General features: G+C 41.9%; 2 protein-coding genes and 2 long non-coding RNA genes across 23 annotated transcripts; 2 read left to right on the forward strand and 2 right to left on the reverse strand.

Moving 5' to 3' along the window:
* Positions 1–6,322: 6,322 nt before the first annotated feature.
* Positions 6,323–26,550, reverse strand: LOC118253739 (uncharacterized). 2 transcript variants are annotated; one of them, XR_004780514.2, is made up of 3 exons: positions 26,426–26,550; positions 8,413–8,684; positions 6,323–6,586 (listed from the first exon to the last, which is right to left on the reverse strand). It is a non-coding gene; the product is annotated as an uncharacterized LOC118253739 (long non-coding RNA). The 2 variants fall into 2 exon arrangements; XR_004780513.2 differs by lacking the exon at positions 26,426–26,550 and adding an exon at positions 9,817–9,920.
* Positions 26,551–27,003: 453 nt separating this feature from the next.
* LOC118253705 (uncharacterized) lies at positions 27,004–58,432 on the forward strand. 12 transcript variants are annotated; one of them, XR_004780497.1, is made up of 12 exons: positions 27,004–27,636; positions 28,510–28,561; positions 29,064–29,225; positions 29,473–29,552; positions 43,067–43,270; positions 44,210–44,270; positions 51,281–51,394; positions 53,352–53,540; positions 54,721–54,780; positions 55,079–55,189; positions 55,923–56,065; positions 58,351–58,432. It is a non-coding gene; the product is annotated as an uncharacterized LOC118253705 (long non-coding RNA). The 12 variants fall into 12 exon arrangements; XR_007708676.1 differs by having other exon boundaries at positions 54,721–55,189; XR_007708670.1 differs by lacking the exons at positions 55,923–56,065; positions 58,351–58,432 and having other exon boundaries at positions 54,721–55,475.
* Positions 44,373–69,514, reverse strand: PTPDC1 (protein tyrosine phosphatase domain containing 1). Of its 7 annotated transcripts, XM_035558338.2 has the most exons (13): positions 69,326–69,514; positions 55,487–55,579; positions 55,185–55,265; positions 54,540–54,581; positions 53,340–53,768; positions 52,621–52,792; positions 51,711–51,791; positions 51,367–51,485; positions 50,460–50,597; positions 48,639–49,846; positions 47,710–47,895; positions 46,181–46,291; positions 44,373–45,521 (listed from the first exon to the last, which is right to left on the reverse strand). In XM_035558338.2, the coding sequence occupies exons 5-13, from the start codon at positions 53,695–53,697 to the stop codon at positions 45,405–45,407; spliced, it is 2,490 nt and encodes an 829-aa protein (XP_035414231.1). In that variant the 5' UTR covers positions 53,698–53,768; positions 54,540–54,581; positions 55,185–55,265; positions 55,487–55,579; positions 69,326–69,514; the 3' UTR covers positions 44,373–45,404. The 7 variants fall into 7 exon arrangements, with proteins under 7 accessions (XP_035414231.1, XP_035414230.1, XP_035414229.1 ...); XM_035558337.2 differs by lacking the exon at positions 54,540–54,581; XM_035558346.2 differs by lacking the exons at positions 53,340–53,768; positions 54,540–54,581 and having other exon boundaries at positions 44,374–45,521; positions 52,618–52,792; positions 69,326–69,509.
* Positions 69,515–83,912: 14,398 nt separating this feature from the next.
* BARX1 (BARX homeobox 1) lies at positions 83,913–87,191 on the forward strand. Of its 2 annotated transcripts, none has more exons than XM_035558293.2 (4): positions 83,913–84,201; positions 85,732–86,020; positions 86,137–86,221; positions 86,625–86,745. In XM_035558293.2, the coding sequence occupies exons 1-4, from the start codon at positions 83,997–83,999 to the stop codon at positions 86,697–86,699; spliced, it is 654 nt and encodes a 217-aa protein (XP_035414186.1). In that variant the 5' UTR covers positions 83,913–83,996; the 3' UTR covers positions 86,700–86,745. The 2 variants fall into 2 exon arrangements, with proteins under 2 accessions (XP_035414186.1, XP_035414185.1); XM_035558292.2 differs by having other exon boundaries at positions 83,915–84,201; positions 86,554–87,191.
* Positions 87,192–143,704: the final 56,513 nt, after the last annotated feature.

Here is a 143,704-nt window from a genome sequence, read left to right on the forward strand (position 1 = left end):
GTGGAAGTGCCACTGGGTGCCAGTTGCACCACCACCACATGGGCACCTCCAGTTCTACAACAGCTCATTTTTTCTCTTTTGTCCCCTGACAGGTATAAATATGGCTACTTGTTCAGAGGGATGCTACTCACCCAGGCATTTTTGTTGTTACTTTTTTCTTTCCTGCATAGTTTCTCTAGGAGATTTTCCTGATTCTACCCTCATATCAAATGTAGTGGGGCATATGTTGTATTTGAAAAAAAATAATACTCCCTGTTTGTCAGAATGTGCACTTAAGCAAATACTGTTTTTGTCTTTTTTAAGGAAAAAATCACATTTCTTTTATATATTAATGGACACTGAGGTGAAATGATGAACTGGCAGAGCAGATTATCTGTTGCCAAAGGAAGGTCTTAAGCACCACGGATCTGATCCAGCAAATGTGACAGTCCTCCAGAGAGCTACAGATGATGTTAAGGAAGAGGAGAACTTGACAGCTTTGGAAATACCAAGTCTACAGAGAGGTGGAGTAGCAGTAGCACACATGGAGGGATAAGAGATGTGTTTTAAAACTGGATGTCAAACACACATCTTGGTTAGCCATGGCCAGCCAGTGCTGAATATGTGAGTCCTGCTGGTATATCTTCAGGTACCAAAACCTGCTGGATGCTAGTGATTTGCCACAGAATATGCTGAGCTCTGACAACTGTTCATAGAGCCGGGGCAATGAGCTGAGGAGATGCGTGAGACGGAGCTGTACCTGATGCCAGTCACTGCAAAAGTAAGGCAGGCTTTTTGTTGGACAAAGTGCCTGTGTGCACAGTGATGTGCAAAGCAGACAGCACATGTGGCTGGGTGGAGAGCAGCAGCGTGGACAACAAGGGTGTTGTCTATTCCCTGAATGTGCACAGGGCGGAGTCACAAAAATTGTGTATGGGAAGGGGTAACAAATAGCATGAGGAAATCATGTGGAGATCAGGGGAAGCAAACTCATGTTCATGGCAGGAAGGAGTGAAAGGGTGGAGAAAATGGAATGATGGGGAGGAAGGCACAGAAAGACACAGGTCTACTTTCTGTTCTGATGAAGTCTGACCTTGGATGCATCTGTAAATTTGACAATCAGAAGAAATCTTGAAGCTATCACTGCTAGCAATGAGTCTAATATTACTAAAATTATAGCTTTAATTAAAATAATAGAACTGAAAACCTGTCTCCTCCAAAAGGAAGTTCCCTTTCCCCCCATTCAAAGGTTTGAAATGCTTTTTTACAAGGCTGATGTCAAGATGTCACTAGAAATGTGGGAGGGCATGGTGATATCATGGTGTGAGAGACAGTTATGGGCAAGGCACATAAACTTTATGAAATATATTGTAACTTTTCTCCCTTCCGTTTTAGCCATTGCCTAAACTGTAACCATAAAACTGTTCTTAAAATAGCACTGCAGGTTTTAAAAAAAAAAAAAAAAAAAAAAAGGAAAAGTACTGAACTAGATTTATTTATTTATCTTCAGCCGACTTGTTCAAACAGCCTTTGTTAATAGGAGAACTTCAGGGGGATTCTGTGGATCCTAAGAAAGGGAATTGTATTGTGGCTATTGGGGCTCTTACTAATAACTTCCTATCTTCCTGCAAAGTCAGGAACTTCTTCCTGTCTACCTATGCACAGAAATTTATGTCTAGCTGCAAGGCAAAATAGGTTTGCATTCAACATTTACTCTAAATTACGTAAACAAGATTAACTGATCTGATCTGTCTAAAAGCGTGTTCATCGAAGATGCTTGAATAGGCTAGGTCATGCTCTGGAAATGTTGCTTGCACAGACACTTCAAGCACATCTGTGGAGCAGAGGCCTGCTAATGCCTTCACAATGGTCCACTCAGTCTTACAGTTGTTCCCAAGCAGTAACTGTGGAGTAAATAAATTAAAGGTATAAAATATGTAGTTGTAAACTGTTGAGTGTCTAATGATAGCAAAGACAACTGATTGAGTCTTTACGTGTTTGGTACAGTTGAGAAGATGTAACACAGAGATGAATCAGTTCTTAGTCCATGAGACTGATTGGAACTCTCTGACTGGGTTTTGGTAGTTCTGCCTTCACTGGTTTCAGCCAAGCTTGCTGCCTTAAGCCAGATGAACAGCCATGGCATGGGAAGCTAATGCTTCTTTGTGCACTTGGAGGGTTGCATAGCAATGCTGCCTTGTACTCCTGTGCTGCCACACAGATGTTGCTGTCTGAGACCAGAGCCAGAGGTGGGGCTGTCTCTCTAACAGCCAGATGAGGACACTCATCAGCTTGAATTAGTAGTTCTAGTGTCAATCTACCAAAATTGCTAACTTTTCTGATAAGCTTCATGTGCTGATCTGATGCCTCCATATAGTCACAGAGGATAACCGAATACTTGGTGTCTGCTCTCTGAGCTGGAAATGACTTCCAGACATAATCTTAACTCGTGGATCAGGTTAAAATAGCTTTCCACCTGTGTTCTCGTTGGTCTGGTTCAAGTGTGTGCTCTCCTCAGTGAGGGTGTTTCCTGTGCTGCTTGTCAAGTGAAGGCCTAGAAAGGGCACCAACTTTCATTGACGTGTTCCTGGGAAGCATTCTGGGAAATATGGCCAGGGTGTGTAAGTGCATATAAACTCCACGGGCAGCTCAGCAGTATATGCTCTTGCGAAATGACTTTCACGTGGACCAGAGAGGAAGGGCCATTTGAAAGGTGTCAGCATTGTGCTTGCACTGAGCAGGGTTTGCAGACTGAAATGACCTTAGGAGGGTTTACGTGTTTGATAAAGGACATGTGATAGGATGAGATTGCAACACTTCACAAGTCAGGGCTTCCTGATAGGTTTATATCTATCTATTCAATAGGATGGCATTCTGCGGTGTCATCTACAAATGTAGGACATGGATTTCATCCCAAAAAAACATTATCAAGTAGAAGATGAGTGTGGAAGATAAAGGAGTAAAAAAGGAACCATGTTGGGCAGTATGGTAGGCAGCTGCTGGCAAGTAGGACGCCACAGCATTAAGTGTAGGAAAAGAACAAAGTGCTTCTGCAAGTGTTCATAGGGAGTCCTAAGCTGAAATTCAGCACCCAGAAAGAACGACGCTTCCTCGGAAATAAGATGGTGAGGCATAAAGACCAATGTAGCAAATCATCCTTACAAGTGCTTTTTATTTGAAAAGTCAAGTGACTTATGCTTGATGCGGAGTTGATTGTCACATGACATGGGTGCAAAAGGATGAGGCTATGTCAAAATGACACTGAGGAGACCAAATCTGCTGCAGAATACTAGACTGGTGTGAGCAAAGCAAGAGTGAAGCTGGCAGTCTAACAAAGGTATTACGTGGTGACAGTTCAGCCAAGTGGATAATTATCACTTCTCAGGATCCTATGCAGAAAGTCTTCAAGAGAATTAAACCTCATGTGGAGGTTTAATAAAGAGGGCATTAGGAGAGAGGTTGGAGGCTGTAATTTGTTGTGGGGTGTCATGTTGTCAGCAGTGCGAAAAGGTGGGGATGGATGGAGGCATGGCTAGGAGCCTTGTTTCAGCCAGGAAGAACCAGAGTTACGTGTAGATCTAAATAAGAGATGACCTCTAAGAAGGATACTTCTTATTGTAATCATCTAATAATTCTTATTTAATAGAGGGGACAAGTCTGAAGTTGAGCAGTGAACCAGAAGTTATCTCTGTGGAGGCAGTCATTGACTTTGTGCATGGAGATGAGTTTTTTGGTGTTTTGTTTTTTTTCCTCCCCAGAAATGGGATAGTAAGGTGAAAGAGACCAGGATCTGTTCAAGCCAGGTGAGAAAGACCCCTTAGCAAGTGTCCAGAATCCAGAAGAATGCAGAACAAGATCTCAAGAGCTTGATCAACAGTAAATGAAGAGGGATAAAGGTGAAGTGTGTGAGTAAGAAGATGTGACAGATATTAGCCAGAGAAGTTTGGGTAAGATGTGAGGGGCAGGAACTTCTGAAGGAACATCAGGATACTATAAACAGCAGTGAGCTATGAGATGGAGTGGTGTCCAGAAGGGCAAGAAGAAAATCAGGGATTTTGGGGTGCCTTTTAAGGAAAGGATGTGCTAAAGGATATTAGTGAGGAGGAAATTAAAGAATATCATCTTAATTAACCTTAACCATTTTCATTTAAAACAGAAAGGGTGAAGGAAAGTGAGAGTGCCCTGTTGGAAGGGAGGACAGACCAGTGCTCTACCACAGAGACAAGGAAAATCTGTCACTCATTTCTTGGGAGAACATGGGAGCCAGGAAAAGCAAGTGGTTGACAAGTCAGAATTTGCATCAGTGAGAGCTGCAGATATACTTCTTCAGACTCAGCTGAGTCTTACAGCTGCTTAGTTGGGAAGGGGACAATAAGGAGAGGCAGAAAGAATGAATTTGTTGTATTAATAGCTTTGGGGGGGAAAAAGGAGGAAAATAAAAAATTAAAATGAGTAGTTAGTAGGCCAGACTCTGGGTAGATAGTCTAGACTGGACTGGAATGAAGCTTGAAAGAAAATCAGCAATTTCCAAATGGAGAAAAGGACAGGGAGGAGAGGTCTGCAAACAGATGAGGAAAGAAAAACTAATTGAATTGTCTGGATGAGCAGTGATCAGAGGGAGAATCTGCAGAGTGGAGAGGTGAGGAAGAGTAGTGCTAAGTAAAAAACAGCAGATTAACCATTTCAGAGTGACTGAAAGAGTCAAATGAGGTCTGCAGGTCAGCTGGAGGCCCAAGCAGGCAGAATTGGCTGTATAGGAAACTGGTTGGGTCATCGAGTCAGAACCTGACACCACCAAGAGTGGATGAGGGCATCGGGGACAAGAAGAAAGCTTTGGCTTGATTGAGCATGGAGGCTGAGGAGAGGCTGGGCACAGAGTAGAAGAGGCAAATAAGGAAAGAGAAAGGGCTTGGAAGCAGTGGGGAGAGGAGGGACCCTCAAACTTTTTCCTGATTCAGGGAGCTCAGAAAAAGGAAGATCCTCAGGAGAGGAAGGGAGCACAGGTGAGGTCCTGAGAGCTGCGGGTGGCTGGGGTGAGCCCAGAAATGGCCAGGAGGGGAAAAAAATTCGGTGGAGGCAAGGAATGGATATAGCTGGGTGGGAAGGACAGGACACCAGGAGGACAGGGACTCGATCCAGGGTTGTCAAAGGAAGGGATGAGGGGCATGGTGGGAAGAGGATAGGCTTGGCACGGAAAATGGAAGAGCATAAGGAAGATAACGGGGCCAGATGCTGCTATGAACAAAGGGTGAGGTCAGAGCAATGGCCGAGCGGCAGACAGACACATGTACAAAAACAGAAAACAAGAGGCAGCTCCTGCCTGCAGCTTCTAGGTACGGTGTTTGGCTGCCTGCAGTCAAAAGTGATTGATTACAGTTAGACGTGTGCTATTTCGGCCCTCTGACTTCAGATGCTGTAATCTAAGCCCACGATGTGCTTATCCTCACTGTGGATAACGATTCAAGCATAGGGATGATTTTGGGGGAGACATGTCAGAGAGCTTGTCCCCAAACTGCGTTTGTAATCCTGCCACTCCTCTCATCAATCATCAGGCTAATATAAAACTGGCAGCATGCTTCCTGTTAGAGTGTTGTGAATTTTCAAAGGCAAAGTGCACTATTGTTTAATAGCCAATTATTCACTGGCATTGATAAACAGGCTCTGCTTGTGATTACTGCAGCAATTACTCACTCTCCTAATTTAGACATGAGGAAAAATTAATTCAAGCTTCCAGTTGATCATTTATATCTTTGGCTTCTGTAATACACATCACAGAGCACTGAAAACAACTCCACCATAAAGGAAACCGATCTGGTCAAATTGATAACATGTTTTACTCTGGTTCTGTTGCTGAGAGGCATAACCAAGTCCAAGCTGAAGGGCTGTGGCTAAAGAGGTTTTTTTAGGCTTTGGGGGATATAAAAATTTGAAAACCTTTCTGTTAAACCTTAAATTAAAAACAGAGGGGAGGGATGTTCCAGTAGTCAGGAGGGAACTCCACATACAGCTAAACAAGCAAATAAACCAGTAGGATGTTTAAGTAATTTGACCTCACCTTCCCCCCAGACCACCCTTCAAGTGCTGATGGACCTATCTCCAAACAACAGGCATCCAAGACCTTTGGGGAAGGCTTGTGGGGAGAAATGAAGGGATGCTGGCTGCCTAGTTGAGAAGGAAGTTGCAGCAGAAGTATATAAAGCTGCTAATAGTTCTAGCGATGGTGAATTGCAAGCATCGTGTTTGCTTTCTCATAATCCAGGAGCAGTGAGATGGAAAGGCATCCATGTAAAGCTGGGACAAGGAAATGCCTTTATTTATTTTAGCATTATTGCAATTACTCCACAAATTGGCTTTCTGTTGCAAAGGGCACAAGAACTTTGTGGTAACTGCAAGTTCGAGCCCTCAACATCTGAGAGAGAGAGGGAGCAGTGCCGGGAAGCACCCTCTCCAGGCTGTGTCCCCCTCGGCAGAGCACTTTTGCTTTCCAGGGCTGTCTCAAGCTTGCTGCTGGCAGGCGGTCAGCTGGGCTGGGAGGAGAGCAGGAAGAGCAGTGCTTCGGCTCACCCCACTGTGAGCTGGTCGTGTGTTCCTCATCAGCATGGGCTGCCTGCAAGAAGCCTCTCCTTAGCCCAGTGAGGACCATGCACAGACAGAGCAGCCTGGTGCCCTTCACAGACTCCCTGCATTTTTGTCTTCCAAATTTTGCTTTATTTACCAAAGTGCCCAGGAGGGGAGCAGGGGGGAGCAGGGGCACAGCACAGCCAAGGCAAGGCTCGGGCAGCTCCTGATACTGAAGCAGACAGCAGGGAGATACTGGTAGAAAAAGCAAACAGCAGCAAAACTTTGCCTCCCCTAGGGCTCTGACCAACACTGAGGTAGCCAGCAGTATTTAGCAAAGGTGTCAGAGTGCCAAGGTGGGAGCAAGCCCAAGGCTGGCCCATTAACAAACTTAACTATTCTTTCTAGTGGGAGAAAGAACAAGGCCTTTATGTTGTCCTCCTGCAGTGCGGCGAGTGCTTGACCAGCAGCAGACCAGTACTGGGACTGGGCACCTGGGCAGCATTCCTGCCTGGCCCTGCTCCCACACCGCAGCCCTGCAGTGACTGTGTGTCTGGTGGGGTCGTGTCCTGCCTCCCTCTGTGCTGCTGCCTCTCTTTGGGATGCTTCTGAGCTCCTCAGAGCACTGCACGTGCTGTTGGTGGGAGCTGCTTGCCACAAACCCTGTGCCCGCACGTCGCTGTAACATTGGTACAGCCGTGGGAAACGCACCCGATACTTGGGTGAGTGCTGCGGTGCTGTGGTGGGGGGCTCTGGTGCTTGCCCTGGGTGCAGGGCAATGGCAAAGCTCTGATGGCTACACTACAGCTGAGCTGAGCAGGGGCAAGAAAAGAAAACTATCGTTCGGAGCTCCTCTTATCTGAGACTATCATGCACACTCAGGAACTGTGTAATCCAGTTGCCCTGCTTTGCCAAAAGCTAAATACTTTCTAAAGTCTATTTCCTGTCTTTATAGCAACTGTCTGTCCCTTTATTTATTTGCACTGAAAGCTACTGGCATGCTAAAAATAATTTTGGGAGCAATTATTGTTGCAGATTGTATAACAATTGCAGGCTGAAGTTGGAGTGGTTGGGAAGTGAAGGATGCATCTTTGGCCAATCTCTTCTTACGAACTTCCATAATTCTTATTTTTATGGTCTGTGCTAAAGCATTTTCTGTTCCTCACAGCTGAGACGAGCTGATGGCTCGCATTGTTGTTACCTTGAAAGGGCAGTTATCACAGCTAATCCACCCTCCAAGGTTTTTCCTCAGGATAATTATTGTTTCAGTGATTCATCTTGCAGACCCTGCCCTTCCTTATTCGCACAAAATATCCTGCTCCCTGCAATATTTCTGGGTCAGGCTCGTGCCACACATGTGACTTCCTCTTGGGCATGCAGACAAGAAACGATGGATTTAAAGGTCAGCCTCTGCTGGGCTGGCCAGCCTCGGCACGCTGTGTGTCACCCCCAGGACACCGCCAGGCTGGGGAATGCGCATGGGCAGCAGGGCAGGGCCGGGCAGGGCTGCCCCGGGCCTGGCGGGACAGGGGGACGTGGCTGCTGCTGTGCTGGAAAACCTCACTACTCCTGTCTTTGGTGGAAAACATTATCACCAGCACATCCTGGCATGTAATTTGCCTCATTTGTTATCGTCTAGCATTGGCTTAATGCTTATGGTGCATTTCTCAGGTACTTGAAGAGGGTTGTGGTTTCTCAAGGAAACATAACTCATGGGGGGCAGGGGAGGGAGAATCCTGAAAGGTTTTGGCACAAATTGAGTCAGTTCTTACTGAACATGAACAACATAAACCTGTGCAGGCTCTGACATGAGTTCTGCGTGGCCCAGAGGCTGCGAGGAAGGGAATATGCCCAATGGGCAGGATTACCACTCACAAGGCCTGGGCTTGGCTGCTCCTGCTGATTTGCTGGGTGAGCTCTGTTTTCCATCCCGCTTGGGCGCAGACCACTTCGCTGGGTAGCGGGCAGGCAGCACTAACAGGAGCTGTCTGATCTCGGCTTCCTTTGTAGGGCACAGAAGCAGTGCCCAAGGGGATGGTGCCAGTAGGGCCATGCTGTGAGTAGGGCCATGCTGTGGCAGGGAGGGACGGAGTCTGCACAGTCATCACCCTCCTGCGCCATACTAGTGGTTTTCATCCTCACATTTCCTTAAAAAAAAAAAGTTAACATAAACAGTCACCAAAATGATTTGTTTTGAAAATTCCCCCACAAGCCTATGCTTACATTTACAGTTTCTCTGAATGTTTCAGAGCAATGGCTCAAAGAACTGAGGCTTTAGTAGCAGAACAGGCTCAATCTGGTACTCCTTACTTGACAGCAAAAGCTGTTAAACACTTTGAATCAGGTTTCAGTGTATCTAAACTTTTTTTTTTTTGGCACAAACAGTCCTGGAGCAGCACTTCAGAGAGCAGTTCCTGGGGCAGCAGTGCTTCTTTCAATGCCCAAACTATCAAAGCTGGGTTGTACAGCATTAAAATAAAACCATTCACCCTGTACAGGTATATCTCGTATTGATTTGTTTAGCCTTTTAAAAAAACATTGTTTATGACTACACAATGCAAATAGCCAGTAAGTGTTATGGCCAGTGAAGAACGTAGAACTGCTGGGGAGGGGGCCGGGGGGTCTCCACCCCACCTGAGGCAGCGGGCAGCTCTGTGACAGGTGGAACAGGGGTGTTGCTGAGCATCATTGAGCTGCATTGGGAGCATAAGTTTCTGCTTCTGTCTGTGGTCTCAACCAAGTATATTGAATATTTTGGTTTGAATATGCAATAAATATACACAGCTAGTGATTCTCAAACTTATTGTGCGATTAATTCTATTTTCATTAACTCTTGCATGCAAGGCCATTGTCAAGCTCGTTTCACACAAGAATGCCCGCTTCACTGGATCTCTGCAGCATCTTCATGATTTTCAGCCAGGGAAGAAGAATCATCTTTGGTGTACCCGACTTAAATATCAGATGGTGTCAGGCTGGCCACCAGCTGATTATACACACATGCTAGCAAGGCACACGGCAGCAGAGAAAATAGCATTTTGCTTGGGTACTTGCCTCATGGCAGCAGTTCTCAAAATGCTTAGTTGGAATTAACTGATCTTTGACACTCACAAAGGCTAATATTACCAGAACCTACAGATAAGTTTTATTTAGGGATGAAATGCAGCACTTTGAAAGATTTTGTGTGCAACTGTTGCAGGAGTTCAGAACACAAAACCATACTTCTTTTTTTTTTTTTAAAGCTTTGGCTATCAGCAGAGATGTGGAAACTAAACAAATCACCTCTGGAAAAATGGCATTGGTGTGTTGTGTTCTCAGAAGGCTAAAAATAGAGCTGTGCCTGGATTATCCTTTCATCATGAAGTAGCAAACTGTAGCACTCCCTTACCAGCCCTAAAAAAAAAAAAAAATTTACATACAAGATGATGACGCAAAACCTTGTCTCGTTGGCATATCTCATCAGGTCAGCAGTGGAGGTGGAGAAAGAGCATTATTTTTAGTCTTTAACCCATCTTCCCTGACCATGTACCAGATTTGAGGAAAATGTTAGCTACCTATAAATACTGCAAATGTGCTTATTGAACCTATAGCAAGATCTAAATTGCTAATCATCCTTAAGAGGGAAGCTCTCTTATACGTGCAGTCATTAAATATTACTTAGTAGTGTGCCATCTAAAGGGCATGTTATTTTTCCATGTGTACACATTAAACACTCTTGAGCTTGCGGAGAGTCAAACTTTTCAGTCCTATGTAATGACATTCTGTTTTTAACTTTTGTTTTTAACTTTTATTTTTACTGTAGGAAAAACATCTATCATGGCTTATCTATCAGGCAATGAATGTGTTTAGGGTGGAAAGTTGAGGTCTGTTGCTTGTACTGATGGCACAGTTACAGCCTGGAATGTGCAAGAGGTGAGAAAATCCATAAACTTCATTTTTGAGGGAAAATAAAAATATGTGAACTTAAGGCCCAAATCTGCCCTACCGTATTTATGCCCTCTAGTTCTTGTGTTGTTTTTTTTTGTTGTTGTTCATTAGTTTTACAAACTCCTACTCCACTTTGTAAACAACAGTTGTGCCCTACCTGCTGAAAGCTAGCCTGCTCAGTATTTCACATGCTGAACCCTTTCCAACTCAGACATAGTAAACTCTGCTTGAAACACAGATGGCGGAATTGTTGTATGGAAGTATGCAAAGGTACCAGTCATTCAGTTTTCTATGTTTTTATATAACTAAAAATTATCTTGTGCAGAAATCTCCAGCTATTTGGGTTGCTGATCACTTTTATAAAAGCCTAGTTTAAACCACTGCAGAAAAAAAAAGGCACATCAAGGATCTACAAATATTTTATTGCTTCTTGATCCGTCTGAAGATAACAAAAGGAACAAAGAAATGTGGCAATTCTAAGACAATTCACTTCTGCTATTGAAGTCTCTTTGCAACTCAGCGGTCTAGTAGTCATCTATCCACTCCACCCAATTTGTACTGAATCTAAGAGTAGCATTTGATTATTTTCTGTTGCTGATTTTGATGGAGGGAACTTTGGATTGTAGAGGGACTACGCAATGATCAACCACATACTGCTGTTCATTATCAGATTTGCTGATTAGCACTTTAGATGTTTTTGTTTTTATTTTTGGAAGTTAGTTCCTGAACACTGTCTAGGCTAGTTGCCCTCAAACTTCTAAATATTATTCGAGAGCAGATTATTTTTGACTACTGTCACAGTTGCATATAAATGCAGTCTTAAAATGCCTGGGACATCCTTCTGTGAGTCGGCATTGAAACGAATTGGCAGAGAAAGGCAGAAAACTTCGTGTACAGCTGTGCAATATGTAGGTCCAGAAATGGGTTATGGATTTCATGGGACCATGGTGCTACTCCAAAACACGAAGGAAAAGGAATGTGAGGAAGATTGGTGAAGGAATTTTGGTTTCTGTGTTTTAAGAGAAGTTGACTGGAAAACTGCATTGCCCTGACCTGAAGTACAACAATCTGCAGTCACTGAATGAGATCTGAAGTGCAAGCAATACAACGGATATTTTTACTTTAACAAGGTAATCTTTGGAAGGAACTACTTGGCTGTGTTTCAGAAATGCAGAAACACAATGGAGCGCGCTGAGTCATGGTAATCCAGGGGGGATGTAGGTCCAACCGGAGAAAATGCAAATTAGAAAACAAGTAGTGTTTGTTTGTTTTGAGTAAAATCTTCATTGCACACCTGAGGAGTAATTTTTGAAGTGTTTCTGAGAATTTCACATAGCCTAATTCACTTTGATGTGAACAAACAATACTGTAATAATTAACTGTTACTAACAGGCACCTCACTGTTCATGACCAGGGTTAGCAGAGGCGGTCAGGCTCCTCGCAGGCAGTACCACATCCGAAAGCCATCACAGCCCCAGCACAGGCTCACGACGGCTGCCTGTGGAGCACGCAGAACCTGGCAGGGGCAATCTGTGCAACAGCTTGCTGCTTTTCCACATCACCGCTTTCACGCTGCTCAGCTACTCACTCAGTAAACAAAGAGCCTTTCCTATCTGTGAGTAATTAAAAAAAAATACTAATGTTTATTAATCTCTTATTATCTAAATAACTTTGCATAGTAATGAGTTAGCTGTTCACCTCCTTACAATCACTTGTAAAAATGTACTGGGACTCAACGTGAAATCATGTGCAGAGATTAAGGGAAGGATTTCCATGCACTTGAGCTGAATCAAACATGCCTGTTCCTGTCAAAGGATAGCTTTCCAGAGTCTGTTGCTGGCAATTCATTCACGTAAAGTATGTCCGCAACAGAGCTTTACACACTTGATTGCAAATTTTTGTTGTGACAGTTAGCTGAAACTTTTTAATGGCATCCTAATGCGATTCTTCAATCAATGCGTTTGCATTCTTCATGTACTTCATGTATAATCTAGTTAATTTCACACGCTATTTATTTATTCATTACTTATTCTCATGCCTAGAGCTCCAACTGTTAAATTACCTTTTTTCCCCCGTTGTTCTGATTAGTTTTGACCTATCTCTTTCACTTCTCTATATGAATTAGCTTGAGACTATTGTATCAGCACAGCATCTCCAGTGTTACTGTCCTAAAAGTACAGAAGTGGAGATGGCCTGGAGCAGAGAACAGTAGAAACACTTTTGATCACTGCCACCACCACTGGAACAGAGAGAGATTAGTCAGATGTGTTGACTTTCCTTATTTGCTCTGCAGTGGTAGAGTTAACTGCTGGCTCTCCTATGCTATCCACAGCAGCTGCATTGAACTTGAAACACTAATGGAAAATGGAAATATATTGCATTTGCTCAAAACGTGAAGAACTGAGGAAAAACTGTTCTGTGTATTTGTTTCAGCAGCTATGCATCACCTCTTTCATTACCGTATATATTTTACAGCAATTTAGGCAGTATATGCCAGCTGATGAAGTAATAATCAGGATGATATTACATCAACCTCTAAAAAACAGTTTCACTTTTTTTTTTTTTAGGTCAAAAAAGTCAAGTGTCAGGGAAAAACTGTGCTCAGTTGGGTTTAAACATACATTTTAGTTTTATACACTGGGTCCTAACAGCATCAATCACAGCTTAAATGGGTAGACTGTTAGTCAAAAGTACCAGCTCTTTGACATTTGTACAAATTTTGTAGGAGTTGGGAAGTTCAGACTCTATCTTGCTTTCTTATCCCTCCTCTTCTCTGCAACCCACCCCCCCCCACACACACACACACACTTTAGGCAGCTTCTGCAGGAGGAACCAAACCACTTATGCACTGAAGATGCCAGATGTGAATCAGGCTTCGTGTGTGACAGCATTTCAGGATGCCAGGATCGATTTACCACTGTTTCACCTACCAGTTTGTGGGTAGCTGTTGGGACTACTGCGATGACAGATACCTCTCCAAGGACACCTTATTAAAGGGAGCAGGACGTATAAGGCAATGTATGCACGGAGTATTGAACTCCCTCACAGAACTGGGACTTGGAATTGCAGATTTGATCCTTCTCTCTGCTCTGGTTTATAATCAGCTATATAATATATAATTTTATAATAATCAGCTTAACAACATTTATACAGAAGTTCTAATGTCCAATGAGTTTTTTTTCCAGTAACATTCTCCTATTTCAGTCACCAAAAATAGTCCTTAGCAGCACTATGACTTGCAGTAGCTTTGTTTTAAGGATGCTTTAATACAACAGCCTGAAATAGAATAGTTTTTAGTTTTCCAATGCATATAAACCTTCTTCACACAGTGGTTTTAAGTATTTGAAACAAACTAGTAAGAAAAAAAATCAAATTCCAGTAACACCATACATGCAATAAGAACAAATCTGATTTGTGTTGCAACAAAACATGCATTGCTATCTGATGCTTCCAGTAATTCCTATCACAGCTCATCTTCCCAGAATGATTTCATAAAATATACAACAGCGTGTTAGATGAAATCTGCTTTCTTGACTAAATCCAGCTACCTCATCTGCTAGAGTCCTTAAAGCTTCGCAGGGGTCTGAAAGCCAAGCCAGGCACTGATGCTTCTGGAGTTGAAGAACTTTGTTTAGGAGTCTCAGCTGAATGTTCCCACTAAAATTCAGTTGAACCTGACACACTTGTCTGTTTTAATTGGTACATTTGAGACTTTCTTCCTCTTTCCTCTTTTTTTCTTGCACATATCAGGTATTTTATATAGACTGCGTTGTAAATCCAAGAGATGTTGCACTACCTGTCTGTACCTGTTGAGGAGTCCAGCCTGCTGGTTACCAAAAGAGACAGCAAGAGCAGCCTTTTGGAAGAGGGATGGTGTGGCATTTCAAATGACCACCATATTGGATTTGGCAATCCAGCAGTCTAAATATAAATTACTTGGAAATTCTGTGTGTTCCTAACATCTCTCTATATACATTTGATAGCAAGAGGTTTTTCTTTGCACCTGTTCCCTTTGGTTGGAAGGAAGCTGGACACAAAAGCACAAAGGGAAACTAATGGTTAAGAATGCAAAACCCTTTGCCAACCAGAGAAACTCCAGCAGAGAACACCTTTTGAGCTATGGTAAAACTATTGTATGTACCTATGGTGGAGCTCTATTATCTTCTGCATAGCGTAAAGCATAGAAAAGACAAACAGCAATTCTTGTGACAACATTATTTTAACCAGGTGTCTGCCACAATCCTAGATCTGAGTAAGGCAGCACAGTGGAGAGAATTTTCAATGCATAAAGCTAATAGGTTGTGAGCATGGCACCAAGTGCTCAGAGTCCCATTTAGAAACATGAATGTTTGCTAGTCCTGTTTTTTCTTACAGCAAAATCTCAGCAGGTCTCAGGTTTCATACTATCAGGAAGATTTGAAAGCACACCTTCCTGCATGGAAGGGCACAGAACAGAAATAATTCTCCTGGGATGTGGATCAGCACTGAAGCAGTATTCTATTTTCAGAGCTCTACTGGAATGTTTCCAAGACCACCATGACACAACTACTTCAATATGGGTGGTAAACATGTCTCTACTGCAAACTTTTCTGCACTGTTTGCTGTGCATTCTTTAACCACTGTTGTTTTAGTGGAAGGATTCTCTCTGCTGCCACCTCATCCTTGGACCCCTCTCTGAATATATGCATGGAAAAAAGCAAACAAACAATGTGCTTTGCTGAACAGATACCATTTACGAGGTGGAGCCTGCAGATAGTCAAGGTAAGAAATAATCTGATCGTTATATGAGTGCTAAACCACAGCATAATTACTTTCTGCTTTGAGCCTTGTCACTTAATCAAGCTGCTTCCAATTACAAGGAAGTAAATGCCTGTACCTGTCATGGGTAAGGCAGTCACTAGTGGAAAGATGGAATTGGGTTAGCACCCTTAGATAAAAAACTAATTAACCAGTATTGATATTTTTTAAATGAACTGAGCATTACTGCCTTCCTCTATGGAGACATGATCAAGGCTGCTTACAGTGTTGTGTAAGAGGGACTATACGGATATGGCAGAACAGATGCTGCAGTATCTCTCTCCAGCATCTGCTTATCACAATATATTGTGAAAGCACACAGACATTAATCCCAAAATTCAGGTACTTTTGCTTAAATAGCACTTGGGACTCTGCAAACAGAGGTTCTGCTTTTAACACTTTATGATCAAAGCCATATTTTTATTTTTAAAGTTGAGATTTAATTTCAGTCAAACTAATAAATTCAAAGCTACATCTTTCTGTTTTCCAAAGTACACTGTTAAAGAGACACAGCAGCACTGACAGCTAGTGATACCACGTTATGGTACCAGAAGGTCAGAAATCTGGACATCAAGCCTCAAACGTGCATACTACACTGAACTGAACATTAACAATTTTTTATAGCTACTGCTTTTCATCTAGGACCCACGTTGTAGTTCTCTCACAACACAGGTCTTAGAGATGTGGCAGGTACAATGGGTTTATCACCACTGCAGTTGCTAGCACTGATTAGTTAAGTCTTACAAAAATATGCCTTATACTTACCTATAAAATGTTACGTGTGCTAAAGCTCTTAAGGTATTTTTTTAATGCTAAAAGTAATTTTTCAGGGTATCTCTTTCCCCAAATCGTATCTGTTGACACCTTACCAACTGTAGTTACACAAGAAACGAGGTGGTTAAGAACAGTAGAGACCACCCTCCCGAAAGTCCAGATTTAGGAGCAGCAATTAAAACTTAAGCTCAGAAACCAGCTCCAGAGCAAGCAAGTTCCTGCATGTTCACCAGTATTGTTGTAAATAAGGATGCCCCCCTTCACCAGCAGTGAAGTCCTGTATACACCAAACCTCTTTATCAAAAATCACAGTTAATGATGGTTTTTTAGTTAACTCTAATCCCAGTTAAAACTTTTTTTTTTTAAATGTGGTCTTGACTTGATTTCAATAATATGGGTGCTACTTTCCTGTAAAATTCAGTTCTTTATTTTGGAGAAAGTAAAGTCCACTCACTATAAGAGTTGCTTAAAATGCTTTATTTTATTAAGTAAATCAAATGTGTACAAGTAAATTCATACAGAATGTTCAATACATGCATACTTAACGTCTTTATAATATCTAGGATTCTGTCTTATTGTCAGAAGTTTAAATACTGCCTGATGTGGGCCTAATATATCAATGCTGTAAAATGTTTAACACTTAAAATAGTCTCCATATCCCACAGTATAGGGTGTCTAGATGAAGACCTACCAGAACCATCATGGTACTGCAGTGTAATTACATTAAAAAAACTATCAACTACTTCTTAACATACAATCCCATAATGGCCAGGCAATCATTCACTCACTGAAAACTTCTCTCTTGTAGGACTGTGAGTAATCCATGACTGAGAGCATGTTTTATTGGGAGTGCCTGTACCTGCTGAGAAACCACCAGCTTTCAAGGGAGTAGTGAGCCGATCCTTGGAAACTTCAGTTTTTCAACTTAAAATCCACAAAGTCAAAGGAAAGTTGCCTGTCTGTAAGTACACAGTACTAGTACTTCAACTCTATGTTAAGAAGTGTGTAACACCTCCGTCCTAATTGTAAGGGAATTAGATCTCACTCTTGGAGTTTTCTTCGCAGGCTATCACAACACTAATGTTGCTAAAATGGTATCCTGAAATGCAGCATTTCCGCATACAGAATTCCAGCTAATAGTACTATGCTTGAGTTCAGTACCAACTATGCTGATACACCAGTTTCATTAAACCCCAATATGCTTAGAGGTCACTTCTCTTCACATGCCAAAGCTGCAGAGGTTAGGATGGAGCCAAAATGGTCCTGGTGTTATAATAAAGCCCTAAGAAAGGCAGCAGATTGTATAGTTACCTCCTTGTGAGCAAAATCCCTGCCCTAAAACTATGCAACCTACTACCTCTTCCTAGGAGCCCAATGCTTCCTTTTTGCAGTTCTTACTTAGCAGCTCTTTGTGAAGTCACCTTAGCTTACCAGCTGCTTTTGGCCTCCTGCATTTTTAGGCCAGGGCATGTCCTGTAAGTTTGCACTGTTCAGTAAGTGGTTAACCAGTTCACCGCTCCTGGCTTAAATACTCTTGAATGGCTCCATTTTCTCTCTTACTATGCTAGATTTTCACTCCCAAAAAGCATTTTCATGCCTTTTTTGTTGTTGCTAGAGCAAGATACTAGCTGCTCACTCTACTGCAGAAGCAGCTAGACTTGAGTACACCCACCTAAGACTTTAGGGGGAAAAAAGAACACAGTAAGCTTTAAATCTCTTTTATAAAAACATAACCACTTCAGAGAAAAATTACAATTCTGGATCTTGGGTGCCCAAACTTCATAGCTTTACACTCCCAAACAGTTCAGGGGTGAGTTTTGGCCATTCAACACTTTAATCTTTGTATTACATTGTTTAAGTCTCACTTGCTAGAAGAGCTAGAGAAAAATAAGCAGACATATTAATAAAGTATAACTGTAAGTTTTCCTTCCAACATCTACTAAACAACTGAAGTAGTGGAATTTTAATGCATTACAGGAATTGGGGTCTCAAAACAGTTTAAGTCACAGTGTACGTGCCTGAGCCACCAGAACTTTTAGATTAAACACCAAACTGTTTTAGAATAATTTCTGGTCTATGGGGTATTCCACTCCATAGCTAGTAACAGACGCATTTTCAATATCCAGTCAGCACTGTGCCACTCACCTTGGAAGAAATGTCACAGCAGTCGAATACCATTTAGGGTTTGCACCATCCACACTGACTGATACTCAGTGACAGAATTTACAGGATTAATTTCATACTTTACAACCCTAAACTTATCTGACAAAACTATTTTTGCTCACTCAATGTGGAAATGAATGACTGCAAAGGACCGCAGTTTGTTTTACTCCTCAGGGAAGGCAATAGATTGTATAGTTATCTCCTGAACAGGGTAAAATAACTACCCTACAACTATACAATCTACTACCTCACTCTGACAGAGAAGTGCGTACTTAAGATCTTTGCTGAAGTAGCTAACCATAGCCTCATTCTGAAGAGTATTAATATTTGATGCTTCATTTAGCAATGCTAAAGAACACAACTTATCAGAACATCAATCATTTGTAGTTGATTACCCAACCTTAAAGGAATCAATCTATTTTTATTTTTATTCTTTAGAGGAGAAAAAATAATATAGAATGACAACCTAGATTTTTCTAAGAATTACAGAAATCTCAATGCAATTACCTGTAGGTGCTGCAGAAACATTTCTCTCCTATAAAAAACATTCCAAGTATAGAAGTTCAGTAGAATCTCACATAGAACTTTAAAAGTGAAGTGTTTCCACTGTTGACTTTCTGCCACTTTAGGAAAGACAGTAGATTGTATAGTTATCTCCCAGTTGTGGGTATGACCCTAAAACTATACAACCTACTACCTCATCCCACAGTGCAGGCATCTTCGGAGGTGACGTCGAAAGATCGTTGCTTTAATAGAGGCAAGTTAAGCCAGCTGCAGACAGCGTTACAATGGAGAATACCGATTACAGAAAAAACATTCCTATTTCTCCCCAGTCATGCAATGAAGTTATTTTAAATGTAAATTCCTTTATTTCAAATTTTACCAACCGTTTGGTCTTAATATATTTAAACTCTAGACACTTAGCAAGCTGTAGTAGTTACAGCAACTACAGTCATCAAACCTTTCTGTTACAGGAAAAGTACTGTTAGTGTTCCACAGATGTAACCTCTCATCTGAAATTAGAAAACAATGCCTATCAGAAGCATCACACACAGACCTAAATTTCTTCTTCTTTAGAACTTTAAAGTAGTAAAATCTAGGACCGTTAATAGCTCAAAGAAAATCACGTACTTTCTAAAATAGTATTTTGTGGTTTTTCTGTTAGTCTGAAATGGCGTACAGTTCTGTGCACAGGGATTCTATTATAAACAAAACTTATCAAGGCCCATACTCTGACACTTAATTGTTAAACTGCCTTACCAAAAGGCCACTTAAATATACTCTTTTTTTACATCAGAAACAAATGCGTTTCTCTCACTGCCCCGACAGAACCTTAAAGCCAGTATCTACATTACCATAGCTCAACATGACCTTGAAGTAAAAATCTTAAAATATTGAAATAAAAATACTTGCCAGACTGATGTGTGACTTACAATCCCCTTCTTAGCAAGGACATCTTGAGAACAGAGCTGAAGAGGAAAACTGATCATTTTGTCAGTGTAATTTATAAGATTGCTGAAAGTGTTTACAGAAATGCACAGTTTTTCAAACATTAAATACATGTCGTACTAGTACTTCATCCCAATTCTAAGCTGAGGTTTTCAGACCAGTCATCAAACAAAGCCTTGATAGAACAAGAGCTCCTAATGCATGTTAATGTCCTTGCCAAAAAACACAACGCGTGATCCAATGCATTAATATACAAAGGGATGACGTTATTCCTTGAACGGAGAGAAAAAAAAGTACTTTCCAACCCCCTCAGTGCTTTACTCCAGAAACCTTTATACAAATATTGATGACAAAATTTGGTGAATCACTCTTAATATCTTGCTTGTAACTGGTTAGAAATCCCATTATTTGCTTTTGTTAACTTACATGCCTATTGGAACGTGTACTTTACCATGCACAGATGGACACAAGCAGTTGGTCTCCATGTCCAAAACAAATAAATTAGAACAGTAGCAGTGGGACAAAGTCAAATGGCTATGAAGCACTGGCACATATCACATCCTTTTTGTGAGCTCAGGCAGAGGTCCTGCTGTCAAGCAAATATTCAATGGAGTTGCTGGCAGTCCTTTCATAGTTCCTTGTTCCTACACCTAAACCTTCAACCGACAAGCAAAATTCATGTAAAGAACAAGTTCCTAAATGGGAGACACAGCCTGCTTGAGGCCTCAGTGCGGTGAGCCTAGCTACAGGGAGCATCAACTCGCTGTTCGTCACTCAGTGCTTCCATGAAGTCCAAGATCTTTAATTTCAGGTGGAACTTTAAGACGAAGCTGCTGATTTCCTACACCCAGCAAGGTATGCCAAAACCCAGAAGGTATGCCAAAAATATAAAATGTATTAAATATGCAGGACACTTGTTAGTTATCTTTTTTTAAGTGAAGCCTGAAGGACATTAAGATTACTTTATTTCACCACTTCTAGATAGAAGTTAGCTAAAAACCTAACCAACTTGAGAAGATGCATCAATTTTTTTTGTAGTTGTTTATTTCCACTGACAGTACGACTTCCCAATCAAGTTCTGTTATAAGACATTTTAAACCATTTTCTACTGCCACCATGATATTTTCTTGTTATTTGCAGCTCCTCAATCCATAAGCATTTGTCTGCTTTCAGCTTCCTGAAACAAGAGCCGTTCATCTACTAGAGGTCTGGAAGGGCTATGTGTTCCTTAAGGTCATAAATGTCCTTGAAAAAATATTTTGAATGACATCCAATTGTTAACCTGTTGTTATATATAGCAGTCTGGCTTGAGATTGATTATAAAGTGCACACAGGGCACTAGAAAAACCTCATTCTGTAACAAATATGCCTTACAAAGGATCATCACATATCCTGTCTTTTAACTATCCGAGAAAAGCACTTTTATTGACGTGACGTCACTCAGATAGGGTACCTACTATTTTTAATTTGGTTTAATGCTAGAAGGGTATAGAATTAAAAGAACCCAAGTTCTAGTCAAAATTGTCTGTTGAAAGTGTATTCACGCGAAGTCTAGCTCATTAGTGGTTTGCTTCATGTTAGTCCTGAAGTTTTGGGGTTTATAAGAAGTAAACGCACAGGTTATTTCTAACAGTTTCTAAAAACCCTATCACCTAAGTTGCGTTGTCCTTTCAAGGAATGAGAGCTGCCAGGTTACCCTGCAGGTCCGTTGTATGCCTCTTCCCTGACACGATACATCATGCTTTCCTGGCAGGCACACAAGCAGAGAAGCTTGATGTACAGCACGCTGGATAAATTATACTCCTGGCACAGCCTCTACTGACTTGGTATCATCTTAGCTTGAGGTGAATCTGTTATTGCACACAGCCCTGCTGCTGAAGTCACCGTGCTGGTGACATCATGCCCGAGCGTACAGGCAGGAGTTTCAGGGCTGGCTACCTGCACATTCTGTACTTCAGCAACAAACACTTAGACAATTAATTTTTTTAGCTTTTAAAAATACATAATTAACTCCTTTTCCCTTGCAGCAGCTGTGTCCAACGGATATTTTTCCAGTCACCGTGTGCTTGTATTTAAACATCCCCGAAGCCGTGAAAGTGAAGAAAATGACACTACTTGTGCAACTTTCCCACAGCACCGACAGGGACGACTGAGTTTGCTGCCAAACGAGCGCACTGAAGCTGCCTGCCCCAGCCAAGGGCTGAGGCCCGAGCCTGTACTCTGCTCTAACCACACGATGGAGCTCTAGCGTTTACGTTACAAGCATTAACACCAGTTCCTTGCCCCTTAACTTCATCATCTGCCCTGGAGCTACACTTCAGCTCTCACCAACTCTCGGTGAGTGCACTTCTGCCTCATTCTCCAGGCCCCCGAAGGCCCTGCCCATCCAGCTTCCCCGGTGGCTGCACCCAGACTTACACCTCACTTTTCCTGGGTCGGTTTTGCTGGGTTGGGGGCTGGGGATACAACAGTGTGAGTCACACAAACTTAACTACAAATTGCTTCCCTTCAACTGACCCTATACTGTCATCACATACTATGTCCATACATCATCGCTCTCTCCAAAAGAGTTTAAGATTACACAGTTACTGAAATTATAGTTTTAGTTAGTGTGAACTAAAATCTCCTCTTCTGTATTCACATTTGGATTGTACCTTCATTTTTATTAATACAGTGCTCATCTTGCCGGAGCCTTGCTCCTAATTTGCATCCGAGACAAGTGACAGTAGCAGAATCTAAATGGGCTCTAGCTTTCTGAAGTACACTTTTCAAGTTTTTGGTGTTTTTTCTGAACTACCTGTACATGTTTGAAACCTCTGAAACGGTCCTAAACTGTATAGGAAAAAAACTTTTGACAAATGCTTTATCTTCCAACTTGATTTTGTCCATTTCACAGCACAGGAGAAATAACCGAAAGCAGAAAGTGTTTGTAAAACTAATACTTCTTACCCTGACTATGCTTTACTGACATCTATACGAGATATAGAGATTAACAGATGCTTTGAGGCATATAATGAATGCTATAGTACATCCTTATATAAGACCATTTTGCAACTGTAAATGTGTAAACAGCTTGTTACAATAGACTTTTATTCTAATGCTTAATTTCAACTTTAAAACTCAGAAGATAAAATTAAATGTAGCAGAAAAGTCAAAGCTGTAAGTTTAAAATAAAATAAAACTATATGAAGATTGAAACCGAACAGGTGAAGGGCGTTGTTTTTTTCTTTGTGCCAAGTAAATTCACCTACAGTGAAACCAGGCACTGACCAAGAAAGTAAACATTGTTTAATCAGAACGTAAGCCTTGCCAAGCGAAGGCCAGAGGCCTTTTCAGGAGTTCTCCAAAACTTACAATTTAGTACCTTTATTTGGACACGGTAGTCAATTAAGCAGCAATACAATGGATTAAGCGTAAATAAATACCAGAATACTTGTTTGAACTGGCAAATTCTACAGAGGGGAGAAAGAATACAAGTGGTTTCAGTGCCCGCTATACTAAGATATAGATATGCTTAAACTCTAAGCATGAGCAGCATCAAAGTCAATGCAGCTGGAAAGGGAGATGTATCCACTACAGTATTTCTTTGTATTTTTCATACAGCAGCATACGATTAATGCCTGTCATCAATAACGTCTTTGACATTTCTGATTGAGACACTAGATAAAGATTTTCACAAAATCTATATTCCCCACTTATGTTTAATTGCTTTAATATAAAGCGTCCTGGTTTTAAATAATTATAACGTGAAATGTTACTGGATTGTTCCGTTTTCAATTATGTTTAATTTTCATTTATTTTTCTGATCCTACAGTTACAGAAAGAATATAAATATCCAGAAACCAGAGCTTGAAAGAAATCTGAAGTCACCGCTCATGCACGGAATGAAGCGTATCTGCAGAAAAGTAAAGTATGTGATCGTAATTAATAACTCCTGAACGTGAACAAAGAATGAACATAATGCAAATTGTAGCATCTTCTGTATGTACTCAAATTTTTACATCAGTAATATGCCATCTATATATAAGTGATCATAATTCTTTAGTTCTGGAATTAGACTATATAAACGAACGGTTCATATTCCTAATTTAATTCTTTCTATGCTAGTCAAAAATAAGTACTGTTAACGTATTTCAGTTACTTATACAAATTGCCTCTTGCTGTATCCATATACAGCAACACTTTTCAAAAAAATAATATTAGTAATCACAATGGAGAAATAGTTTACTGTTTAATAAAGACAAATAAAAAAGCAGATGTAGTGTGTCCAAATCGGTGCGTAATCAGTGCTCCAGTGCAGAAAAAAGGTTGACTACTTACTATGGCACCACCATGGCAGAGCAGAGCACCTGCATTATTTCAGTTGACAAACCAGACTAAAGAAAAGCCTCCGGAGGCTTTTAAGCTTTTATAAATACTTTGTAAGTACGTATACATGCACATTTATCTACATGAAGATGTTGAAAGTAGAGATTATTGAAAAATAAGCCAGTGAATGTCTTTATGCAAACTGACCTCATCTTTTGCAGACACGTTAATTCTGGATCCTGTTGATTGAGAGTATGTTACACGACAGAAGAATCATTGTCATGTTTCACGTTCAGCGTACGGTATTCCCTACACAGTAGTGGGGAACGCTGGCTAAAGCCTCAGTAATGTTAGGTAATACTTCACAGTAAGAAAACGATTACCCTAAAATGTCTTATTTTCATAAATCCTTTTGAATGTATGTTTGTCAGCCAGTACTTTGGCAATAGAAATATGTACGTGAGCATGCCTCAGTTTAGCTACAGCTGCTAATGCCATGTAGGTCTCAAGGCATTTCTCAATGGAAACCATCACTTCAATTCTTCCTGCTTCAAACAGGAATGTACGTTTATCAGCATAGAGACGTGTATTTATTCACTGTATTTGTCTCTTATGATTTACTACTAGTAAGTGAGCTATGCTTTTGTTCCTACAAGGCAGGTTAATTTATCAGAATGTAGACAACTGAGGGGAAAAAAGTGGAAGAAATAGAGAATTTTTTTTTAAGCACAAAAGCTTGCTGCTATCTAACTGATACTGCTTCAATTTACCAAAACAGTTAGCATCAGTTTTCTTCCAAAGAAGAGCAATTAAGGAAAAAATCCCTTTACCTACTCGGAGAGCATGTTACAGACAACTCGTTTGGCTTAAAGTTTGCACGTTAATATAAATACACAAATTCAGCAAATAATGGTGCTAATACATATAAGAATGTTTTCAGGAATGCTGTGTTATATTAATTGCTAATATAATTAGCTATTGCCTATCATAAATCGTGGGAGCCTTTTATTTAGGTATGCAATGTTTCCACTACTAAGCAACAGAGGAAGACACAGAATCCATTTATCAAAAGGAAGGTAAAAACAAGGATTCTCCTTGGTGGTGGTAGTAGCAGTAGTAGGGAAACAAAGCAAGTAATTTGATTTGTCTACATTTCCTTTTGCTAAGTCTCTAATCTGATTACACAAAATAACTTCTTAGCGTGACCCATACAAATTGATGTTGGTGAGAAGTGCAGCGGAAAAGTTGCAACCAACAATTTAGAAAAATATAAATTGCCATAGAGCAGTTTAATAAGTTCATCTTAATGAATATGGCTACTGTAGGGGAAAAAAAAAAAAGAATTACTGAATTATTTCGTAAAGCTGCCTGGACTAGAAAATTTGAGGAGTCACCCCAGGTAAGCCCCGGGGTAAGTTTAGGCTATTCACCCTGTGAACAGCACAGGTCAACTCTGACAAGGGGAGACTCACAACTATACAACTGCTTCAGTGAAGTCCCCCTGGCAGCTGGGGATGAGAATGTACTTGAAGTAGAAAAACGATGCTCTATTTATTAAATATTCCTTAAGGAAATTAAGGAAACATTATTGTTTTTAAAAGGACAAATTCACGTTTTTGCATTCTCCTCCGCCGTTAACTTTGACCCCAGCTTATCACAGAGTAACCCTGCAGGACGATGCCACCTCCATCGCGGAGGGAGCTGGCCTCCGTGATCCTTGGGGGTCCCTTCCACCGGGGGCTGTTCTACGACTTTAAGTCTTGAAGCGCGACGCCACCCGCATCTCCAAGCCAGTCTCTCCACCCCGTTTAAGGCCTGCGTTACAAGCAGAGGCCTGCGGGCACGCACCGGCACTGCCGCAGGGCGCCACAACGCGGAGCGGCGGCCCGGCTCCCCGCGGGCTGCGCTCCCCCCGCACGCGAGTTCCGCCGTGAGCGCCCCGCTCGGCCCTGGGGCGCGCTGGGCGGGCCGAGGCCGCCGTCGAGTGGCCCCGGGGCCGCCCCGCGCAGCAGCGGTTGGCGCCGCGGCCCCGTCCCGGCCGTGCCCGCTCCCCCGGGGCCTCCCCCCGCCGCCGCCTCCCGCCCGCACGCCCTTGCGAGCGGAAGTGACGTACCCCCGCGCTGACGGCATCCGCGGCCTATCGGCGGCGGGCCGCCAGCCCGGCCCGCCAGTCAGGAGCGGCGGGGGGCGGCACTTCCGGGCCTGCCGCTGGGGGCTGGGGGGGACGGGGGGGCGCGGGGCGGGGGCGGCCCGGGCCCGGTGAGCGCCGGCAGGGGCGGGCGCTCCGACAGGCGCCCCCCGCCGGGAGGCCCCGGGAGGCGCCGCGCCCCGCCCCCCGCCGGCCCGTACGGCTGGGCCGGGCCCTCCGCCGCCCGCAGCGCCCGGCGGGGCCCGCGCCCGGCCCCCCCCGCTCCTCCTCTCCCCCCCGCCCGGCCCCGCGGCGCGACGGCTGCCCCGCGGCGCCGCCCGGTACCTGCGGCAGGGTGACCCGGAGCCGCGCCGGGACCCGGATGGAGTCGCGGCCGCTCCTGCCGCCGCTCGTCGTGGGGCACCACGGGAAGGCGCGACGCGCCCCCCTCCGCCCGCACCATTGGCTGCCGGGCCGCGAGCCCCGCCCCCGGGCGCCGCCGGGCGACGCGTCCATCATCCGCCTCCCCGCGCGCTCATTGGGCAGCGCGCCGCGCGGCGCCGCCTCCGCCTGGAGGGCTGGCCTGTGATTGGGCGGGAGGAAGGAGAGGCCCGCCTCCCTCCGCCATTTATTTGAAGGGGGTCGGGGGCAGCCCTAAGATGGCGCCCCCGGCGGCACAGCGCGGGGCCGGGCCCTGAGGGCCCAGCGGCCCCAGGGACGTCCCGGCCGCTGCTGGGCCCTGGCGATGCCGGGCCGGACCGCCCCCTTCACGGAGCCCGGCCCCCGCCGCGGTGCCCGGTGTCCCGGCGGTGCTCGGGCCCGGCCCTTCTCGTTGCTGCCCCGTAGGCTGTGAGCTCATCTCCCGGCCTGCCCCGTGGCCATTTTGGTGTAGGTCGGCGCCTTGCTCTGGTGTCGGCTCTTTGGGAGCTGGAGGCTGAGGCTGACGCTTGCACGTCCAAAGGCCAGACGTCCAAAGGCCAGCGGTGGAGATGGGAGCCTAGAGATAATGCTTAAACCTCTGTAAACTGTGGCAGCAGCCCAGCGCACGTGGCCCAGTAGTAATGCACTGGGTAAACAAAAACAGCCATAACACAAGCACCCACTATCAGAGTAGGCTGCCTGACTTAATCACTTACGGGGTCTTTGGCAAGCTGTCCTGTGGGTTTGAGAAATGGTAGTTCAGGATTAACCTAGAAAATGTACAGGCAGCTTTCTCTGAGGCACTCCTGGTATCCTCTTGGAATTGAATAGTGGCTTCGCTCCTTCACAGCACCGACAGGCTTTGTTTTCTTTGTATTTTTGTAGTCTCTTTGAGTAGATGGTTGAATAAGCAACAAAACTGATGTTTTACTTACTTTGCTGATAACATTCTCTGATAAATGATACCCTGTAACCAGGACGCACCCAGTCAAGCACAGTGCATTTAGTCACTCTTCCTCACCCTCCTACGCCTTCAGCCTTCCCTGCCGCTGTAGTGAGCTTCCCAAGTAACAAGTTTGTGCTGCTCCTTGCTGAGACAGGGGTGAGATTGTCTTTTGCAGCTGCCACCCTTGTAGGTGATTCCTATTTTCATGTTACTTGTCTCTACAGTTGGATAAGATAAACCTCTAGCTTGCTTTCAACACTATTGTTTTTTTTGTTTGCTTGTTTCAAAGTTTCTGTGTTTTTCTCTCTACTCCTGTTTTTTGGTTTTATCGTAAGGAAGCAATCTGACTTGGGAGTGTTATGTCAGTGTGTTGTTACTTAATCAAAGTATCTTTTTGAGGTATATTCCTGATGAGTTTCTTAATGTTGTGTGGATATGCAGGGCCTGTAGGACATGTAGAAGTCTTTCAGAGGAAGAGAGGTGGTCCTTCTGCCTCAGTGCCAGTTTTCTGGACTAGTAAAAGTTCAAGGAGGAAAAGGCTGTGTTTAAAAATAGCCTTTAAACACAGATCTCTTTTCTGTGTCTTAGTTCTGACAAGATCAGTAAGATAGAGATACATTAAAAAGTGTGCATGTGCACAGAGAAGTCTTTTCAGCCTTTGTAAATACACTTTTCTGTTCTGAGAAATTTTGTAAATAATGAAGCTTTTGTGAGTGCTTGACAATTCTGTAGAAGTTTAGAATTCACGTGGTAAAGTTCTTACGTGTGTGTTGTCCCATCTTACTTCACAAATAATGATTCTTGTCACAAATATGAGAAGGGAAGATGGGGCCTTGTCTTCAGTGATCAGAGCAACAAACAGATTAAACAGTCTGACCTCACAGCTTTCTGAATAACGCCGTTGCTTTGAGTCTGGAAAAAACTGATGTTTTTTTCCAGAAAAAGTACTGATGCCTCAACAGCTAAAAGGCGAACCCAAATGCAGTTTTCATCCTTGTTCGGGTAAAACTTTGACACACAGATTCTGCCAGCTACTAAATGACTTTTTAATTTTTACTTTTAGGAGAAATTTGACTCATTTTCTGATGAATACAGAAGCTGCAGCCCCTGTTAAGGTGAGAACCTTCTCTCAGGTCTCTAACCGGGCACGAGGGTCTCTTCTGTAGCTCCTGCACTTCCACGGTAGGTCACAAGATGGGGTATGAATACCCAGAAAAGATGTCTGTCCGATTAAAACATTCCACACTGAGATGCTATTTTACCATTGTATTATGCCCAGGCACTGTAATAATTCCTGTTCTTGCAGAGACAAAAAAATTACAAGTAGTCATTATGAAGTTTTATTTTTCAGGAGTTATGTTCAGAAAGGTTCTAAGAGGCATTATGTAAACTCAAATACACATTTCTAGTAATTTACAGATTATACTGTCTGTAGTGAGGATTGCGGGACAGAACAGGATTTGCTAGCAGAGCAAAGTGCTACAATAAGGAAGTCAATTCCAGCTGTTAGATAAACAAGAAGGGATACAGAAGCATTTTTCAAAAATGAAACATTCTATAGATGACACATTTATTTTCAGAGCAGGAAATACTTACTGCCTGATGGTGTTCTTTCAGGCCTGCCGCTTTGCCAGATGCAAGCTGATTCATGGGTGGCTGTTGTTCATTATACCCATAATTGGAAAGTGACATTGTTTTTGGCTTAGAAACCAGAACAATTCCACAGCGTATCCAGTCAAACACCCGACAGTTGTTGAAGTGGCATTTTTTCTTCAGAAGGTGAATCATTTTATCACTTTTTGATAAACTGATGTCTTGTATTTTAACAAGAAATGCCAGTCTATCTGTTTTACTGGAATGCACATAGTTTTGGACTAGTGGGTGACTTTCAATTGTAGTAGTTATTTTGAAGCTGATTAAGGGACATTGAAACTATGTGTCTTGCAGCGTAATATCCTAGGGAGAATTTTTGATTTTGCAAAGTAGTGCCAAATACTTCTGCTCACCTTACTCTCTATTTCTTTAGGACAGATAGTAATTGGAGAGTTTGAAGTCTTTTCCCCAGCTAAAAGTGGACCACAGTGTACAAAATATTGACAGCAAACGGTATGGACAAACACAGTTGGTATGAGTACAAAAGAAAGGAATTCAGATGTATAAAACACTTGTTATGACAAACTTGTTAAATAAAGTTCTTTGGAAATGAGATGATGTAGAAAGCCTAAGTTCTGGCCCTGGCTGGTGGAGGCAGTAAGCAGCTGGTACCATGCCACTGGCCGCTGAGGATTTCCTCATACAGTAAGTGAGCTTTTGTTAAGCTAAATGTAAAAGATCAGAAATGACAGTGACATTATTCTGAACGTTTGACTTGTAAAGCATTGCTTGATGGCAGCAGCAAGTGATTACAAGCTGTAACCTTAGTCTTGTGAAGCTCAGTTTACCTTTTAAACACAGTATACCTTTCAAACACAGTATACATTACAGTTAAGCAGCACCTGAGGAGCACCGTGCGGAAGCACCTTGTCAGGGTCTAAGTGAGAAGCAAGAGATGAAAGCTTGATAAAATTTGTGGTCGGTCCCAGTTCTATTCATTCTGTGAAGCAGTGACATGTAAGAAAAAATGCTGGTTCACATGCCTTTGCAAATTACATAAAATAAGACAGAGTAGTAAAAGTGAAAAAGGTGTCAGAACACCTGGCCATGTCGAGGCTGGGGAAGTGTCTGAGCCTAATGTAGAAGTGAATGGTCACACAGCACTGGATCTAGTGAAACCTGTTTCCTGTTTGTTTCTGGATTTTCCATTATCTAGTAATATACAAGTCACAACTGAAGCTTTTCTCACAGTTCGACTCAGTCTCATCATTCACCCTCACTAGCAACATCTGTGCGCGTACAAGGAGGTTTGGTACTGGGTGTGGGCACGCAGGGCTGCGCTATAAGCCTTCAGGGTCAGGGCTGCGATCGGTACCAGCCCCGGGCCTGATTTGAAAGGACATTTTAGAAGGAAATCCTTCCATGTGTACAACATAATGGTCTCCAGAGCCCTATGGATTTCTTTTCTGATAGTAGAAATAGCATTTGACATATCCTGTGTTTGTTAGATTTCCAAATAGTTCTGATACTACCAGAAGAGTCAAGGGAAAATCAGTCTGATAACTTTTCATTTTTCCAAAGTTAAAATGTGTAGAAATTGAGCAGAAATTACCCTGAGAAGCAGAAATGCTTTTGTATTAATTAGCAAAGGAATGTAGAGAACTGATGTAAGGAAAAAAAGTGGTAGATAGGCCCCATACCTGCAGTTTAAAAAGTGAATTCATATGAATGTATTGTTAACTGTTCTTTGCTTCACCACTGGGAAAAAATTATCAGGCAGATAACCAAATACATGAAGTGTAGTAGCCTAGCGTTTATCATTTTAAAACAACTTCAAATTCCTTTGTAATTCCCTTATAGAAGTAAACAACTTTAAATTACTTTGTAATTCCCTTATGGAAGTTATAGCTTACCTTAGTAGGTAGGTTTATAAGGAAGTAACTGTGTTTGTTTGTGGTTTAAAGCTCAAATTTAGGGGTTGGGATGTGAATTACATTTTTAATAGAGAATAAACTCAAAGCATTTGCAGCTGACAGAGTCACAGGAAGGAGGCTTAATTCACAGAACGTGTTGGGCACAGTATCCTGCCTGCCATCTCTAAATCCACATTCTTAGGCAGCCTGTGTTACTGTCTTAGGCTGCTCTTTTACTGCCACCTTCCAACCAGTTACTAATTTGTGGTGGTACAAGAAAGAATGCAGCAGAGTGCAGACATTAGATACCTCTCATTCTGTTCACATTTCAAGGTGATTTTCAGTTGTTTGGTGGAATACATAGGCAGCACATATGACTGGGAAATGAAAGCTAAATGTTAGGAGATATTGTTTTAATTCATCCTTTCAGCAAATCTATAAAGGCTAACTTTTCAGTGCTGGTGTTCACTTCAGTGCTGCAGTGTGGATGGAGCTACATTTTCAAAATTATCTTGGTTGACATCATTTGACTTCTCAAATAGTTGCAGTACTTGCTTGCAGAAGGATTGATCAGGACTCTGACCTGAAAAAACAAATGCAGGGTATTCCGATCTGCATGTCTCGGCTATGTCAGTGGTACTTGTTAACATCTCCTGGCATGCACTGGAGAGATAATCCTTGATGTTAATTCCTTTGATGAGCTCTTCAGAATACTGTTTCACTGAAATTTTGTACGTTGGTGGATCCTGATATGAAGCTTTTCCTTCTAGCATTTTTTCAAATTTTTCCTTGAGCTTTTTGTCCTCCTGCAGAAATTGTACAGAATTTACATGCTGTTCCAGGAGGGTTTCCATTTGATGATAAAGCTGTCTAGGAGCTTCAGCTTCTTTTGAGATTACTTGCAGTGTCTCCAGTTTTGTAGAATAGTCATTGTGTAACTTGGAGTGCAGTTCAGCCATTCCGTACAATATGCCCTTCAGCAAACCAGTTCCAACCGTGTCGATCATTACCTTGGTGTCAGTAGCATCAGCTGTTAATTCATTAATCAGCTTTTCACTTTCCTGAGTGAAATAAATTGATGAAAAGTTCTGTTGCATCATAATCACGTCTCTGAGCAGTCAAGTTTAGAATAGTCAAGTGCATTTTTAACTTTAAAAATACAATACCTCTTGTAGGTTCTCTGCTCTAAAAGCTTAACAATTACGGCACCCATTAGTGCTCAAAGCCAAATGAAAATATAAATCATTGTAAATGCCTTTTCAAACGGTAGGATCCATGGCAACAGCATGGAGCTGCGACAGGGGAGGGTCAGGCCGGGTGTTAGGAAAAGGTTCTTCACCAAGAGGTGGGCACTGGCACAGGCTCCCCAGGGCAGTGGTCACGGCCCTGAGCCTGCCAGAGTTCCAGAAGCGTTTGGACAGCACTCTCAGACACATGGTCTGATTGTTGGGTGGTCCTGTGCAGAGCCAGGAGTTGGACCCAATGATCCTTGTGGGTCGCTTCCAACTTGGGATGATTCTGTATTTTTCACTCAAAGATTAAGCTACTTACTTTGAGACTTAGGCACTACTCAAGCTCAAGATACCTTTGGATGAAGTTCAAAGGGTAATGAGGTGGCAGGTTTTTCCACCAGCCCAGCTCTGAAGTGCCTCCTTGTAAGCCTGCTTCCCTAGGAAGGACATTGGTGGCAAGGCATTCCACAGGAATACCGTGAGCTCCGTACAGGTGTTACTACAAGTGTTTGGGATGGTACATTGCACGTACTGCATGTCCCTTGCAGAGAACAGCAGTTTAAATTTGCAACCCCACATTCAGTAATACATCCTAGTATGTTTCTCCATCCATTTAATGAACCCAACCAAATTTTGAAGACGTGGGAATAGCTTTGGTAATCGTATCTCACGCTATATCTAGGTGAAGGAGAGACAAAGAACACATTGTCTGGCCAGGGCCAAAATCTATCGTTAGATTAAAATATGTTCTTCTCTCTTCCTGCTATGCAATTTTATCTTGTATGGCCTAAACCTCCTTGGAAAATTTGTGTGCACCCTCTTTTGGCGTACATCAGCCAGCATAAACCGCACGGCCAGCCGATCAGAAGAGGTGATTCTCTCGCTATAGTTAGCGTTGCTTCGGCCTCACCCCGAACCTGTGTGCGGCCGTGGGCTCCACCGCCTGGAAAGGCCGTGAAGCAACCCGAAAGCGGCCAGAGCGAGAGCTGGAGGAAGGGAGGGCTGAGGTGCATGCCACGAAGGAAGGCTGAGGAGGCCGGGGCAGAGCAGGCTGAGAGGCGGCCGGGCTGCACCCTGCAGCTCCCTGAGGAGGGGAAGGGAGCGGGAGGCACCAGGGGGGCTCAGGCCGGGCGTGGAGAAATGTTTCTTCACCACCAGGGTGGGCAGGCACCGGGACAGGCCTCTGGGAGGGCGCAGGTGCCCAAGGGACACAGGACAGTGCCCTCGGTAATACGCTTTAACTTCGGGTTAGCTCTGCAGTGCTCAGGCAGGGGACTCAATGACCTTTGTAAGTCCCTTCCAACTGAACTATTCAATTCTATTATAAAATCCACAAATTGACTGTCTGCCATCAGAATCCAAAGCTCTCTAATCTATCCGGGGAGCGTGTGATTTTGCTAGTGTTATCGCTAATGTCACTTGTACCTTCCTAGCGTCCTCAGATTTCTTGTGAACTAAGTGTAATTTTTTTATAAATTCATTTTTTCTTCCCTGGTAAGCTTCTGATACTTTATCAACGTTGTGGTCTTTGTGTTTTCCAAAGAGTTTACAGATGGCACATATTGGCTCGTCGTCAGTCAGACACATCTGAGAGGAAAAGAATACACGAGGAGAGTTAGTAGCTCTATAAAAGCAATACAAGTCAAGTAGCTTGGTGGTTTGCCTGCTATTAGCTACTGCTAGAACTGCCAGAACTGGGTATTGCTGGTGGTGCTGCAGTGTTTGTCTTCCAAACAAAGACTGCTGTTACACTGCGTTTGTTCCATTGATCTTTGCAGTACGGCATAGATGATACAAATTTTGCCAAACTACATGCCACTTGGTTGCTGTGCAAAAAAAAATGTACTGCCTTCCTCTATGTCGTGAATTGTGCTACCAGCACACGCAAGACGACATGTTTTATAGGGAAAAGAAAACTGTGGGTTAGTTCAGGAAGTGCTTTTCATGCCTTGTCATGAATGATAAAGGCAGAGACCTGTGTGAAAAGCGATGAGCAATGGCTTCGCTGGTGGAGCAGCAGGGGATACTGGCATGGCAATGTAAGAATGAAGAGCAAGCAAGAAGGCAGACATACTTTAAATTATTTGTAGTATGTGGATGAGAAGCTTGAGTGACAATGCTGCAGTGGCAGTAGAATGACCGAACTATTTGACTTGAGGAATGAGAGCTTGGCCTCTCAGAGATTTGATTTCAGTGGGACTGCTCCTGTGCTAACCTCTAGCCATGCAACTGTGGCTTTTGCAGCTAACTTCATTAGTAGATAACAGGGAAATAGAGTATTGGGTATGAATTACGGAAGGGAATTCTGGCCCTTTTTAATCATTTTGGCATGTTGCTTAGAAAAGGCAAAGCTGACACACCACTTGGTCATCCTCAATAGGAATAGATTTAGTTCTGCAGTTACTCAGTCTAGAAGGCTGAGCTTGATTTTTAAGAAAGGTTACAGCTCTTTTGGAGTTTACGAAGCTGCTTGCGAGTGGCTGCAGAAAGCTTACAATTAGTAGGGTGGATAAAATCATTCTGGGTAAGGAAATCTTAACACTAGTCGGTATTCACTGAGTTTTCTATATCGGAATAAATTGAGATAGATTAATATTATATATTTTGGTATTTTAAGGACTTTGTTATGTTTAAGGCCTTCGTTAAGTATTGGTTGTCCACTAAAACTTCCAGTAAACATATATTTTTTATTTAGTATGTACTTGATACATCCAGGATGGAGAGTGTGCAAATTACTGAAAGTAAAAAGAGTAGATAAAAATTCATACCAAGTTCACGTTTTCCCCATGTTCTTCACACATTTGGGACAACTGTTTTTTCTCCTGCACACAGGTTTTTTTCAAGTTCATCTTTAAATTTCTCCAGGATCCTTTCAACTAGGCTATTTCTTAGCAGGCCGACGATTCCTCTGCCTCTCAAATAAATTACCTTCAAATGAGAAAAATAGTAAAATAGATTGAGGGACACAGGAATGGCTTGTTTCTTTGATAATTTGGTATACCATAGAAAGATGCATCATATTTATTTATTTATTACATTCTGTACTATTTCACAGTGGTTTTGAACCACAGTGAAGTAGTACAGAAATACCTATGTGCCCATTTCATTCAAACATGTATATTTTAACTTTGAGACGCCTAAGCATCACCTGCCCGTACTTTGCCTCTGAGTATAGGTGATGCTATTGAAGAGACCAGTGACACGGGTGCCACACTATTAAGGAACAGGGGAGTGATCTGCTCCTTTCCTTTACCTGTAGTGTGGCATGGTATTCCTTGCAAGAACTGTGGCCCTCCGGTGAAGAGTTGGGGCATACCTCCCACTTCAAATCACAACAAAAGTCTCCTAACTACAAGAAGTCCCACCTGCCCAGCTGCCCCAGAGGACACAGGTCACCCCTACTTACTTTGCGGCACAGGGGGCAGTGGAAATGGCCGTTGACGTGGTGGCAGTTCTGGTGAATTAGGATCTTTTCCAGGCATTGTTTGCAGAAGTTGTGTGCACAGGACAGGACCAGGACTGGAGGGGTGAACAGCTCCAGACACACAGGGCACAAGAGCGCCTCTCTTAAGGCTTCCATGATGGTGTTTCACCACATGATGAAGACCTTTCCTGTCTGCTGCCACAGCCCCTCTTTGCTGGCAGCCTGGTACTGGCATTCTAGAACCAGCCCCAGTCTCTGTAGTAACATCTCCATGGCAGCAGCAGCTCCCTTCTTTGACATGCTGACAGTTTAATTGGATCTTCTGCATCTCTGATCTCACCGAGCCCATGTGCGAAGTCACTCTGTTTCACCAGAATGTTCTCCTTTCTGTTGGAACACCTTGGTCTTGATTTAAGCACTCTCTCGGGTGTTTAACACGCAGAGATGTTGAAACAGGCCGGCATCTGTTGCTCTAATTAAGAGTTTTGAATCTCAGTGCAAGACAAGTTCCTTGGGGTGGTCAATTATTTTATTGCCTGTATTTTTTCATTTAGAATTGTGTCTTTTGTTCAGTCATTTCAATTCACATTTTCATTACCTTGTGCTGAAAGCTTCTTCAGAAAGTCAGCCTACACCTTGTTAGCAGTATTTCTTTTGTTATCGCTAACCTCTTTAAAACTCGTTTTAGAGAATGGAATCACTCGTGACATTGAAAGCTAACATGGCATCTGGGTGAGGAACATTCCAGTAACTAGTTTCTGGGGATTTACTGGCAGATACTGAAATGCATTAATGGCTTCTGTGTCCGGTGTTAAGTGTCCAACAGGCATAACCCCTGCCATCCGTAAGACCAGCATGTTTATCAAGACACTAGTCTCACTGCTTTCAGACAAATGTAGAAATCACATAAGGCATTTCTCATCTACTGTTAAGTATGTCATATGTTGCACAGCAACTGGGAAATTAGAATTAATAGATTAATGACTGAAATAAATCAAGGTAAATGAAGAGGTATAGCCATAAACAGGTGGGTAGAGTGCCTGTGTGCATGCACGCTGATCAGACATAGCTTCTTTGGGATGTTAATACCTGATTGTTACAGGAATTATGTTTGACCTTGTGTCATCTCTAGCCCAACCCACAGTTATCTGTGGGCCTGATTGAAACTCTGGGGCAGAGCTGGCTGGTATTACTGTTTTGCTTACTTTGGACGTTCCTCCTACACAGGAGTGAAGATTTGGCATTGAAGTCTCTGACATACATAAATTTGATATGTAGCAAACCCATGTAAATTACATAGAAATTAGGAATGCAGCCAGCAGACCTCAGTGCAGTAGTTAAGGAGAGTTATTTTCCCCCATCTTTCTCATTCAAACCTTTCCCAGAGAAACCAAGAGGAATAAAAGGTGAGGCACCATGCTAGGAATTGAAGACAAAATGCCTGCTTGAACGTTCAGTCTGGTTGTAACCTCGTCAGAGCTTTCTAGTCACTGGTACATTTTGCAAATAATTTGTAATCCCTGTTTTCCAGCAGCAGCCTGTTGCTACTCTTATCTCTAGTCCTTCTCCTTTTCCATAACCTTTGTGTCCTTGTATTGCGTGGTGCAGACTAGCAGAGGATGCTCTAAGGAGGTGTGTTCTGTAACTGAGATGGGATGTGCAGGTGTAAAAATAGGCATGTGAGAGGAAGTATCAATAGGAGTGCGTGGAAACCTTGTGTGGGAAGTACAGTGTTATTTGCAACATCTACTGCAGTCAGCCAGTGTTACTGCCAACACTGAACAGTTTTTGGCTTCATGTTATTATGTAGGACATTCACTGAATTTTCTGTACTCTAAATTAGTGTGGAATAAGTTTTGCTCTCAGTAGAGCCCTTTTCTTAGTGTGTAGTGGGGCTGCAATGCAACCAGGATTCAAGGAGTGATATAGTCACTGTTTGGTGTTTGATATGTTAGAGCTGAATCAGAGCTATTTTTCTGTTTCAAACTACGGTATTTTTTCATTCATTGTCTTTACCATTTCAGTCTTTGGAAGCCATTCACTGCCTGCATGCAAATTATCACTGAAACTGGTAGAATTCATTGCAATGTAAGGAAACTCACCAATTGTCCTTTGAATATATGAAAGTCCAGGATACAACATACTAATTCTTAGCTGACATTGGCTAACCCTTATAATAGCGCAGAGGTCAGATCGCTTGGATGGATCAGGCAGGGGCAGGTAACAGTCCCACGGTGCTGCTGGTTTATGGAGCTAACCTGATAGCCACAGCATTTGTATCGTGTCCTTCACTATGTCAGTACAGGCCAAAATGTGGTGCTGAAACACGCCTGGTGTCGGCGTGGCAGGGAGAAGAGCTGGATGATATTGCCTTCTCTGGTACATAGAGGGAATCACAAATACGAGTTGAGTTTTGGACTTGACTAACATTTCCATGGAACCAGGTCATTTTTCACTTGTCCAATAGAATAGAAATCAGCTGTAATTAAAAAAGATAGCTATTGAGGTCATATCCTCCTTAATGGATGTATAAAAGGCAATTTTTTGGTAAACTAAGTAAAACTTTGGGAAAAAAAATTACATGCTATGACAAAATGTTCATTGGAATACTTAAATGGAAACTATGACTTTCAAGACATACATACATAGGTATGTCTGTCAGAGATGAGTAGTATTTTAACATCCACTCATTTTTAATAGCTTGCCACCTACTAATTTCTGAGACATGAAACCCTTCTTGGCAATGGAATTTTTTAACACCAATTATTTGCTATCTGGGTGGATTTTTCCTTTTGAGACTTTGGAGTCAGGCTATTTAGACCCATCCCTTATGCTGCCCACGGTTGGGGTAGATTTTGAAAAAGAGGCCTTTACCTGCTGGCCTACATAGAAGCCCTTCCCGTAACCACGCACTTCTCCTGCAACACAGAATACTTATTTTTTTTTGAGTAACTCAGTGTGCGTTTAATCTTTAAAAGTATTTAAGGATTGAGAATAGATCTATCTGAAGAGCTAAAAGAATCTTCTTAAGCTTAGGTAACTCTTTCTCAGAACTCAACCATAATTCCATGGTCACTTGTACCACTGATAAAGTTATTATCAGTGAGGCATCCTAAATCTATTTGGAAGTTTTCGTTGGCTGCGGAAGGGCAGCTTGCCTTACATTAAAATCTAATTAGTACAGTTGTGTCATTCTCTTAGAAAAAATATTAAATCTCTAATGTAATATTATGGCATGCAATAAATGCCACAATAAACAGTTATCAGCACTGTCAAAAGCCATATTGTGCTAATATGTGTGTATCCTCCTCTGCCTGACCACTGGGGTGGGTATAATCACAGTATGTCTTCCACTACACAAGCACAAGTTCAGCAGAGATGCTCTGAGACCTCAGGGCAGTACTCTGTGTATTGGCTTTGTGGTATGTAGGGTATCTCAAAGGAGTTTTCCAAGTTCTGGCTGGCAGACAAAGTAGGTTGCTGTGGCTTTTTACGTCAAGTCTTCTACCAGTTGGTTAGTATGAGGGTGTAGAGACATGTGAGATCTCTAATCTCCTCGTAAACGGTCCAATGTTGTCTTAAAAGACAGTACTGATGTTATTGAAGCAGGGGAGGAAAATGGACTAGTGGTAATTTTGCTGAGAAATATGGCCATATTAGTGCACACTAGGGTAAATCAGTCAGGATGTACAGGATGGGATTGTGTCAGTGATGTTCATATTCTTTTCTCTTTTTGTGTGTGTGTTTGTTTGGGGATTTGGGTTTGCCTGTCTGTTTTTTGGTTTGTTTTTTTTTGGTTGGTTGGTTGTTTTGTTTTGTTTTGTTTGGTGTAGATTGTTTTTAGATTGGATGCCATTTTGAGTCAGTTTAAAGGGTGAACGAACCATATCTACACATTTTCTTGAGCCTATCTGGAACTGAATAGATCCCTTGCAAAATGGGTATGGGCATTAGATTTCTCTTTTTTGTGTGTTTGTATACAGATAATTTGACTCAACATTTACTACTAAAAGTGTAACCCTAAAATAGCTAAATAGGTGTAGGAACCTATTTTTAAGGATTCTAAGGTGTTCTAAAGATTAGTCCCAAGCCTTAGGCTGTATTGGAAACGAGTGTATAATTTAGCAGTGTACTGCAGCTGGCACGTGTGCGTAACCGGCAGAGGGAGCATAGAAGCTATGAGTTTAATTAAAGTAGGGGAGAAAAAAATAGGTTGTTTTATTGTGTCCCATGAATAAGTCTGTCTATTCCACTGTTTGTAATACATTGGACCCTGTCCATTCCCCTCCAGAAGCCACTGGAAGAGAGCTGGTGTTTTCCTGCTGTCTCGCAGGTTGCCAGCCCGGGTGCTGTGGGAGATGGAGCACCTCCAGACTGTCTGCTGCCCCGTAGCTGTAGCTGCCCTGACAGTGTCACCTCTATCAGCTGAAGCAAAAGCTTCACTGAACGTAATGATGAGATTGAAGCCTTGTCAGGACCGTGGTAGGTGAGACCTTGGACAGCAGAAGATGAGGTAATAGGAAGAGGTTTCTCCCTTATGGGATCCTGTTTTCCTTCCTTGCTGTCACCAAAGGTGAGGCTGGTGAGGAAATGCTGGTGGTGGGACAAACTTCTTTGAACAAAGGCCTCTAGACACAAGTTAAACCCAGGAGTGGTCTGTTTCCATACTGTCCTTGGCGGTAGGGCACATGAGATGTTTGTGTGCAGGTGCATAGCTTTGCTCTCTGACCCTGGAGGAGTGACGCTGCTGGCCACGGCCAGGTGGTGTGGAGGATTCAGCAGCTGACTCAGGACCTCTCAACAGTCATGAAGATTAACTGCTTAATCTAAAGCTCTCACTAATTCTGCTGTGACAGTTTAGAGGATATTCTGAGATCTTGTAATAAAGATCTAGGAAAAACAAAGTGGGAATCAAAACTTGTCCGAGGCAGCAGTACAGAAATTCCACAAACTGCGACAGTGGGGTGGCCTCACATCCCTGTTGGCACTGATACTCCCCTGTACTCAGACAGGCTGAGCCATATCCTCAGTTGGAAGGGACCAACAAGAATCATGGAGTCCAAGTCCTGGTTCCACACAGGACCACCCCAAAATCAGACCATGTGTCTGAGAGCATTGTCCAAGCATTTCTTGAACTCTGGCAGGCTTGGGGCCATGACTTGCCCGGGGAGCCTGTGCCAGTGCCTAGCCACCAGTGAAGAACCTTTTCCTAACACCCGGCCTGAACCTCCTGGACACATCTCCATGCCATTAGAGGAACGGCCCTTTACAGGTACTCACTCTAAAGCTTGAAGCAGGGAGCTTGCTTTGCTTTCTAAAATTCTGCAATTGTTTAAAAGGGAATATTGGTCAGGCTGGAAACAAACCTCTCAGAATTGGTCCTGTAGGACTTCTGATCTCCATCGAATCTCCAGCCTCCTTTCTGGAGAGCAACTTTTCATTTGGCAAGCATGGGAAACATCTCTTGCTAAGTTAATTTGTTGAAAGCATGTCCTATCTTTTTTTAATTATTATTATTATTTTTATTAAGTTGCTACCCTATCATATGTCATAAATCAAAAGTAAATTGACTGCACGGTCATCTGTAGAAAACAGATGTGCAAAGCAGACCAGGTAGTGCCACTGAAACCTCTTATGCCATGTCACTGAAACAAAGGGAATTCATTTTAACCTCTACTACTAATTTTAGTGAGACTGTGCCACACATTGTGCTCGTGTGGGAGCTGCTGTCATTACCCATTGCTTTTCTTTGGCTCTCTGCAGTACGGCAGGAGAGGGAAAAGGAAGAAGAGCAATAAATCTCAATTCATTATTTCTAGATGGGCTTTTACTGATTGTCCAGCAACCTGAAAGCACAAGAATGAAGCAAATATTGCATCCTGAAGCCACTGGCCATCAGAGACTTAAGATCCCTTTCCCTTCTCAAAATGCTTTATAAAGTAGCTAGATATATGTGAACTATCTACACACGAAACTACATAGGGTAATACAGAAGAAATCTTTGTCAGCAGTCAGCTATGCACAGTTGACATGCTGACAGACCCAGGCCTGGAATAAATAGATTTTGATCCAAGAGCCACAGGAAAATCTCAGCTCTTTGTTCCTGCACTATTCTGTGTGGGTGGAGAGAGAAAAAATCAAGCATTTGCCTCAGAGCAGCACTCTGTTCTCAAGAGACACGTGGAGCCAAGTAAAAGAAGTGGCAAGAGGAATTTATCTGGTAGTTAAAGATTTGTCTTCATCCAGGGGTCAAAATGAACAAAAGATCCCATTGTATTTTTCACAGGAGGAGACTCTCGATTGTTTTCACCAAGATGCAGAATAAACATTTACAATTAAAAATTGAGAGAAATTGACATCTTATCCAAAGTAAAGGAGTGCTGTCTCTGTTTGGAAAATTCATAGGTAAAAATGGTGTGGGTGTGTGTGTGCTCCACGTTGCCTTAGCATGTAACACTTAGAACCAACCTGTAGCTGAAAGAATACCAATAGAGTAGTTCAGCTGCAAGGGACCTTCAGAGATCATCTAGTCCACCTGCCTGACCACTGCAGGGCTAACCAAAAGTTAAAGCATATTAATGAGGACCATGTGATGGCTTGCAGGGATTAATTGCTTTGGGAGGAACACTCCAGCCCTCGTTGACAGCTGGCATGCTGTTTTTCAGAGTATTTCCATTTTCCCTTTATATGGCTAGAGAAAAGAGCCAAAAAAAAAAACCTCACCAGCAGACCAGGACTCGCCCAAAGTCAGTGGAGAAGGTAGTGCCGACAGTCAGCCAGCTTGCTGCCAGAGCAGGACGAGTTGTGCAGAACCAGGCAAGTCCTTCATTTTGATTGAATTTATGGTAGCAGAGGGATCAGACACTCTCAGGCACTAAAGTTAATGCAACTTCTACTCCAGGCTACTGTAAACCACTTGGACCAATTACATCTTCCTCTGCAGTGTGCTTTCAGGGGCATTTGACCAATTATAACATGATGCTTGAGGAGACAGTCTCATAGTCGTACACTAGAGCTGACTTGTATATAAAAAACTCCTCCCTGCATCTCCTCACCCACCCCACCCCCAAAATGAAAATTTTTGTCACCCTTTGATTAGATGGGAACTCACCTTAGAACCAACCTAGGCCTGGTGTGGGGACAAAATCCCACCCAAGCTTTTCTAACTCAGGCTGCTGAGGGTGTGTTTGCTTCTTGGGCAGCTGCTGCACTATATGAATCCCTTGTAGCTTCAGTAAAATAAGACACGCCAGACTTAGGTGCCTGCAGCTCTGCCTGGTGCACTGCTGTATGAGGTGGCAGAGCACAAGCAGACATCGCGGAAGGAGGCCTTTGGCATTGCTTGGGGTCAGAGGAAGCTGCTATTGCTGCAGTCCAGGCTGCCCTCATGCCGGTTCACTGATGGACAGGGGAGTGAAAAGATCACAAAAGGCATAATTTGCATGTTTTTCTATTCAGGATTCTTCTAGTGACATTTTGATGGTCACTGTAACTCGCTGCAAGTTAGGAGTGAGCTGACTGGTGGACTTGAAGCAAGAGAAGAAGACCAAAGACCAAGAGTCCTACTGTTATGGAGATGGGCAACGCTGTACCAGCAGAGGGGTTTCTCGGGTATGGCATGGCTGGGGTTTATGGATTCTACACTTCGGACAAGACTTTGTGGTAAGGCTCAATTAGGGATGGTGCTTTGGGGGGTTTATTGCAGGGGCTGTTGTGGAGGGGTACTTCATAGCTGCCACTGATGCTGAGGTGACCTTCTAGTGGGAGAGGATTTTTCTAGAGGAACAGAGGAGTCTGGAAATGCTGGTTGGGGTCCTCCTGTCCCATGCTGTCACTAGCTCCTGGCCATTTTGCTGCAGTGGGATGAGGTCATGGAGTGTCAGCATGACCAGGCAGTGACAAGCACAAAGAGAAATCTGCCCACACATAACCCACAGCTGTGAGGCTGTCACACAAATCTGTGAGTCAGGTTTACTGCATCAGGAAATGATGTGGAAAAAGCCTGTTTGCAATTTAAACATTTATATCACCCAGGTGAGAAATTAATTGATAGGATGCTGCTATTTGTGAGTTTGCTATTTCATTTAGATGGGCTGTTCTTGTTTTTTTCCCATGGTGGCTTCAGTCAGATGGGGTGGTTAGTTTGGTGGTAATTACAACCACATTTGTCAGTGAACCAAAAAACGTACTAAGTGAAAAAGCACCCAGTTCTGCAATATCCATCTGCATGGGCAGCCGGTAGGTAATTTTTCAAATGTGAACACTTGACATTAACTTCAGAAAGATTATTCTAGCTAGTTTTAATGATATGCAGTCCTTGTTAATTATCTCAGTTTAAACAATTCTGAGCTGGTCTCTATGCTCTGAGCATGCTAGCTATTTGGAACTGTTCAACTGTAGGTTTGCTACAGTTGAAATGTTGAAATAATTCCTTGGGAATTTATGACACCTGCAAATGCATCTTAGTTTTCCCAAGTCTAACTGCTAAGATATGCTGGCTAAAGCTAAACTGCATACTGCGTTGCACAGACTCTTTACAAAGCTGCTTTTGTGTATGTGATTCGTATGCGATATTTTAATTTCAAGTGTGCTTACTTCAAGGTGATTCTACCAAAGTACTTGTTTGGCTCTGAATTTGATGTATCACCATCTAACAGATCAAGTAGGTATAATTTATATATATAAAACCGGTCTATTTTTAACTCTAAATATTATTCATTTACAGTGCCAAATAAAAATATCTTGGAAACGGACAAATTCTTATTTAACCACTTAAATATATCAAACTGGATAAACTGTTAATCTCCAAAATGATGTTCCAATCTGAATCCTAAGGCTGTCATCAAAAACTCGGAATGATGATATCCCCGTTGTTCTGTCCTATTAGATGAAAATACCGCTACAAAGTGTACTGTAGATAAGATTTTCATTGATTATTTTTGAGTGTTATTCTGTTACATTTCTGTATAAGTTTTTGCTGAATATAAGTACAGAGAGAATTATATCCTTTTTAATGTTTGATAATTACATATTTTTTCCACTTAAAATAAGGTCTATAAAAGTTTAACTAGTAAGGTAAAACTTTGCTCTTATTCAAAGCATTTAAGATGACACAGCCTATCTTCCATTAAAAAAAAAAAATCTAACTTCAGACCTTTATAACTTCATACTCAATGCGTTTAATGTATTTCTCTTCTGCAACACCTTTTAGAAATACATTGGTGACAATTATTTAAGGTATCTACAAGAAAAAAAAATGATCTGCTGTTAACAGTAGACCCTAAGCTCTGTTCACTATTTGTCCTATTTTAAATTTTCTAAAAGGAAAAGTTTAGTAAGTTCAGTCAATATTTATTTTTCTGCAAAGTAAAATCAAGTAACATTAATGTAAACATATTTAATGTTAATACATAAACATTAACTTAATCCATTAAACCTTCATGTACCATGGCACTGAATTTATGGCAACCTTGTAACTTGAAAATAGCATAGCTTGCCAATGACAGAGGAGTCGAAATCAGTAAATACATCTGAAGACAACAGAAAAGTTCACAAAATAAAAGCGTAGTACTTGAAACCAAAATGCTACAGTACGGTCATACAGGAGCTGTTCCTTAGAACCATGTAGATAGAACAATTGTCACTAAAACTCCCTCTAAAAAAATAAAATGTTTTGTTAACAACTACTGTCACCTGAAGTTAAGTAAATCATACCAAATAGCACAAAATACAGTAGCTGCAAAATGCAAAATAATATGGTAGACCCATCTAATTCTTCAGCATTGCCATGCAGAAATTAGGAGGGATTTTCTGTTCCTTCCTTAAGCCTTTTTCTTTTTTCTTCCAGTGTTTGTTTAAATACTTTTTTCAAGGTATTGTAAACATAGGGTCCATTTTCGGAATCGAAGCTTGTCTAATAAAAGGGAGAAAATTGAGTTCAGTTGTTAAATAGATGTCATATGGCAAAATGCAAAGTAGATGACCAACATTTTTTAAATCAGTTTTCAGATTTATCAAAGACAATATGTGTTGTGTTATGGAGTACTTCTGAGTATTTACAATCTTTTGCTGACTAAACATTAAAACAAACTAACCAGAGGAGAAATGTCATGATTGTTTTAACAGGTGGCATGTCTGTAGATTTACAAGAGATTAGGAAGCAATGAACTTTCTTTTCAAATAATTTCACCTGCTGAACTGCAATGTAATTTTAGAAAAGAATTTAATCTGATGACAACAGTCCAAGCAGTAAAGGCTACTCCCAATGCCTAATTGTTCTCACCACTTAGAAATTATCTTTTCCCTAATGTGAAGAAGTCTGTGAATTGGAATTGATCCAGAAATAGAAAAATGAGGTTAAAGGACTAAGGCTGTAGTGACAGAATGTAATTTTGTTGAGAATATTTCCTATGTAGGCTGGTTATTATAAAATATAAACTCTGAAATAGATAGCATGAGTACACTAAGTGTGAAGGAATTACTGTAATTTTTAACACAGAGGACTGCTGTGTTGATTTACCCTACATGATTTACAACAAATAAATATGATGTCTGGGACAAATGGTTACTTGCCTTAGTGAAAGCTTTAATAGCACGAGCAAGTAAGGCCTCCTCCACATCAGCTGGTAGCATTTGCAAGTTCACCACACAGTGTAAAACACAAAGGATAGTCTGACACTGTTCCTGGTGGGTAAAAAGGAACAGCAGCTCGTTAGAAGAAATCTTTTCAAGAAAAACATTTAACTTTCCATTTTTGTTAATTGCTGTTCGAATATCAGACTGTGCCTTTCTGTATTGAAACCTTCAGGTGTAGGAGTTGGGGAGAGAATTTTTACAAGCCTTAAGAGCTTCGACGTAATTGTTTCAGTCATGATGGGAGAAACTCTTCTCTTGTGTATCTCAGACTATTCTGGAAATTTCAACAAGGTCAGGCATTCTTCTGGAGACCCGGCATTTCAAGATTCCCAACACAAAAAGCGCAACACTCACGTGAGGTGGCATAGAAAAAGTGAGATTAGATCTTTTCAGTCTCAAATGCTATGCACATTAGCTCTTTCCCTGGCTAACGTAGCATGATCTACATCTCCTTCTGGCCTCCCAAGTATCCTTCACCATGAAAAGAAGCTTGCAGAGAGACAAGGATGTATATAAATGGAGCAAAAATATCCTTGGCGCTGCTAATTCCCATCCCTTTTCCAAGGGGGATTAGAGGTTTCTATTTTTATAGATTAAAAGTGTTTTTTATTTTGATGCAAACAGAAATTTAAAACTTCATAGGGTGGAAGAATGCTTCAGGAAGAAACATGACATTTTGAGATGAAGAATTCTGAATGTCATGTCATGAAAGCGGTCACTGCACACAAAGTCTGCCCACCTACTGATTAGAAGCTGTATTCTTGGATATCTAGAGGCTATTAAAAGGGGTCCTGTCTTTTTCACAAATACTTTGGAAGCAATTCCCAAAAAATTATGAAATGGGTTTGTGTAATTAAGAGGTCGAGAATAGAGGTGTTTTTTTTTATTTTATTTACCCTGCATCTAGCTCTTTGGGGTAAGCACAATTAAGTGATTGTGGATCAGAAGTACCTGTTTCTCATTTCAGAATACAAATGGCCGCAGTTCTGAATTAAGTAAAGGATTTTGGCCTGCCTTCTGTATCCTTCAATTGGCAAATTCTTCCTATTCCTTGTCCAGTTCTTCCGAAACTGATGGAGTATGTCGTTTGCACAGCAAACATGACAACTGTTAAGCACAGCTGACAGATTTGACATTAACAAAAGCCATACAAAAGGCAAAAGTTTCTTGTCTTTGCCCCTGGATCTCCAACTGGAGAATTTGCAGGCATGCAAATGAAGTTGGGCTTCTACCAAATAAGTTTCAAAGATAACTCACTTTTCTTATAATATTCATCATGGTAGTACTGATTACAGCTCATACTATTGAATATAAAAACAATCCTCATTTTGATGTTTAAAGAAATTGAAGTTGCCTTTAGAAAGTACAATTTCCGTGTCTAAAGGCAATAAATGAATAGTTCAACATGTATTAACAAAATATACTTAACAGTAAAATAATGGATTGACATATATAATATCTTCTACCTTTCTCAGTAAGTTAAGTGCATCTTGTGATTCTATGGAATTTTTTGCCAACATGTCAATATCATCTTTGGATATAATAGGTTCTTTCAGTTGCTCAATCCAGGACCACATCAAGCTACAGAGGATGAAAGGATCTCTCTCAGTACATATTTTATCCCAAGCTCCATCTCGAGAATTCAGTTCTTTCTTTAGGAAAAAAAAAAAAAGGGGGGGGGGGGGAAGAGGGTGAAAATGAATCATCTATTTACTTTTACTAACATTCTCTTTGATTGTAGCAGTACTTGGCTGCTTACATTCCAACATGAAAAGAAGACTTAACAGTTCCAAAAAAATTATTTCTTTTTTTTCTTTTTCTAAAGCATCAACATTAATCAGCAGTAATACAAGTGATTCTTTAAAACAGAAGGATGACATAAGTAGTGCAGCTCCAAATCTCCCAGTTATCTCCTAAGCTATTTTACATATTCTTGGATTCCTACTTTAAAACAAATGTTGGTAGGAGGATTTGGTTTTGAGAATAAGCAATTAAGTTTCTACTAAATACTTTTACACACAGAATCCTCCGATTAGTTCTGAGAAAGCGCTGGTTAAAAACAACATAGCTCTAACTTAATATCTGTAGTACATTTATGCTATCAGCAATGAAGTTAAGCTACAGATAATAGCATCAGTTTTCATTAGTTTGTAAAATGAATGAACACAACCAGAAACAATGTTCTAACCTCCAGTGAGATACCAAAATTTGTAGGTTCACTTCGTTTACTATTGAAAGAGCTGGTGATAACTGACAAATACAATTCTTTTCTTAACCAGAGCATAAATCTGTGTCTCAGCTCTTTCAAAGCACGTGGTACCATTTTTGCCGTTCTAGGAATTAACCTAGGTGAAATATTGCAGAATATACAACACTGAGTCAAATTAAAAATTACCTGCCACATTTCTACCTTCTGCTTCACTTCATCCTCTTCCAGAAATTCATTTATATTTGCAAGTGCTTTTGCTGCCAAAACTCTTCGGCCTTCTAAACTTAATTCTGACTGCAGAACAATGTGTGGAATTGCCTCTGACAGATCTTTGCTACCTTGGCTTTCGCATCCAATGGAAAAGTTCACTTTAGAAGAAGAAGAAGAATCAGAGTCCTCGGAGACGTAGACTTTTCTGCTGTACATATTAGTCATGCGTTCTTTTCTGTGACTGATCTCATTGGCAAAATTTTGCCTTGGTGTTCTAGTTTCCCTGGAAGTGTGGATAGATGATAGACCTGAAGAAAAAGTTCTGCTGCGTTGTACTTCTTTGGTAGAGTTCCTTCTATGATGAACTGAAGATCCATCTTTTCGCCCATCCAAATTAAATTTAGTTTGACTCCAAATCGTACATGTATTACGCACTAATGCTTCTTTGTTTAAATCCAGCTGTGGCTTTTGGTCGTCTGTGGCAGAACACTCCTCCCCACTGTTCTGCTTAAGTTTGTTGCACCGTAATATCTGAGCAGGTACAGTCCACGCAGTTTCTGCTTGTTCTAAGAGGAACTCGGTTCTCCTTAAATCTGACTCGCTATAGCTAAGACGCCTTTTCACATGAGTGAGAGGCTGAAGGCAGTCAACGTTCCTTCTTTTCCAAAGAGGATCACATTCATGTGCCAGGGAGAAAAGACAATCCTGGGTCTCAAAGGTGGCCGAGTGGGCGTGGGAGGAGTCCGACGTGTCACTGTCTTGCCTTGCCAGTTCTCTATCTAGCTGTGCAGACACCAGCTGAGAAACAGTCTTTTCAATTTCAGCTGAGAGATCTGGTATATCTAACAGTTCTGCTTCTATCACTTGTCTATTTTCTGCCAAGTCTAGCAACAGTTTGCAAACTAGATGAATGAGTTTTGGCACGTGTTTGAGATGCCTGCTCTCGTAACCATGGAGCAGATGTCTTTGGCGGGTCAGGTATTGGGACAGTGTCACCGTGTGTGCCTTGGGCTCGCAGCATGCAAACACATTTCTCAGAGGAATCAAAAACTGAGTGAATTCTCTGATGCATAGTAACTGCCCTCTAGTCTGAATAGAATTAGGCCTTTTTGCTCTGACAAAAAGAATTGCTTGATCAGCTGTCATTCTTGTTGCAAAAACTAAGTAGCAAGCTACTAGAACACCTGGGAAATATAAACACAAAAATTAGCTGTAGAACTATCAAACTGAAACAAACATTCAGAAAAACCATGGAGTAAAAATGAATGTAGGTAGGGATAGAGGTTTTGTGCCTTTATTACCTGATCCTGTTAGGCAAGTGTAGTTGCTTTCCTTGGACCACAAGATACAGTAAACCTACTGTTTACTGCAACTACACTTGAAGTGAGAGCTTGTTTCTCACCACAGCATTTCTAGGAGTTGCATCATAAGTGAACACAGGACTGATGGTGGCTTCTACAGGAACAACTCAGGCAAATGAGTCTTGAAAGAGCCAGGAGTAGTTGAAATTTTAGGTGAATTTTTCCCATCAAAAGAAAGCTGTCCCATTTGAATGTAACAGGGCATTATTATACAGATTCAAAAATTTTCAAACCTTACAGGTTTCTGTTTTTATATATTAAAACTGATCTCTTCCACCACTGACAGATCATTTTCACAAATTTGTTTAGCATTTTTAACCACTTTATAGATGTACATCTTGCAATGATATATAATTTAAATCATTAATAAGTTATGACAGTAGGGGTTTGCATCTTCAGAAAAACAAGTCTGTTGATGTTGCAGTAGAGCACTTACCTGTCCGACCCAGTCCTGCATGACAGTGAACAGCTACCCTTCCTTCCTGCAACGCAAAAGCCATGACTTTTACCATATCAAGTATAGTAGTGAGAGATGCCACTCCATAATCCTTCCATCCAAAATTATAAAAATAAACTAAAATAAAAAGAGAGAGAGTTATTTGCTTTACTGAATGTGAAATTTTCAGTACTATATGCAGGGGAGAGATGACTAATAAATGATAGTATTAAAAACGCATAAAGAATCTTAGGAGAATATGACTACATATTGTTTGCAAGAGATTATTTTCCTATTTCAGAGTACTTTTGCTGTTTCACTTTGATAAATACATGACGCTAGCAAAGATTTGTCAAACTCAAATTCAGCTGGAATGTGAAAGATATAACAAAGCGGAGTGATTCATACAAAAATTACTGAGCTATACATAGGTAGAGCATAATCTTTTCTTTTTAGAAATAAAAGCACCGCTTCAGTCCAAAGCTCTTTCTTATACAGAAGCACTTTTCCTCATCTCAGCATTTGAAAATATAAAAATTCTGTCATTACAAATGTCCTTTAATCAAAAAATGTTCTATAGTCTAGGTAAGAAAACCTGAATTATACCAGAATTTGAAACAACATTAATGTTTCATATGTTTGGGAACTCAGAAGAAAAAAAAATAACCAGCTGTCGTCCTTTCTTTATTCTAAATACCTGAATGTAAACCCTCTAATATCACTCTACATATATACAGTATTGGATAATGTGTTATTCACTCTCAATTATATTTGCCAAGTTTTATGTTTACACCCTCTTTTGTACAACATTTCTTATATAGCTGCTTTTAATACGTGAGAATTCAAGTAAAAATATCTGGTGCTGAAGTGAATAATTAATGAGGAATGGCAGCAGGAGTGAACTTACTTCCAGCCTCCATGAAAGCTTCAGGAAGGTAAGTGAAACCACTTTCTTGTTCCAATGGATTCCCACAGCTCGCATGCTCCCCAGGACGCTGAAGGTTAATTATGGTTTTTATGCCACATCTTAAGGAAGGAATAGATGAGTCTAAGCATTATATGCAACCAAAATCTTATTATCCCAAATTTTCTGAAACACACATTTATTCTTAGGGGAGAAAAAATCTTTATACTGTTGCATCAGTAAAATGGAAGGATCTTTAGCAACAATCCAAATCTGTGTTGAAAGAGAAAATGGATTGGGAATTACATGAGTAATACCTACAATAAATAATGAGTAAATTTTGTTACCTTTCAAACTGCTCAATAATGTTGTACTTTTCAATTAATTCTGTTGAGGGTCGAGCCATAGCCAGTATGTTATCTGTTATCCTAAGAAATTAAAAAAGCAGTAGTTTTTATTACTGGTACACTAATAAAGATTATAATGATATTATTAATAATTTCCCTGGTATGAATTTGCTACGGTAAGATTACTGTGTGATTTTTAAGAAAGACAAACACATTGTTGATTAACTAGAAATGATTTTTCAAAAAATTCTACTGTCATACAGCGTTAGTGGTAAATCCTATTAAACTAATACAGGTATTACATATCAAAAGACCATTACTTGAACTATTTAAATGCCAGTCGAATTAACATATTAAAAAATTCCTTTGAATAAAAATCTGGACTGATCCCTGTTTGTCCCTTTAAGGCTTGTATGCTTCTCAATAGCATTCACTGTTACTGTTAAGAATTTAAAAGATATGTGTCACATGAATAATACTGTATATGAATATGCTTTTTTGAACATACACATTATTTCATCTCCAGTAACTGTTTTTACTTTGAAATTCTATTATGACCATGTTTTAATTCATTTGCATTTTAAATCTATATATATATATGCGTGTGTGTGTGTGTATATATATATATATATATATATATATATAAAATTCATGACAGATAGGTATTTATTCTTTGGGATCTGAACCAAACCTATTGGAAGTACACAGAAGTCTTTCATCATTTTTACTGGGCTATGTACAATGGCTATTATGGTTTACTGTTAATTTGTAATTTTGAATCACGCTATCATTATGTTTTATACTTAACTTGGAAGTGGTTGATTTGAAAAAAAATCTTAAGTATGATTCTCTCATTTAATAAATATACTGGATCCAGTTACATTTAGTGACAGTAAATGCTGCATACTACCAAGAAGAGTAGAGCCCTTTAATGGCTTGCTCCTGGTCACTCCATCGAGCTGGGTTCTCATACTTGCAAGCACGTCCACCGCACGCCATGGAGCACTGCATGTGACCAGGAATGACATGGCGAAGGCGCTCCCCTACTTTAGTGTATTTTGCTGTTGGACGCCTTGAACTTCCTATAACACAAGCAAAAGTAGTTAGTAAGGAGGCTTACAAATTCATTTCCACCTTAAAAGCATCTGTTCAGCCTTAAATTGACAAAGTTACAAAGAGCATACAGATATGAAATATATAAATTTACAACTCATTTTTCAACACGGACTTTAAGGATTCTGAGGAAAAAAAATTGAAGTTGCTTTTTCTCACAGCAAATTTGATCTTTCTGATGAAGTTACAGGTGTGTGATAACCTGTGCAGCAGAACAAATGTCACTGTCATCTTCCACCTAAAATCAAAAATAGTTAGTCGTGCACTTGCTGTATGTATGAAGGTGTGCTTCTGTTTTATCTGTTCTCTGTAACTGAGCTGTTAGTGAAAAGCATGTATTAATACTCAAATATGAATCTATGAATGAAATATAAAATACAGAAAAAAAAGATTTTAAACAGTATTTTATGCATATATATGTAATACAGTCAACAGAGCAAAAGCATATGAATTGAACAACAACAACAACAGCAACAAAACCAGAACTGCCAACAGTTTGAATGAAAACTACTTTACTCTTTTTTTCAGGAAAAGTTGCATCCAGCTCCTCGGGGCTCAGAGACGATATCGCCACCATAACGCGCTGAGTTGATGATGAGAGTACCTCCACCACCGAGCTCCGGCGCCTCTGGATTATGCGGAGAAGGGGATCGGAGGAAGAATGCCTCCGGCCCTGGAAAAAGTTGCTAAAAATACTCGCAGCTGAACGCCTCCGGGGTGAGCCCTGCATGACTGACCAGCCCCAGTGACAGTGTAGCAGGGTGCTGAGGACGCGCTGATCGAACGCCCCAGTTGTTCCGTGCCGAAGTTGTAGGGATGTGCAGCATCCTCCTGCCCGCTCCGGCACAGAAGGCAGGGGCTGAGCTGTCACCATAGTAACTCGCAGCCAGCCCCGAGGCAGTGAGATGCTGTAGGGGCTGGTCCTGGTTGGGACAAGCTGTTCCGCTGCCGATGAAAATAGTTGCATTTCAAGTAGATAATTTTGGAAATGGACCGGGAACAACCAAAACATTTTCCGTAAACAATGTGAGTATTTTAGTTGGTCGTAAATAACATACATTCAGAATCCGCTAAGACACAAAATAGTATATTCAAAAGAACAATCAGAATGCAGTTGGGGGCTCTGCTTCCTGAGAAATCTGTAAGTACATTATACTCCTCCACCTCTTGGGTTAACATTCCACAACCACCTCTCTCCCTCCACTTAGTTGCTCCAAAATGCATCATTAGCTCTGTAATGATTGGGATTAGTGTGTTCCTACTGAAATGGCTCAGTACATGATGAATTGTAGACTGTTCGCTCGGGACCATTCATATCTTCAACAAAACACAATTTGTTATTCAAAACAAAAGGCTTATTTTTTTCAGGGCACAGCTATTTTATTAACCAAAGCTGTTAGCCCTACAGACTGAGATAAAGCAGATTATGGGGAGGAGAAGATGCATTGGTTGAGTGCTTTAGGCTTATGAAGGTAGATATTAGGTGGCAAATTGCCTCCCTCTTTGCTTCTAGTGTGGTAAGAAAGAGCTGGCCAGAAGGACTGCTCAAAAACAGGACTGCTGTTTTCAAAAGCACAAAATTCTTATGCAACTATGTGGAGAACAAACTATAGAAATATTTAAAAAATAATTCAAAAAAAAAAAGTCATCCCATTGTTTGTACGTTAGACTGAATGTTAAAGCGGAAAGCTTGGGGAAATAATGAAGAAAACTCACCACAGCTTTGGTCAACTGACAAATAAATCCTGTTGCATTTTCCTAAGGATATATACTATCGTCAGTCTGTGTTTGATTTTTTCTTTTGATTATGAAAACAGGAATTCTTAAAGAGGAATTGCATACGAGAAAGCTCTCTTGATAAACATTCCTCAGGTAAACATGTACTGTTTTCTTCTAGGTACTGAACAGGAACGGAGTGACTGAATTTTGAATACTGCTCCCCAGCTCTTAAGACATGGTAAGGTTTTCTGTAGATACCAGGCATTAATCGTTGGTAGTGATGTGATATGAGAAAAGGAGAACGTTAAAGCTGACCATTAGCTGTCATCTCAAAGATCTGACTATCCTAATAAAGCTGATATTAGGAGATGAGAAAATATTTGAATATGTTTTTATATTGGGTGTTAGGTTGAAGAAGGAAGGAGATGAAAGAGGCTACTTCAAGTGCTACCTATATCCAGCAAACGCAAAAAAAAATGCTTTCCAGTTAATTATATGGCTTTCTTATATTTAATTCTTATTCTTTCTCTTCCCAGAATCTTTTTTTCAGGATATATTAAATGATGGAGTCAGAAATGAGCAAGATAAAATGCTGCACACCATATTTTTCCATTGAATCTACCATGATTTGCAAGTACTCACCCAAAGTAAGACTTGAAATATTTTATTATAGAGTTCTTTTTGTTGAAGAGGTGTTTGTACTTTCAGAGAGCAAGGCGGTTTCTGAACATGGAAATGACATAGTTTCTTAATTAAGAGACTTGACAATATGGAAGTAACATAAAAGCTTAAAAACACATCACAGTGATAATGTTATGCAGTTTGTTTTTGTTAGAGACATTTTAACATTATAATTTGATAATAATACATCTTTTCCCTATGGAAAAAAAATGATAATTTCTTTAAGCACTTTTTAAGAATGGCATATCAGAGAAAGTTATTACCTGAACTCATATTTGCAAGATGTACACTGCTCTCTAGCAATGAAGAATATGGTAGTTCATTTTGCAGCAAAACTCCTGCAGCCATTGCAGTACCTGTTGAAACAGTAGTGTGTTCATTGTAAATCTACAACTCAAAAAAAGCAAAATAAAGCTGAGTTAAAGTTGAGTACCTGACAAATGATTATAAAGTTGCCCCAGGCTTAAGATTGGGGCAGTCAAACATGGACTGTACTTTGTTTTTGATGTGCAGTCATCTTAAAATTCAACTGCTTCACTGTCTGCCCTAGCAATTTGAAGTTTAGTTAATTGTGTATTTCTAGCTCCAGAGTCTGGCTGACTGTGTACTTTATATGGACTGTGTGCTTTGTATGGACAGGAGGCACTCAACTAGATGCCTTTAATGTAATGCCATCTTGATTTTCTCAAATTTGTACAGGTAACCATACAACTGTAAGTCTTTAACTGGAACCTTCCAAGGGGCAATTCCAGCAAATCTAATGATACCAGAATGGCAGCACTATTTCTAAATCATACCATTCATACTTTTAGTTGATACTTGCCCAACAGACTATCCACAAGGTACGTGCTTTCTCTGCTCTCCTCCCTCCATTCTTTGTTTTTGGTATGATGGCAAGTTTGAAATCACATATATGAAGATTCTCTTCTAAAAACAAAAGTGAACCCAAGACTTCGTCTAAGCAGAAAACATATTTTAATACAATTTCTAATACAAAGCAAGTCATTTTCTGAAGAGACTGTATCTGACAAAGAGAACTAAAGGAAGGCTGTAAACACGAACACATCAGTCACTGTGATGTGTAAGTAAACCAGCTACATGGATCCTGACTGAAAATGTTTACACATTAAAAGATCTCTTCCTCTTATCTCAATAGTAAAATAGTTGCAAATGTAATACTAAAAATAAAAAAAAATATTATACCAAATTAAGTGTCTCCCCTGTAACTATTGAAACTTTTCTAAATAGACAAACCTTCTGTCCCACGTTTTGCAAAAACTGTATCAGAATTTAGCAGCATAAATAGTGTTTTAAAAGATTTACTAAAAATATTGGAAAAAAATGAAAATAAAAAGTAATGCAGGGATTATGTGGTAAACAGTCCAGTGCTGTGTTGAAATGAGGTATTAACTGCTTGCTGCTTACTGTCCACACTTTATCTATAATTCTGCATTATTATTTTAAGTAAGTATCTGAATAGAGGCACATAAAATCTCATTAATTGATATTATACTATCTGCCACATAGTTGAATAAATTGAAATTTTCTTCCAACCATGCTTATGGATTTTATTCCATATCAAAGTCACCTAGTACAACTCTGTCCTTTTCAAGATGCTTGAAGGTGGGAACTGAATATACATGCCCATTAATAACCTTTTAATACTGCTGCATCAGTGACCTCAAAAAGATGAGAATTGTGTTTGTGAAAGCCAACAGGCCTTTCAAAACTTAAGTGATATTAAGGAATGCATTTCTAATGTAAATCTGTATATTATTAAGAATATTCATTCAGATCATTCAGATGAATCTTACTGTAGACTAAAGGGTATCCTGAACATTTTCTGGTCAGCTACTTGACCATCTGACTGCACTTTTACAAGTCAGTGCCTTTAATAAATAGGCAGGAATACAGGCACAACTTGCATTCTATTTTGAGCTCTAATTACCTTAATTACCTTTTCTTTTTTCTTTTTTTCCCTCCCCAGTGGCCTTTGAAATCAGTAATGGATGGCTTTCACGATCAGAGGAAACTCAGCAGCTAAAGAAATATTTCTATTTCTCAGAAATTTCTCTCAAAAATCTTAATAGCTTTTCCAGATAACATACAAGCATTTGAAAAAGTCAGATGTAATCTATGATTACGGGCGGCAGAATCACCACCAGTCACACTGTTCTGACAATGAACAGTAGCTGCCAGAGAAAACCAAGTCCAGTCAGGCTGTGTCCCACTAAACTAGGACACAGCTCAAGCTTCTCTGTATGATTCCCCCATGGGGAGGAATGTGGGTGAAATACCTATATCCTGAAAAGGCCATCATCTTTCCCTAAAATGTTCCAGAACTAAAGCTTCAAGCTAAGTTCGAAATCTGGCATTTCTAACATTTGTAGTTGAATTTACAAAGTACCAGATTTTTTTAACAAAGTTTTGGATATGCAGTATAAAGCACTTCATGAAATTGTTGGAAATAGAATTTGATTTCTTGAGCTTTTACTGGAGGCAGTGTTTTTTTATGTATGCCAGGACTGAGTTCAGGCAACTCTTTCTGAATCTATAGTTCCGTGAAATCATTGCTTTTTAAATATTTTTCCATAGTCTGTATCTGCGTTGCAAGAAGTGAAACAGCGCACTGTGATCTGTTTGAAAATATAAGTGAATTTACTACAGAGTTATTTAATCACAAACTAATAGGTTGCTCAACACAGACTACAGATTCATATAACATTTGTGCTGCACCTGTCTGAACAATATGCTTAATAAATGCAAATACATTTCTTGAAATATGGAATAAAGAATATGAATGTTATTTAAATAGACCGAGTTTTCCAGACATACATCGCAGGACATGTCAGAATGAATACTGTGTTATAGGAAGTCTCCATTCAAAACTGAAGACTTACATGCTACAGCAGTATTACCTGCAACTTACTGGTAAAATAAGGCTACCTGGAACAATAAATGAAACCAAACATCATCTGTTAGTTACTGTATTTCACAGACATTTATGTATGCCTGTTTAGTTTTCCTATTTGCTTGTACCCAGTGTTAGACAGAAGAAATGAGATGAAATAGTAGAGATATTTCTATCAATCAAAATTACTTTCCTCTTCTCTTTTTTTTAAACTAGACTTCAGGCCTTTACAGAAGAGGGAAGAGATGCAGACGACATACCTACAATATATAAAATACTAGCAAGATTGCTCAGAATGGCAGAGGTAAACAATGTGTTATTTTTTTAACAAATTAGGCCTCCCTCAAATTTTTTTAGAAGATAGACCAAATCTGTATTTCCTGTTCTGTATGACCAGGCAATTCCAATTATCTGTTTTGTTGTATATTTTTCTGAAACAAACAAACAAAAAGTTAAGTAAGATTGTGATAAGAGTTTACAGAGAAATGATGCACTCCCTTGAACAAAGGTAAAAAGTTTTATTTTGGGACAGGAAGTACTATTTCAGTGTTGTTACTACAGAGAGGGGTATTACCGTCCTGCAGATAAAAACAGTGTTAAAAGCTAAAATAGTGGCTGGGTAAAAGAAACAACTCTCCTGTTTTTTCTCTATATAATATATTTTTTAGTTTTAAAAAGGTCCCCTTCAACATTTTGTTCATCACGTTAACACTTGATAGACGCTAGAGAAAAAACAAGTCTCAAATGTTATTCCAGGTCACGTTCCTTATTAGCTCCCCGAGGGAACTGAGTCACGTGCCTTGTGGCAATCATGACACCACCTTAATCAGATCCCCTCTGTTATCTGGGTGACATGCATTTCTATTGCCATGACAGCAAAGAGGCTGGCCTTTTAATCCTGCTATCACAATTTAAGAAATGGAATGGTGTCTTAGGTGATGTTCCATCTCTTTATATTTTATCATGGGAAGCAATGTCATTGAGCTTGCATAAACGCCACAGGTAATGCAACCAAAATGTAGTAAAAATAACACTGATGATGGCTGACTGAAGTAAACAGCAGAACCCCATTGCCCAGGAAAACAAGCGTATATTGAAATCAGATATCAAGCCCTAAGGGGATATTTCAGCAGGTCCCTCTGAGGTGTGGATTTTGTACTTATTTTGGTGTCTCTTTACCTCATTTTTTTTTTCCCTGTTTTTGAGCAGACCAATCCCTAACAGAAGGGATGTATCAGCTTTTGTTGCCTGTTGGTAGCACTGCTGAATTCACCTGTTGCATTTGGTAACAAATGACAGCTGTCAAATATGCATCATCTACGCAGAGGTGAATTTCTTGCAGAGGAAATAGTACAGGCACACTGTGCTGCCTTTGGTGAGGTCAGTCTGTGCTCCCACTTTCTTTTTAAGGAGTGATGCAGCCTCTGGTCCACGTCCATTTCCTCTGGAATGAAAGAGCTTCTCTTTGTGAAGATACAGGTTAAGTAGCAAAATGCCATGCAGCAAGTAGGAAAAGGGAGAGATCAGGGATCTGCAACCAACTGGTGGGCAGACTTGGCCAGGAGGAGCATACAGGAGGCATGCCTTCCTGGTTCACAAGAGCACGCAAAAAGGAAGATTCTTTTGTAGAATTTTAGGACCTGGAAATCAGTGGTTTCCAGTCACTGGGCTGAATTTTTGCTCCAAAATGAAATGACAGAAAGGAACAATGTCTGATGTTTTAGCAGTCAGAAAACAAGCCCAAAAGTGCAAAGACAAGGACTGGTCCCAGTTTACCTAAGCAATTAATATGGTTATTTAATAAATGCAATTACTATTTTTGGAACACGTTTTCAAAACAGAAGAGCTTGCAGTCGAGACTGGAATGATTACAGTTGTGCCAGTTCAGCTGCCAGCACAAACAGGAATCCTCTCCACATTTCTGTGGAGCTGTTTACTAATAGTGGAGTCCCATTTCTTCAGATTTGTATGGATTTGGTAACTAGAATATGACAGCAGACCACATATTCCAAAAGATTAGTTTTTATGTTAACATGAGAAACCTTGGATAAGCTTTCAAGTTTTTAATGTCGGTGTATAAGAAAAGCTATTTTAAACCTCAAATATATTCATGCAATAGAGGCACATGCTGATGCTTATGCTTGTCATATAAAATGCGGGGATTGTTTTTTTACTATTTTCTTGCCTTTTAAAATGAATTGTTCTCTCCCCTGTTGCATTCACATATAAGTAACTAACCAGTGGCCAATTTTTAAAGCAACATAGTCAACTGCAGATGCAGGTAGGGGCCATATTCACTTAGCACCTATGCCCACCATTAAAATTAAACATCATTAAAATTCACTCCGTGGCCTGATTCTCTAACTACTTATCTTCTTCAGTAGCTTTGCTTTTATGAGCAGTCCCATAGAAGTCAACAGGGTATTTGTATAAATGGAAGATTACATGGGATAAAGTTTCATTGCCAAAATGCAAAGTTCTGAAAACTGCACTAATTAATTTATGTAACTGAAGATAACTCAGGTAATTAAGCAAAAATATGATCATGTACTGAGGACTGTTTTATAGTTAATAAAGTGGTTAAGAGCTAATAAATTATAACTTGGTCATTAAATTCAGGTTTTACACCTGATAATATAGGCAGATCATTAACATTTTTGATAGAAAAAGCTAAGTACACTGAGGGGTAGTTAGTGACTTCTACAGGAAGCACTGGTAAATGAAATCATATTTAAAAGTACAACACACTATCTAATTTGAACATTACAAGAAATAACAAAACATTTATTTCTAAAGTTTTAGAAAAATAGTAGATAACTTTTCTCCTTAAACTTGATCATTATGATTAAGTTTCTTGTTCTAATGCGTATTGCAGTAAAAAAAAATCACTGATAAGACATATCACAAATACTTAAGTTACAAGTAAAAGGCTTGAAGGCAGTTAGCCTTGAGCACACATATTTCAATAGGCACACACCTCACTTCCCTAGGCTTGCTTGAAATTTGAAATGTTTACTACCTATGAGCAAACGTGAGAAAATCAGAAAAGGAAAATAAACACAGAGATATATGACAAAGGGAAGATAACGTAATAACTTGAACATATGTTCAGCTATATGGAATTTATACAGCAGAACAATACTACAGCTGTTGTCAAACTGTGGTGATTTCACTGGGAACGCAACAAAAACTAATTTTTTTATTTCTAAGAGTTGGGTTGTTGCTTTTTTTTTCCTTTAGGGAAAAAAAATTCATCACCTGTTTTAATTAAAGGTGAATGTCATTTAATCATTAAGCATGATATTTACAAAGGACTGTAGCTCCTTTCACGTACAAAAGAGACAAAAGAATACAATTCATTAGAAAATTATGTAGGTGTTGCTCTGGTGATTCAGTATTTGCTATTAATAGGGGTTTTTTTGACATAAATAGCAAGAAACTGCAACCTAAGATGATGGACAGGTCTACCAATTGACTTGATTCATCTCATTAAGTCACGTCAGCTTTCTGTGATAGTGTTAACGCAGTAGTTAAGAGAAGTTATTTTAAACTACCTTGAACAGGTTGGCAACCAGTAATTACTGTTGAGAATTATAAAGGATATGGTGTAAAAATGAATAAATTAACTGTTCTACAAAGAAAAATGAGTGACTCAGATATTATGGATCATGAATATCATGTTTACTAAGACTAGTAGATTTGTAAGACTACATACAGAAGAATGAAATATTGTCAGCACTGCTGAATGCTACTGAAAGCATTCATAAGTGGAAAAGTTTTAAAACTGAACTCTACGACTTAAAAGAAATTATTTTTATACTGCAGATAGTCAAAACCAGCAAATTTACATGAATTTTAATATAGAATTTCAGTAATTTCAGTTTAACATCTTACCTGTTACCCTGCAAAAAGAGTGAGTGAGTGTTGATCCCTTCATTGCTGCAGTATCAACTTCAAGAAATATATTGTAGGGAATTCGCATTTACAAAAGAGATGCTGAATGGTATTGCCACAGTATTTCCTGTAGTTAATTGGATTCGTGATGGTAATCTGGGAGGAGCCAGTAACTATCTTTTCTTAACTTAAGACTGTATGAGGAATGCCTTACAGACGATGCAGATAATCGTCCCATAAACTGCTTTCTGTGTCTGCCTAGATTTTAAAGGGATTGAGGCAAACAGGCCACACCAACCTGTTTTAATAACTGAATCCTCCGTATCGTTCTGCTTCATCCATTAAGTTCACCTCATTTTCCTGTTATCAACCACAAGTAAATGTGTGTCTACATGTGCCAGACCACTAAGCATAGAGTTACAAAAATCATTTGGGGAATGTACCTTAATTGCAGTTAAACTGATACAGTAATTTTATAACAACATGGAAAGAAACTAAGTCTCTTGTTCATATCTGTGGTTGTACCCTGAACAAAACTTTCTATTTTTCAAATACTATCATTAAAGTATGTAAATTGAGGGTAAATTAACTGTATTAAAATGAACACCTCAAAAGCAGAAGAAAAATAAGTTCTGAATGTAGAGGATGTGATCTACCGAAAAAAAAAACACACAAGGACTTTGTTGATTTAACTAAGGTGAGCTAAAATAAAGTAAGAAAACAAGATAAATAAAATAGGATATGATATTCTATTTTACTAAACCAATTTCAGCTACTAAATATTATCTGACAAGAAGAAAGGCTTTTGTCTATTTCTACAGCTTACCTACACTTTTTTTAAAAAAAAAAAAGCTAGTTTTAATTAAGTGCTTACTCACTATTTGTCATTAAAAATATCTCTCAATTACTTATAGAAAAAGAAAGTACTAGTGCAAGCTTCTGTGAATGGGATGTGTGTATTATTTAAACAAGCAAGGACAGCAAGCTACAGGAGACAACTCGAGACTAATGCCAACGTACTTGTGCTCTGAACTGAACACCTGCCTTACTTTGGCCAACAGAGATGGGGCATATGACAGGACTATATTGTTTCATTAATTTTCCAAAATAATTTTGTAGCGAAATTTCACCATTTTTGCTGTAATAATTGCAGCAAAAATCAGAATGAAAGAATCCAACTACTTTTCCATAGAAAAATTAATGTACTGAGAACAGAGAGAAATGAATTTAAAAGTCCTTAAGATTACACATCTAGTTTCTTACTAATGTTGCAGGGATGAAAAAAAATCATGGGCATTAAATAAACTGCAGCCTATAATTTTATTAAACAGAAAACATCATATATGTGCACATATAAGGACGTTTGTGGAAAAAAAAAATCTTAACTAAAAATGGGGCTTCAGAAGATTTGGATGCAATTTTGGAAACCACTGGGGTACTTTAGAAAATATGGTTGACTATTATTCTCTGATCACTTATCTTCAGTTAGATTTTTTGAGTTTACATTTACTGTTTGCTACATGTCACTGTAAATATATTTATTTTACAAAACTAATGTTTTGTAAACACTAGAAATATTTACATATGTTTGAATGTAAATGTGACTGTAAAATGAGACAAAAGCCACATAAAAGCATCTTCCTGGGGAAAACAGGCTTTTTTCAAGGCTCAAGTATGTCATTAAGAAATTCTACTTGCAGTTTTATGTTTTAATTACAAAGGCAGAAACTAAATATGCTGTTTTCTTCCCTGAGGAATTTTACCTCATGAAGAAACCAGGTAGTGCCATGTTCAATCTGTGTTTTATTTTTCAACAGATTCACCTCCCAAAATGAATGCTAATTGAACCCAAGATGAACTCAGTGCCAACTGCATGATATTCTTTTAGTTCTTCCAAGTGTTTATATTCCTTTTTGTAGCTGAAAATACATAACACATGCATGCAATGGAAATGCTTTTTTAAAAAACAAACCTATACCTATTTAACTATTTTAAAATTATTTAATAACAGCCTGTAACTATTTTAACTAAGGTGTATTATGTAGCCACACATTCCTGCTTCTGTAACCGATAATGTGAGTGCATATTGTTAAAAACTTGACTGAAGTAAAGTTCACTAATTTGAACTTTAAGGTTAGAAACCTGGGAGCTGTACTTGAAATACTGCAAAACTGAGTTTCACCACTTCAACAACAGCCAATACAAAGAACGTTTTCTTCCACTACAAATTAAGTTTTCAAAATTCTATGATTTTACTCTTTCATTTAACAGCCTAAACAGAGCGTGCAGCCTAAAATCCTGTGTCGTGCGTCTGTCTTTAATGGCTGGTAGCGGTTTCAGGCTCGCAGGTGCAGCACCCGCAGCCTCCCTGGCGTGCAGGTGGAACAGGAGAGCTCCAAGCCTCCGAACGCTGTCCTTGTAGACAAGAACCAGCCAGCAGCCCCACTGCCTCCAGCAGCCCCACTGCCTCCAGCAGTTAAATGACTGGCTGTAAGCACACGGAATTGCACATTCACTTTGGTATCTTGTGGACCCAGGCAGAAACCAAAGCACGTCACTGCTTTAGAGGCCTGGCAAGTTCCTGGGATATAGAGAGCTTTGGTAGGAACCTGCATTACAATCATGGAAAATTTAGGTCAAAAAGAATTGAAGGTCATCCAGCCTGCTCAAGGCAGGGCTGACTTCCAGATCAGACCAAGAAATGACAGTTTCTTCCCTCTCTGAAGAGCCCTGCCCAAGTAACACTCCAACAGCAGCGTCGCTTCTTGGTTTCATCACCCATTGTCTGTCCTCATTACAAAAGTGGCTCTAGAGATCATGGTCTAAGAATTGGGAGTAAAAGGACACATTTTTCAAGTGTTAGCACACAAAAATGCGTTAAACAAGTGGAGCATCTGGTAAAACATTTTGTAGGAGTAAATGGAGGAAGTTAGCAGATTTTTTAGTTGACTAAAGAACAAAAAGCAGTTTGGAATAATTAAGAAGCACTAATTAACTGAAATTTTTAATAAAAGTGTAGTCTTTTTTTTGGAAAGTTCCTAAATGCTCACATTTGAGAAGCTGTCTCTGACACAACTTGGTGATTATTTTCATATGGCTAATACCACCGCACTGTTTACCTATGTGATTCTGGAGATGGGTTCAGTCTTGGATGCTTTCAGTTCTTGGTGCAACAGCCTGCCACTTTGCTGTGTCCATCTGTAGGTGTTAGAGATTCGCTTGGTTGTCCCTTCTATTTGTTCCTGCATTTGTACTCTTCGGTACTAGCGGCAGTTTATTCAGCTGAAGAACTGATTTTTTTTCCAGTGATCTGCAGAGTTTAGCTAGTTCCAGGAATCGGTGCCAAACATGTTTGTTCAGACTTGTCATCGTATTTTTGTCAAGACAAGGCTTTGTGCTAACTGAGGATGACTTTTTGGGGGAGTTAACCATTAGGCTGAAATAATTTGCCATTTCCAAAGAAAGAATACAAAGAGTAGGTGGGAAGCTAGTGACTAAACTAATAATCTTTCTCTCTCTCTCTAGGCTTGGCATTTTCCTACTTAAACAAAATGAAGAATCCCAAATCCTCTGGAAAATTCTGTTGAACTATGATTGCTCTTTAAAGATATTAATAAGCTTTTCAGGTAAGTAGAACGGGGTTGCCAGGCTTCTGGCAGTTTATTTCTCTGGCATTGTATGGGCTGTCTTATGGCTACTTTGTAGTGGACTTACTGAATCCACCTGTCCTATGACGCTAGGTACGAATTTATCAGATTAGGCAGGTAGAAAAGTGTCTCACAGTGATCTGAATGCAATTGGGATGTTTGATCATCGTTTAGACTGCAGTGTTTTCATTGCTACATAGAATAAGAACATTAAATTACCCTAAAACTTTAATAAAACTTAATTGTTTTTAATTTTACTTTAGCACAAATTACGTATTTAGATTCCTAGCTGGCTTGGTACATTTTCTGTTTCATCTTCTGCTTTTTTCTCTTCTTGTAGTTTGGGTAATAAAAATCAATTAATGATGCATTATTTGCGACTTGCATTAAAACACTGTGGGGAATGCCTTAGTTTTGTGCAGGGACTGCTTTAGTTTTGTGTAGCTTTAAAACTGTATGAAATTTTATTAAGGATTTTTTAGAAGCTTTGCTTTTAGACTTTTTTTTTCTGTCCCTTAAGCACAATGCAATATCACACAGCAAATCAATCACAAAAGCAGGGTCAAAGCCTGTCATTTGCAGACCTCAAGTACACTGGCAGTGTTAGAGCTGTGAGACAAATACATGTTTAGATCCTTAATGAGATCCCAGAGCAACAGCCCACCTATGATCCCCGCCCTCTTTCATCATCTGTACTTCCTACATTCATTCTTTTCCTGTTCTGTTCCACTGTTAGTTAAAATTGTCAATAATAAGATAAAATGGAAATGTGGTGAAGTGTTAGGAAGGAGCAACGTGATAATATGAAGATTTCAATTCAAAAGATGGTTCTAAAACTGAAGAATTGCATCAAGCATTACTTAAAGGTCATTCAGTGGACTGGCAATGTAATAGGTGACAACAAGTCTAGGGAAATAAACTAGAACCTCTTTTTAGCCTCAGGCTTTGAAATGAAAGAAAAATTGCAACTTAAACTAGAGATTTAAAAGGCAAAGGGGAGGTGTCATAGGGCTAGAGCAACCCAGTTTAGCTCTCCTTTGTGAGATGGCTTGTTTTCTGGCTGTATGACACAGTGGCACCCAGGTGGCTGCAAAGCCCACATCCAATAACTTTGGGTTAGTAGCTCTGTCTTTGAAATAGTCAGCAAATGTCAGGTTGTTGGAAAACAGAGAAATTAGGAAAATAATTCCTTCTTTCATATATTTTGTAACTTCTGAGGAGCTACCAACTCGTGAAGACCCTTGCAAAAGCACTGCTTAATGTATGTGTGGTTTCTAAGAAACACTGGTCTTACTGTGAGTATGCAGAGCAGTTGTGGATGATATGCACAATAAAGCTCAGGTGTTCAAAAATGGCAGATTTGGTAAAGAAGAAATGTTAAGAAAATGAAGTAGATCTCAGGTAGCCAGTCCTTTTCGGCACTTTATCATGTGCTTTTTCCTAAGGAACAGAATGGTCAAGCTCTGTAACACAGGGGACTGTTTGAGGGAAGAACCAAAGGAAGTTAATAAAGTGCCCAGAGATGAAGAGTTGCAGGTGGGAGACACAGCCACCTGCAAGTGATGTGTTACCTCCTTCTTGCTCCTGTGATAGGATTAAGGCCAGGAAACACTCCAGTGCAGAGCAAACTGGTATGTTTTTAATGTACGTTTCTAATTTACAACACTAATAGACTACCCAAAATCAGGAGCAAAAATGTTTAGAAATTCTTATGCTTTCTTGAAAACTAACCACAGAATACAAGGCTAGAAGTTATTTGGGTATTGTTGTTTATGTGCTTAAGCAATTCTGCAGTCTGAAGCTTGTTTCACAAAGCAGCGAACCCAGTGAAACCTATGCCTGGGTAGTTGTATCAGGGGAAGAGCGGGGAATTACGGTGGCTCAGGCAGCACCCTGCCCCGGAGGGAGGGAAGGGTCTTTCCATAACCTGTCAGGCACCGGCTCACCAACAGCATGTGGTGGTGACCAGTGAGGACTGATTTCATGTTGCGATGCACTGGTTTTAAGGAGTTACAGGAATTAACTACGTTGTGCAGCCACTGAGTGCTTTGAGGCTGGCAGTCAGCACAAGCCCTCCAGCTCTGCACAGCCCTGCAGCGTGGCACAACCACCCACCTGGGGCTCTTCTGGGTTGCCTTGCAAAGCAAGGGGAAACGTGCCTTGCCTTGTTGGACCAAGCGTCTTTAAACAAGCCTGTCTGTGATTCTGAGTGATATACTAGCATGAAGCAAAATCAAAGTAAGCCAGCAAACTGTAGTCTGCGTTCAGAAACTGGGAGGGTTTTGCCACCTGTAAAACCACCTTGTACTTTATCTGAGCACTAGCAATCCATTTAATTTTTTCATGGTATTCGTAGAGCCACCCTTCCCTTCCCAGCAACTGAAATTTCACCCAACTCAAATTTCACAGTTTCTACCCATGGCTCCTCTCATTTTTAACTTTACTACTATTGTAAAAATATACATATACTTGCAGTGGTATCATTGGATTTATGATGCTTAAGTAAAATGTTTACTCAAGCATGTGGCAGAAGCACTCTTCAGACCGGTTATACTGCCACTCAAGCGGTCACCTAACGAGAGGATTACCCTGCTAATTATATCTCCCCGGTGGTATTCTTGCCGTATCGCCCTGAAGACCGTCTCCCGAACTCAGCTGTCTTTGCCTTACACGTGTGGCTCCGTGCATGCTTTACATAAACTACTGATGAGAACAAGTAACGGAAAAATGCTTTCAAGCAATACGTAACTGCAAATACTTATGTTTGTTTTGCGCGTATTCTTCTGGGATTAATTACTTCACAGATGTGGTGCTTCGTTTCACTAATTGAGGTGCAGGCCTCCCCAAAACACGGCTCTTTCTAAGAACGCGAACCAAGGAAGGTACACAAAGGGGAAATATTTAAGCCTAGGTCACTAACACATGCGGTAATCCCTTCTTTTTGTTGATCTTCGAAGAGTATAGCTTCAGCCCCTGGGCAAAAGCACCGACAGCTACTAAACACCACAACCCCGATGCACGGGAGCGGGTCTCCGAAGCTCCAAAGGGGGCCGAGCTTTCTGAGACCGGGCGTCGCCGCTGCTGAACCTGAAAACGGGGCCGGAGCCCGTGGCCGAGGGGACCCCTCCGGGACCCGCACTGGGGCTATCCGGTTAGCGCACCGGGGAGCCCCACGCCGCCGCGGCGGCGCCCGAGCGGCCCCCGGGTACCCGGAGCGGGGCCGGGAGGGGGGCGCGGGACCCACCTGGGACCCGCCGGGCTCCCGCCACGTCCCGCCGCCGCCGCTCCGCCGCCGCCCGGCCCTGGGGAGGCGGCGCTGGGCCCCGCGCATGCGGGCTGGGCCGCGGGGAGGGCGCGGGGCGTGAGGGGGGGGAACGGGAGCCACGGAGCGGCCGGGCCCGAGCCGGCATGGCGTGAGGGGGCTGACAGGGCCCGGCTCTGGGCCGCGCTGCAGGGTCCCCGCGGCACCACGGCGGCCTTGTGTGCGGGTAAACGGCCCTCGGGGAGCAGGGCTTGCTTCTCCGAAGGCAGCGCTTGTATAAATCTGAAGTGGCTTCGGTGTGGCTTGGTCTTGGCAGCATTCACGTTCCTCATTTCCTACGGTACCTGTACGCGCTAAACAAGCAATAAAACCGCTCTGTAGCTCTTACCTCTGTCTTACTCAAAAGACCTGAGTGCGATTCCCCTGCTGCAGCATCATCAGCAACCGCTGCTGGCATTTACAGGCTTCATTTTTTAAATTATCTGCTATTATTTAGCGTGTGCGATGTGTGCCTTAGCCGTGAATTGTAATTCTCGTGTGCTCAGAGTTTCTCTGGCTCGGGGCTGGAATGCCGAGCGTGGCTGTGAGCATGCCATGTGATAGCTGTTCCCCAAATTTGTGTTTATCATTACATAATTATGTGAATAAACAAACCTCCTGCATGCTTCAGAAAGAATTTATAAAGTTCGTACAATTCTTAAAAGCAAGCATCAAGTTTTCTTTGTTTTGTTGTAAAGATACAACCACAGAGGCATACCACGCTTTTTGAAAATAACCACTGGCTTTGCTCTTCTCTGTCTGAAATGAGGAAAAAAGATCAGTTTTTCTCCACATCACGCCCTTGATCCCGCTCGTCATGCAGCTGCACAAACACTTGTGCCAGCACAATGGCGTGGACAGGACGAGTCTGCCTCCATCTCTGTGCTTCCCAGCAGGCTGCACAGGGAATGGCCCCTCTCAGCACAGAGGAATCCGTGCTGAAGGAGTACTCAGAACCGTCTGGTTTCAAAAGATAGGGGTGTTTCAGCAGAGAATGAGCCTAAGAGAGCAGAGAGCTCACCAAGAAGAAGAGGGAAGCTCCCAGACACAGACAGGAAAAAGTTATTTTGGTTAGTTAGAGCAATTCCATAGAATATAAGGAGTGAAAAAAAGGAAAAGGGCAATTTTTGTTTTCCCAGGTATTCAGGTTGGGTGATATTTCTAGGTACATAATGATTCTCTAATAGTCTAGGGCCAAGTTCAAACCTGACACAAATGGAGTAACTCTCGTGAAGCCGAACCTACCTACCCCAGATCTGCGTTCTGCTGTTCAGATTTTACAAACCTTACCTGGCTGGAACTTATTTTAGATCAGCACATGCCACCTTGTGGCAAATTAACATCGTGCATCTGTTGTGGGTTTTTTTTTCTTTTTTTTTTTTTCCCTCCCCTCAACTCTGCAACACTTTCTTTCTTTATTAAGGTACTGCTTCTTTTTATATTCCTTGTATTTTGAGGCTCAGATTGCTGTGGTGCCAAGCTGGGTTTCATCGCAGAAGTTCTTCTGCTTCATCTCAGTAGTTCCTGCATACGTTGGAAACCCAATTTGGTGATATTTTGCACTTTGATCACGTGTTCTGCCAACATAACATGTGCTTTTCAGCAGGGCCTTCTGAGCACTTTCCAATTCAGAGCCATAGCAGCTAGCTGTAGTTAGTTAATCTGGACAGTAAAGCATTGCAAAGAATACGGAACGCCTACCTTTAAACTTTTGCTGTGATTTCTGCATCCAAATCGTTCCTGCTCCTTACCTCTCTGGCACAAGCACTGGACTTAAACACGTTAGTCCTCATTTTGTTTTCTTAGATCCCGCTTGCTCACTGGGTATATCACTGTTCTTTTCCAGCATAAACACAGCCTTTACAAAGAGGATTTAGGTTTTCGCTACAGGCCTCTCATTTGCAGTGTTTATGCAGGCGTATCACAGATTATACAATGTCTGTCTTGTTTGCAGTGAACATCAGTGTTATGGGAAGAGAACAAAAGACTGCCAGAGATAATCAGCAGATGTAATGAAACAACGCCAGTAGCAAGAAAAAATAGCTGGAAAGGCCACTTTTGAGGTTAGAGCAGTCCGCAGTGGAATGTGGTAATGCTGTTTTTAGTTTGGAGAGTGGATCTTAAGTAGGAGCAAGTTTGCAGATCCATTGCAGCCAGTGTATCTCCTAGATACCGTGCGAATGTTTTGCTGGAACTCATTCACCTTTTTGGCTTCCCACTTTTTCCTGGAACAGACAATGATGCCTATTGCCACAGGTTTTCCAAGATGTTTTGCCTGGGCAGAGTGTTGGTGACACCTCCCACTCATCCCTCCCATTCTCTGACGTGCACCACCATGAGGGTGGGACTCCTCGTGCCGGGGTGGGTTTTGTTTCAGAGCAGGACAAGTGCAGCAGACACATTTCTTCCCGTCTCACCCATTTCTTGTCCTTTCACTCAGTTTCATCTGGATTTGGTTCCTATTCCTTTTAAAAAGATGCAACTGTTTCTCTGTCATGTTACCAGTCTTCCTATTCTGTCGGGGTTGGTTTATTATTCTGTTTTGTTTTTTGGTTTGTTTGTTTTTTCTTTTAATTGAGTGTTTGTATGGGATGTTGTATTGAGTTTCCATCTATTTATCTTTCCAGATTTTTTGTATATACTTTACATTTGTTAGCTTCAAGACCTTAAAAATGCACTTTGACCTTTACGGTTGTGTTAGCCTGGGAAAGAAAGTTGGGAAAAGAAAGAAGGGCTAGGGAGTAGGAACTACATTTTAAAAAACCATCTGGAATGACCAAGGAGCAGAGTCAAGCAGTGAGTCAGTGTGCGTCTTCTAGTTGCCAAAACAGAGCAACCTGTCACAAGATTTGTGTGGGAAGACAAAAAATGTAGATCAGGAAGACTGAGCTGCAGCGGTGAAACCTTGTGTTTTATGATCTTTAAGGCATTAAACACAATCCAGAGACCTCGGGATTAGACTGACAAAAAGGATTGCAGATATTTGTAGGAATATAGCTCATTAGCACTCCTGGAGCTGTTTATCCAGAGGGGAGGGGACAGCTCTCAGGTAGATATGGAAGTATTGCTTGAGAGCTGTATTGTAGATTGTCTTGGACGAAGGGTTGTTCCAGGTGCATCTGCCTGGGAATTTGTGTGATACGTTTAGCTAGCACTTTCAGTAACTCCAATCCAAGTCCCTGAATAAGAGGGAATCAAATGCTCCTGGAGGCAGCAGTGAGTCAGATTCTTCATCTCTCTTATGCTGTTCTCTCTATGGGAACAGGGGTGAAAACATGACATAAAGTAGTAAGTGCCATCAGCGCCGTCATCGTGTCTTAAAGCTTGTCTTATGTTCAGCTGCAGTGTTATCCAGAAGGCTGTTCTATAGATAACAGTCAAAAGAACGGTCCATAATTCTACCTTTCTTGACATGATAGTGGGACAACACAGATGTTTTACCAGCTCTGTGCCACTCAAAAAAATCAACCAGACCAAACCAAACCACCTGAGGAATCAGATTGCTTCAAGCTCACAGCATCTGCAGTGTGCTGCGAGTGTTGTTATGGACCATAGTAGAGCCAGGGTTTAGAGCACGTGGTGTATGATGACCACGTAACCAGGCATGCCTGAGTGCAGGGCATTCAGAACGGTGAATCTGAAATACGTCTTCACCACTTGCTGGGAAATAAGTTATTTCAGTGCAGTTATCAGAAAACAGTATATATGGCAAAAGTGGACTACTCAGTGAGATTTTAAAACACGTTTGCTTTGGCTGTGTTCTTGTCACCCCTTCCATGAATGTTTGTGCCAGTAAAAACAGCTTTGGAAGCCATGTGTCCAGAGTTTAAATCGACAAGAGCGGGCGTTCATGCTGGAAGGGCACAGAAACTTCTTAGGGGATGTAAACAACACAGTGAGATGTACCTGCTTTGTCACAGCTAACCATTTCGCAAGCAGCTTTTCTAATTCCGTGGATTTGAGTTACTTTGTTTTTAATAAAAATAGAGTGCTTTAGCATTGTAGTTAAACTTGAGGAAACCACATTTGATTCAGGAATATTATGCGGGCAATAAAAAAAGGCTTAAAAAAATCAGCCGTTTTCTGGAAATTATTTGCTCAGCTCTACTATTAATATTGTTTTGTTTGCCAGACTATGATCAAAAACATTTGGCAGGCGAGACTTAGGAGAGTAAGCCAGTGAAGTTGAGCTGTCATCTAAGCACATACAGAAAAACTGTTCTCTTGGCATAGAAAACAGACTGTTTACAGAAATAATAAACATGCCCTCTAAAATTATGTTCCTTCTCTCTAAAATCATGGAAGGTCACAAGACTTTGACCCTACAGAAGGAGCATAACACTTTGTGAGACTTCTGTCAAAGCACATGATAAAAAATAAATACACTGTAATAAAGAAGTGTCAGTCTGATGGCTCAAATGTGCCTTCCTAACGTATTCTGTCTCCTTTCCTTAAGATGTGGTATGCGTACTGCCACGCAAAGGAAGCCCATCTGGAGGGGATATCAAATCAATCCATTTTCCTGATGTATCAGTTGATGTAATTAACTTTTGTTTCATCTCCCGAGTAAACCTTGTAAACAATAAAATGTGTCAAAGTAAAATATAATCTATTGAAAAGTGTAATTTGTAAATGTCCCTATGGTGGTTCAGCTGCTGGATAGAGCCCCAGATGCTGAATATCCATGAGGAGTAAAGGACTGATCTGGCCAAGACTTGGATTTTTTCTGAGCCCTGACGATAGATGGGTGAGATACAGGCAAGGGAGCAGGCAGTGGCTGGCTACCTCAGCAGCTGCTTACAGCTGGAGGAGGACTGCCTTCACAGCCTTTGCCAACATGCCCAGAGGGCAGGAGTCTCACCTTCTGTTCGCCTTCAGGATTTCCAGGTTTACTCTTTATTTGGGTTCCTTCTTCCTCCCCCATAAAGCTGTTTGTTTAAGTTCTGCTGCGTAAACTCCAGGCACGGGAGTGAGAAATATCACTCATTCTCAAGAGCTCAAGCAAAGCAGTACGGCTTTCCTCAGTCGTTTGAACACCCACGGTGGGAGCCCTCACTCAGGTGAGCCTGGGGCTTGCTGCAGAGCGGGGACGGACAGAAAGGTTGTGGTTATACCAGCCATGGACTGAAATGGTTCGGGGTGTTTCCCTGAGAAATTGTGTCTGGGGCAGTCTAGCATCGGGTAGCCTCTTGGCATGTGAGAACTGTGATGAGACAGCCATAAGACCTTTTGACTTCATAAAAAGAAGCAGGGTGAGCATTAAGGCTAGGCCTGCTCTGAGCTCTGGGCTGTTACAAGTTTTCTGGTGTCTAATTGAGATTTTTTATTTTTTTAAAAACCTGTTAAGATGCTTCAGCTCTGTTTTTGAGGCGCACACAGACCTGTAGTCAGTGCTGCTGGGCTACTTGTGGCCTTTATGAACTCAGGCACCCACATCACTCTGTCACACAGCCACGAGCCCTTCCTCTGGCATCCCAGTAGTTCAGAGCAAGCAGAAGTGTTTCCCCGCTGCCGTCCTCCGTTCCTGTTTTCTTCCTCTCATGTACAGCACAAACCCAGTCAGGTGATCCTGCTTCGGAATTCCACCAGTACAGATAATACACGTGAAGAGTATAAAAGATATTTAAATTTATAAAGCTTGAGCTACCAGCTTGCTGAGGATGAGTATGCAAGTATTTGGCCTTGAGTTTTCCACTCAACCCCCAACCCACAAAACAGTTTTATGTTAATCCAGAAAAAGAAAAAAATCCTCCATTTGGTGGTAGTTTAGATTCTGTTCAGTTATAACTCACAACCCCAAAACATAAGAAGTTTACAGTTCATAAATTATACAGCACACAGCACATGCTGTTGTAATCTGCACATAATCCATATGAAGAATTAACACCGATGTCTAAACAAAATACAAAGTCACTATAGGCAATCTTAAACCTCAGCTGTACAGTTTTTCTGAACTATTTTGGCTATAGACGTGATTTTTCACCCCTCTACCCTCATATGGTATTAATTCAATTGTTTTATATGTTATACATGCGTAAGAGCTAGAAGGGATTTCCTTAAACAACAAACATTGAGGATAAAAAGGTTGGTGTTTATAAAAACGTCAAACTCAAAGGCTCTTCCATAGCTTGTTAGAGGATTGCTATCATTTAAGACTCAAAGCCCAGTCATTCAAGAAGTCCTCCAGAGAGGAAAGCTAATCCTGAGTTTCCACTCGTGAGTTACTGGTCTGATCCCTCAGAAGAGCACCAGCAGTAAGCATGCTGAAAGGAGGCCAGAGAAATTTGTTCTTGGTTAGAAAGATCAGAAAATGGCTATGGGATGGTTCAGTTCTGCAGGACGTAGCATTTGGTCACTCTATTGTTTGGTTTTTGCTTAGAAGCTCAGTATGAAACCAGCAGGTAAATGGCTCCGAGCACACGCAGTTGGCATTTGTGCAACTGCCTGATGCTGCAAGGTGCTGCAAGGTGAACTCCTCCATTGCAGCTGAGCTGTTGCTCTTCCAGAGACAGACTGGCAGGGCGACAAAGAGGAATGAATAAAAGACCAAGGATTGTCACACCTCTGTGCCACTTGCCTGCAGGTCAAAGTCTGTGCTGGAAGACAGTGATCAACCAGAGGGCAGGATGGGAGAGCTTCCAAAGCCGCTGGGTCCAGTCCCAGTCCCAGCAGTGACTGATCAGCTTCCTCCCTTGTGATCAAATAAAGCGTTAGCAAAGAGCATAGCTGGAGAGTATGGCGTGGGTTTGGGAAAAAGAAGGATTACGCAGGAGCTGCATAAGAACAAAAGACTTAGGAAACCACTATCTCAGTTAAAGATGTGATCTCCCTGGGATTGCCTCTTGTACAGAGATCTCAAAGAGCCTTCGGAGGCAGAAGTAGGGGTTAGGAGGACCAAAATTACTGCTGTGGTTGGGAGGTGGGGTGAGAGAGACGGAGAAATCGGAGAGGGAATGCTGCGGTAATAGTGCTTGGAACTTCAGCGAGAACTAGCTGGTGAGTGGAGGGGCAGTTTTGTGTAAGGGAGAAGGAGCAGAAACATGGGTTTGCGGAGATTCCCCCGTGCACTTCTGGCACCCTGTTTCTGACACAGCTGAAATATCAGCTCTCAGCGTCAGGACGCACCGAGGTCTGGGAAGTCAAACGGGACTGTCAGCGCTGGGGGAGGCTGCTCAACATCGGCTGTTTTGCCGAGGCTGCTGCTGGTCTGCTGGTGCTGAGGTCTCAGCTGTTTGAGGAGGCATTGCTACTGCTGCTGGCGTACAGCAACTTCTCCAAAACAATGATTCTCGTTAATTAGTCATGATGAAAATCTCAGTTCTTCTTGTTGCCATTCACTGAAATATGAAAAGCAAAAGTGGAGCTTTCCCTTTTTTGCAGCAAAACCTTGTGATATTAACAACTTAGAAAGCATTTTGCTGAAACTTCATTTGAAGGGAATAAGCTGCATTCTACAGCTCTTTTTTTTGAGTAAGCTAAGGCCCTAATTATCTTATGAAAACTAGTGGAAAGATTTCTGTTACCAGTGTTGTACCGCCAAATCTGTTTTCAATGTCGGAGTGCTTACACTTTTTTCCTGTTTACTTTGGTGTTCAGTGTTGTATAAATACAGTACCAAGGAGATGCTGCCTTGCTTCTCCTCAGAGCTTCGTCCTTTCTCTTGTGCACCTGGAGAGGGATGCCTCTGCGTCCAGTGTTCCCTCCAGAAGCACCGACAGGCTCGGGCAGGGACGCTGCTGCCCTTCGGTCCCGCAGCAGCAGCAGGCTCTTTGCTGGTCTGCCTGGCCCCATGAGACCTGAGGAGGACAAGAAGGCAGTGAGATCCTCTAAACTTGAGGTTGGAGCCCCTTTTTTGAGTAACATGCTCATAGCCTAACACTAATATTTTATTTCAGAGCGAAAAGCCCCTTTCCAGGTGAGAGCCTCACTTTGTCCTCAGTGTTGAAGGCTTAGTACACGTGCCTGGGAGTCTTTAGGTTGATCCGGCTCTGGATAAGAGATCACCCAGCTGTAAGAACAGCCGTGAGGAGACAATGCTCTGTCCCCACCTGCCACAGACCTGCTCGCTGCCTTTGGGGCCCTGCTGAGCATTTCTGCTGCCTACCAGCAACGGGGTGTTGCTTTCTGTCTTCTCTTCTGTGAAGCTCCCCGAGAGGTGAAAATGTAATAGTTGGGGGCTAGGTTGTTTCTAATTCCTCTTTTCCTCTCTGCTAATATTCTATCCCGCAGTTTCCTTCGGGGGATATTTTAATTGAAATCTGAATAGTCGTTCTCAATTTGTATTTAAGTTTTATGTCCGGATTTCCAACGAGAAAGAAAACCAAAGAAACAAGCTGTCATCCCCCCCTCTTTCCTTGTCCCCCCGCCTGTTCGGAGGGGGTGCAGCTGGGCCACGGCCCTCCGGGGCGCGGCCCAGCCCCTGCCGCCCCTCTCCCGCCTGCCCCGGCCTTGTGGCGAGCTGAGGCCCGGCCGCGGCCCGGCAGAGGGCACCCGCGGCCCGAGCAGGCGCCGCGGCTCCGAGCGCCGCGGGGCGAGCGGGGGCTGGGGGCAGGAGCCGGCGGCCGAGGCGGAGCCGCGTTACCACGGCTGCTGCTCGCGGCACCGGCAGCGAGCTCGGGGAATTTCCCGCTGGAGTGCAACGCTTCGGAAGTGCCACAATAAACCTAGGGACAGCAAGACTGTTGGAACTTAGCGGCCGTGTCAATGTGTGGGTTTACAGTTTTGTTCTGGACGCAGCAAAGAGAAATGTGCCGCATCGAACGTAAAAACGTCGGGTGGGCAAACCAAAAGTCAGGCCTCGTCTCTCCTGAAGCGGGTAGCGCCTCTCCCTTGGGTGACCCCACTGTGGGCAAGGTTCACCCTCACAGGGGCCTGCAGCCCGCCCGGGAACCCCAGCGCAACGGGTCTGAGAGCCCGGTGCAGGGGTAGCCTGAGCAGGGCCTGTAGGGTCGGGCTGGGGGCGTCAGGAGCTGTCACGCTTCCTCGGGCAGTGGAGGAACGTCATTCGTTCGCAAAGGTAGTTTTAGAAAGCCCTACAACTCCTGTTAGTCATCTCTCAGAAGGCAGAGGAAATCTGTTTTGGCACAGAAGAATGCGAAGGATCACTACAACCTTCTAGTTGGTTGTAAAGCCTGTGTACGGGCCCCGGGTTTACGCTGAGGCTTGTTGTGGATAGAGTAATTAACTTTTTTCATACAGATAGTTGTCTTTGTGTGAACGACAAAGCAATTCATCTCCCAAAATCTCACACCTTCAAGGGAAAAGGGAATTTTCTGTATACTGATTGACCTTTATTAACATTTCTCCTTTTAAAGTATTGTGTTGAAGTCTGACCTTCCTAGTCCCCTATTTCATTCTAAATTAGATGGATCCATTAATAGTAGCAAGAAAAACATGGTTATTCCGCCAGCAGTGGGATGCAGCAGGAGGAAGGTAGCCCTGCAGAAACATTTGCACTTTCCCTCTCTTATCCCCACCGAAGTGAACCCATGGGACAGGCTTCCCGCAGGTGTAAGTATTGCCTTTAATTGGCCCCAAGCAGTGGTTTCTGTGTCCCAAGGCAGCTGTGCGAGCCGGGGAGGGTCACTGCAGGGGACAGGGTCTCAGCTGGGGGCAGAGCTACCTCAGCCCCCACTGAAGCTACCAGATAAAGTTGGGCTTGATTTTACTTGCAGTCCTCCGTGACCCATGTCAGCTTTAGAGTGGGATGCACAAAGCAAAGCCCTGAAAGAAGGTTTTTGGCAGATCTCTCCTGCAGGTGCACAGAGGAAGCACAGGACCTTTACTCAGGTGGCCTTAGAGCATTGCAGGGTGGTTTTGGGAGGACACTCGTGCTGCTGGAAGCGTGGGGCCTCCCTGCAGCAGGGAACGCGTGACCCCCCCCCGTGAGCCCATACCCACCTGTCTGTGGCAACCTGGTGCCATCAGCTGCCTGCCGCCTGTCGTGACAATCACGTTCCCTTAAACCAGGTCCTGCTGTGGTTGAACCAGGGGCAAGATGGCCGATGTCCAGGGGCTTTTGGTGTGTTTAAATTCAGCCCGCCAGCATGAGGCACCCACAGCTCCCCACGGACAAGGCTCCCCTGAGCAGCTGTCCAGGTTCCCCCGCTCAGGTACCCCGCAGAGCTGACCCCCGGCCATTCTCCCACAGCTGCTGACTTGTGACCAAGCCTTCTGCAGCCAAAGCTACATTTTTAAGAACCCGTTGAGTCTCAGCCAAGCTATAGAGATTAAAACGGATAAAGGCTCTTAGGAATGTAAACAGCATAGAGAAATCCTAATCCACGCGGCACAATTTTATTCAAAAAAAAAACTTATTCTAGCCGGAGGTGGTAAATCGTCCTCACTTCCCGAGCGTGCCAAGCCTGGGACCCCACGTGCGGCCTTCTGCCGGCAGAGCTCCAGGCCTCGTCCCATCGGAGGAGCCTGCGGGAGGCTCGGTGCTGGTGCCGGTGCCCTGGCAGGTGGTGTATGCGCAGCGGTCTGTGCTGCACTGCGCAGCATCTGAAAATAGAAGCCGTTTGGGAGGTGTCAGGCACCTGGCTGCTCGCTTTAGGATCATTTTCCTGAAGTGTTTTTGGTCGGGGTAATTTTTGGTAAGGCTCGCTGAGCCCACTCTGCGGCGCCTTCCATGCCAGGGGCTTGCACTTCTGTGGGAGTGAGGGGAGATCCCGGCCCTCGTCCGTCACGGGGACGCTTCGGTGCCTCTGTGCCTGGACTTTGAAACAAGATCCATGTACAAATCAAAAGCTTGTCTAAGAAATAAGCTAGCAGAAAGGAACCCTTCGTCGCTTAATTGTTTGGCTCTTAAAGAAAGCTATATTATGTAATTGGCTCTCTTAACAGGGTTTTTAACTAGCTGTGGTGGTGCTCGTGAGAGACCGGGAAGTCAGCTTTAATATGATTTTAATATGTATAAAACATCTTGTTATTTTAAAAATAAAATGTTTCAATTAGCCATTATTGTGTTAAATGACTTAAACATCTCCCTGCTGATCTATAAACCCAAGCCATCCAGATCTGACGTAGCACGTAAGAACTAGAAACCCAAACTGACTGCAGGCTAGCCGTAAACCTGAAGAATGTAGGGATTTTATTCTGTTTCTTCGCTTTGCTTTTAAAAACTGAAGGCCCCAGCTCCACACAGATGTAGTCATTAACTTAATTTTATGAACTATAAACAGTCCTAGTCCAGTCAGTCAACTGTGTACGCAGTGAATAACCTAAGCACACGTTTAAGTGTTTACAGCACAGGGGCTAATGTGATATCATTAAGGGCATCCCTAATTTTGCAACAGATGCAGGGATTGCTTGAATTTAAACTAAAACATGGGTGATAAGGACAAGTCATTGTTTTCTGTCTGAAGGTAGTTTAGCGCCCAGAAATGGGTAGTACAGCCGCAGCTGCTGTTTCAGGTTGGAGGTATTTACTGAACTACCGTACCTACTTTTGACTTACCCTTTTATGTATATCCTGCCATTTGCAAACCACACTTGTTGCTTGCAGTGTAGTCCCAACACGCATAACAGCAGCTTCGTGTGCTCAGCTCCACATCCATGGCTGGTCACAGCAGTGCTGTGTGATCAGCTTTGGTGTGATTCAAAGCCCAGCTTGGCCTTTCCGAAGCCCTGGACTGCGGGGTTTATGTCCATGGCAGCCTGGGGGCCTGTGCTCACCGCCACCCGTCACTGAAGGACTGGGCTGTCACTTCCCGTGTTGAACCTGTGCATCAAAACCCCGTTTTGTACGTCTAGGGGTTCACAGGTTTGTGTGTGGCAGGGAAGGGCTGCATGCGGCTTCACGTCACCATCGACACCGTGTCCATAAAAGCCACAGAGGTGCTCTCGCTCCGAAGGAAGGCCACAGCCCCAGAAAGGTGTTGCAGGAGACTCTCCCATGCCACCAACGGGTTACTCCGCTGTTGGTTTTCTTGGGTGGTTAGTTTTTTTGGTTTTGGTTGGGTTTTGTTGTTGTTTGGTTTTGACAGCAGCTCCAGATGGAAGGAGGTTTATAAATACACTGTCAACAAGGGAAAGCGAATTGCAGTTGTCTGTTAGCTGGGACAGCATTTTGGGGGGCTGGTGAGCGAGCCCCTGATCCTACAGATCTTTGTAAGCCTTCACTAGAGGACAGTTTGTAGAGGAGACACTGTTACAGGAAATATGTCCGGCCTGAAATCTGTCACCGTTTGCGTTTAGCTCCTGGTTTGCATTTCCAAGCATTGCTTTCCTTGCCTGGGGACTAGGCAAAATGAAAGCTGAAAGAAAAACCAACAGCGACCAAAACCAAAACCAAACCAAACCAAAACCGCCTTTACAAGTCCCATTTATTTGAGAAAAGAGGGAGGAAGGCTCAGCATCCCTCCCGGTGCTCCCTTACTCACCGCTCGTGCCCTCCGTCGCCGTGTGCGCGCAGAGGAGCCCCGGCACCGACCTCGGCTGCCTCCGAGCGGGATTTGAGGCTCTGGAGCAGCCGGGCTGCCTGCTCGGGCCGGGTGGCTGCAGCAAACCGCCCGGGGAGGGATGCGTGTGGCAGTGCTCGCTCCTTCAACCCGCAGCCCCGGGCACCCGTCGGGGCATCGCCGTCGGGGTGACGGCGCCGTGCCGGGGGCGCGCCGGGAGCTGGCTGCGGGCTGCAAGGGGCAGGGAGCGCGCATTTGGTCCTTGTGCTGCTTACTGTGGCTCGGGGGAGGAGGACGCCCCGAGAAGTCGCGTGGAAAAGGCGGCGGAAAAAATCGTTTCCCGTCCAAACGGGCAGCGGTCGGCGAGGGGAAAGCCCCCGGCCGGGGGAAGGGTTTGGGGGCGCTGAGCGGGCTCCTCTCCTCCTCCAGGGCGCGGCTTTCACTGCCCCGAGCCCCGGGCGACGCGCAGACAGCTGCCGGGATGCCCCAAGTGCAGAAGTAAGCAAAGGGAGGCTCCAAACGCTCCGCGTTTATTGAAAATAAAGAGCAGGAGAGCCCCTGACCAGGGCAGAGGTATTGATAGGTTCTGAAACTAATGACGTACATGCGTAAAAAAATGCTAAAAAGTGGGTAACTGTCGGAATAATTTGTATTTCTAACAGTTATATAGACTCTTTGCTTGGTGCGAGCAAAATAAACACTTTTTTTTTTTCCTTTTAAGGAAAAAAAGGTGATTCCCTTCTAGCAGATGGAAACAAAGTGCACACGGTTTGGGGCCTGCAGAAACGTCCCTTTCGTCCCCAAACCCCGCCGAGCTCCGAGGTGATGCTGCTGGGGCAGCGCAGCTCCGCGCAGCACCGGGGCCGTGTGAGCGGCGGGGCCGGGCACAGGGTGCAAAACCCCGTGTGTAAGAGCACAAGGAGTTGGGCGATTTCGGTCCTTTCCAGAGCCACCGATAAAAAATAAAATAAAATACCGCCCGATGTCCTCGTAGCAGCAGGATCTGCTTCGCAGCGGATTTATGCCGCTCGGTAGCGACGTCCCGCAGGCTGCGCCCCGGGCTGCAGATGCTCCCCTGGGCAAAGCAGGGCGGTGCGGGGCTGGAGCTGAGCTGCGGGGCGCAGTCCTTCCAGCCCGCAGGGCTCGGGGTCACCGCAGCGAAGGGCAGCGAGGTGCGTGTGTTCGGCATGGGGAGAGGTGCCGGCGGCGTGCTTTGTCCGGTGCTCTCGGAGCGGAGGCTGTTTCAGGCTGGCGTGGATGTGTCCGCTCGCTTGAACGGGCCCCCCGTTCTCCCCACTTTACACATAAATTGTTCTTCTCGTTATTCATCGCCGTAGCACCAGCGGCCTCTTTTGCCTTGGCCGTTAGAAATCGGTACCTTGGCGTGAAAGTAGCTCCTGCTCTAAATAAAGACGGACAAAATAAAGACAGGCGGACGAACGGCCGCGTAGGGAACCGGGCGGGTCCCGTCCCCGTGTGCCGGGCTCCGCCGAGCTCGGCGGGCGGCCGGGGGGGTCGGTGCCCGTCGGTCCCGTCCCGTCCCTGCCCGCAGGGGACGCGGCAGCGGCAGCCGGGGCCCTAAGGAGGGCAGGGACAGCGGCTTTCGGCGTTTGCAAAGAGCGAGGGGCACGGCTGTAAGCTGAAGGGACGCGGGGCGAGCGGAAAATCCAGGCGGAACCGCCCGGTACAAGTGGCAGCGAGCATATGGAACAGGTTACCTCGGGCAGCCCTAAAAGCACCGAGCAGGAATGAATTCAAGAAGCGCCTAGCTTTGGGCGCGTGCAATGAAACGCGGAGGAAGGACGGGGCGGTGGGATTTGGGCCGCGGCCCCAGGACCGCGGGGCAACCCTCCCAACCTCTCCCCTTGCTCGGCGAGCGACCCCGCGGGGCCAGCCCGGGGGTCCCGGCAGCCCCGAGCCCCCCGAGCACGCTGCGGGCGTCGGGGCCGGCCCCGGGTCGCGTCGGGCTCCGCGACTCGGGGGGGCTGCGGCGGCTCCTCCTCCTCCGCCGCTCAGCCCCGGGGGGAGCCGGCCCGGGGGGGCGGGCAGGTGGCGAGGCGGCGCCCGGGGGCTGCCCCGGGGCCGGGGGCCGAGGGTCGGGGGGTCGGGGCCGCGCTGGAAGGGCCCGGCGCTTGTTTGGGTGTCTGCTGTCCTGCGGCGGGCGGGCAGAAACGAGGGTAATTTGCTTTCTATGGCAGGGGATCAAATGCTCTGCCCTAACCTCTCGCTTCCAGGTACTCGCCCGCCCCGGCCCCTTCCTTCCTCCGCGGCCCCTCCCGCGCCCTCCCCCGCCGCGCCGCCAGCCCCGCCGGGCCGGGCGCTATATAGGCGGCTGCCCCGCGGCCCGAGGCGGAGAAACGCTGCCCGGTGCCGCGCCCCGGTGCAGGCAGCGCTCGCGGCCCGGTGCCGAGCCTCTCGCGCTGGGGGGGCCGAGCCGAGCCCTGCCCGGGCGTAGGGGCAGGGGCAGGGACAGGGCGGGGGGCGGCGGCGGCGGGGCGATGGGCAGAGCCCCCCCTGCCCGGCTCCCAGCGGCGCCGGCCGGGGGGCTGCGCTAGGGCGGCCCGGCGGAGCCTCGGCCCCGCGGCCGGGGCTCGCCCCCCCTCCCCGGGGGCGGCGAGGATGCAGCACCCGCTGGAGCTGGGGGCCGCGCACTACTTCCCGGCCGAAGCCTTCCCCGACCACCGCTCGCACCGCTACCGCAGCTTCATGATCGAGGAGATCCTCACCGACCCCCCGGACGCCAAGGGCGCGGCGCCGGCCGGGGAGCTCCTCAAATTCGGGGTGCAGGCGCTGCTCTCGGCCCGGCCCTACCACAACCACCTAGGTACGTGCTGCCGCGGGGCCGGGCCGCCTCCGGGATCCGGGCTCCGAGCTCTGGGCACCGCGGCCGAGGGGTCCCGGGGCCGGGGAGGGAGCAGGCTCCGGGCTGCGGCTCGGCGGGACCGCGCTGCATCGGGGCGCCGCTGGGCTCCCGGGGCCGGCGGGCAGAGCGCGGCTCCGAGCCGCTCCTCTGAAGCAAACCCCGGTAATTTGGGCAGCGAGCAGCCGCCGGGCTCCCTGCACGCCGGGCAGGCTCGGGGCCGGCGCCGCGGTGCAGCGCCTGGGGCCTAAAGCGGAGCTGCGCACGGCTGCCACTGACGGGCCCGGGCAGGGGGCGACGGATGGAAGCCCGACGGATGGACGGACGGACAGACAGCCAGGGCGGTGGATGGAAAGCGCGGTCTGTCCCCCCTGATTACAGTATCTAGGACAAATGCAGAACATTAATGACATATGTCTTTTTTTTTCCTTTTTTCCTTTTTTTTTCTTTTTTTTTTTGGGTCGTTGGTTGGTTTTCTTTGTAAACGCGAGTTTTTCGGTGCGCCGCCAGAAGCTTTCGTTCCCAAAGGCGTCCCAGCGCAGAAAGGCCGCTCTTTTACCCGTACAAACGAACGGAACGGGACCATCCCAATTTCTTTTTTTTTTCCTTTTATAAGAGAAACGGGAAAGCGTCGAGCCCCGCAGCAACGTAGATTAGGACATGCGGAAATCTGCATTACTTTGAGTACCGGCTTCAAGCACCGGCCCGGCTAAAACGCAGTTTGCAGCCTGCCGGGCGGCGAGACGGGACTTTGTGCAGCAGCGGGGTTTCTGCTGCGGCCGAGGAGGAGGAACCCGCAGTGAAGTTCCTTACAGCCCCCCGGTGGGGATTGCTGCCGGGTTTTTAGGGCCGGGGAGAGCCGCGGCGGCCCCGGCCCGGGGTCCGCGGGGGGCGGCTCCGCTCCCGGCACGTCCGGGACCCGCTGGGGGCTGCGGGACCGGGCCGGGCCCCCCGGGCCCTGCAGGGCTCGGCCGGGGCCGAGAGGGGCCTGAGCCGCTCTGTGCCGGCCCTGTGGTGGGCTCGGAGCTCGGTGCCATCGAGGGAGCTCCCGGCCCTGCTCCCGAGCGCGTTTTCGCAGCCAAGCCGGGGGCTGCGGGTCCCGGAGGAAGATGCGATTGTTTGCGGGTTAAAATCGCGCTTCGGGGGCCGGAGGAAGATGCGATTCGGTTGTTCGGGGACTGAAATCGCGCCGAGGGGCTCCGGGCAGGGAAACCCGCGGGGGGCTCCCGGCCCAGCCCCGGCCGCACGTCGGGGGGCGAGGCCGAGCCGGCGGCCGCGACTGCGGCAGCTGTTCGGGGGCATCTGCGGGGAGCGCTTGGGAATCGTTTGGGAATCGTTTTAAAGCGTTTCCACCTGTACGTCGGGAATCACCGGCTGCCGGCCGGAGGGCAAAGCGTGACCCCGCGTCCTCGGGGGGACGGGCGGGCCCGGGGGGGGCTGCGTGCGGGGTCCCGGCGGGGTCTGCCCGGCTCTCACGGCCCCTCTCTCCTGCAGCCGTGCTGAAGGCGGAGCCGGCGGCCGTGTTCAAGTTCCCTCTGGCTCCCTTGGGCTGCTCGGGGCTGAGCTCGGCGCTGCTGGCCGCCGGCTCGGGGCTGCAGGGCGGCTCCGCCTCGCCACATCTCCCGCTGGAGCTGCACCTCCGCGGTAAGCTGGAGCCGGGCCCCCCCGAGCCGGGCGGCAAGGCCAAGAAGGGGCGCCGCAGCCGCACCGTCTTCACCGAGCTGCAGCTCATGGGGCTGGAGAAGCGCTTCGAGAAGCAGAAATACCTCTCCACGCCCGACAGGTAGGGCAGGCCGGGCCCTCCGGAGCGGGGCAGGGCGCGGGGGGAGTTTTTGCTGGGGAGGGAGAGGAGCCGCGGGCCGGCTGGGCTGGGTCTCACCGCCTGTCTCTCCCCCGCAGAATAGACCTGGCCGAATCGCTGGGGCTCAGCCAGCTCCAGGTGAAAACCTGGTACCAGAACAGGCGCATGAAATGGAAGAAAATAGTAAGTGCCCGCCTCTGACCCTTCTGTGCGTCCTGCCGCGGTACGGGGTCAGCTCCGCCGCCTCGGCCTTCTGCATGCCCAGGGCAAAACTGCATGCGGCGGGGGGAAAAATAAGTTTTATTCTAATATTTATACTGATATATTTGTGTGCCCGCGGTCTGTGAGGCCAGCATCACCCGGCCCAGGCCCTCCCGGCTTTGCTGCCGCCCCCATCGGGCTGCTCGGCTCGGCTCGGCTCGGCGCAGGGCCGCGGGAGGCTTCTCCCGAGCGGGGCCGCCCGAGACCCGCTTTTACTCGGCTGTCCCCCCCTGTGCTCCCTCCCCGCCTCGCAGGTGCTGCAGGGGGGCGGCCTGGAGTCCCCCACCAAACCCAAGGGCCGCCCCAAGAAGAACTCCATCCCCAGCAGCGAGCAGCTCTCGGAGCAGGAACGAGCCCGGGACGCCGAGAAGCCGCCCGAGAGCCTGGGCTCGCCGGCTGAGGTCAGCCAGGAGGAGTGACCGGCACGGCCCGGCCCCACCGCCGCCGGCCCCGAGCCGCTCCGCCCGGCCGGGAGCGCGGCCACCGAGCGCCGCCGCCGCCGCCCCGGGCCGGGGTCCCCGGGAGGAGCCACCGGCCCCGCACCTCCCCGCTCCGCCGGCAGCGACCCAGGGGGAAGAGGGCTGGAAGGGGGGAACCAAGCGGTTCGTGGACTGCTGTCGCCTTCGGTTTCCGACGAATCCAGCGTTTGGCCCGGCCGCGTTCCCGGCCCCAGCCCCGCCGCTCCTCTCCGCGCCCGCGGGGCGCTGCGCCCCGGCCCCCACTGTGCGACGGCCCCGAGGGGCCAGGAGGAGGACACTGGATTCCACCTTCACGTCCGCTCGCTGTCTGAAACCCTGTGGTGCCCCTAGTTACTCGAAAACTGCATTTTACGATCAGTTTTATTAATGCGAAGATATTTAGTTTATTTCAATAAAGTATTTTATGAACTATTGCTCTGAGTAGCGTCATGCCTTTCCTATTGTTTTCCTATTTTTTTCTATTTTTTATATTGTTATCTTTTTTTTTTCTTTCCCTCGGCAGCAGGTTAATTTGTCCGAGATTCAGACGCGAGGCCCGGGGCCGCCTGTCCCGGTTGGGGGCAGCACCCCCGGCTTTGCTGGGGCGCAACGGGGCAGGAGCGAGGCGATGCTTTTGCACTATACAAACAGGGAACGAAGTGCTGCTGGCTGGAACGGCTTTGGGGCTCGGCACGGCGGGTACGGGCCGCGCTCGGCTCCCCAGCCCCGGCTCCCTGCCCGCCTCTGCCTCGGGTCACGGCCACTTTCCCGGGGCTCTTTGCTAATTGCGGCGACGTAGCAAGAAACGGTGGCTTTTCTTTTTCTTTTTTCTTTTTTTTTTTTTTTCCTTTTCAGTCTTCGCTGTACTTTTTCCATTGAGGTATCAAATTATAGAGCATCTACAGAGACGTGCAATTATCATCATCGTGCAAAAAAAAAAAAAAAAGAAGAAAAGACCCACCAAAATCCAGAAGCGCCGCAGGAAGCGGCGAGAGGCAGCGGGGAGGGAAGGGGGAGCAGGACGGGGGCAGCGGAGCCCGGCTGCGGGGCTGAGCCCCAGCGGCGGGGTGCTAATTGGCCGGGCCTCCCAATTAATTAAAGGCGGTGATTAAGGCAAGGCTGCTGAAGGGAGATCCTGCAGCGGGTGCAGGGCACGGTCGGTGCCTCTCGTCCCGTCGGGGGCCGGGCTGAGCCCTTCCCTGGCTGTGCCCCGGGGGCGCGGGGAGGGCCGCTTGCCACGGCGGTGCCCGGGTTCCCGGTGCCGTGCCGGCCCCAGCGGGTCTGTGCTGGGTAAACGAGCCCGCACCGAGCTCTGATTTTCGGTAACGCCGCCGTTTCTCGTTAAACGGCACGGCGGCGGGGCAGGAGCGGTGCTGAGGGCATAGACGGGCCCTAAAAAGCCCTAAACGGCCCTAAAAAAAGCTAAAGGCAGCCCTAGGCCCCTCTCGGCCGGTTCTCCGCTGCGGCCCGGCCCGGTGCGAGCTTCGGGCGGCTCCTGCTCGCGGAGTCGTGCCCTGGGTTAAATAAACCCGGGATGAGCGATGGAGTGTTTGTAAGCACGGGACACGGCCCGTGCTGAGCAAACAGGAAGCCAGCTCATATTCTTATGCTAAAATGACTTCTGGATTTAAACAAACAAATAGTTCGAGCTGTTTTATTTAACCTGGGGATGGGGATTAGGGCTGGGCAGGGCGAGCACGGCGGTTTCGAGGAGGGCTGCCCGCCGAGCGGCCGGCCGGCGCGGAGCTTGGGCTTTGTCCCTCGCGGCTTTCGGCTCCCGGCGGTTGGCTCTGTCCGCCCCACAGCGCTTGGAGAGAGCAGCCGCTTTTAATTAGGAGGTAGATTCACGGGTGCCTTTACCTAAATTACCGGGATGACGAGCGGTGTCCATCAGCGGCGTTAAGCAGAGCTTTGGAAGCGGCTGGGGTCAGTTTATTGCTGTTACAACCGCGGTGTAACCTCCGTACCAGTAACCTCCATACCGTAGTCCCCAAGCAAACCCACGGACAGCGAGATTTTCTTTCCCCGTCTGAGTAAGTGGCGCACAAGTGATTATTTTTCACAGACCGTAAATGAGAAAACGTATTTTACTCTTCCCTTGCAGACAAGGCGGAGGGAAGGCAAGAGCGGCTTCCTGGCGGGGCCGCGGCCCTTCCCGGGGCTCCCGGGGCTGGGCTCGCCTCGGCCGCCGCCGCCCGGCTCCGGTGCCCTCTGGTGCCCGCCGGCTCCGGGGGGAGCTCGGGGGTCGCCCCCCGGGGGTCTCGCAGCGGCTCCTCCGCGGAACCTGGGGGATGCCTCCCTCTCCCTTTCCGGTGGACCACGACACGAAAAGCCTCGGCGGAGCCGGTAGCAGATGCCCGGGAGCCGCCTCCTGCGGGGAACGGAGGCGCCCGGGGCCCCCAGCCTCAGCCCCCCGGGCAGGGCTCGGCCGGGCCGGGCGGCCCCGGGATGTGCTCGCTGTGTTTGTAAGCAAAGGGCGAGGGGGATTTTGGATACGTAAACATGGTGTGAATGAAAACCCTGGATCTCCAGCGCCGTGCTGTGACCTCGACATTAACGGGCTCCATGTTTGGAGCCGCTTGCCGAGAAACGTCTTTTTTTTTTAGTAGTAACGACTTTAATGACAAACTTTCCTTTTGGAAGGAGCTGCTCACACCACGGGATACGTGTGCGCTGACTGACTGCCCCCAGGGCATCTGCACTGATGCGAAAAAAAAAAAATCACAAAAAAACTAAAGTCTTCTTAATCACACGAGAAGTCAGAAGAAAACGAAAATATGCTTGATTTTTTTTTCTTGTAAAATACTTATTTAGTTCGGCGTGGGTTCTTGCTCTCTTAATGAGTTCCCCCGTTGTTTCGGTCAAGGCCCGGCCCGGCGGGTGCCGCCTCCCCTCGCGCAGAGCCCCGGGGGCACCGGGGCGCGATGGCCATCGGGGCTCCGGGGCTCGCCCCGGTAACGCCGGCCGGCGGGTGAGCGGCCGGGAGGAGAGCACAGCGAGCCTCGGCAGCACGCGGCTTTGGTGATAACCTATTGATTTTCAGCTGGGTGTAATCGTTTTTCATTTTTTTCCTTTTTTTGATTGCCTCCTGCAGCACGGATGCCGTGGCGGCTGGTACCCGCGTTCGCGGCGCTTCAGCAGCAGAGCCGTGTGTGCGGGGACCTGCAGCGCTGTCCGACGGCAGCCCTGGAGAAACTGGGGACGAATTTGTCCGGAGCTGGGGCCAGCTGGAGCCGGGGTGGGACGATCTCCCCCCCGAGGCACCTCGCAGCGCTGCCCCTGCCCTGCGCCGTGTGCCCGTGGCCGGCAAAGGGCAGGCGGGGCTCGCCCCCTGATGTTCCTTCTCCTCCCCGTGTATAAACTATTTTTATAGCACATTTATCCTGGCATAAACGCATCCGCGCTTGAGAGCTCTGCCGTTCGAATTACAGCAGCAGAGGTAACGCGGGGCTGTTTTCTATGTAAGCAGAGCAGAAGGGGGTGGGTTGAAGGCTGGGAAAGTCCCATCGAAAGTGGGCTCTTCCCGTGTTTCAGTGCTCATCTCGTCCCAGTCAATCGGCTAACGGTGTGAAGGTTTCCTTAACAAAAGGCCGTCTGGGTGCGTTTCCAACTCAAACATCCTAAACTCGCTTTTCACGAAGCATCTCGGGGAAACTCGAGGCAGGTCCTGCTCTTCCAGCAATGCCCGCCTAAAAGCCCCGCGGAGCCGGGACGCTTTGAGACTCCTGACGTTACTCCGGTTTTACACCGAGGCAAAAGTTTACTGACGTTACTCCGGTTTTAGCCCGGGGGAGCCCCCGGGGGCAAGAAGATGCTGCGCCCCGGGCGTCGTCGAGGCGGGTGTGAGGGCAGCGTTTGGGAGAAAAATGTAATGAAGACACCAGCTCGAGCTAGGTCAAGCTGCAAATCGTTAACCGGTAGGCGAAGTGTGGCTGTTAGAGGTCTGACTCGGTCCAAGTGGTTGGCCCGAGGTCGTGGCGGTACTTGCTGCCGTGATGGTGATGGGTGAAGGCGAGCAGCGAGGCCCGTAGCAGCAGCGTGTGGATGGAGGGAGGCAGCGCCGGGTCGCGGCGAGCATCCTGCCAGGGCCCTGGGGCTGCCAGCTCCGCTTGGCCAGGCCTGCCCCTCACATCCATCGGGAACGTGCAGCGCTCAGGCTCCGGCTGTGTTCGGGGCGGATCCTTCGGTGGAGTTAGCGATGGCCGTTGTGTCAGCAGGCAGGGGGTTCGTGGCGTAACGAACAAATCCGTGCGAGTAAGCCCTCAGCCACGCAACCCCGTGTTGATGGAAAAAAGACCAAGTCACAGCCCTGCATGGCTTTGTCAGTTTACAAACACAGTCCATTAAAACATGATTATGTACAAAATGGGTTCTCTCCATGCAAGATCCTCGTATCCATTGTTTACGCTGCACCTATATTAACAAACCACAAAATAAGCTTGTAGCATCTCTAAAACAGATTTCTTTTTCTTTCTTTCCTTTTCTCTCTCTCTCTCTCTTTTTTTTTTTTTTTTTTAAGGCTGGTAATGTGATGTGGAAACTTTTCTGGATTGAAATGGCATGTAAGTTCAATCAATATAAGAAGACTGATTTGTGTCTAAAGCTTGAGTATTAGCTAGAATTAAAACATTTAATTTTTTTCAACACTTTTTTTTTTCTTTCCTGATAATTAATTCAAAGTGTTAGGTGGTGTAAATTCACGCTCTGAGCATGTACTGAAGTTGGTGGGTTATATTTAAGCAGAGGATACTGCTCAAGGAGGAAACCCTGAGTTAGTGTTGTAAAGAGCGCCTGCTGAGTTCAAGTACAGATAGCCTCAAAGCATTATGTCCTCTTCATCCATACTCAAAAATTACTCAAGCATGACTTGCAGTGAAAAAAAATATGCAAAAAGACATTAATTTATGACAAGTGTTCCCTGCCTGTTTCATAACTGATAGCCTGATAACCTTATTGTGCAGAGTCCCTCAACCTCAGAGACAGTCCACAAGGATGAAGAAAATCAAGAGGGAACAGAGCTGTGAAGAGAACAGGCAGATGTGCGGTGGTTATTCATATGCTGAGAACTGCGTGTGTCACAAGAACTCTGATGCTTTTCCGAAACCATGATATCGCAATAATTAGGAGAGTTACCCAAACCCTTCTCCAGGCATTCTTACGTGAATTACAGAACTGCTCTCCAACTCCTAAAGTTGCTCTTTGTGTAGTATGAATGTTGTATCATTTATACGTGCATAAATTTACGTATGGAAGTTTATCTAACCAAAATGCAGTTCTAACTGGCTGACAAGGAAATTACTTCCAAAATACAATTTTTTCACCGCAGCAAGTTCTGTGAGTGCGAAGCTGGCTGTTCAGTTGGAACTAACAGGCTTTTCCTTCTCTCCTGCTCGACTGACTGCTAGGTCTTGGAGCGATTCCGCCTGATCAGATGCTGATAGGCATATTTTGTGAGGTATTTACTGAAGATCAGCCATAAGCATTTAAGAATTTAACATAAACCCCACGTAATTTTGAATACTGCATTTGTGTATTTTGTTGAAATACGGAGGTGAATAGCACCTTGTCTGAATTAAAATATTTTTAATAGATGTCTAAAAAATAATAATTTGCATATCTTGTACTCTTCTCCTTTCTGTGAATGTGCAGGTTGGGTTGCTGAACAGTCCCATTTCTCAAGCAGGTGTTCTCCAGGGGCTGTTCAGCCCATGCAAAGTGCTGGATTTTCTACCAGGTCTTGAAGGTGTTCAGACACTCCTGCTGCTGTTCAGCCCCCTCTGGCTCTAGCTCTTTGAGGCAAGTTACTGCCAGAGCTGAGGTTTAAAGGCCACTGTAAGGTGTTTGTTTGTTTGTTTACTTCTATGGTGTGCTGTGAATTTTCCCTGTTGATGGGTGTGGAAGTATTTCATATTTTGTGCTATTAAATGTAGAAGTCACAAAGCACTGCTTGTTTCCTGATTGGATGAATTTCTCACTGGATAAATGTACGGACCATGTATTTTAGAACTGAACATACCATGCTAAGCTCCATGGTTATTTGAAATTAAAATTAATTATTCACTAGTATTTGTACTATTAAAGTACAAGTGCTCAAATATTTGCAGAAAGCAAATGTGAAGCAGCTGTAAATATGTCTGAATTTGCATCTGAATTTTAATGAATATTTGCTGTCTTTTTTGGTTAGGCTGCAATGTATGTGTGTATAGGACAGAAAGCTTGTAAATTCCAGTGCTTTACACTTACCAGTGTGCAAACTGCAGCTAAGCCCACTGGATTTAACTTTTATATCCTTAGTTTAAATGGAAAAATACAGACCAGTTTGAAAAAAAAAAAAAACACAAAAAAACAAAACCCTTAAAAAATACATAGAACATCAGAAACTTTAGATAAACACATAAATTAGTGGTCTGTAGCCTTCATTGGCTTGTGGGTAAAAACTAAGTAGTGTGGAGTTAACTCTTTCATGTCCAGTAAGCACAACCCAAAGACTGAATGAGGAATGTGCTGCCCAGGATCCCCAGTCCAGGGAGGAGTTCTGTAAGTCCAGATTGTTCCCTTTGGTTGCAGAGAACTGATTCTCTGCATGCAAGTTAGGGAATTTGTAACAGTTTTCATTAAACTTTGTCATAGCCAAATTTTGTATTTCCAGCGCTGCCTGGGAGAGTCTTGACCTGGATGGGAAATGAGGAGCATAGCAAGCTTAACAGGCAGTGTGGGACCACCTTGCAGAAACGATCAGATCGTGCTGGGTTTGTAGTGCTGCTGGACTAGGGGTGGGCACACTATTGTGTCATGGTGAGAGTGATGAATTTCAAGGAGAAAAGTAACCAACCTACCTGTTTTCTCTCTTTGCCAAAGGAATGAGAAGTGTTCAGAGTGGACAGAGAGCTGTGCTCAGAAGCTGTGGATGAAAGCTGGTCATACTGAGAGAGATGAGGAGCAGAACTCAAGAAGGAGTATTTGGTTTCAAAAGACAAACTCTTGGGACTGCTGGATGATGCACTCCAGAGACAGTGTGTGGCATTGGTCGGCCACCTTTCAGCATCCTTGATACAGATAATTCCTGTTTTGTTTTGCTGTAGCCTTAACCCTAATGGAACAGGAAATGTCCGGATAACAAAAGTTGTACGTGTTTCCATAAGGGTCTTACATCTGTTTTCTTAATGCTTAAAATCCAAACAAAAAGAGTTGCTCTTATATTGCTGCTCTGGATTGCCAGAACTACTTTTTGTTTTCACTTTGTTTTTGCTATTTTTTACAGTGCAAAAGTAGCCCAAGGAATCCAGAAGCTGATGGACCTGCTGAGCATGCATTGTACAAGCAGCCTTGTATGCTTCCACTGAGCTTTTGGGTGTCCAGAAATTCTGGACATATGGCCAGAAAAGCTGTAGATGAAGTGTAAGAGTGATGGTTTGCTGCCAAGAGCAGTAGCATTGGCAAGTATGTTTGTGGCATTCACGCGGTCAGAAAGTCATACCAACTGTCTCCTCCCCAGACTCACAAATTCCTCTTCTCAAAAGGGGTCATGTTTTCTGTTTTCCAGGCCTCTAAACACATAAAAGGCATTTGCTTGTTTCCTTGCATCACATGATTCTGCAAGTGGTGTTTTATATGTGTATATATATACATGCAGTTTTTAACTCACTGTGCTTTCCTTTTAACCGTTGATCTTTATTCCTTCAGCAGATCCCTTTTGGTTATGTTGTATGGTGTTTTTTTTTTTTTTTTTTTGGTTTTGAAAGAGAAATTAAGTATTATTTCAGTGAAAGACTTTTTTTTCAGAATAAAAAGCAGATTGTCATGAAGGTAATGATGAGATCTTTGTGGTTTGCTGTGAGCCTCTTGTAACCTATTGGATCTTGTTTAACAGATATGCAGAGTGCTACACATGGAAATGCTGCTCAGAAACATCTGCGAGGAGCTGGGGGGGAAGCCTCTGTAAGCAGAAGTATTGTCTGACCTCTCATTATTAAAGCAGCCCCAGTGTCATTTAGGGTACATTCATACCATGGCAGTACTTAGGAGTTCCAGACACAGACCAGCACCCACTCTTTTGGGTGTTGCAGGGTCAGTAGGGTACTGCCATCCTATTCTGTTCTCTGTTTTTGTGTTGCAATCCTTATTTTTTATAAAGGGATTTATAAAAGCAACTGACATCCTGACAGAACTAAGAAAGTTCTAAAATACGATGGTTTCTCTAAAGTCACCATATTGGGATGTGATCTCTGTTGGCTCTGGGGAAAAAAAAAGTTAGGAAGATAAGGTATTTCTTTGCAACTTATGTTTTGTATTCTGTACAGTCCCTCAAAGTATCCCCTACTAGAGGGGACAAACTCCAGAGATGATGGTATCCCTATATAAATTTTGAATAGTTATGTTTGGACTGGTTAAGAAAATACTACCTTTATAGTCAGAGAGCCCATAATTGGTGGTACCCAAAATTGGGCCAAAGGCTTTGGCACATATTTGTGTTTTCTGTCCTTAAAAAAAAAAATCTGTTTTTTTAGGCTTGGATATATACAGTCTGTAAGAATTCTCTTCTTTGACCTTACGTTTACATATCTCACATTTTCCAGGTGCGTTTTCCCTGATGATATTTTTATTAGTGTATTCGTGGTAAATGTGTCCTTGAGTGTCCCACAAATTCTGTCCAATATACATTCTGTTACTACATTCAATGCAGATGAAAGTTTCAAGGCAAAGTGTAATTTCCAATGCTGAAAATTTTATAAAGGGGCTGCTGTACCTGGGAGATGCAAGATCCATATATGCACTGCTTTTACAAAGAAACTTAGGTAGTGGATAGAGGGTCAGAAATAATGATTGCTCTAGAATGGCATGAATGTAGGTTCCGTCTTGTTTGTTCCTGCACTGCCCAAATTCTTCATCTGCATGACTGAATCTTAGTTGTTATATTCAGATCCCTCTAGTTCCTGTTAGACTGCACCTGTAAGAGCTGACATTCAATAACTTTAAAAATTAGAAGATGAATAATGACATAACTTCAGTTATTTCATTCATTTATTTATACTGCAGTTTATGCTATTCCCTCATTCACTTTTGTCTTTAATTATATTCGTGTGTGTGAAGCAACCAAATTTTGGTGCCCTCACACTCATGATTTCTCTGTAAAGACAATATTTTCCCACAGAGGAGGGTGACAATGATCTGAATTTCCTAAGGACCTGAAGACTGATGTGTTGGTTCAGTTTTGTGTCCTACGTTTGATAGCAGTCGGTCGTATGCCTAGAGAAAGGCATAAAAAGAGGTAAGCAAATAGTAACTCTACAGGCATTTGTTGCTCAAGGTTTTTCTGAGGTGAAAGTGGATACTCATATTAGCTTATAGTAGACATTTGTTATATTTATTTGTCATTTTCACCTGAATAGGCCTTGGTATAGGGCAGATTGTCTGGCAACATGTTTTTATTTATTCTTTTATACGTGCAATATTCAAAGAACTACTTGCTGTTGCTTGCTTTTTTAACTTGCCACTTGATAATTTTGATACATTTTGTTCATGTTCTGACAAAGTTAACAACCTCGTTTCTTTTTCTCGTGTAAGTCTTTGTTCTGTGGAACTCCGTCATCATTTTCCCCAGCCTCCTTCTGCCTTCCCTGCATCTCAGTCATACCAGTCAGTTTGTACTGAGTCTTGTCACTATCCTTGGTCTATGATGTGGTGGTCTTAATTTTTAGCTAAAGAGTATCAGTGATTACGCAGGAATGTACAGTGCTTCTTAAAGTAACAAAAATTGCTAGCATGGAACATTCAGGCTTGTGTGTCTCCACATGTATTATCAAGAGTTTTTTCAGAGTTCTGGCTGTAAATTCATGTCAGTCTGTGGTATCTTAAATCCCCTATATCAGTGTCCTTGGAGTGAAACCCAGTCCTTGTCAGAGTAATCCCTGCTCATGTAATCATGTTGCCCTCTGTTGGTTAGCTTTGATTCAGAATGTTCTCAGGCTTGCTAATTACCAGAGGACTTCTTACTTAAATTCCTGTGGAAGAGGCCTAAATGTTTTACTCTGCAAGGCTCTGGTTCGTGTGCCAGCTGTGTGGTGTATCTACACTTTACAGAGGAAAGGGTGGAAGCCTCTTCGTAGGTTGTTGTTGCGACCGTGTTCATTTACAAGGCTGTTTTTGATTTCACTTAATGAATGTACATTTTAAGAGCTGGAATTCATTGATGTCAAGGTCAGTTATTGAAAAGTTTGTGTTGACTTTTTAAGGAATTGGACTGAAAACAACTAGAATGAGAAATTTTTTCCTATGTGTCTAATGTTTCTGTCCCAGTAGATTCCCAATGAATTCACAGAGATGTTTGGTAAAGTCAGATGGCACAAAAAAGCCAAAGGGGAGGCAAGAAGGCAAAAAGAAAGTTTATTGCATAGGCAAATATAAAAACTCTCCCTTTAGCTGCTGGAAAATGGTTTTATTTTAAACGTAGCTAATAGATGAATTAAAAGGCTGGTGAGGAGGAAAGATGGGAAATTTTGGCAGAGGAGACTATTTTTCTTGTTGACTGATTAATCTGGAACTGCTCTGAGTGGAAACGGACTTCTGGGATCAAGCGGTATCCTGTGCTCTTTGCATATATTCTGACTGCAACCAGGTAATGTGTTTGGGTGGATTTTCTCAGTGGATGTAACTGGGTGGATTTTTTCAGTGGATGTAACTGAGGATCAAAGTTTAAGAAGGAAGACTCTGGCAGAGCTGGGAATAGGTTTCTGCTCTTGAGGGGTAAACTGGAACGCTAGTCAGCATGTTGCAGCGACTTGCATACAAGTTCTTTCAAATCTTTGCACCTAAATAAAGTATGAACATGATTGATGCTCATTTCCTTTCTTTTATAAAGTGTTTGAGATCTGTGGTTGGAAAAACAAGCACATAGGTGTAAACTATTGCTATTGATAGAAATGAGTTTAAGATGGCACAGCTGAAAGTATTTCCTGTACTTTTTCTGGGATGTACTGTGGATTAGACTCTAAGTGCAAAAGCAACAGTTGTGTTCCAGTTGACACCGATACTTTACATAATATAATGACTTGGTTAGCGATATTACTTGATGGCTTTTACCAGGAATGTATATGCAGGTAATACCGCTGAATATTTGAAAATAGTAAAATAACTAAATAAATAAAAGTAAAAAAGTTAAAATCCACTTATATATAAAAAAAAAAGAAAATCCTGAAAAAATATTAGCAAAATCTTAACCAAAATTTTAAGCTTACAAATGAAGATGACGTGGTCTCTTGCCACATGTATTTATGAAACAACCCTTAAGGACATAGTACATTCAGTTTTTTTTAATCAGGTAGTTTATTATCACCCTTGAAGTTCATTTCAGTTTTGTCATGGGTTTAATGATGCTAAAATTTTACCTGCCAGATCCTAACACAAAAATCATCGCCCTTTTCCAAAATAAATGTTGTTTCTTTTCAAAGTAGGAGGACAAACAAAATACTTTGGAACGAGAAGAGAAGAAATAACATATATGGACAGTTTTACTTTTTCTTGCTTGTGTATTATATATGCTTTTCCTATTAGTTTACCCAGACCTTCCATGTATACTCATGCACACACACAAAATGTTTTTAAAACAGCCACGTAACAACAGCAACCGGGGACCCTGAAAACTATTTTAATTCTTAAATTCTTTTAAGCAGTATTTATTAGAAGTTAAAATCAAGGTAGAAGCAGTGTAATTCTCCCAGCAATCTAAAAGGTAAACTAAGAATGTTTTATTTAGCAACATGTGCGTATTTATTTTTACTTGGTATGAACATGTTTCAGCATGTTTATGTGTGGTGTGAGAATTTTTCAGAATCATATCTATGGATCTCTGCATATTTATACATTACCCAAGACGTCTTATTCTCTTGGTAAAACTTTACTTGCCAGTTACGAAGCTGTTTGGAGACTATTTCTGTAATAGATGAGGCATCGAGCCTGTTCAAACAAGCATACCTCCTGTCCTTGGTAAGCCACACTACCTCAGCAGATATTTGGAAAAGTCAAAGGCTAGCTTCCTTCATATTAGAAAGAGGAAAGACATCTGGTTTTCTATTGCTTTTCAGATGTTTCTTTGTTTTTATTAATGCCTAATACATGAGTGGCCAAAAATTGAAGTTTACTGGATTAATGCAGATGCTAAACCAAAAATAGTTCCTGTTTTGCATCTGAAGATTTCGATTTGGGGTCACTTATGGGTGGAAGTACAGCTACTTTTTAATCACGTACAATAGAACTACTCAGTGGCTTATGGTGTGGGCTAATGTGGACACGATACATACTAAAATTGCAGGGAGAACTTTTGACAGTACAAACTAACCTGGAGGTTGAAATGTATGACAGGGCCAAGTAATCCTAATATAGAAGGTGGTAGAAGTGTGGGCTTGTTCTGCAGTTCATCTGCAATCTGTATGTGAAAACCATACCTGAAGAGAGCTTGCTCCCATGTATCTATGATCTCAGATCACAGACTGGCTTTGAGCTGTACAGAGTTTGTACAGCAAAACCTGGGTTTGTGACATAGAACAGTTTGGGTTGGAAGGGACCTTAAAGATCATCTAATTCAAGCCCCCCTGCCATGGGCAGGGACACCTACCACTCCACCAGGCATATTACTTCTGAAAAAGTAACTTCATTTTGGGGCCATCTAATATCAGTGCTGGTATCAAACGTGCACACAGTGGCAAAACTGTTATATCAAAATAATTTAGTAATTTATTTTTACTCTACATATCTTCAGTGCAGCTGTTTTCCTTTTGAATCTTGTGGCCAATCAGCCAACACGATGTAAGCTGCAGTGGAGCAATGGCAGAAGCCCCACTTGGGAGCCATTTTGTCACACCAGGCTTGGTTCAGGCCTGTAGGTTGCCCAGTACATCTGTAGTGATTGTGGAAGAACTTCATCTTCCTCGTCCCCCCCCAGCAGTATAGGGGCAAGGGAGGTTCTTCTAATAGCCTGCAGTCCTCAGTGTTAAAGGGAACTTTTATGGTATTGAGTACTGACAACCTTCATTTGTTAGCAGTTTCTGGCCTTGTCTAGAGAAATAATACTGCTGCCTTAAAGCTGTTAAGCCTAACCAGAACCATGGACATGACTGTTTGGAGGGTAAAAGAAGTGGAAGGAAGGAGAGAAGACAGCAGTGTGGTGTCTTTTTTTTTTTTTTTTTTTTTTTTTTTTCATGGTCTGCTTAAATTTCTAATCTGCTGTAAACCTCACATTCAGATTGAAATTTCGCAGGGCAAGGACACCCCAGAGTAATGCTGGATATTAACATATTTAAAAAAAAAAAAAAAAAAAAAAGATGGAGAAGAGAATAGCTCCTGACCAGTTTAGAGTGAGATTCTGGTTTGTGTTGGATCCTTGTCCTGTAAGCTTGGAGTACTCAGATCCACCTGAAGGATCAAAAGTGTCCTCAAGCCCTTAAATAGATGACTCGGAAATAGTTGAAATGTGTTTCATTTTATGGTAAGTTTAATGTTTCTAACCTCAGTGCAATTTGCAATTACAATAAATATCACAAAAAAATTAATGTGGCCACTTCAAATACAAAGGAACGACAGAGTGTAATCTGAGAAAATTTTATCAACATGCAATTTCCTTAGCAAAAACATCAATGTATCATTTCAGCATGCTGAGAAATATTTATCTTTTGGGACAGCAAAATCATTTGCAGAACGTTTTAACTGCTAAATAAATATTTTACTGGCAACTTCTGAGGCATCATAAATGCAGTCAATATAAACAAAGCAATGTGGAAACCAGCTCCAGTCTCAGTTGAAATAACTGTTGGCTAGTTCATGGCAACACAGGACTCTGGGATGCATTTGGCTGAGTCTCAGCATTTGAAAATAACTTTTTTTTTTTCTTTTTTTTCCCTGCTATATAAGCAAGTTTGCTTAGTTTATTTAGGAGTTCTGGCAATGGAAGTCACATCAAGCTTTTAGTACTAGTGATGCAACTAGTTAGCATTTAACTGAAACCTATCTTTTCACAGTTAAATCACATTTTTTTTAATTGAATCCAGTGCTTATGAAAAATACTGGATCTGCAGCCTCGAAGGCTGTCTACTTGGCTGCAGAACAAGAACATCATGGCCATGCTAGCTTGAACTTCCTCATGGGCCCCTGCCAATGTGCTTCACCTCTGACCTATGACTATGTTGTTTAACTGTCTATTTTAATGATAGTCTCTTCTCTGACTATCCAGTGGAGATGACACTATTAAGGATGGTTTCAGAAAGTTGCTTCTGTCCACTGGAAATAGAAAGTTGTTTCATAAATGCAGTTGAAGAATTGAAAATTGAAAGTTCTTTACCAGGACTTTCATTGCAGTCTATATCCTCAAGGATTACCATTCACATTTCCTAATGTCAAGTCTGAGAGAAAGCTTTCATTTGTTGTATCGCTATTACTTAGCACTTGCCATCTTATACTGATAATTACTACCTGACTAAGCTGAATGATAATTGCCTATTTGTCAGTATAGGTGCTCACTTTGATTTGTGTTATTTATGTCTAATATTCAATGGAATCATGCTCTTATTGAATATTTATTGAAAAGTGTTTCAATATTTGAAGGACTACACATTTGTAAATGTCTGTAGCATGTCAATCTTCTGTTTAATTTCTTAAAGGATTTCTGTTGACAGAAATTAGTTTCCATGCCTTCGTGTTTTCTTGTCTGTTTTAATGGAATTTTCTACCTGTTCTTTCAGACATGTCTGTTAAGCAAGTAACTTCTTGGTTGGTAATAACTGGGTGTCCTTCTGAGCTTAGGAAGAAGGTATTTGCCAAACCTCTTTTATTTATTAATTTAACTCCTTAGATTTGTGTTTGCAAATGATTTTCTTTTTATCTATGGCAGCTCCCATAAAATAAATTTTAAAAGTAAGTTTTCTTTTTAAATAATTTAATAAAATATTTTAGAAAATGTGAATAAATAAATGTTTATTAGGTAGTTTGATATATCCTCAATTTGTCTGGACACAAGAAATTTGTTACTGTGATTCAACTTGTGATAATGCTTCAAGAGTTTTGTTATCTTAAAGATTCTTAGCACATTCATCCCCTATTTTTGGGGCCATCTCTTAGTATAAGAAGTAGGAAAAATAAGGAAAAAGAACAGGATTTTCAAGGACAAGTTAGTCTTTTCACGGTGAAGTTTGGCCTTTGCGCCATGTCAATAGCAGTGTTCTTTAAATTTTAAAACATTATTGAAAACTGGAGGAGGTGGTGTAAGAATTTGTTAAAGAGCTGCTTCCAGAGGGCCAGCATAGTTCTTGCAAGGGTTCTTAGTGACTGGCTGAAAATTGTTGCTGAATGCTGTTGTTGCTTAGCAAAGGAAAATAAATGTTCCCTGCATAGATGTCCTGATTCACACATCGAATGAAATGCAGTGTGGGGTGTGAGCCTAGCTGGAAACTTGTTATCAACTTCCTCTGGAAAAGATAAAATGAGATAAGATAAGATAAAATAAAATAAAAACAGGTGGAAGCTACACTATTGGCTGTGGCTGGGAATTAAAGCTTTAGTTAAACCACATTGGCTGAAAGGTGTCAAGAAATTTGTACTGATGCTGCCTGAATTTCACAAATAATTAGAGGACTTTAGTCATCATATCTCCCAGCACCTTTTCAGGAAAGTCATGCAAAAGGGAATATTTAATGAAATCTTCATCTATGCAGTTTAAAGAAGGTAAAGATATTTTCTTAACTGTGAAGGCATGTATGCTCAGAACTGTGCTTTCCATAGGTTCCATCCAAGATAATGTGTATGGTAACATCATGGTCTAAATACATTTCCTGTATGGTCTCTCATGTTCTGACAGACTTGAGTGGCATTTGGTGTATGGATTACTCCTCCACACAAGGATATGAAACTTCCCTAGATTATCCATCTCTGTCTATTCTGCATTGCATTTCAGAGTTCACAGTTTAATCTTTTTTTTTTTTTTTTTTTAAATACACTTTAGTCTTTTCTCCTAAGGGGTGAAGACTATATGTTTGAATGCCAGGAAGTAGAAATCAGCTAGATGACATTTCAAGTGTTCAACAGACCAGGCACAGGGCTTGTGCCTGTTTCGACTCTGGCTCCATTTTATGTCTGTGTATGCACGTGTGTACGGTCTAACACTGGATAACAGATTTGTCTACTGTCTGAGCAAATACTTAGTTTTGAAAGCTGTGAGTTAGATTACCTCTGCCTCGTGTGTGGGACATAATCTCATACATGAGGCATTAAATGTCTACTGTTGGCTCTTGTGATTTAGATCTTTTAGTAGTATGTTCAAAGGATAAACATCTCCCACTTTTTTAGTAGCACACTTACTTAATGGCATGAGAAGGTTCCCCCAGTGTTTGAAGCATGATTAAAAACATCAGAAGAATGCTGTATCATACAGGGAAAGATGAATGTACATTTATTTCACTTATAATGTGTCTTTCAGATGTGACTGGGAAATACATTCTTGTGTTCAAAATTGGGTATAAAAACAGAGGCAAAAGTTTATTCAGTCCAAAAATCCATTTAAATAGCCTATGTTGCTAGGGTTTCTTGGTAGTAACTGCAATTTAATCTTTGCTTAAAAGGATTTTTTTGATTAATTGAGCACACAGGAAGAAGCCGACAATACTGTTCCCTCACAAAAGAAACAGCTATTTTTAGGCATTTGCTTAAATTTTAGGTTGCTTCGTTCCTGTTAAATCTCAGCCTTTACTTTGGCAAAAATCCTGTTTTAAAAGCATGCTCTAAAGTTCTGGGACTTCAGCAGGACTAAGAATTATGCACGTGCTTCAGGGTTTGGCCGAATAAATTTTAAGTATGTGTTTTACAGACTTGAAGCTATCAGTGGTTTGTAGAAGATGGTCAAGATTCTTGCCTTTACAGGATTTAGGATGAGATTTAGAACTAGCTCTGATTTAATAATGAAGGGTTGGGTAACATTTGTTGTGTAATATTAGGCTTAATGGGTAATACTAGATATTATCCAATTAATATTAGGCTTAATGAAAATTACTGTATAGGAGATTCTAATAATTGTACCTAATTGAATGCTCTTATTGTTTCAGATAATTTGAGAGTTAATGCTTATTGTGGGTACTTGGAAAAATACTTTTATTTTCTTTAAGAGTGTTATTTTCATGTGTTAACAGCTTGAGTTTCAACTGTTCTTTTCATTTCATACTCTTATTATTCAGCAGGACTAGGAAATAGGTACAGAAAATGAGATATACATGCGCACACAGGTTAGCTGGTATATTATTATTACCTAGACTTCTGAATGCAGCTTCTGGGAATTAGACTGACAGAACTTCACATATTTTTCCCATGAAACATGCTATTTGCAAAGCTAGAGAGAATGGTGAATAATTTGCATCATTTAAAAATGATGGGTCTGTCTGCTACTAAAATCCAGAGAGCTTAAATAGGATTTGAGGGGCATAAATATTGTGTCAATCTTCTGATACTGCCAGGTAATTTTTCTCCCTTTTTTTTTTTTTTTTGCTTTTCTTCTGTCTTTCATAATGCATAAGTTGTTACCTATTGACTGCAGCTCCCTGCAAATAGTGATATTCATGTTGGTTTTTGCACAGTAGGGTCCTTAGTTATTATGTAGCAGGGGAAGAGCAGTGTCTGCATCTGTTACGGAAGTGTGATTAGCTGATTATCTCTAAACATAGTTGAGTTGCCATTAGATTTAAGGTTAATCAGCAGTGTAGACTGAAGTGTAATGTGGAATTGTGGGAGGAAGTTTTAAACAAGGTCTTGTCTAGCTACTAGAGTGGGCTGATTTCAGAAGTAAAGGAGTAAATAATAAATGGTGCAGAACTTTGCTTCTGTGGGTAGGTTGTGTATAGCCAAGGAGACTCCCTGCTTTACATGTAGATGAGTTAATAAGCTTGTTAGAGATGATTGTGCAAATGGAACTTTGGGGTTTTTTAGAGATTTACTGAAGAAATGTTGGCCTAATTCTGAACTGTTTTCATTTTCAAGATGACATTTTCTGAAATGAAGCAAGGGAACAGTGGAGCTGAAGATGAAAGCCGTGCAGCTGCATGGACTGAGAAGGAATGATAGGTCACAGACTATGAGAATGGGTTGAATTAGGAGGGCTATGCAGTCAGGACTCTGGGCATCTTAAAAGCGGAACTAAAGCTGCCACCGTTTTAACATTATTTTTACCCTTTAAATCACAGAAACGTAGTGTGGTACTTTATCTACCCTCCTCCTCCCTGCCCTTGATTTCTGGTAGTAATGGGAGAAGAGAAAGGTTTGTTTCATGTACTTCTTGGGATACTATTTAGTCTGCCTTAGCTACTCCTGAGGACCTATCAGACTGAGGAGAGGGAAGAGAGCCTCTCAGAAATGTCCAGGTTACTTTTGTCTCATCTATTCTTCTTCTTCTCTTGGCAATGGCAACTCTAATCCCCTTATATTACAGGCTTTACAGTAGGTGTGTGTGCTTGTATGCCTGTGTGTCCCATGTCAGAATTCCATACTGGCCTGCGACACCCTCTGGGTACCACCCATAAAGGAAGATAATGTTCATTTCAACTCTGTTATCCTTCCTTCCTGCTACAGGCATAGGCAATGGCTTTTACATCTTCTAAATCATCTTTTCAGAATAATCCAAATTAAACTTTCACATAAAGACCAACAGTGGGACATAAGTTGAATTTCTTCTCTTTTTCATTTGTGTTACTAATTTCTTGTGAGACTGGAAATTTGTTTTGAAGAGTAGGTGGGGGAGAAAATAAGGTGGTGGCTCAGAGAGCCAGCTCTTTGATTTCCCATCAGGTGAACTGCTGACTGTTTGTGCAGTATACGCAGCTATGTCAGGGGCCTGCTTATAGCAAGATCTTTATTGTTTTCTAACTGTAACAAAAAGGATGTAGGATTTGTTCATATTCTTAGTTTCAAGCTCTCTGCTTATGCAGAAGAAAAGGGTCTTTGTCATCTTAATAAAATTTTACACTGCTGTTAAGATTTTAAGAGCAACCGCTGAGAAAACAGAATTAAGGAAGCAAAGGGAAAGTATGGGGCACTTGTCTTTGAGGGTATTATTTAGTTTGTAGACAGCCCTGGTTTTTGGCCTTGGCAACAAGCAATTTGACAAAAGTTTGAGTTCCTTCCAAAATCCCTGTTGGCAGCAAAGAAAATTTGCTGATTTCTGATTTTTCAACCTGTTTTCTATGGAAACAAGACCTACAGAACACAATGTTTATCAATCTTTCTACTGCCTGCCAGTTCCAGTACCTTTTGAGAAGCTATTAGCCACCATCAGCAAAATTTGATAGTGGCATGGAGGTCTCGGAAATACTGGGGTCTTTTAAGTTGCATCAGGATGGGTAGTGGACGGAAGAGACAATAGTGGATGGAGGCTTCTTTCCTGGTAAGGGCACTGATGTGTGCTTGAGGACTGTCTGTTTTGTTGGCTTTCTGGTTAGGCAGTGGCCCTGTATTTATTGGTTGGTTGGTGAATGTGTGCCTTACTCAGAACCGGCTGTGTTACATACTGCCTCTTACCTCCTCACAGTTGGAAGGTGGGAGGGAGTTTAGGCTGCTGTGTGAGGATTTGGGGGACTTGCTGGGAGCCACCAGTTCTATTGAAACTGGGGCAAATTAGAGTTGCAGAAGAATATAGAACATAAACCCGCAGGAAACCAGGCTTAATTATGTTGTTGACTAACTTGAGGTGGTTGTCGTTGTTTTTTTTTTTTTTAATTATTATTTTGTGTGTGTGGCAATGGAAGAATTAAGAAGGAAGAGAATTTGTTTTCCCTTCCGTTTCTTTCAACCCCAGATATCTCTCTCCATTTCCAGTCAGATATCAAGTTCATGGCAACATCTTTATGTATCTGTGATTGAATTTCTGAACTGCGTGACTTGGTACGTTACCCGATTAGATTTCCTTTCAGTTATAAAACCATCAATCTTGTTTCCAAATCAGGAGCCAAGCCTCCAAGAATTGTGAAACTGCTTGAAAAGAATCACAGAGTTTAATGAAATGGTAATTGCTCTGCTTGTGATTTTCATTTGGGCTGTGTTTTTAAAGCGTCTCTTGTACTCTTACTGTTCACTCTGCAGTTCTGAAGGTTAGAAACTTCAGTCTCAGGTTCACTGTATAAATAACTTAAACTAAAACCAAAACCAACCAACCAAAAAACCAACCAACCAAACAAAAAAACACAAAACCCACAACTAATTACCATGGCACTTAAAGATAACAGGCAATGTTGTTTCAGTTCTTGGAGATGAGAGCTTCTTAGTTCATCTGTGGTGATGTGATGATATGAAAAATTATAACATGAATAAGTGTGATTAATCAAATTTGCAAAACTTTCTATGGTTGTATACGATGAAAGGAAGAAAACAACTTGATTTCAGTTTTAAAATATGTCCATTATTACTTCAGTGCCGTATGTAGCTCTTGACTTTCAGGTCCCTGCCAGTTTCAGGTAAAGCCTATGGTTTTACCTAACAAGCTGATCTTGCAGGGCGATTACAATGAATTGCACTGTGAGTGGGAGTACTGGAGAACTTTTTTGTGCTGAAGTTCATGAATCCTCTACTTCTCAAATCTGCTTCTCAAGATCGTAATACATAACTTGTGGGAAGGTTATGTTTTTTTCTCTGATTAACATGTAAAATGCTCTGGGATTTTTAGGTAGGAAGTGCTTTAAAGTGTTACTTGCAGGTGGTGTCAAAAGTGATGGTTCCCTGATTGCTTCTGAAATTTGTATCGTAAATTGCCCAGTAAGTTCCACTTAAATACTTGGTAGAAATCTAACATAGTTCCTACCTGTTGAGGTTTGTAGAATCAGGTAGCATGAGTACCTGGTACATTTTGCTGCACAAATACTACATTTTTTATTAAAGAAATACCGTGACCTGCACCTGTATCATGCTACTAAAAAGTACTGAAGTAGGAGGGAGTCAACAAATGAGTCAGTTTGTGCAAGTATTAATTTAAAGCTCCCTGTGTGTCTTGACAGGTTGGTTAGCTCGTAATGTTTTCTGGCTGATATATTCCAAACCTTGCACTTTAAACATTGTATTTATCAACCCTTTATTAAATATACAAAACAAGATCGCTCTCGCCAAAGTCTGTCACAACCCATTTTGTTGTCACAGTGAGTTTTGGTATACGCTGAGGAATGAGAGTCCAAGCCGCAAAGTCAGCTTGTTTTAGCCTCAATGGCTTTTTAAAAAGCCTGCAGCTTAAAATAATACATTATTAAGGTATTCAGACTTGTCAAAATTAATAATTAATATCACATTTATGTTCCCCACACATACACAGACTCTTTCATTCACTTCAGTTGCTACGCTGAGGCAAAGTTATTTGTGTTACAGCCGAGTGGCTGTGAATTGTGACCTTCTCACAGGGCAGAAGTGCATCTGGGGGTTTGCACTGGCAGCTCGGGGCTTCTCTCTTCTGGTTCCCTAGCATACATATGGATGTTTCTGTACAGAGGGTTATCTAGTGTTAGTCTTCAGTTGCTGCTCTGTAAGTTATCTGAGTCTGTACATGATCTGATGGTCTAATATTAATAATATTAATGAAACTTTTAACAGTTTAAGGAACGATGTTTAAAGATCCTGAAGAACTTGTTTCTTGTGATAAGGGAGTAATTTCACGGGCAATTATGGGTGTTATTCAGGCTTGTTGTAAGAATAGGACTATTCTAATCACACACCATATCAGGTGAAGTATTGAAATTTGTTTTCTGTTAGAAGTAAAGATTGCAGAGACTGTGTCCTACCTGCAGAACAGCTGCAGTTCTGCAGTCAGTGCTCAGGGAGAACAGAGCATGATGACAGTGGGAATGACAGAAACCTCAGAAATAATAAAGACAAAAATTTCAGAGTAAGTTTTACCAAAGAAAGCAGAAGAATTTGCCTAAATTCTACTTCTGAGTTACCTGTAGGTAGCTCTTTAAAAATGACCAACTGACCACCACAACCAAAACAAACAAAAACACCCAAACCAAACAATCAAAAAACAACAAACAAACAAAAACAACAAGATATAAACAGGAGGAGCTAAGTTTTGTATCAGGATGGTATTTCACACCAAACTGGTAGGATTAACAGTCAATGAAATATATGAAACTTCTTTTTTCATTTTCAGAATCATGCTTTTCCAGTTTATCCCATTGTTCAAAACTGTAGATGCATTTAAGTAGTTTTCATATAAATAAAAAGTATTTCTTTTGCAATGTTCTTGTCACTTGAGATACCATGAAGAAGATTCCCAAAAAGGGAAAAAAAAAAGAAGAAGAAAAAAAGTGTTTGACTTTTTGTTTGTTTGGTTTTTGTCTGTTGTTGTTCTGGGCGTGTAAAAACACATTGGGAAACATGCGGAGAGATGCAAGGCAATAGTTGCTATAAATTTTTACAGGAAAGCTATACATAAAAACGCTGAGTTACCTTAGCTACCCTTGATTTCAGCTGAAGTTCTGAGTGCAGAAGACTTGTGAAATCAGACCCAGGTTCTCACGAGACCTCTTCTTAATTGGTGTGAATGAGAGAGTCAGACTTCTTCCCTTCTGTGGTCAATGAGATCATTGTTTGGATTCTTAAGCTGCCTCAAGCAAAGAATGGTGCATGGGCTGCCATATGGACCTGTGTCATCAAGAGCACCTGAATTTAGGAAAGATTGCCTTACGATTTATTAAGTTTGTGTTACTGGAGCATTACCCTCAGACACTGAGAACTAAGAGTCCCCATGCACCCTTAGGCTTAGTTGTAATACTTTGCACCTTGTTTAGAGATGTAGGTCTGAGCAGTGGAAAAAAAAAAAAAAAAAGAGAGAAATCTGTGTAAAAATTGCACCAGATGAGGCTCCTTTGCCTTAGTGGAAGGACTTTGTCAGAAAATAGGATCATTTCTTGTCCTTCTGCGTGGAACCAAGGAATCTATTAATTTGTCTGCTGTTATTGACTACCAGGAGAAGTAATAACATGTCCCTTACCTCTTTCAGGTGGGATCTGAATTTATGGATCATCACAGTGCCATGTCTCCAGCTTCCTCCTTGCATATCTTGTTTTTCCACAAGATGCCAACAAATCTTGTCAATCTTGTCAATCTGCAGGAAGATACACATTCATCTAGGCAGCTTTTAATCATCAGCAGCAATCTAAATTGCCCCAGCAGCAGTTTTGAGGTAATTGAAGATGCTCTTATCAAGTGAATTAACTTGATAGTGCCTATAACTACTTATTTGAAATTCCTCCTGTTTTATCTCACTTAAAGAATCCTCTTTCAGTATAGAACCAGTATCTAGATCTTTGTAAAAGCTGATTACCACTTTACCGATATTAAGGTGCTTTTCAGTTAATAAATTAATAAATAATAATAATAATAATAATAATAATAAAGCGAAGTTTCCATACTGGAATAAAAGAAGATTTCTAAATCATCTCATGTTTATTATTAACTTACAGAAACAAGCGGTTTTTATTTAACAAGTTTATTTTGCAGACATTATCAGTAATATAATAGGAAAATATCACCTCAGTTTTAAAAAGATGTCACTTTGTGTGAATGCAAGATGAAATATATAGCACTTTATTTTTATCCATGCAAGACAAAAATCTATCTTGCTTCACTTTAGAATAAGTAAATATGACAGTCATTACTGTGAACTGCTTGCTTTAAATGAATGTGGAATTATTTTCCTTGTGCTTTTAAATGTCTTTCACATTCTTACTATAGCTTTAATTACTATATGAAGACACAAATGTTAAAATAGTGTTGCTTTGGTTTTCCAGTTTTCAGTTGTATTTTGACAAGACTTTGGTTTTATATATTTGTATATTTGCATAATTTTATATTTGTGTATATTTTTTATATTTATGTTTAAATATATTATATTTAAAGAGTATGTACACTAATACTGAGAACAGTGCTATTATTCTCATAGTCATCAAACATAGTAAGCTTTCTGAACAAAATATGGATTTGAATTCAATTTACCCCCGGTAATCACTCTTTGGAGCTTAGAGGGAAATATGCAAAGGACAAAAAAATCCTGAGAGAAAGCACTGCTAATAGTACTGACTACTTAATACACAGTACAGTATTTTCTGGAGGATAGTATGGGAACTTTTATGTCCCCAGGCATATCTGGTCATCACCTGTTACTAATGACCATATGTTGGGTTGTGTTCCAAGTATTTAACAGCCCACAAGAAATATTAATGCCTCAGGGAACTGTTTAAAAGATTAGTGTGTGAGAACTGACCTTTTACAGTGATACAATTCCTGAAATGATGAAAATTACAAGGCCAGATTGGGCATCATTTTGCCTGGCGGGCAAGTTCATTGAACTACTACAGAAATCATGAAAACCTGGGTTACTACTGGAACATAACAAAAAGGCAGAGGCAGTTTGTGATTCTCCAGTGCCCGTGCTCCACCACAACAGTTAGGTAGAAAGCAGGAGCACCAGCTCTCCAGGTGCTTGGATGCATTCTGCCAAGAAAAGGGAAGAGGAGAACATTTGTTTGTAATAATGAATTATATTTCATACGTTTGGGACAAGTACGCTTTGCTTCCATGTTAGCACAGCAGCTGTTTTTTTTTTTTTTTTTTGTTGTTGTTTTTTTCTGAGATGTACAGGAGAGTGCATATGCATACTGCAAGTTAAATTAAACCCCCAAATTGTATATGTGATGGTGATGAAGCAATTTGAAGCTAGTCTCCTGAACGTGACATGAGCAGTATTCTGTGTGTAAACATGATGCTGTGGTTTTGGAATTAATTCTTTATTCTCTAGTGTTCATACTGAAAGCCCTAGAAGTAGGTGGCTTGCAGGCTCTCTGCATAAATCATTCTTAGCTCCAAGGCTGTACAACTGAGTTTGTAATCCCTACTGTCTTTCCAAGAATTGATCTAGTCTGCTGAACAGTGCCAGTCACAGTGGAGATGATTTACTGCTTTTGTTTTTCAGCACAGGCAGTACTTAAAGAGCAGAATAATCATTGAAGTGTCTGGTAAATGTGAAATAAATTCCCCAGTCCTCCTTCCCAAATATTTAGGAATGAAATTCTCTGAGTCATTTCTTGTTAACGATACGATTTCAGAAATGTTTCCCTTCAATCAAAGAACAAATTGCTTCAATGATTTTTCACTTCTATTGCAAACTGTGTTGAAAGAGCCTTATTTTGAGATAATTTCAAAGTAAGATCACTTCTAAACATGCAAAACTCTGCAAAAATATAAACCTTATGTAAGATGCAAAACCAATATGAGTAGAACAGTTTTGTTACTCTTTCCTTTGCGACATCCTTTTAACATTGTGTGAGCAAAAATGGCATTTGATTTGGCAGTGATCAGGTAAAATTAAATTAGCTAGCAGAGCAAACGAACCTAGGCATGTATGTGTTGTAATTATTAGACTTGGAGGAAGTGAGAAGCCCTATGGCAGTTAGTGGAGGGTCTCAGCAACTGAAGGAGGGAAAGGGAATTTACATGGACTTTAAAACAAAATCTGAGATGAGATGCAAAGAATAAATATACAGTTGCATTTAGGCTTAATTCTTACACGGTATGAGGCTATGCTGCTTATAACCTCAGCTGAACCATGGACTGCTTTAAGAAAAAAAAAAACTCAATTGTGTCTGAATCATGGGCTTTCATTTCTTTTCTTCCAATGCTAAAATCTTTCTTCCAATGCTAAAATTGAGCTCTGGCCTTTTCACATGCCAGCCACAATGAACCCAACACCTGCTATAAACATACGTATAAGCTAAAATGCAGTTATAGCTTAATGAAGTATGAAGATAAATAGAACAAACAGATAAATGGAAGATAGAGAAGAAATGGATAGACACCCTGCTCCAGCAGCCAAGGGGCCACAGCGGTCCATCCTCTCAATTGGGCCAGCTGCTGAATCTGCCCCAAAGAGGTGGTATGGAGAAACAGCAGTCACTGCAATAAGGGTTCCTGAAATATCTGTATGATATCCTACACAGAAGTTTGTAATAGGTAGGCAGATAATATTCATTTACAAATATATATTTTTTGTAAAATATCAGTGTTTTAAAAATCAGTTGACGCATGCTTAGCTAACAACCATAAAGCAGTGCTCAGTGTAGCTTAGTGTGCAACGATGCTCTCTGCTCACTTCTTGTGCTCATGCTGAGATATATTTTTTGCTGTGGGGTATTGCTTCATTGAAATATGGAAAGCATCTGAAATACAAATAATCCTTTTGCTTTGTTCAAAGGAGCCAATGTTACTTTAGAATTTAAATTAGTTAGTGGGTATGCCAGTGTGTCCCATTGAAGGAAAAGCAGTGCACTGGCAAAATTGTGCAGCTCTGAATTTATCTAGATTGAGCTAAGCAGAGAGAAATCTGGATGCATCAAAATGTTTTCTACAAAAGGTCAGTAACACCCAGAACTACTTAGTAGAGCTCTTGAATGCTTTGGCATTTATAATCAGGAGTTGATTGTTTCCAACAGTTATGTAGATTTATTCTAGGTCCATTTCCACTTTAGCTTGGTATGTAGATTTATCTGAGGTGTTATACACAGGAAAGAGTGAAAATAATAACTCTTAAAAAAAAACTTAATAATAACTCTAAAAAAAAATAAAAAAAAAAGATCTGCATGCAGGACTTCTTGGTGTGTTTGCAGAACTATCTACTAAACTAATAAACTCTTTGGATGAAATATTTGTTCATCTTTTGGATGTGAGCTTCGCTGCGCAGTAATAAATATTGTGTTTTTGTCCATAAGCAGACTCTTGAAATAGTCTTGAAAACATGCAAAGCCCTGCTAGCAAGCATGTCTGAACTTACAAGTCTTAGGCTCAGGTTTTATTTCTCTACTAGCTGAAACATATCCAGTGAGGATGCATGTGTGCCACTATCCTTTTCATCATGTACTACCGTCCCACTTGGGATACGCTTTGTTGTTTAACCTGTGACTTTTGTGCTGTATTTTAACTGATGATTAGCGGCTTTGTTTCTTCTGTGTTTTCAGAGGTAGGGTAGTAGTTCAGCTGACCTGTACTATGCAGGGGGGATTGTGACCCAGGGAGAAATAATCACCAGTGATAGGACCTGTGGCAATGGTGTCAAGCTGAGGCAGGGGAGGTTTAGGCTAGACATCAGGAAGAGGTTCTTCACCGAGAGGGTGGTCGCACACTGGAACAGGCTCCCCAGTGAAGCAGTCACTGCACCAAGCCTGTCTGAATTTAAGAAGCATTTGGACTGTGCACTTAGTCACATGGTCTAAAATTTTGGGTAGACCTGTGCGGTGCCAGGAGTTGGACTCAATGATCCTTATGGGTCCCTTCCAACTCGGGATATTCTATGACTCTAAATAGAAAGCAGAGATCTGAAACCAAACAACCATAGAGGGTGGCTAGAGTTCTGGAGGTCCTTGCTCTTGGTTGATATTTGTATTTATCCTTAGAGGGGTCAGCAGTGAGGTATAATCTGTTAGTATTGTGCGTTTCTCTCTGTATAGAATCACAGACATCTGCACAAGTAAGCACCATGTGAATCTTAAAACTGTCCACTCTATGAAGTTACTCAGAAGTGTGAGCTCCCCATCCAGCCCCTTTTGTGACATACAGTGGTCTAGCACTATGTGCTTGTAATTCATGATCTAGCCTTGTGGAAAAGACTTTGCAGAAAGGATAATTCACAGATGCTATCAACTTTGTGGTAAACTTCCTCATGTTAATGTTGTTTTGAATGTCTGTTACTGCAAATACACGGTCAGGTGGAGCACTGCTGTTATTGCACCACGACACCAGGTACCAGAGGCCCAAGAGCTGTGGTTGTAATGGCAAACATCTCTGTCCCAGTCATACAGTGACCTGGGTGAGTTTTGGATAAGCTTCTGATTTTTGGAAACATTTCCCAACCAAATCAGTACTCCAAAGCCTTGGAAGTCTGCCCAGGACTGTAAGATCATACTATTGTGAAAAGATCTGGTTTCACTACAGTGACATTTCTTTCTCAGTATGGCTATGTGCAACAACTGATGTGAACATGCACTGGAAACCTAGTGCGAGTCTAATGAAATGTCCAAATTCTTCATCAATTCAGGCTTCAGGTTTGCTGGAACACTAATTAATTTTTGGATTTCAGATTGTGGAGGGAAAAAGATCTGATGGTTCCTGGTTTGTCATGTTTCTGTCCCCTGACTGGACAAATTAGCAGGTCTGACTACAATGAATTCTGCATTTTTGAGTTTCCTCAAGGCCAGGACTTCCATGGGTGCCAACCTGAATGAGACATTCTGAAACATTTCTAGACATCATTTCTGTGCATCATTGGCTGGGCTAATAAAAAGAATGAACATTATGTATAAAATGAGTTGAACAAACAAAAACCAAAACAAACAAACAAACAAAACAAAAAAAAACACCAGAAAACATTGAAGTGAGTAGATCCAGTAATAGGCTTTTCTTCTAGCATCCTGTTTTCTTATGCAGATAGTCCTTGTTGGGGATTTTAGCAGCTGTTGCCATCTTTATTGCTAATCATAATGCCTAATGTTTCTCCCAATTTGTCTTTAAAAGTTCTTCAGATAAAATATGCAGCATGTCACACGAGTACATTGGTAATTCTATTATAGAATTACTATATGTATACTTAATGTATAATATATATGTTATTCTTATATATGTATATCTACACTGTATGTTGCTATTTATAATCATGTCAGTATCAGAAAAGCAATTTGATAACTTTGACAGCAAAAATATGCAATATCTGGAAGAAAAAATAGGATGGGAAAGACACTTCCTAATTTACTGTCTACTTTTGATTGCTCTATAGCCCAAAAGATTAGTGTTGTACGTCAAAATGGCTGTATGTGTTCCAGGTGAACTCTTGCATAGCCGGTGATAAAACAGAAACTTGGAACACTGTGCTTTAAAATATGTGTTCACTCCCCAAATTCATTTGAACTGCTTTTACTACTCAAAGGAGATGTTAAAAAAAAAAAAGTTGTATAATTTATGTCAATTTTGCAAATTTATTTAAATCAAATATTTTTGGAAGCTTTTTGTTGTGTGCATGTGACATGAAAGCTACACCTGGTCAGAAGCAATCCACTGCATTAACCAGGATATCTCTGTCACTTGATAACATGCCAGAAGGCCACAATGATGAGATAACAAAAATTAGGCATTCAGGTGTTTTTTTTTTTTAACATGTTAAGACACAGTGTAGTTGTGGTTATTTAATACAGTGGGAAATGAGACTAGTAGGAGATTATTTTTGAATATGAATACTTGTTCTACAGAGGTGTTAATAGCTATATTTGAATTACACCAAATGCTCTGGCATGTACTGAACCTTGATCTGTAAGGACTAATGTTTTCATTTGTTTCAAATGCATAAATTGAAATAAGGCAGTACTGTTGTGCCATTATTGTCATCACTTTGAGCATTTAAATTATTTGGATTAGGCTTTTTTTTTTCTTTTTTCTTTAAGTCAGTAGGAGTTTGAGAATTTTTGTTGTCTCTTAAAATGGTAACAGTCTCATTGTTAAGCACATGCATGTCCATTTGCAGAATCAGAATTTTAAACAGCAGATGATGTTTTAGACTAGTTTCAACTTTTAGGTGCCACTTTTATTTTGCTCTTCTTGGTGTTTGTTTGAAAACTTTGAAAATTTTAAAGTCAAATTTACTTTCCTAGCTCTGTGGTTCTCTTGCAAAAAAAGAGCTGTGTGATATCTTAGAGATAGAGGTATCCTACTTTTAGGAAGGAGTTAATAAAGGTGGAGATGGAAAAATCCTAAAGGAAGATCAAATTTAAATGTAAACATCTTCACTGCTTTTTTAAAGAGAATTGAGGGAAAAGGGATATAGAAAATTACAGGCTTTGCTAAAATTGTGTCTCAGAGTAATGTTTTCTTTCCAAAGCCTTGCATAATCTGTCAGTATATTTTAAAAAGACATATCCCAAAACCAGAAAATAATCAAGTCTTTATTAAACAAAAAAAATTACTTCTCTATCAAATAATGGAAGTGTGGTAGGAAAATAAATTGGCTTTAACTGGATTGCTAGGCTGCACATTAGTAGAAATTATAAATAGTAAGGAAGGTGTGATTCCTGTTGCTCTGTCAAAACATGTTCCCAAAGAAAGAACCATTTCATAAAAAGGAAAAAAAAAATCTGAAATGCAACTAATCCTGGAATGGTATAAAGTGATGTAACACAATTCTTTTCCTAATTTAATTCCTAATCCTCACTTTGTGTCAATATTCAAATAAAAGGACTGAAAATCAGAACTCTGTACGAAAAAAAGAAAATCCATGAAGTAAGCCTCCATATGAAGTAATAGCTTCATTTCCACATAAATTTAAAATCTAACTCACATTTTGAGTTATAACAAAATACACCTCTACCTTTCATTAGTGTAGTTTTGAGCTGAGAAATGCCAGCACACTTGCAAAACAAATTTACTGACAAAAGTATGCTTTAATACAAAGAGCTGGCACTGGGATGAACATTTTGCAGCTACTGTGCTGAATATTTCAGTGATAATCATCATTAACCCACAAAGGTCTGTTGCCTCTTAAGGCTGCTGTAACCCCAGTACCTTCCAGACAGTCAAGATTGCAAAGCATTGCTGCCTTTAACAAAAAAAACTTTAGACACAGTAGTGCTCTGCCTGGTAGACACTGTAAATCTTACAGGCTGTTTGGTGACGGGAAACCAGGAAACAAGGTGCTGGGTGAGTGAGGCACAAGAAGAAAAGCAAATAAGGAGCAGAACTTAAAGGACGCTTGGGCTTTCTGCTGCCCAGGTTTTGCACAGATCTTCTGCCATTATCAGCTGCCAGGAGCTGAATCTGGGATTTGTGCCATAAAAGTTTAGTCTATAGTCGGGATAGAGTTGCTGTCCGAGTTGGTAACTGTAGTTGGCTCGTGCTGTCTGTGGTATAGTTATCATGCAAGGATATAATGCACCAAGTGGTGGATTGCGTATGTGAACCGATCAGCAAGCTTACTGTGCTTTTGAGTCTGCCATTGAAGAAACGTCATGTCCGTTGGCAGACTGTGACAGAGGACTTGAGGCATCAGAGACTGGCCTCAAAATGTGTGGTGAATTTAGGGTGCTTGTCACTGCTGTTTCTTATGCGTGTTTTATCTTGGAGAAAAGGAAGGTGATGTGGTTTGCTATTAACGCTCCAGTTTGCTTTACTTCTAGTCAGCAACACAAACACACTGAAATTCCTGAGAAGTACATGGAGTAACAGATATGTAGAAATTTGATATAAAATTGTTATTGTGTACCACTCAGAATAACAGAGCTGAAATCTTGATGCCAATAGGGAGAGCTAATGCCCTGACTTTAGTAGGGGTATGTATCCCCCTGCCCCTCACTCCCCAGTAAAATTTGTGTTTTATGGGGCATACAAAAATTCCATACTCTCAAAAGAAAAAGGTTAACTGTGATTGGATGGAGGAAGTCAAGAAGAACATGCCCAGTCCTTCAACTTCTCCAGAAAACTCTCCAGTAGTTTGTGCTATGGAAATATGTTTTCTTTTCTCTCACCTTATAACAGACACTATTAAGGTGGCTGCATTGTAAATCCTCCCCAAATAATTTGGTCAAGAATCAATGCTAACTCCAGTGAACGCTAGCATGAGCCCAGAGCAATAAAAATACAAGCATTTATAAAGAGATTTTTGGCTGCTCCTCCAATCTGGAGACTCCAAGACACAAGCATTTGGGGTGCAATATAAGAAGTGTGCTTTTTAAAAACAGATTGTATTTCCTAAACGTTGGAATACTCTCATTGGAAAATGCAGCTTTAATTTGGCCTGCCTTAGGATTTAAAGTTTAGACAGTACGAGCTTACTTTGAAAATCTGTGGATGTGTGTTAGAAAATACAAAAATTGTGGTTGTGGTTGTGGCTGAGCATAAACCAGAATGATAGGCACTTTAGCTGGTGTAAATTTATGGCTGGAACAATTTACACTGAGAATAAACAATTTAATGGATAGCTGGAAGGATTAAAGGATGTTCAATCCATCAGATTAAACATGTCATTCTTGCTGGTGAATGGTGCCATTATCTGACAGGAGACTTGGAAGCTAACATTCTTTCAGAGGACACATTTTTACTGGTTTACATCTATTGACAGAGACTTCCCTAATTCAGTGATACCTTGGCCCTGCTGAAATCAGTGGTAGAACTTCCCTGGACTTCAATGAGTCAAAGATTTCAGCCTTTATCTTTTACTTGTATTAAATATTCAGAAATCACTAATGAGCACAGCTGTCTGCAACTAGTTTCTCTTTGACTCCAAATGATGAGCTTTGAAATACGACTCTAAAGTTTAATGGCCAATAGTTGGCGTGCTGTTATGCTTTGGAGGTTTACATTATCATTTTTGCTAAGTGTTACTAAAAGAGATAGTAAGGTAACTAGTGCTGACACACAGTCAATTTTACCATAAATCAGTGATGTTACACGCTTTTCCTATTACACTTAGATATACAGATAAGAAAAAGCCATGATAGTTTGAAAGGCAGATCTAAAGAACAAATTTTCCATGGGTTGTATCTGGTGAGGTGGCCCATAGTTTCCAATTCTCTGCTTCCCATTCAAAAACAAAAAAGCAGTTTGTGTTACCCTTTCTCATTAGGTGATCCAATGCAAGAAGACATTTTTCCCTAGATAAGATAGTTTATGGACTGAGTTTTGTTGTTATTTACACAGTTGTTATTTACACAGTGAATTACACAAGTTCAGAAAAAGCATCATGTTTACAATAGACTTTAACAAGGGGCAGTGTCATGGTGAAACTATTCTGGAATAAATGAGATATAAAGCTTGAAAGTGAAGAAAAAAAGCAGGAACTGAGTTTGTGAATATGCAAAATAGACTTCAATAGGCATAACGTAAGCTTGTACTCTACAGCAGTTCCCAACAGTTATGAAACTTCTCTGTTCATAGTCAGATATCTCCCTAACCCGTTCCCAAGCTTTTTAATGAAGCCTGAACTTCACTACAGCATTAAGCTGGTCTGAACGCAGGAGGCTAGAGTTTATTTTATTAAAGATAGTGGTTAAAGTCCTACCTGATTCTTGGCCTGACTTAAAAACTAAATTATGCATCTGTCAAAGGTACGTAGAATCTCTTTTCTTGGCTCTAGAAAACAAAACAAAAAACCTCAAACCAACAGCAACCAAACCAACCAGGCTGCACAAAGGCATGGAAGTTTCATGTTTGCAACTTGTAATAAAATTATTGTGACTTAATGAATTAAGTTTCAGATGATCTGTGGTAATCATCAGTCTTCATGGCCCATAGCAAAACATGATGCTATTCAGAGAGCTAACTCTCTAATTCAGATTTTGTGTTCAGTTGCCTTACCTTTCCTGCAGGCTGAGAGTGTATGTGTGTATACACAGACACCACGAGTTGGCTGACAGGCAGGAACTTACGAAGATGAGGTAATTTAGTTTTAATTTTGAGTCCTGACTTTGCTTTTAAGAGTAACCAACTATATTTTCTGCTCCAGCTCTATATGCCATGGTATTACTACTCAGCGATTACCTGTGAGAGCGCTCTCAGTTGTTGGCAATTGGACCATGCAGAAGGTGAAGGCACTCTTTTCAGGTTACCTGGCTGAGCAGATTCTGTGGCGGTTCTCTCTCTAACCTCTGCCATCCTTAAGTTTTTTTCTTTTTTTTTTACATTTTCATTCCTTTCACATTTCCTTGTGGAAACATTTGAACTGTCTGGAACAGCAGACTTGCTTATTTCCAGTTGGAGGCTGCTGCCATCAAGAAAAGCATTAAGAGAGCATGAAAACCTTGCACTCTTTATTCAGAATTTCTTGCATTCCAAGCAAGGACCACAAAAGCCTCTGGTAGTTGCTTCACAGCCTGTCTTCCACTGGAAGATGTTGAAACTTTCAGATGTTTAGAGATTTTTTTCTTATTTTTATTTTTTGTGGTAATCTCCTTAGTATGTAGGAGTTCTAATTCTCCTTGTTCCTCCATATAGCCATCATGAGAATTTTGCTTCAGACAGAAATGCAATTAAATAGTTTTTTTAAAAAAAAGAGTAGATTTAAGAAAATGTAACAGTGTTCATAAAATGCAAGAATTGTTACTGCTTTATCACTCGTGACTGACTGAAACTGGCTGGTAGCAGCCCTAGTAGTCTCTTTTTTTGTTTGTTTTTGTTATCTTGGAGGAAAATCAGCTTCCTGAGAGAGTGGTCTCCAGAAAAAGTCTGACAGAGACTTAGTTTTAATAGGAAGTCTCATGGTAAAATTGAAGCTTTAATTCCCATTTTTCCATACCACTGGATTTTTTTCTCAAAAGTTTACAGTATTCCATGTTTATAAAAAGAAGCATTTTCCTATTTGTGTTGTTATGTTTTGCTTTCTCAGGAAAAGGTGTGGGAGAATGACTGAAATACTTGAGGTGGGTTTTATCCATCTCATGGTGCTTGTGAGAGTTTAATTTTGCTGCATTTCTTTTAAGGTAACGCGATATAAATTGGAAGAAAGATGTGATCATTGGAAATCCTTTTAGAATGTAATATGTATTTGGAGTTTTCATAAATCATTGTCCTGGTTTTGGCTGGAATAGAGTCAATTTTCTTCGTAGTAGCTCGTATGGTGCTATTTGGGGGATTCAGGATGAGAAAAATGTTGATAACACACTGATTTTTGGTTGTTGCTGAGCAATGCTTACACTAATTTGAGGGCTTTTGGCTTCTCATGCCACCTGCCAGTGAGGAGGCTGGGGGGTGCACAAGGAGCTGGAAGGGGACGGCATCAGGGCAGTTGGCCCAGACTGGCCAAAGGGCTATTGCATGCCATGTGGCATCATGCTGAGCAGTAAAACTGTGGGGAGTTGGCAAGGGGGGGGATCTGCCATTGCTTGGGGATGGGATGGGCATCCATCAGCTGCTGGTGAGCAACTGAGTTGTGCATCACTTGCTTTGTTTATTCTTTTTTGTTGTTGTTGCTATTTTTTTTCCTTTCTCTTTCCCTTTTTTCTTTCTTATTAAACTGTCCTTATCTCAACCCACAAGCTCTTGCACTTTTCAATTCTGTCCTGTGGGGGTGGGAGGTGGAAATGAGTTGAATGGCTGTGTGGTCTTTAGCTGCCTGCTAGGTTAAACCACAACTGTCATTATACCAAAAGTTTGCTTATTTTTTATAAGCATGTGCCATTGGTCTGTGTCTCTTGTTGAAATGCATAATAAACCTGACAAGGAGCAGTACTATGCATGTGCTAAATGCCTGTGGAAATCACCTGAAAATTAGAGCTAAATAAAGACAAGAAAACAGCTAGCAAAAATAAGTGGATAGTATTAGAGAAATTCCTTATGTTTCTCTTGTTCCCTCTTTGTCTTTTTCTGTGATACAGGCCTCTTGGCTCCAAAGAAGGCAGCTCTTCTGTCTAGAGGTAACTTTTGAATTCCCAGTGTACTCCTATGATTGATTTTTCCTCCTTGCTGAAAATGTCGTGCAATGAAAAGGTTGAAATAAAAACAAAGAAACAAAAATCCCAAACCCAGAAGAGACAGAGAACTATCTCTTTCTGAAAAACATCGATAAGAAAAGGCACGACTAAAGCATCCGGAGAGACTGTGGGAGCTAAAGCTCTTGGTTTTATCTGTTCTTCTGCTCTTGTGCAGGTAGCTTGCAGCTCTTGATTTCTCAGCCAAGAACATGGAGAACTTCAATTTCTCCTTGAGAAACAGAATATACCTGTAATAAAACAAATTTGAGAGGGGAAAGGAAGCAAATTCTAATTTATATGGCAAAGAAGGAAAGGATAAACTTTGGCGGATTAGAAAAATCCTTGAGTTAGGTGAAGAGAGAACATTTGGAACAGCCTTCTTATATGAAATACAGAGAGGAAGGTGGATAATAATGTGTGAAGAAGGAAAGGGAACACAAAAATTTGCTATAGAGAAGTGTGGGAGTAGAGAGACACGAGGTGCATGAGGCAGGCTGGAGCTAGTTAATACAAAGTTGTAGAAACAAGGAGGGGTGTCTGAAGCTGGAAATTTTATAATGGAAAGTCTAGCAGTCACCACTAGAATAAATTATGGACATTAGTGCAGTGTGTGTGATGTTTCATGGAAGTGGTATGCTTGGGCAGAGAGGGTTCCCTTAATTTTTTTTTCTTTTCTTTTTAAAAGTTTATATGTTGTGCTGCAGTTGGTTTTGCTTTATTACTTTAAAATTCATATAAGGGCAATTCTGGAATAGTCATTTTATCTTTCAGGGGTGTCATACTGTTGAGTAGCTTAAATATAAAATGTAACACTGGGGACAAAAGCTCATTTTGAACCTACAGGTGCAGAAACGTATGGAAAGATCTATTTATTATAAAAGGTTGCTTGTGCATTAGGACAAATCTAAGCTAGGTTTTATGGTTCTATGTATGCATTGTGACTATTAAAGTTTTAAGTATACTGACAGCCTAATAAAAGGCATGAGTGATGTGTGTGATAGTATTTTTCAGTAGGAGGAATGCAGTTAATTTTGATTTCTTGCAAACAGCCAACCTTTTGGACCAAGTTTGTGGGCTCCACTGAAGTTGTCATGAATCAAAATTCATAATTTAGTTTAATCTGGCAGAAATAGGGTTTCATCCATGCATGTGGGGCACTTCATTGTCTGCTTTGCTAGTTCTGTCTTCATCCCTATAGCAAAGGTATGAAAATCCGGTAGATACTGGCATGTTATTCACTCTGCCCATTAAATCTTAAATTGAATGCAAGAAGCATTTTTGCGTTCTGTTTACTCTTTTTGGACTTGGATCTCTACAGTAGTATAATAACAGTCGATTAAATGATGCTCGGTGCAGTCATCAAATTTCATATTGTGGCTATTGGATCATCTTCCCTGGTTTTCATCTGTTGTGTACTTCATAGATGGGTTTGAGCGAGGGCTACTTCCAACACAAATTGTAGTCACTAGAAATAGTCACTCCTTTGGAATCTGCACATTTTTATTTCCATATGAGATGCAATTTAATCATTAAGGGAATTTTTTTAGCGCCAGCGTAACATACCTTTATAGGAGGAAGTTGACCCCAATTTTGTAAGCGGGTGTTTATGAAGTCAAAGGTGGACTCTTAAACAGACTTAGAAGCTGGGCCAGCAGCAGAATGCCCGATCTGGCACACACAGGAGAAATTATCCACGATTAAAGAGTTTCTGATTAATATGGCTTATGTGCCAAAACTGCACATGCAGCGTATGATCTCAATTAGAGTGAAACCTAATTCTTCAAGGCTAAGCTCCAGATTCATTCTGTAATTTCTTCTTTGTTTAACTTGGACATTTTTTGACAACAGGATCTAAAAGAAACGTGGGGGGAGGGGGCAGAAACCCCTTTACCATTATGAATTGCAGTTCTGTAGAAAATATCTTTCTCATGGTACTGCTCTGAATACCTTGACTATTTAATTTTTAGAGGGGTTGTTGTGCATTCCTCTAAGGCACTGCCATTTAGTGTTGCTAATGGAGCTGTAACAGTTTTTGGGAAAGAATGAATACTCGTGTGCAGGTTTTCTGCTTGAAAAGTAACTCTTGCCAAAGAAAACTGCTTGAAGGTGGAAAGGAATAAGTATATAATCACGCCACTGTCATTACCTCTGATATTAAGAAAGTAGGAAATGTCAAAGGCCTGTAAGAAAAATAAGTCCAGGTTTAATGAGTCTGCTGGAGAGGAATTATCAACATTAATCATTTAGCTAGTGGACTAACATAGCTGGCATCAATAGAATAACTTTTTCCATCCTGTTTTAATACACAGCAGTTGCTCTAGCTTGTTTCTGAGACTATTTTTTTTTTAACCACTAATCCCAAAACATCCTGGAAACACAAACTCTAATGAACTAGTATCATCGCATTTTAAGTGCTCTTCCAAACCAATATTAGTACTACTTAGAGAGAATTCAGCAGTTAGGCTCCTCGTGTGTGGGAAATGAGGGGTTCCAGGCCCAAGGGAATCTGTGCATGGGGAATTGTGAGAGCTGCACAGCGGAACAGGGCCCACAGCCTGCGTGCACCGTTGCTGCGTGTACCCGTGGTGCAGGACGCTGGTGAATCTGTGCCTGCACGGGGCTTTTCTCAGGAGTGGGGCCGAATACAGAACCGTTGTCATTACTTAGCGTGAAGTCGCCCTCGGGTCTTTTTCAAATAAAATGCAAAGCTTTGGTCTAGCAATCTTGAGAGAAGGGTCTTTTTTCAAGGAAAAGGGACATTAGCAGCGTAGCACTGGCCAAATCCCAATTCCACTTAAAACACCAAATCAAGTTTTGCTTAATGCATCCCACCCTCCCCTGTTAATTCCGACTGCCCACTTGCCACTGTCCGGGCTGGGCTCGGCCTTGCTGGTCCCCGCAGACCCCCGGGGGCCGAGGCGCGCTCCCGCAAGGCGGTGGCTCGGGAGCGCGCCCTGCGCCGTGCCCACCGCGGGGCGCTGGAGAGCGGCGGCCGGGAGCCTGCGAGGCGTGCCAGGGCTTCGTCCCAAAACCCGGGGCATCGTTACGCCATGTAACGGGTTCTTCCCTGTTAAGCAGGAGGTGTTTGTACTGTAACAGGGCAAATTCTGAAATCCGGTCTCGAAGAGATTGTAGAAAAGCTGATTTGGGGTCAGTGGTCTTGACATTAAAGCTATCAGTTGCTATATGAAGAAGGCTCACGTTACGTCATTTTATAGCTCCCCTATTCCTGTTTGTTTGTTTCAATAACAATGAAAAAGCTAAACATTTTGCTAGCAGACATGTGGACTATCCCTCCCCAAAAGAGAATTTCAAAAATTTCATAGGTTCCTTTATTTCTGAGGTCCAAGGGCGCATTCCTATAGTGTGTCAGCTGGCTCCAATCTTCATTTTATTGGTGGATTTTTAGATTTAAAGAAATCTAAAATTTGTGGAATTACAGAAAGATGCTGTCATGAAGTCCCTTCTAATGACAGAGAAACCAACCCTGTCATTGCACACAGTACGTGGCTTGAGAACAGCATGTGTGCTTTCCCAGCACTGTAGATGAAGGAAAAGGGTACATGAACTGGGGAAGTGTAAAAGTAGTACTGGCCCGTAATCCTGACACCACTAGTGTACAGCCAGGCAGCCGATGCACTGCACTACTTTCAATAACCAGGAGGAATCTGTTGCCACTTCTGAAAGAATTTTACATCGTGATATGACTCCTTTCTTATTCTGATGTGTGGTGGCTTCAGCGGACAGCTTTCCGTTGACATCAGAGAGCAAGTATTTACACATTCTCCTTCTCCTGTAGTATTGTAAGATCAGATGCACTCACATTCTGTGGTAACAGAATAACCCCTGTGGCTTCTGCGTGGCTTTGGCAGATATTTTCTGTGAAATGGAATCCATATGCTGGGGTGACCCTTAATGAAACCCTTTCTCTAATTGCTGTATTAAGCTCACTATTTCCTTGTCATTGTTTACACTTTTAAATCTATAATATATTCCAAATTAAGTATGTTTGAATGATAGCATTCTGATTTAATTATAGACATTATCATTGATTAGGCCAGACAATCTAAACAATGCATAAGCTTCGGTGGAATAACTTCATGAATAAAACCAGGCAACTAAGAGATTCTTATTCTAATAAAGATAAATACAAGTATTCCATTAAGTAAATTAGAACTTCTGCCTCTGTAATTTTGCAAAATAGTAGCAGTGTTTTCTAGGTCATCTCCAGCTAAATCATTTTCTGGCTAGCCATTTTTTTCTTAAAATACTTGATTCCTTATGTAATTTAATTTTTAATATCCCTTCTTTATTTTTTGCTTCCAATTATTCAGCATGCTCAGAATAAAAATGAGTATAGTTAGCATTACCGAGTTCATAATATCAAGGTTGGCTTGTTTTTGTTTTGAAATGAAGCAAAACAAAGGTTTGATCTGTACTCAATATCATAAAGCTAGCACAGTCAAGAAAGAAACAGTTAGCAAATTAAGTTGGGGGGAATGCGGACTGAGAGCCATAGCCAAGAGAGCAAACTCCTGAGAACATGCACAGTTTTGCAGTGTTGATGATGTCAGGATCAGAACAAGGGAGTCTTTAGAAAGAGAGGAGGAAAGGTGATCCAGGCATGGGGGACGATTGTACAGGGCACAGAACTGTGAAAATGGACAGAAGACAAAGATCCAGGTACGTGACTTGTGCAGGGAATATGAATGGAGAAGTTGGACAAGCATGCATAAGGAACTGGACCAGAAGAAATTTCAAAGGCAAAACGGAAGAACTGAAAGATTGGAAAAGCAAGGACAGGAACCAGCAGCCTGTAGTTATAGCTGGAAGTATTTAAAGGTAAGGGATCTTTGGCTGAGGAGGTAAGAATCTGAGCAAAGGGAAATGAGGAAACTGCAGTGCTGTGGGGGCAGCATGACAATAGGAATTTGATAATGATGACAGAAAAAAAATGGATGGGTTTTGGATGTTCTGAAGAAGAGCTGACTGTCATGACAGGCTGAATAAAGAAATGCAGAAAAGGAGCTGAAAATGTAACCTTCCTGGGGAGCAGTAAGAAGATAAGAGTGTGAAAAATTACTAGTTCAGTCATCCCCTTGCTGGTGGTGAACTGGAAGTAGAAGAAGAGTAAGATGTGAGACAGGGCATGTTTTCTTTTGAGAACAATAGCGATGATGGAGAGATTGTTGGATGAAAGTTTAAAAAATGCTGGCATATGAGTGTAATGGAAATGTGGAATGAAGTGATGTTGGTGTATTGCTACAAGGGAGACACAAAGTGGGAGCTAAAGTGGATCAGAAAATTGTAAAGTACGGTTTTCCAAGGAAGAAAGGGAGAAAACTGAGGAACAGAAAGATGCTGAGCAAAATCTGTAATCTGGAACATGAGGAAGAGAGCTTTGACTTGACCACATGCACGGCTGTGTGGCTTTCAGTGGGAAGGGCTTGGAACTGGGTTGTGCAGGAACAGAAAGGAGATATTGCCAGCTAGCAGGATGTATCACTGCTAACCTTAAGGTTAACAAAAGACAGAGGAAGTTGGAGAAGCAGTGGGCCAAGAGAAGGGTTTATTCAGGTCCTTTCTTTGTGTGTTTTAACCATGTCCTAGTCTCCAGACTTGGCAGCCGAGGAACTTCCCTGTCAGTTTGAACCTCACCTATTGTTTGGGGAATGGGGATGCAGAACAGAACAGTGAGGGTAGCTGGGATTCTCACTGTGCAGCTCAAGTTCATTGCCAGCACCCTGGCTAATGGTTTCTGAATTTCTTTGTGCTGGTGCAGATTAGAGGTAATTGCGCTGGTGATGAAGTGCTGTGGGGCACAGTGAGATGTGTGCTGTTTGTGGAGAACTGCGGTGATTGTTAGAGCTGCTATGCACGCTGCATTCTGTGGCAGCTGCAACTTCTAAAGTACCCTCGTACTGAATATGGCACCCTGTTTTATAAGCCTGATATCGCCATACTCTCACTTACTGTATAACTCTACAGCAATTACAGCACAGTTTAATTTACAAATCATTATAGCGTTTAGCCATTACCAGTACAAAGTAGTTACTTTCTTTGTGCAATTGAAGCCTAATTATGATGCCATCTGAAACTTTCAGGCATCAGGTAACACTTTATTTTGTAGGGAAAAAATAACCATTTATTTAAATTGTAAAGTTTGTGTATTTACAGAGTGGCTGTTCTTACTCTTCAGGTTTCACACCAATTACATTGGAAGGTTACATACATTACATTTATGAAAATTTGGGGTCTTATTTCTGAAAAAATAAGTTATCAGCAATTGCTTCCTATGCTTGCATAATTGTTTGAATAATTGTACTCAACAAAATGAAGCAAATTATCCTTTAATGCTTTTTAATAATTCTCATAGTTTGTTAATCCAGAAAGAGCACAGGGACTCTAAATATTGTATAGTTCAGATACTAAGGCTAGAATCTGGAGCACATTCTTGTACGGTTAACATGAAATGTGTTCACAAGTCACTGACACAAAGCGGATTATAGTACATTGTACCTTTCTGTTAAAAAAAAATAGTGGTCATAAACTTACAAGAAGTAGTTAATCAGAGTAAATCTGAAGAGCTTTTAGTGTGGATAAAATCAATATACCTTTAGCAGGTCATTTAAATACTGATCTATTGAACCAGTTGCATATGTGCAGAGTGTTGCATGTGTTTTACCAGTCATCCCGTTGAAGTTAAAGATTCTAGTGCAGTTTGTGTGGACTCTCATAGGCTACAGTGTTTTTGCAAGTTATATTGGCATCTCCTTTTAACTTCTTCCTTAAAATCCTTAAAACCCAAAGAATTAAAGATACGGACAAAGAGGAAAGTGGGTTTGTTTCCGTGTGTAGCATTGAAATGTCAGTCTGCTAAACAACTTGCTAAGAGCACTGGAATTGAGAATGAACTGTTATGACACAAAGGCAATGTGGGGATAATAATACTTTCCCGTGACTAGAAGGTTTCAAATAGGATTGTGAAATGATTTCTGTCTTGAAAATTGCTTCCTATTTTATGTAAGGTGTAGTTTTATAATTAATACTGTCTACATGCATAACGTTACATTTTTTACTACATAAACAACTTGTGTTTTTCATGGTATAAGCTAGTTTGTAGATTCTTACCTAAGTAATTAAAAAAAAAAAAGTTATTAATCTATTATGGAAACCCAGACTATTCAGATAAGAATGGACTTCCTGAAAAGAAAGTTTCAGAATATCCATATTTTTTTCTAGTAGGAATAGTTTGTTCTTTTGAATTAAGCATACGTTTCCTATTAATCTGTAAAAGTGTGCATCAGGAGCTGTGAACTCCTTTATTTCTTCATGAAATTTCTCCCTTTTGCTCAGCACATGCACTGAGTGCAGTCTGTGTGCAGCCTTGGGCTTCAGAGACTAACAAAATTTAAATCATCTTTATACAAATAGTTTTGGTCAGAGAAGCTCAGTTTTGCTGAATTAAGGCCACAGACTGTAAAAAGGTGTTTAATTACAGTATGTCATTAATTAGCCCCAATATTCCTGTCAGAAACACTCCCTTTCTAAGCATCTTGTACTCCTGATTTCTGTAGTTAGCAGAAAATGTAATTCTTGTTCTTTGTGCCTGGTGGATTTGAATGATGACTGTGATACTGCAATGATATCACTATGAATTCATTGGTTTTATATCATCTGTATGCCGGTTCATCAGTGATAGTCCAACCTGTATGGTATTGCTGACAAACTCCCTCCCCAGTAGCACACTCCGGGTGAAAAACAAATCCAGAAAAGGAGCTGCTTGAAAGCTGGCTATGATCTGCGTGTTTCCAGCTGAGCAGACTGCTTTCAGCCACAGAAGTCAGACGAATTAAAACCAAAGGAGTGTGTGTAGAACTGAAGACCTCGTTGCTCTTTGCTCTTTCCTTTCATTGTTCTTTCTCATTACCTGAACCGGCTGTTCATCTGGCAGTGCCATACACTTCAAATTTTCATCTTTTTCTGTGGTTTCTTCTTTCCCCCCATCTACTACTTTTTAAAAATAGTTTGAAGGTTGCTTCTGCCTTTGTCATGTGTTCTTTCCCATATTATTATATTACATTATGTTACTGTTTTTATTTTGTTCACCTTACCTGTCTCCTCATGCAATTCTGTCTCTTACTTCAGATCCTCTTGTTTTCTAATTCCATGTGCTTCAGTCGCTTCTGCAGGAACAAGGACTGTTGGATTAAAGATACACTTCTGGCGTGTGCATGTATGATAAAAAAGATGTTATCACCAGAGAGCAATTAGGTTTATATGTCAGTGTTTGTTGGCATTACATAGCAATAACAAATATGGTGCAAAAACAGATCTGTTATTTTTTATATCAGCTTGCAAGACCTGATCTGGGAATTTAGGTGTTCAGGCATGTTTAACAGTCTCTTTTTTTTTAATTGACTCTTTTTTTTTTCTTTAAATATATTGTTAGAAAGTAAAGATTTAATCAACAATCCTAAAAACAAACAAAACAAAACTGTAGGGTTTGTCTTCCCTCTGTATATGGGCCTATCTGACTTCCCTAGTTTGTATCTTTTCTGTCCAGTTTGATATCCTTTAAGGACAGGACTTATTTGGAGAGGTGCACATATAGCACAGCAGGTCAGAACAAAGAACAGTGGGTAGAGTCGGTGTGAAAGTCACGGGTGAGGTGCGGTGAGCCTGTCCAGCTACTCCTGTGCATGGGTCAGGTAGCAGCATGGTAATCAAGCATCTTTTGTCAAAATATTATTTTCTGATTGGAATTGTGAATATATGCTTTCTGCTGGAGGTAGGATGCTTTGATTTAAAAAAAAGAAAAAAAAAAAAAAGTCTGTGCTTCCTGCAACTTGAAGTTTTGTGTTGCTGTTCATGGTAGTAAGGCTTCACCCATTGCCCAGCCTACATCCTGGATTGTAAAGTAACTTTATTCAATAGGAATCACATCTACCCTATTTTCGTGGATAGAGTTAAGTGCTCTGTTATGTTTAGTAAATATAAATGCAAATGAGTACTGCCTGTTAACTGTGGAGATACAATAGCCCTAGATCTTAGATTGTAGTTCTCTTCACCAGCAGATGGAGACCCAGATCGTGAGACCTGGTTTTGCAGGCATAGTTAGTGGTTAACACGTAATAATTGGTTGCCAGTGGACTTCAGTGAAATTTCCATGTTCAAGTATCTTTGAGGTTCGGTTCCAAATCTATGGATATCTGGAAGCCCCTAATCCCCTCCTAGATCTTGGCTGAAATATTTGAAAACAGAAACATGGAAAAGGTAGGTGGGCATTGCTCTCTGCTAACAAGAACCAAACAACCTGAACATGTCAGTATTTCTGTAAAGAATTTTACTAAAATATAGCATTTTATTACCCTGGGATGGCATGGATCTTGTAGAAGGAAAAATATAGGAAATGTATAGGAAATGTCTTCCTTTAGGATAGGATTTTTACCATCCCAGATGTTTGAGCTTTCTTAAATCAGCTAAAGTAGTTTTCTATAGGACTGGTTGCTGTATGCAAGACACCTCTGCCAAAGGCTGTCTGCAGGGCTTGAGTATTTATACATATTGTTTGCAAAGACGAAGGCTAGGATGGTGGTGGTTGCTTCACAGATGCCTTGTGGAGGTGCTCTCCTCTTTCTGTCCATGAAGTGCCTGTTGACTGGGCAGTGGGAACTAAAAAGGATTGTGTTGCTTTTTTTCTTGTTGTAAAAGTTTTCTCTGATCAGTAATATAGTCCATGGAGATGGTGATTTATTGGCTCTCTTTCCAAGAAGTATGGCCTCCCTGCCTGCTTAAATTTCACTTCTCTTACTTTACTAAGTCTTCAGTGTTCTCTAGATATTCATTCTTATTAGAGATTCTTGGAGCTGGGACTGAGTTTGGGTAGGATTCCTGTTTAAAACAAAACATTATTACTGTTTTGTGTCTTAATTTTGCCTCTCCTAAATGTATGACTTTTGGGAAAATCACGTATTTATTTATTTATTTAAAAATTTGGCCTTATCTCCAGTCATTTTATCACAGAACATGCTGCTTTAAAAAAAATAAATTGTTCTTACTGATGGAAATTAGAGATAATCCTCTATCAGAGAGGTGAAGAAGATGGCCCTGAAGGCATCCAACACACAGGATCAAGTCCTGTTGGGTACCTGGGGAGCACACTCTAGCTTCAGTTATTTCTTTTTATTTAGGAACCTGAAGTTGGTGTCAGTTATGTTGGGACTAAGTCCAGACAGCACTAAGACAGTGCGTCAGGATGCTCAGGATCAAGAGTGTTAGCATTAACGCTGAATGATATTTGCAGCAGTAATCAGCATGGCAAAATGCGTGAAGGAGAAATGTGGTCAGCTATGTTCAGAAATTCTTTTGCTCCCTATTTAAGGGTACTGAGGTAGAATTGTGACACTGCCACTTACTTGAAGAAAAAGGCTTAACGATACTAAAAGATGTTGAATGGTCATATTTTCCAAAAGGACAGCCATGCTCTAAGCCAAGTTTCAATTCAGTTGCAACCTACCTTTCTGCATGCACTTTACTTGAGCGCCAGCTCAAATAGCAGGTTTATTTGTTTATTTAGCAAAAAATTAAAGCATCTATATTTACAGTGTTTACAGTATTCAGTGCATTGTATATTTTTTTCTGTGATTTTACAATTGTCAGCAACAACAGCTGTTACCCTCATTTTGCTCTGTGTGCACGCATGTGGACTTAAATGCCAGTGTAACTGAAATCCAACTGCTAGTTTTGTGTCTGGAGCAAAACCTAACTGTGTAGAAAGTAAAGTCATAAACAGAGTACTAGCGGTCAGTGCATTCCAACCAGTGTGTAACTTCATACTTGTGCACGTATAAGAACTGACAAAAACAAAATCCTGTTTTGGTATGTGTAGAAAATATTCACTGTAAGGGGAAATGAAAATTATTTAGATTAAAGTCAAAACAACAATTTAACATCCCTTTGTGTACACAAACACTCTTCTGAAAGTCACAAATCATAGATGCTTGATGTTCAGAGTCGTTTTAAATGCTACTTACCTAAAGCCAGGAGATGAGAAACATGTGGCAGACCTTTTTTGCAAAAGTTCAGGGAGGGGTGGGGGAAGCAAGAGGATGTTTGCATCTGCAGGAGGAGGGCCTAAAAATACTCTAAAAGCCGACAGTTCACTTAAATCATTAATCCTACATTGAAGACATTTCCACATTTTAATGGACTGCAATTAAACCCAATATTTCTTAATACGAGTGTCAGGTGTTTTCAGCAGTGATGCAAATGACTGCTTAGTGCTATAATTCTGAGGGGGAAGGCATTTAGACCAGGCTCATTTGAACAGCCAAATATAAACAAGAGCACATAATTCCATCTGCTTTTTGGCAATTTGTTGTTCCTTTTAGGTTCTCTTTCCCCGTTTGTCTTGTGGACACAGTTTGCAGGAAATGTCAGCCTGTGTGATTGATAGCATGAGATTGGATGTACTGACTTCATGCTTTCATAAAGCAAGACAGCTGTTGGGAGAAACTTTCCTTCAGGAGCTGGAAAGGTTTAAATTTTCCATCTCTTTGACTATTTGGCCTGATGAGGGATTGGGTTTTACCAGACAAGTAAATAAAAAGATGGCTAAGATGTACTAGAAGGTCATTCAAATGATCTTTAAATAGCAATTACTGGAGGGGGGGCGGAGGGAAAGCCCTCTACATTCTGAGTTTGCTTAAGTGAGCCCTAAAAAATTACGCTTGTGTTCTCTCTCTCTCTCTCTCTCTCTCTCTCTCTCTCTCTCTCTCTCTCTCTCTCTCTCTCTCTCTCTCTCTCTCTGTCTCTCTTTTTAACCACTCTGTAAAACAGACAATTTCTAATAATGTGATTTTACAATGGAAGCTTGTCACAAGGCAGTAGAGAATGAAAGTGGTTCAGGTAACTCCCTGATTGTCAGCTGATTTGCTGTGGTTCTGGGACATTGTCTCTCTTCCAAAGTTGCTATATACTGTAGCACACAAGTCTGCAGTCCTTTTTCTTGCTAAACTCAGATATGTTGGTATAATTTTAATTAACTCTGGTTTTGGATAAATTAGTTGTAGCAAAATAAGCATGCTTTCCTTCCAAAGTGGACAGGAGAAAAGCAGAGAGTTCATTTTTGCATTTACAAATGTGTCTGAGCAATATTATTTTATTTTGAGGAACATGTATTTTGGGGATGTTATGAACATACTCTTGAGAAAGATCAGGTTATTCAGAGATGTACCATGTGATGCTATTTTACTTTAATTTACTTTTTCTTACTGTTCATTTGGGGGGTGCATTAGCTGATAGATGGGACAATACCTAGGTTCCTGGCCACACTCTGAAAATTGTAGTCAGACTTATGGTTCTGCTAGGTCAGAACCAAAAGTCAGGAATTGTAAACCCCTGTGGTTCAAAATTTTGGTGAAGACTACATTTAGATGGTGTTTTTTTATAGTTTGAGTCAGATTCCAAATTCTTCTTCGGTGTAGTTTTTTATATTTAGACACAGTCACTGCTCAAGACCTGTTAACAAGGTCTTCCAAGCTAGATTGAGTCTTACTGGATTTTAGACTTTTAGGAAACTCTGCAGGCTATAGCAAAAAAGTGTCATAAGTCAGTAGCAAATATCATAATATGCTTTCTTTAAAAACAGCAAACGATGTGTAGGTCTGATTGTTAAAGAAACTTGAGCAGCTAAATAGTTTCCTGCCAAGGAGTATATTGCAAAGATCCTGAGCAGTCCTGTTCATGTACTGGGAAGCTTTAATCCAGACTGTTCAAAAGTAAGGCTTGTCCCACAGTGTATCTTCAAGATACACTGTAGGTTTCTGTAAGGGTAAGCAGAGTGCTGGATTAGAAGGGGACAGTATCAACACTTCTGATGTAATAACGAGAGATAGAGACTGGACTGGAGAGTCCACAGCATTTCTGTGCCCACCCACTGTTGGTCAGTGCTGTTGTGTGGTGTGGGCTGCTGCAAACCCTCTGCCCCATCCTCATCTGAATTCTAAGTGCAAGGCAAAATACATAAGGAAGAGGACAACATGTTTATAGAAGCAGCCATGATTGTAAGGAAATTTGCTATTGCAACAAATCCTAAGAAACCTCAAAAAACTTTAAAAATGCTTTAGGAACCTGACTGAAATAGAAACAGTTCCTTTGGGCAGACAAATGGTGACATTAGCTGCTGTGTGGATATGTTTTGCAATACTCTGAGGTAAAAGGATACCAAGGAGCTATGTGGGTCACTTCATTTAGATCCAGTAAACATTTCTGTAATCAGTAATCATCTGCACTTTTTCTTAACTCTGTATGGATCCCTGTAACAATCTAATCACTTACAAAAATACACAGTTTCAACACCACTAATTAGGACTCTGTAGAACTGGAAAAAAGCCAGTCTATATTCTACATGTACAATCAATTTATTGTTGAATGTTCAAAGAGCTAACCGTTTGTTTACAACTAAATGAGAATCTTTTTTTGTTTGTTTGTTTCTTTATATACTTACAAATTAATCTTGAGTATCTTTCTATACACGGTGCTGTATTCACTCTTCCAGTAACCCATTTAAACAGGTAGTGTTTCATCAGGGAGGAATTTAATGCTTTGCATTGCTTTGGCAGATTGTGGCTGAACTATGATAAATAAGGTTCTGGCAGGTCACTACTTATATTTGAACCATTGCTCCACTAAGTTCTCAAAATTCAGTGCGATCAAAGAACTGCTTTACTGTTGTTAGTAATACTTTTATAGCATTAGTGCCTTAAGGTCCCAGCTGAGATGAGGCCCTACAGCCCTAGACATTGTACAGGCATAGAATAAAAGACAATCCGTGCCCCAAGAAATTTATAATCTAACTAGCAAGAGCAGACAGCAGTATGATTCTCCAAAAATAAAATAAAATAATATGCTAGTGAAAGAGTCTCTAAACCATCTCTTAATATTCTCTACCACAAATATTGGAATGTGCTACCTTTGGAGAAGTTACTTCCATTCATTTTGGTGCCTCAATGTAATTTTTATAAAGTGTGAATAATTAAATGTATTTTACATTTGAAACCAAAGTGCTGATAAATTACAAAACATTTGGAAACAATTGTCCATGCTTATAACTGTGGTGTGTGTTTCCCAATGATCATTTAATATTGTATTTAATACCCATCTGAGAAATCTGTGAAAGTTAAAATTATCTAAGATAACTAGTCATTTATACTGCCTTGCCACACTACTGAATGCTAGTAGAGTATGAATGGTTAGTTGTTTAGAACGATAATCAGCAAAACTAATATCCTTACCAATACAACTGTGTGAATGAAAACATTTCTTTATGCAGAGTGACATTGACGTGCTCAGTTCATACAAGAAGACCCCAGGAAAAGATGCCTAACATTTATGATGCCTCTTGAGTGTCTTGGGTTCTTTTCTTGTTTCCCCAGCAAAGTAGCTACCTGCCTTATAGGAAACTGGAAGGCTTTGTTGGTAGTCGCAACTCCCTCATCCCCACAAAACAAGATTTTATATATCCTGTAAAACAAACCTTGCTTCTCCCGATAGGTTTTGCATATCATGACACTGAAACTTATAAATAGGTACCGTTAAACTGTTGTTTGAAGTTTCTTGTGTGTAATTGCTCTATATCTTAATTCTGCAAGAATATACCAAATTTTCAGTTGAGTTCATAGGCCTCTAATTAAGAGGTGTCAGTGTAAAATTGCCTAACCACTGTTTTCATATGGTGTATACGACAAGCAACTATGGTTAAGGTTAAGGGTGTGATATGAAATGTGTAAGGCCAGGCTAGATGTATCCCATATTTTGGATTGGTTGAGAACTTACTGAAACGGGTATGAATCACAGAATCATCTAGGTTGGAAGAGACCTCCAAGATCATCTAGTCCAACCTCTGACCTAACACTAACAAGTCCTCCACTAAACCATATCACTAAGCTCTACATCTAAACGTCTTTTAAAGACCTCCAGGGACGGTGACTTGAACCACTTCCCTGGGCAGCCCATTCCAATGCCTAACAACCCTTTCAGTAAAGAAGTTCTTCCTAATATCCAACCTAAACCTTCCCTGGCGCAACTTGAGCCCATTCCCCCTCATCCTGTCACCAGGCATGTGGGAGAATAAATCAACCCCCACGTCGCTACAGCCTCCTTTAATGTATATGTAGAGTGCGATAAGGTTGCCCCTGAGCCTCCTCTTCTCCAGGCTGAACAATCCCAGCTCCCTTAGCTGCTCCTCATAGATCTTGATCTCTCGTTACACCAGTGAAAATAAATTTGGACTGAGAAAGAATTGTCAGTTGACGCATATTTTGTCAGAGTAGAGAATATGACAAAAGAGAGTAAAGTTCTATACTGACACATGGTAAATCCTAGTTACTGTTCATAGAGTAAATGTGGGAAAGGTTGACTATAACAGGTGATGAAATACTGTGTGTTTTTCTTCAGAGTAATGAGGCATCTGTAGTCATGTTGGCCTTTACAAAAAGTTCAGAGAGGAAGATCAAACATAAAATTAGTGGAAATTATTTCAGGTTCAGAACAACTGTGATTTGTCACTACTGAGCAGTACTTAGTGAAATCCATAGTTAAGGAAAATGCTAAATGTACTTTTTTTTGTGGTATATTTAACAGTCTGTTTTTCAAATAAGAAAAAAAAAAACAACTTTATTGGATTGCTTCATCATAGTATTAAGTTATATTTTTCCTTTCCCAGCTGATCTGTGCTTTCTGTCTAGCCATGAAGGACTCATAAGATTGTTCAAAAATGCTAGAATTTTCAAAAGAAGCAGTGTACCATTTGGAAAAAATCTTCAAGAACCTTCACTTCATCCTCTGAAGGTTAGCAAATATGTTTCAAATTGACAGTATATTTAAGTTGATTGTGTTTTATTGTTGCACTGTTCTCAGCACTGAGCTGACAACATTGCAGATTTCCAATATTCATATTTGTTAATTCTATTGAAATAATGGAAATTGGCTGTTTGTGCAGAAGGTTTTGACTCCCATCACTGCCAAAACCTTCACAGGCAGTTATGTAACAAAATATATGAAATAATAGAAAACTCAACAACGGTTGTGTTTGGAGGAGTTCACATACCTTGGGAAGTGTTTGGTTTATTTGGACTTTCTGAAGTCTACTCCCTCCTGCTTAAGCACAGTTTGAGTCACTGGTGTCCTTTGACAAAACTTCTCAACTTCAGTCAGAACTTTGCCTAGGCAAGGATTACCTGATCAGGTAAATTCTATGTTGAATCAATTTTCCTACCAAGAGATAGCTTTTCATATTCATTTTTATTTAATTATGAGCATTTAAGGAGACCGAGTTTCTAAGGAGATTCCAGAAAAGCTTTGAATGGACAGTTATTTTGGGACTGTTCATCTGAAGAAACATTGCATTTTGTACACAAAAAATTGCCTTCTATACCATTGGATTGTAATTAGCTGTGCTTAAATGCTGATGTATATCACTGAGCTCCTCTAAGATTTCATCTGCTTTTCAATTCACTAATGTGTGAATAATGTTGTCCTGTCTGTATCACTGACCAACTATTGGCCTGTACAGAGCTGCAATGAGGTAGAATGCTACTGTTCTTTTTCACATAGGTGGGTCATAGAACAAGAGGTTTGATTAAAATAAATAAATTAGCACTTTCTAATTGCACAAAATTTATGATGGATGATTTTAGTCAGAAAAATAAAGCATTATATATTTTGAGAGATACGTGATATCTTTATTGAAGGTGGAATCAAAGTGCTCATAAATGCCTCTGTTTTAGCAAAATATCCTTATTGTTCTTGTTACCGTTAAATAAATTGCAAGGGTCATGCACTATGTAACTAGTAAATCTTGTTTATGTTATTAATAGTCTTACTGTTGTAGAAAGATTTTGCAGGAAACATATTCTGGAACTCCTGTTAATATTGATTATTATTGGAAAATTTTAACAAGGTATTAGTTATTGTATTGAGATAATATGAAATTAATTCAAGATCTCTATAAATGTTGTGACAAGAGCTGATTTTTCAGGTGGTAGCTTAATGTATTTGTCTTCATTTGTGTGCAACATAACAACCAAATATTTGTGCAAACACATTTACAAATGGATAAAAAATTGAGAAGAAAGTAGTATAGCAAGCATAGTTAGGAACTTTGCAAGATTCTGTACCCAACAATGAGGTGCAAATCTATGTTAAAGTGGTATCTGAGAAGAAATTTAGTTGATCCATAGCAGTAGTGCTGCTTTCACATCAGCATTTGCAGAGGTCTTCAGGCATTTCCCCAGGAAGTTACTGGAAGTGAACAAAAGAGGAATTTTAGAAATCCATTGGTTGAAGTGCAAACTTCATCTTTACAGAACACACAAGCTTTCCAATCTATACAGATTTCTACCTGTTGAAGCACTAAAAGGCTAGTCCTCTCTCATTCTCACGTGACTTCCCTATGAACCAGTGCTTACACGAAGGAATAAAACAAGTAGCAGTTGTGGGTTTTTTTGTCTTGTATATTTGTAGAGTGCTTACTACAGGCTCTGGTCCTGATCAGTATCTTTTGTCTGTTACTGTAAGTAAATAATAGCATTGATAGTAATTCTTTGTCATTAGCAGGGGATGGAGGCAAATAGTTTGCAGTACTCTGCAGACTTTTCATTGGAACCACAATATTTGTGTAATAGTTGGAGATTTTGATAACTTACTAGTGATAGTTCCTTGTGTTTAGATAGGTGAATGGAATGCAACACATCACTTTTTATTGAAGTATTTATTAAAGAATTTATTTAAAAACATAGCAAATTCTACTAGTGAAGACAGAGTCCACAAATCCCATATTCTTACTGGCTTGCTACTACAGAGTGATTACTTAACTTTGATGCATTCTACGTTGTATAAGAATAAGTAGGCTGGGTAGGAGCTTACCAGGATCATTTATTTCCTCACAAACTCAGTTCCTCCATTTTCTTTGGAGGGCTAAGTAATATCTTGCATTCTTTTTCGTGTGTGCATCCATTATTTTTCATTTATGGGTTGACATGACGCTCAAGCAAAGAGAACTGCTAGAAAAGCAACACATTCAGCTATGCTCTACCTTTATTGCATGATTAAACAAGAAATCAAAAGCTTAATAGAGGTTTTCTTTTTTTTTTCTTCCAAATAAGTTAACACCACAAAAATGTTGTTTATTTTCAGTAATGCTAATCTACCCCTTTCTCTGAAGAGTCACCCATACTGTTATCAGCTGTAAAATTATTTTCCTATGATAACAAGAATATATTTTAGGATTTTAAGATGGGCAAGTGATATTTAAAACAAAATGTTTCATACAATGCTACAGGCTATCAGGGTAGCTCCAGGAAATTTACATGGATTGGATTCTGCAGCATTTCATAAGGCCATGTGGAGGACTAAGAGTGCATGTGCTTGCTGGTGCTCTCTTCCTTTCTCCCCTGCTCTCAGCATAGTTCTGCTTCCAGGGGTGAATACCTTATGCTCTTTTGTGGAAATGGGTGGGGAGAAGACTTCATTCCCCTCAGCTGCACCTTGGCTACAAAATAAACCAGTTGCAGAGGGCTAGTGAAATGGTGAACGTGGTAGGGGAGTGAACAGGTGAAGCAACTGATCCTTGTGGGCCCAGGTTGCACTCAGGTCAGCTTTTGGAGTTTTATAACTTTGTTCTTGTGATTTAAGTTGTGATTTTTGAAGAAACTTGCTGTATTCATGTGAACCATCATTGAGGCTGTAATGCACATGTGCAAATATTTAAATACCTTGATTTTGATTTTGAATGTTTTGTGTGGTAACTCCACTATAGCTGCTCGCTTACACCAGCGTTGAACAAAAATCAGATTGTAAACCTACTTCTATTAAAATCTTCGAAAAAAATCTTCTCCTAAAATGGTTTGTTGTGTTGTATCTTAATCAAAATGTATTATGTCAACCTCAGACAGCTTCCTAAGGAGGCTTTTTTATAATGTTAAATGGAAGGCAACTAGAAAACTTCTCACTAACATTTTATATATTTTCAGACTGTTACACAACTTTTATTGCAGTCTTAAATCAGTATAAACTGATAGCTATCCCCACAACTAACTCTGACGTATAAATTTTATGTATGACTCAAGGCACAGAACATAAAGAACAGGTGATAAAATATTACACCAACATAGGGAACATTAAAATGCTGATATTATGAACAGCTGGCTTAGCCCGTTTTTCTTAGCTGGAATAAATAGTAATATTAAAGGATTAGCATAACCAACAACAAGTGTTAAGTGATTTGATTTCATTCCAGGCAGTAGGAAGACTTAAGAATCTGCATTTTGAGCATCATACGGTGGAAGAGTTTGTTTCTCCCAAATATATTTTTAAACAATACTGTCTAGATATGTACCTATTGTGTTTATATCAATTTGATACTGAATTTTGAAACCTTTGGAGTATGAGTTTGTGGGGCATACTTTCTTTTAGATGTTTTGATATGCTACCTTTAAGAGAGTATATCATCCTTTTTTCTATTGTTGTTGTTTTGTTTTTTAAATAATCACATTTTTCATTGGCTTATTAATTGAAAAAAATATAGAAATGGAAGAGGAACAGTTATCTTATGGAGCACTGAGATCAATCAAGGAGTAAAAATAGATCAAATCTTTTGTATATCAAATGGACATCTCAACATAGATTTCAGAGTAGTTAAGCGCGATAAAGCAGTTGTATAAAATTAAAAAGGTTTGTTGTGGTGTCATTTCAAAGATGAGAGAGAGACCACAGAGCAGCTGGAAGGTCAGAAAATGAAAGCATGAATATCAAATATATGAAGTGAAGAAGATAAAGAGAATAAAATGTCTCCTTGGACTTGAAATTGGTGCTATTTGATTTTATGTTTGCTTGAGCTAAAAGCCAAATGGTAGGAGTAAGAACTAACTGAGCATGGTGGAATATCAGAGATTTTTTATGAGCAGAAGTAGTCATGTGTGTGTTATATCTGAAGAATAGTTTCCCGTCAACAACAGATTCAAATGTGGAACAACTTGTGCAGCTTCAGGTCACACTGAGCAAGATATGATAAGGTTGTACTTTAGGGTTTACAAGATAGGGGTGAACAGTGTTTGTATAGTTGCCATATGTATGGGTCCCACACATGCTTTCTGTGACACCAGCTTCCCTGGCTTCTCAGTTTTGTTTTTACAAGCCCAGAATCATTTCTCTCCATGTAGACATTTGCTTGAAAGGCTTTCATTCCCTTTCCTGTCTCTTAAATCAGTATCTGCGTGTTAGAGGGAGCGCTGTTTCTCTTGCAAGAGTGACAATGCAGACTTTTTAGTGTTAGGATTTTTCTCACCACACTAGAGAGCATTCTAGAGCTTTCTAGTAGTGCAGATGGAGCAGGGGAGCAGTCTTTGGTGTTTTTGTTTGTTTGTTTGTTTGTGGATGTGCTAAAGTTGAGAGAAAGGGAAAAAATCAAAGAGCATGGCTCTGAGGAAGCATCTGAAGTATGCATATGGAGGGTCAGAAAGAGTAGTGAGGCATTATTCAGCTTTGTCTTGTAGTTTGCAAAGATAATTTTGGAAAATAAAATACTGATACTTAGGACTTCAGCACATCTGAGTTTGATTTCTCACTGAAGTGTGGACAATTCATGAAATTCTTGCAGTGTACAGTGTTTGTAATTGCAAAGCAACAGACTGATTTTAATGTTTCCAATGTTTTTTGAGTAATAAACCTCCAGCATTCAAGTAAGAGAGTGAGGACCACTGTTTGCCATTTTTGTAGTAATTTGATTTTATTTCCTAATTGTTAGGGTCTATGAATATATCAGTCAGCTCTTCATTGTTTGTTTTTTTTGTTTGTTTGTTTAGTTTTTTTTAATGACACTCCGAAGTTAAACGTGAGGAGACATGCCACTCATCAAAACATACATTTATTTTGTCTTCCTTTGAAGTTTTCAGCAACTTTCTTTGAAGTTTTCAGTTTCTGCAGCCGTCCCTGTGGCCACACTCTTGACTATGGATGTCTTCCATTGCAGCCATGAAGAATTTAGTGCATTTGAGATCTACACTTTGCGAACAGTCAGTGGCATCATTATGTGACGTGATGACCCAAATTTTAATCCACATATTGAACTATTTTCCTAAGCTACGAGAAACTTAATTCCACAGATACGCTGCAGATGATAGACTACGGTATAGCAGTTGTGTAAGGACTGCAGGTCTAGGGAAGTGATAGCAGGTCTAGGGAGGTGATTGTCCCCCTGTACTCGGCTCTGGTGAGGCCTCACCTTGAGTACTGTGTTCAGTTTTGAGCCCCTCGCTACAAGAAGGACATGGAAGTGCTTGAGAGAGTCCAGAGAAGGGCGACAAGGCTGGTGTGGGGTCTGGAGAACAAGTCTTACGAGGAGCGGCTGAGGGAGCTGGGGTTGTTCAGCCTGGAGAAGAGGAGGCTCAGGGGCG

This window comes from Cygnus atratus, chromosome 10 (assembly GCF_013377495.2).
Source record: "Cygnus atratus isolate AKBS03 ecotype Queensland, Australia chromosome 10, CAtr_DNAZoo_HiC_assembly, whole genome shotgun sequence".
Taxonomy (NCBI): domain Eukaryota; kingdom Metazoa; phylum Chordata; class Aves; order Anseriformes; family Anatidae; genus Cygnus; species Cygnus atratus.

What these genes read in the sequence shown, in the direction of transcription:
- PTPDC1 (XM_035558336.2), bottom strand. Translation starts at nt 53,883, where the DNA reads ATGTATGTTATTTACGACCAACTAAAATACTCACATTGTTTACGGAAA. An exon ending in AACTTTTCCTGAAAAAAAGA is followed by an intron (nt 52,793 to 53,339) that starts GTAAAGTAGTTT and finishes CTTGTGTTATAG; the next exon opens with GAAGTTCAAGGCGTCCAACA. An exon ending in AGAAGGTAGAAATGTGGCAG is followed by an intron (nt 47,896 to 48,638) that starts GTAATTTTTAAT and finishes TTTTTCCTAAAG; the next exon opens with AAAGAACTGAATTCTCGAGA.
- BARX1 (XM_035558292.2), top strand. Translation starts at nt 83,997, where the DNA reads ATGCAGCACCCGCTGGAGCTGGGGGCCGCGCACTACTTCCCGGCCGAA. An exon ending in GCCCTACCACAACCACCTAG is followed by an intron (nt 84,202 to 85,731) that starts GTACGTGCTGCC and finishes TCTCTCCTGCAG; the next exon opens with CCGTGCTGAAGGCGGAGCCG. An exon ending in GCATGAAATGGAAGAAAATA is followed by an intron (nt 86,222 to 86,553) that starts GTAAGTGCCCGC and finishes CCCGCCTCGCAG; the next exon opens with GTGCTGCAGGGGGGCGGCCT.